At 44.6% G+C, this 121,896-nt stretch overlaps 2 protein-coding genes across 5 annotated transcripts; both read left to right on the top strand.

Annotated features, from left to right (window-relative positions):
* The first annotated feature begins 3,618 nt into the window (after window positions 1-3,618).
* srsf7a (serine and arginine rich splicing factor 7a) lies at window positions 3,619-25,030 on the top strand. Of its 3 annotated transcripts, XR_013573919.1 has the most exons (9): window positions 3,619-3,732; window positions 13,500-13,724; window positions 15,722-15,901; window positions 18,250-18,336; window positions 18,441-18,485; window positions 20,100-20,147; window positions 20,908-20,936; window positions 22,796-22,846; window positions 24,548-25,030. XR_013573919.1 is itself a non-coding variant. In XM_078533237.1 (8 exons), the coding sequence occupies exons 2-8, from the start codon at window positions 13,510-13,512 to the stop codon at window positions 24,600-24,602; spliced, it is 681 nt and encodes a 226-aa protein (XP_078389363.1). In that variant the 5' UTR covers window positions 3,619-3,732; window positions 13,500-13,509; the 3' UTR covers window positions 24,603-25,030. The 3 variants fall into 3 exon arrangements, 2 of the variants coding, with proteins under 2 accessions (XP_078389363.1, XP_078389364.1); XM_078533237.1 differs by lacking the exon at window positions 20,908-20,936; XM_078533238.1 differs by lacking the exons at window positions 3,619-3,732; window positions 20,908-20,936 and adding an exon at window positions 3,742-3,762.
* A 23,013-nt stretch (window positions 25,031-48,043) lies between these two features.
* LOC144671411 (ADP-ribosylation factor 6-like) lies at window positions 48,044-70,275 on the top strand. Of its 2 annotated transcripts, none has more exons than XM_078533310.1 (2): window positions 48,044-48,511; window positions 69,562-70,275. In XM_078533310.1, the coding sequence occupies exons 1-2, from the start codon at window positions 48,066-48,068 to the stop codon at window positions 69,650-69,652; spliced, it is 537 nt and encodes a 178-aa protein (XP_078389436.1). In that variant the 5' UTR covers window positions 48,044-48,065; the 3' UTR covers window positions 69,653-70,275. The 2 variants fall into 2 exon arrangements, with proteins under 2 accessions (XP_078389436.1, XP_078389439.1); XM_078533313.1 differs by lacking the exon at window positions 69,562-70,275 and adding an exon at window positions 58,889-59,162.
* Window positions 70,276-121,896: the final 51,621 nt, after the last annotated feature.

Below are 121,896 nucleotides of genomic sequence, written 5' to 3'. Positions count from 1 at the left end.
GTCTCCAGCAGCCCTCCAACTGCCGGAGACCTGAGCTGTCCCTGCCTCCGGCTGCTGCGGGGATGCGTCAGTGAGATGTTCTCCAGAAAGTGAGGCCAAGCCTAATTTACAGCTGTGTTCCACTGACGTGTATGTCTTTGAGCTGGTGGAGGGTGCGTATTAGCACCGTGACGGTTCTTCCAGAGCTTTCTGTTCGGACGTGGTCTGGGGGCGCTGGTGCTCGACTGGCTTGGGGGCCTCGATCTGCTGGTGCCTAGAAAATAGAGTTTCAGTTAATGAGCATGAGCTATATAAGACTGCATGTGACTCACTGTGATTGTCAGGATTTGATGAGGTGATGGATCTGTAATCTGTGCAAGATTGCTGGGAGAGGCCGATCTCCCATTCCCCACAGGAGCGATCCCTGTCCTCCCCAGCCAGCTCGACTGCACAGTGAGGGTGATGATGTCGGCCGTCCCTCCCCCAGTCTGCGATCTCTCGCGCCTGTTGTGTGCCAGCTTGGCTTGTATGAAGAAGAAAGAAAGGCAGGTGACGAGAAGGGAGGGAGCAGAGGTTGGGTGAGATGCATGTCCCCCATGTGTGGTGAGCCCTCCCCAGACAGGCCAGAGTATGGAGTGTAAACAACATGATGGATGGGATGGTGATGATGTGAAAGTCTCGGTGAGAGAATGAGTGTCGATATGTGTCCCCCACTAATGGTGTGTGAGATCCCTGAAGAGAGTAGCCGTTTGAGTGCATGATGAGAGTTTGATATTGGAGGGAGTTGAAGGATGACTTACCCGGGCAGAGTGGATGAGATCATTCATTCTCTTCCTGCACTGGATGGTATTTCGGGCGCAGTCACCAGCTGTGCTGACCCGCTCTGCGACGGCCTCCCAGGCTGAAGAGGTGAGACTGCTGTGCTTCCTGCAGCCGTCCCTGGGATAGAGCACTTGCCTGCGTGCCTGCACTCCTCTGATCAAGGCCTGGAGGGCCTGGTGCATGAAGCGGGGTGCTGCCTTCTTCTTGAGGCTCTCAGCCTTCTTCTTCTGGCTGCAAGACACCTCTACAACTGTCCACAAGATAGGTGGGCTGCAGAGAGTGAGATTATGTGTTGGACTGGCCGTTAAATATGGCACCTGGACCTTCGACCCCACCAGATGACGCTGGACGGACGAATCAGCTCCCGACCCGCCAGGTGATTCAGCCCAATACTCACCTGTGCATAATTAATGACCCTCCAAGCGCGGAATCGGGTGCGTGTTCCTGCCATTCCGGCCAGCGGGGTAGGCACCACCGAAACCGTCTGCCACCGCACTTAGTCTCATAAATGGAAAATTCTGCCCTTTAAGTGGCCATATTGCTATCCCACTTATCCCTGCAACTTTTCATACCCTGCCTAAGAAAATCGTGTACCAAGTGCAATTAATACGTCAGGAGCACAAAAGTAGAATATTTAGCAAAAATTCTTCCTTGACACCCCTTCTTGTGCTATTTCTACTGCTTCAACGTGACATGATAAACTCTGTACTTTTCCTCATGCAACATGCACAAACCTGATGCATCTCCCAACAGGTACAATTTAAGATCGCAAGGAAAGTGTGTGCTATTTATTATGCATTTCATGGTAATCATTTCCTTTTTCAAAATAGATTGACACTTTCAAACTAAGTGAAGAAGCCCACATCATTCTCCTCTCCATGTCTCCAAAACTCACTCAAGAAGATCCTATGAAGATCACAGCACTAATTATGACACCAAGTCTGTGCTTAGTTAGTCCAAATCAATCAGGAAGATCACAGTCAATCTCCCTATCACAAGACAGGGAAAAAACAAACAGCCTTGGTTGCCACTCTCAATAACCTAAAGATAGGAATCCAATTCATAAGCAAATTAGAACATATACACACAAAACCCACTTCTTTCATGAAATTAAAAAACAACAATTTCAAATAATCATGGAAATTACATTTCTCTGTGTACTAGATTACTATACATTCACCATTTTCTGTCATTTTAATAAGATATTGAAAAGGGAAAAAAGGGTATATTTTAGGAATTTAGAATCAACAGGATTTTTCATCCATTGAAATAAAAAGTCCCAAAGATTGTGCTAACTCCACATCTAATGGGCTCACCAAGCCCCATGCCAGGAGCGTGCATTTATCAAATCCAAACCTCTTTTGAAAACAACAGAACTTCCTTCACTGTTTCGCAAAACAAACAGAATACCATTTGGATAACGCAAATTCCTACCTGATAATGGTATGCTGCCTATCGATAAATTGGCTGAGCTTGATGGGCTACCATTGCCGCTGAATTTGAAATAGAGAGAGGCTGATGGGAAAGAGTAACAGCAAATAGTACTGTAAATGCAGTCCTGGCTCCGGGTCACAAGTATTTTTTCCCCCAACGGTTACTCAGTAGGACAGCTTTTCCAACGTTTGAGAAAAAAGTTCACCCCCCACCCCCCAATTTCTCCTGCCCTTGCTACTCTTCCAATCACAGATTCTGTCCCCGGAGGAACAGCAAGAGCAGGAGACAGAGAATCTATCTATGGCTCTCTATCCAGCTCTTCTTGTCCCACCCACCGCCCCCTTAAACCAACTTATATTTCACCTCTTTTCTATTTTTACTTAGTTCTGTTGAAGGGTCATTCGGACTCGAAACGTTAACTGTGCTCCTCTCCACAGATGCTGCCAGACCTGCTGAGTTTTTCCAGGTATTTTTGTTTTGGGACAGAATCTATGACTGGAGGAGCAGCTCCTCACAGGTTTCTGTCTCTCCCATGTTATGGGGGGGGGGCGACTTTTCTTTCAGCGGTTGCTCTCGTGATTGAATTTTACAGGGTTTTTGGGGGGGCTTTCCAAGGGCGAATTCGCCCTCTGCCCCACATGTATTTTCAACCCTTTATTTGCAGTGAACCTGAAATCCAAAATTTAGCCTCAGGGTGGATGTGGAGAATCCTCTACCCCCCTGCAGGCTGCCACCAAAAAAAAAAGAGATAAATGTTTTAAAAGTATGTACTTAAATGTGGAGGCAGCCTCTTCTTTATGGCCCCAAGATATCGACTGTCGGTTTGAACCTGGGTAAAGTGAGCAGTTTCAGGTACCAGGGGTCAGTTGTGGCACAATATGAAAGTGGAAATTAAGCAACAGGTTAGCTCTGGTTGCAGTAACTGGAAGAAGTGCAATGGAGTGTTATGTGACAGAAAAATATTGCTGCAACTGAACAGAAGAATCCTACAGGACAGTTGTGAGACTGGCCTTGCTGTACAGTGCAGAAACTTAGGCAACATCAAGGCCACCGACCCCAACCCTCCACCAACCCCAAGTAAAATGGGAGAAGCCGAAAGAAGACGTTGTTTAGGCCGCCCCTGTTCCCAGTTTAACCGCTTACCAGACTGGGCGGTCACTTTCCAGCCAATTGCCTTGGGACATTCATTAAAGCTCGACAACTCCACAGCAACGAGCCAACTGTGGGCCTCGAGCCCAAAATTCGGGCGCAGTGAACGCTCGCTTCCCGCCCGATTCTTTGCGCGCCAATCAGCGGCTTCGCCGACTCCAGGGCGGAGCCACCCGCACTGCGCATGCATCCAGACCGCCTCCTCCTCCTCCTCCTCCTCCTCCCCCCGCCCCACCCCCCACTTTCGGGATGACCAACCGCGCATGCACCGAGCCGCCCGGCCTTTGGGAGCTGCGCAGGCGCGGAGTTCCGCGGGTGCTTGAGAGCGGGACGGAGGGAAAGAAAACGGTAAAACAAAAATGAACGGGGTGAAGTCCGGTGAGGGGGGAGCGGGGGTTTTAAATGGTAAGGCGCGGCCTCCTGCCTTTGCCCTGAGCGAGCCCCCTGGTCCCTTTGTATGTGTCCTGGCCGAGGCTTTCTTCCCCCCAACACCCCCCCCTACCCCCCGCGTGGAGTAGGCCGCAGGCCTTTGTTGCTGCGGGGTCGAGTAATGGGCCGGCCGAGCAAGGGAGAAGGGTGAAGATTGACTTCCAGGCCCAGGCTCGTAATCGGCTGCCGGGCGGTCCCCGCTGACCTAGTTGGGGGAAGGGAGGGTCTTCATGGACCTGTGGCCGGTCCAATTAACCACGTGCCCCGGGGAAAACAGATTTGGGGAGTCAGGGCCTTCTCCGGGGCTGCTGCTGCTGAGCTGAGGCATTCCATCAATCGAGGGGCAGAGAAAGGGGCGCTGCGGCTCTAGCTCCCTGACTTGTACTGGGGCAGCCCCTGATCTTGTGGGCGATAGTCTACATTAATTTATGTTTTCAACTAGTCAGACGATGCTTTTCATTTTTTGAAATGCACAAGAAAGCAACTACTCTCAAATAGTATCAGCATTTTTCTTTCTCCACCCCCCCATCGCTTTTATTGTGCAGGGGTATTCCAGTCGCCCTCTTGCACTTGTGCCTTTTTGGCCGCTGTTGAGTGTAACCTGATCCTCCAGTTCCCTGCTGTCCGTGCAGAATGAGTGACCGGAGTGTGCTCTCTCTATATATTTACTGACTCTTCATTTTTCTGGGAATATTGAGAGGCCTTTTGTAAGAACCCTACCACTACTTTGGCTAAAGGATGTTGGCATCAATAAGGATTGAATCTAGTACCTATCTACTTGGTCTGTTCACTGTCTTAATCAGCTTGGGGGCGGGGGGGTGTGAGAGTTGTTGTGACTTTTATAGAAGGATGATTTTATCCAACTCATTGTTTGACTATGCCGATTTCACTGTCCTTTTTTTCTCAAACAAGGTTTTGTTAGCTATTATTTTTGGAATTGGCCGCACCGTGATGCTGCTTTGCATCCTCGTACTAAAACTGTGTTCAAGATGAAATGAAACCCCGTGATGCCTCTGTAAGTTGATTAGTTGAGCCACACAAAGCAGGAAAGTCTCCAGTTTAATACCTAGTCAATGCTCAACAGCCAGACCTCAACCCAGGATACCAGTTAAAGCATGACAGAGGCCTGTCCCTGGGGAAGGAGAGGAATCAACCTGTGTTCCTGACCACTAAGCCAGTGACTGCTGCTGGAACATGGATATGTAGATGTTAGAGCTGCATTTGGTCTAAGTGCCCCCACGGTCAAATAACATCCTGATACAGTGCAGAAGCTTATGCATGAGTAAGAGGCTTTTATGTGATACTGAAAAGAAAAACTTCCGTTTAGATTGTGAATGACATTATCTCAGGATATCCAGAAGGCTTTTACAGCCAATGAATACTTATGAAGTATAATCACTGTTGTAATTAGAAAATGTGGCAGTCAGTTTGTACATAGCAAGTTCCCGCAAACAGCAATTTGATGATGACCACATAATATGTCTTAGCGATGTTGATTGAAGGAGAAATATTGGCCACGAGAACTCCCTGCTATATTGAATAGTGCCATGGGATCTTTGGCATTCAGAAGAGATAGTACATGGGGTTTTGGTTTAATATTTCGTACAATAAATCGTAATTCCAACACTGCAGCACTCCCTGAGTATGGAACTGGAGTGTCGGCCATGATTTTGTGCTTAAGTTTCTGAAGTGGGACTTGAACCCACAACCTGCTGACTCCAATGCAAGAATATTACCACTAAAGAATACTGGAGGGATTCCAGACCTTTCGTACCCTGGTTAACATCTGTTTTTCCAGGAATGGAGAAGAAGTGAGATGGGTAAAATAAATCCCTTTAAGCTGTCAAGCTTGGCAGCTTGTTACAACAAACTACTCATCTATTGTGACCTGCTTCTGGCTGGTATTGGGTCAGTGTTATTGGCATAAACCTGCTTGTTCCTGCTCTGTATAAATTGGATCCATTAATCTTATTGTATTGCTCTTATTGAGCACTTTTTGAGATTCTCAAGTACTGCAGTAGCCAGCTGCAGTGCCACAATACATTGTGATTTATCTGTGGCTATATTGATTATAGTGGATTGACTGTGATCCTGCTAGCTACATAACTTGACTGAATTGTATGTATGGGTTTTGGCACAAGCTGCTTTGTGTTTCATGTTCTGTTGTTTCTGGCCACACTTCCAGTTTAGAATATGGAGTGCTGAATATGTGAGCTTAGGTTCTAATCACTTTGACATGGCTATGTGGTGTCTGTTTCACTCTGTTGCTATGTGACACCATACATCACTAAAGTTCCAGTAATTCTTGTAGGAAGAGACAGCTAACATATTGCACTCCCTATTTACTGTATAAAACACTGGATTCAGTCTGAACAAATAAATGGATGACGTGTGTCTGCATTCTGCACTTGTTTTCTATGACTGGTGAGAGAATATTTTGTCAAAATTTTGGAGTAAAAGTATAAATTCTCGAGAATCCAAGTTTAGAATGCACCTTCTTACTGATGGTGAAGGACCTGTCCTCCGTTTGGCTCCTGTCCCAGTTAAGATTCTAGATCTAAGATCCATGGCACAGTCCTCAAATCATTTCTCTCTCTCTCGTAGCTATCTGCTTGCCTTCCTTTACTGTTTTTCTGTTTTGTTGAGTGGCATTTCTTCCTGACTCGACGTAACACAGGATAGTTTATAAGGGAACCTCTCAGTCTGACATCACATCATCAGACGTTCTTGCATATGGGGTAGCATGTGGGTGAGAAATAGATGGGGGTTGAGGATAAACCCTAAAGAGGACTTCGGAGCTATTGGAAGATTAAGCAGTGCAGGAGATTCTCTGGCTCCTCATTGGACAACAGGGAAGAGTTGGAGAAGGGCAGTGTGTTCAGTCATGTCAAAGCTGCAGAGAGGTTCAGGAGGGGTGATACGAACATACATACGAAAAAGGAGTAGGCCAGTCGGCCCCTTGACCCTGCACCGCCACTCAATAAGATCATGACTGATCTGAATCTAACCTGAACCCCACAATCTTGCCTACCCCTGATAACCTTTCACCCCCTTGTTAATCAAGAAACTATCTAACTCTGCCTTAAAAGTATTCAAAGATTCTGCTTCCACCACCTTTTGAAGAAGAGTTCCAAAGACACTCAACCCTCTGTGAGAGAAAAAAATTTCTCCTTATGTCTGTCTTAAATGAGCAACCCCTTATTTTTAAAAGGTGACCCCCCCCCCCCCCAGTTATACCATTATAGATTCTCCCACAAGAGGAAACATCCTCTCCACATCCACCCTGTCAAGACCCCTCAGGATCTCAAAGGTTTCAATTAAGTCGCCTCTTAGTCTTCTAAATTCCAGTGGGTGTAAGCCTAACCTGTCCAGCCTGGTATTAGTCTAGTAAACCTTCTCTGGACTGCTAACGCATTTACAATGTACCAGTCATATACGATGTAATTTATGACTTGGATTAGGACTGTTTCAGTGCTGTAGTAGGGTAAAAATATTGATTGGACAGGCCCAAACATGAAGTTGCAGGAAAGGGGGCACAGATTTGGGAGGTGATAAATTGTTCAGGGACTTTGGAAAGGAAATGAAGATGGGGAGTGTAGTTTGCAAGGACAATGTTAAAATAGTGAGTTTTTAAAGGAGTGATCACTGGACATTTGAAAGATAGTGGGATAGTATCTGAGGAAAATGGACCGTTTACAAAATGAACTAGCCTGGGGGCCAGGAAGGGATGTTGGGTGGTCAGCAGAGACTGAGGTAGGTTTCAGGAACAAGATAAGTTTAGAGTGGGAATGAGAAATTGGAGAGAAAATGGAGAAAGAAGCCAAAGAATTTTTGTGCATTCTGGAGTAATGGAGAACGGTGGAGGCTGGGTCATTGAATTTATGTAAGGCTGAGTTCAATGGATTTTTGATTGTTATGGGTGGCAGGCAGGAAAGTGGATTTGAGGCCACAATCAGATCAGCCGTTGATCTTATTGAATGGCAGAGCAAGCTTATTGGGGATGCTGAATGGCCTAGTCCTGCTCCTAATTCTTGTGTTATTGTGGAGTAGTGAGTAGTTTTGCACACTGGGTGCTGAGAGACTGATATGATCCAGCCAGATCCGGTGCTGAATAATTAAATTCATTATGTGCTCTGTAGGTTTTTAGGAACCTGATTTAAGTGATTCTGAAGAGCAAGCCAGGAACCACAAATCCCAGCGTTCTCCTGCAGTTTCTGCACATGCTCAGATTTGGAGCGGGCTGCGCATGCACAGTCCACTGTATTAAGAGTTCTTTGGGCTGGGGGCATGTGCCCAGTATACCAGCGTGAAGAAAAAAAAGGTGCAAAAACCCTATCAGGCAACCCAGGAGTTGGCGCCATACCAGAGAGGAGTCCCAGGCCAGGGGACACAGAGGTCCCAAAGAGGGAGCCCAGGGAGAGGTCCCAGCAGGGGAGAGAGAACGGGGAAGGAGCCATTGGGAGGAGGAGACCACTGGTAGAAACCCCTGGGAAGAGGAGCAAAGAGGCTCGAAGCAGTAAAAATGCTGCTTTCGGCAGGGTTAAAGTAGTGAGGGCTTGGGAGAAGCCCTGGAGAGTGAAAAGGCTGCAGAAAGTTGGTGCTTACTTGTTGCAGGCCTTTGGGGCAAAGGTAACCCTTTGGAGCAGTGGTGTTCTGCTCAGCATGGCTGAAGAGCTGAAGTTGTGTCCGTGAGTTGGTGCTGGAGTGCAGACTCGGGAATCCAAAAGAACAGAATCTCTGGAAACGAGATTGAAACCCTGCGAGGTAAGCTGTCATTGAGGCAGTCTGAGTCTTTTGGAGAGAATTCCAAGGCTAGATCTTCGAAAGGGAAGACCAAGGGTTTGCAATTTCTCATAAGGGAGACAAGTTCTAATGAGACTGTGTAACTCAGCGAATGCTAATTCCTGAGTGGGTTACTGAGAAATCCATGGCTCCTGTCTTGGTTGGCTTTGCCATTTATTGTGCAGTATAGTGTGTTTGGCCACAGTTTGCCTGATAATTCACAGGTACCTCATTAATTCTGAATGTTGGAGTATAAGATAGAAATTGTAAATTGTTTTACTTTTCTGATTTTGTATAGTAAAGTTTATGTTCAGAAACTGTGTGCAATCTCATGGATTTATTCTCTTCGTAAGTGCCTTGGATCTCAAACTTTGTCTACTTTAAACGAAAGTTACTGGTCCCTAACAAAATCGTACCAACAATTTGGGGGTCTGGTCCAGGATCATAATGTTGAGATCTGTTTCTCTTGGACTTAAGGGCGTGAAGATGGGCTTTACTAGGGGTGGTGACTGGAATGAGATTAAGGGTTTTGTTGAGAACAAGAGTATCCAAGGTGGAGGTGAGGAAGTAATTGAGCAGATTGACAGCTGCAGAAGTATCATTGCAAACAAAGAGCCAGAGTGTAATTGAGAGGTTGAAATTAAAGAATGTCAACGTAACCCAGCAGATTTACCTGTTATTTGCATATGTATTTTCATATGGCTACTTGTGCACACAACACTGTTAGAAGGGAAGTTCTATGGGTTTATATATATTTATATGTAGATATACAAATTGTGTGTGGTTTTGAAGGCTAAGTTTTCACCTTTGTATTTCTGTCTCTCAATCTGGCTGAAACAAGTTTGAGACCTTCCCTGTCTGTGGGTGCTCTTTACAAACGCCTGGGATGGAATAGGATTGAAAAGTAAAAATGCAAATGTTAAGTGCAGAGCTGCAGCATCTGTGTCCAGTGTTGGCCCCCTGATGTGATGGGGCATTGAGGCTTTGCAGAGGAGGACCGCAAGATTAATTGCTACTTTAAAGCTACCAATGCGGGCTTAGAAGAGCTGAGGTATAAACAGAAAATGCTGAAAATACTCAACAGATCACCCAGCATCTGTGGAGAGGGTAGCAGAGTTAAATTCAAATGGAAGGTCAACGACCTCAAACGTTAACTTTGCTTCTCTCTTCACAGATGTTGCCTGACCTGTCTGAAAATACATATCAGATTTCAGGCATTCACTGTATTTTGTCATTGTTTGAGAAGAACTGGGTGTGTGTACTTAAAGCATGGGGCAATGGGGTGATTTGACTGAGGCCCCTTTTCTGTTCATGTGGACAAATTGAATAGGTTAGGGAGGACCAACGGTCATGTTTACAAGTTTTGCAAGGGCTGAATTACAGATTCATAAATCATTAATTAAGTAGCAAGGCAGGTCAGCAAAGCCACTTAGAAAGAAACTCACAGTAGCACCGGGGCCCGGTTTTAGAGGAATAGAATTGAAAAGCAGGGAGATTATGTTGAACTTAATTGAAAAGCAGAGAGATTATGTTGAACTTATATAGACCTCAGTTAGGTCACACTACGCACACTTCTGATCTCTATATTAATAAAGGAAGTGGAGAAGGCACAAATAACATAAAAGCAATAATCAGAATTGAGAGGTTGTAACTTTCACGAAAGACTGAAGGCTAGCACCCTTTTCCTTAGAAAAGAAAAGGCTTAGGGGTGACATAATAGAAGCCTTTAAAATTATGTATGTTGGGGTAAAATGGAGAGATGATGTTTCCACTTGTGAAAGGGGAGTTGGGGAAGTCCAAAACTAGGGACCATAAATATAAGATGGTCAATAATAATTCCAGTCAGGAATTCGGGAGGAACTTCTTTACTAAGAGAATGATTAGAATGTGGAACTTGCTATCATGGAGCGGTTGAGGCAAATAGCTTCAATGCATTTCGTGGGAAGCTAGGTAAATGTATGAAGGAGAAAGTAGTAGAAGGATATGCTGATATGGTGAGATAGGATAGGTGGGGAGGAAGCTTATGTGGAGCATAAGCACTGCTGTCAAGCAGCTGGGCTGAATGATCTGTTTTTGTGCTTTAAGAACTGGATGTTGGGCTATTCTTTTTGTCAGAGAATAACAAACCCGTGGAACAGGCTGCTGGTTTGTGCGGTGCTATAAAGCTATAAAGGCTATATTGCCTTTAGCAAAAGATGGACCTGCTTCTGCATAGGGAAGATATCACCTTGTACAAGAGGTAGATGCTTTGTAATATAATTCAGGGTCAGTGAGATTCCCTGGACTAGATTCCATTGCCTAGAGGGGTTGGAATGAAATTTTCCAAATTCCCTCGCTCCCCAACCAACCCAACTTGATTAAGGAGTGTCTGTATTATGATGTATAAGGCATCATGGCTCTGTTTGATGAGAGAGCAGGACTTTTCGTAAGTTCATGTGTAACATTCTCATACCATCCTGTGCCATTTTCTGTCTTACTGTAATTTTGACATGCAGGCTTTTCATGCAATTCCCATAAGTCTTGAGGGCTTCCAACACTCCCACCTGTTTTATTCTCTGAAGCCCTGAGGAATGGAAATGGTATACTTCAGGTGCAGCTTTTGTTGCCGGTTATTAAGCTGGTTGTGTGATTACTCAGTGTATTGGGGTTGTTAGTTGGCGTAGGTCTTTTTATGGTCAGGTGGTGGTATTTTGCCCTCGTAAGGCATGGAGCTCCTTTTATGGCTGTCCTCTTCACTCACTTAACTGTGTTCCCCTGTGGTGGACTCTATCTTTGCCCCCTTGCAATTCCCGTGGGACTATCGTCTCTAATGTATCTTTGATATTTAAGCTGATTAAATGAGCTTCTGAGGAAAATAGAAATATAATTTTTCCCCCAGTTTGGTTGGGGAGGCGGGGGTGTAGAACAAGGGAGCAGGAATCTGAAAATTCGAGCTGGGCCATTCCAGGACGATGTCTAGAAGCACTTAACACACGAGTAGTGGAAATCTGGAACTCTCAGCCATAAAGCTGTAGAGGTTAGAGGTTGATTGAAAATTTCAGAATTGAGATCGATTAATTGTTTGGGCATTGAGTGACAGCTGGTAAATGAAGTTAAGATACAGTTCAGTCATGATCTAATTGATTGATGGAACAGACTTAAATGGCTGCCTCTTGGCCCTACGGAGATTTTTCAGAGGGCTTGTATTTAGTCCAAATAGCTGGTTGGTTTTGGTGCATGTATTTTAACTTTCAAAGCAACTAATACAATTTATGAAGTGCGTGTGTGGATAGGGGTGGGGGAGATGTATGTGGTTGGGGGGCAGGTGTGGATGGGGGTGGTGGGGGAAGCTCGAATTTGAGAACCTGCAGTTGACCTAGAAATTAAATGTAGGTGTGTTCGCAGGTGAAAGCGCACAATCTTGAAGCAAGGTCTTGTTTGTTTGCTGAATTAATTCCATTTGCATGGAGCTGGTATTGCCAAAATACCTGGTGACTGAAGGAAGCGTGCTTTTCCAGAACGCCAGGTGAGAAGTTCAATGCTGCAGGTTCCTGCCTCACTCCATATCTGTGGAGAGTCACTGAATTGTTTTTGTTTCAATCCACAAAAGGCGTTAAAATATGGACTGGCTGTTCGCGAGTTAGTCAACCACAACAAAATTATACTCAAAAGCTACCTTTGCTTTAAAATTTCTTATTCTCATTGCCCCAACTGCACTTATACAGGTTAGGTGTGCCAGCCCTGTGACCAGCTGTGTACTGTGGCCTTGAACTGCCCTTGGCGGTGATTGGCCCTTGGGACATGGGGAGCATTAGAAATTGTGCCAAAATTTAAGAGAACATAATTGCCACAGCAACATTGAAATGATTTTTTTTTTAAATACCAACCTGCTTTCTAAAAGAGATTGCAGAGAACCAAATCAGTTACACAGCTAAAAGACATCATTTGTATTTAATGGAGTTTGTCATGTTTCAAAAAATATTTTCTTGTATTAATTTTGAGTTGCTGCTCTTTTTTTTGCAAGTTCAACTATGTCAAGATACCATACTGCAGCAACATGTTGTATTACTGTGCATTCATTGCCTTATCGGTGCTTTGCATTACTTCAGAGAGAATCTGAAATTCCGCTGTGATTATGTAACTATAAAATGGGAGGCTTCTGTAATGACGAAGAGAGAAAGGAGACATTGTTGCTGGATTTTTCTTACTCCCTAATTACATAGATGTTTAAACAAAAGAATTTCATGTCCTTTTTTAAAATAAAAGATTTTAAACCTATGTTGGGAGAGGAGAAGCAGCTGTGTGTCTCATTATAAAGTCCTGACCAGGCAGATACATTTTAGTGTTGCACTGCCTGTGATTCTGCTGTACAATCTGCTCCAGTGCCAGCAGGTGTTGGACCCCTGTGTCTGAACACTAGACGCAAACATATGGACTGCAGCGGTTCAAGAAGGTGGTTCACCACACTTTCCCAAGGGCAGTTAGGGATGGGCAACAAATGCTGGCCTAGTCAACGGCGCCCACTTCTTCTGAAAGAATTTTTTTAAATTATGCATGCTCCAGTGTAACTGTGCGAGGACATGAAGTTCTCAAAGTTGTGTGAATATTTGTTGTCACTTGAGATATTTTATGCTGCATTGTTGTGCAAGGTCTCTCAATTAAGCGTTTTCTCGAGGGGAGCCAGGAACTACCTGAAATCTGCTCAAGCTCAACAGCTAAGTATTTGAAAATGGTGACTTTCAAGTGCACATAAAAGCTATGGCCATAATAGGAACCTGGTACTAAAATATTTCAATTGTATAGAATTGTAAGTGGTTAGACTGTGGGCCAGTTTTATTTCAAAACATAGAAATTGGTCAATGGATATGTAAGGGAAGAAAACGATAGCTTCAGTTGAGATTGATTTTATTTTTTGCCTTTTGCAGGAGCTGAAGAATGTCGTATTACTCCAGAAGCTCCAGAGCTTCAGACTGCAAAGTCTACGTTGGTGATTTGGGAACAGGAGCTGCCAAAGGAGAGCTGGAACGAGCTTTCAGCTATTATGGTCCTTTGAGGAACGTGTGGGTAGCACGGAACCCTCCAGGTTTCGCTTTTGTGGAGTTTGAAGACCCCAGAGATGCAGAGGATGCTGTGCGTGGGATGGATGGCAAGTGAGTATCTTGGAAAAGCCCTCAAAATGTGCATACACAATATTAGCACACCCAATTTCATTGGAAACCCTGAGTCAGGGCTCCCTTGATATCTGAGTTGGTTTGGATGGTAAATGACCTTTGTCATAAACGATCACAAAGATCCCAGCTTCCATCCCTAGTCTTGCTTAGAATGTACAACATACAAACAGGCTGTTTGGTCTAACTGGTCCATACAAGCTTCTTCCCAAGCCCTCTGTGTTTTCCATTTGCCCTTGTGTTTATCTAGCTTCCCTTTAAATACATCTATGCTGTACGCCTCAACTACTTATGTGCGTTCCACACTAACCACTCTGGGTAAAGAAGTTTTGCCTAAATTCACTATTGGATTTATTGGTGAGTGTTATTTATGGTCCCTAGTTTTGGTCTTGTCCAGAAATGGAAACATCATCTCTATCATCTCTTCAATGATCTCGACCTTTATTAGGTTAACCCTCAGTCTTTTCCTTTCTAGTGAATAGGAAGGTATCAGTGAACTGGCCAGGTGGGCAGAAAAGTAGCAAATGGAATTCAGAGTGGAGAAGTGTAATGCATTTGGCGAGGGCAAACAAGGCAAGGCAAACATTGCAATATTTAAACCAGATGGATTTTGATAAATGTGTCCACACAGCTTAAATGGCAGCTTATTGAGAAGTGTAGAACAATAGAAGGACCTTGGAGTGCATGTCCACAAATCCCTGAAGGGAGCAGGCCAGGTAGATAAGGCACATGGATGCTTTCTTTTATTGCCTGAGACATGGAATATAAGAGCAAAGAGGCTATGCTAGAACTGCATAAAGCATGAATTAAGCCACAGCTAGAGTATTGTGTACAGTTTTGCATTTCAGAGCAGGATGTGATTGCACTAGAGAGGGTACACGGGGAATTTACGAAGATATTGCCAGGACTGGAGAATTTTAGCTATGAGGAATGATTGGATAGGCTTGGTTGTTTTATTTGGAACAGGAGGCTGAGGGGGAGATTTAATTGAAGTGTATAAAATTGTAAGACCCCTAGAGAGACTGGATAGGGACAGAAGCCAGTAACCAGGGGCATCAGTTTAAAGTAATTGACAGAAGGACTAGAAAGTAGTTGAGAAATTATTTCACCCGGAAAGTCTTGGAGATCCAGAACTCACTGCATGATAGGATATGCAGTTGAAGTGCTATAACCTGCAGGTGTATGGACCAAGAGCTGGAAAATAGGATTTGGCTGGATTGCTCCTTTTTGGCTGGCACATCCATGATGGGCCAAATGGCAACTTTCTGTGCCATAAATTTTCTGTTTCTATGAATGGACTGGAGCTCTTCCTATGAGCCTGTGCTGTTTTAGCTGAATTCAGTTAGGGTGGGTGTCTTCACTATCCTGTGTTATGGAGGGTAAAATCAGCCATTCTTGCCACCATCGTTCACATCACCTGGAAATATCTGTGGAGATTTTGTGTTGGGCTTGGCTGTGAGGCTCATTGATTGAATAACTTGGTTTGCGTGGGCAAGGATGATTGGTGGCCTTGTGCTGAACTAAAACTTGATTCCAGTAGACTTTCAACTCCTGCTGAAGTCATATTAGTTTGTTAAATATTTTTTTATTAAATGCACTTGTTTTGAAAAAACTATTCAGATTAAAATAAAACATATGCTGGAAATGGGCAGAGGGTGTCATCTTCAACAGTGGATGGTGTTAGAGTTGGAGGCACTTGTCAGAAATTTGAACCCACCTTTCCTTTTTCAAAGATCATTGGAGCTATTGTGCATTTCCAGCATTTTGTGTTTCTTGCTTAAAATGTATTTTGTTGGAGATCAGGGTATATGGGGTTTTAGTGCTCCACGGAGCTAGCTGGTTACAAATGTTTTCTCTAATTTATGTAGAGAATTCAACATGGGGTTAAGACCCTGAAATGGATGTGAAGCTTCCTATGTTGTAAGGCACTGTTGCCTCCTAGCTCTTTAGAAACTGTTTTCTCTCTCTTTTTCTTTCAGAGTCCTTTGTGGATCGAGGGTGAGAGTTGAGCTGTCAAATGGGATGTCACGCAAATCGCGCTATGGCCGCCCTCCTGCTCGCCGCCAATTTGACCCCAATGACCGTTGCTATCAGTGCGGCGAGCGAGGCCACTACGCCTACGACTGCTACCGTTACAGCAAGAGAAGGCGCGGCATCAGGTAAGCTGCCACGGGCACGCTGATTGAAAAGTGGGAATATCAGTGTCGTCCGATCAGCGGGATAAGCATGAGTCTTAGGAACAAACTGCTATTTATGTAACTGGCCCTTGAAAAATCTGAGCAAAATGGGGAAAACACTGTATAAAAGTCAAGGGGGAGCAGTAAGAGAGATTATATAAACTTTACCAGCTCAGTGTTGCTCTAGCACAAGTGTTTCATTCGGAGGTGGCAATGCAAGCTTTTTCTTGACTGTTCCTCTCTCTAGTTCAATTTCCACAATACATTTGGTCAAACGTGGCACTTTCTTGTTCTCAAATCTAATGCACTGAAACTCCTGGTCTAACAGCCTCACTGTGACTGGTAAAGCTCAGCTTGGTTATGTTCTAGCACAGAGCAGCATTGAGGCAGTTCCATTACCTACAGCTTTAGAAGATAACATTGTTTTCCCCTGCACCCTGCTTCCTTCTCCCCTCTCCCACCAAAAAAAAAACCAGTGCAACATTTGGGTTGCGTTGAATTTTTCTAGGCTGTAGGTAACTGAATTTGGTAATGGAGGGTATTCAGAATGTTATATCTTGAGGTGACTGATAAAACTTTTAGAAGACTTAGAAGTTTTTTCTGATCTCCATATTTAATGTTTTGATATGTAAGTGTACATTAAATGTCTGACTTGTCTTTTGTTTAAACACTATAATATGTACATGTTTAAATGTTTTAATCTTTTTTAAAATTTGCTTGTATATATGTAAAGTAAGCGTTTGCTATGCATTGTACCTGTAGTATGCAGCTGAACCCTGTTAATTGGGACTCCCAGGTGGGACCAGAGAAAGTCATGCCTTGCCTGTCCAAATTAACAGATTTCACCTGTTTGTGAAATGAATTGAAAGTTATGAATTAGTGAGGTGCAGGTTAGGGCCAATATGGTAGTACAGACAGGTCCAGGCAGTTTCCTGAGATTTTTAGTTTTGAGGAATATGTTGATTGTTTTGGTGGCAGGGATGAAACAATAATTTTTAATAATTGCCCTATGACCACATTGACTATAGCCTTTAACCCTCTGCGTCCCGTGTGGCAAATCTCCAGAAGAAGAAGCCATACTTGGTTTCTTTGCTCCTTCATGCGCCCGCCCACACCCAAAGAGTATGGTTCCCCTGGCGCTGAGCTCTCGTTGCTTGCACAATTGGCTATTCTTAATGCGAGAGTTTAGCTGGTCATTACATCATGGAGGGCATCACAGTCAAGGATAGACTTGGCTTTGCCTCCTGCACTTTTCAGTGGAAGTCCTGCATAGCTGTCCTCTTCTCTCCCCTCCCTCCAATCCATTGTTCAAGTGGCATTGGGACTACTTGAATGGCTGCCTCAGCTGAGTTTGGATAACTCATTGCGACTGGAAATTTAATATGGGACCTTCTGGCCTCTGACCTTTAGTACTTTACTGTGTGGTGCACTTGTCTAGTTGGCCTTCAGGAGTGGGCGGGCTGGAGGGTGGGGGCGGGTGCAGATTTGTAGAACTAAAAAGTTGATGTGATTTGTTTTCAGTCACACAATTCTAGCCCTGTTATTGTTCATCCCTAACCACCAGGTTTACTGTATTTTTCAAGGGCTATTAATAATGTTTCTGGTGTAATAATTCTTTGGCTAACGATTCACCTGATCCAACCTTTCAGGTTGCTGCATTTGAGTCTGTCGCCATGATTAATGATCTTCTGACCCTCATGGCACCGGGCCTTCTAGCAAACTTTGGCCACTGCGGGTTCAGATCTTCTGTTGTGCGCATATACCTCTACCTGAGGTTCTGCTTCGTCCTGCCTTAAAAAAAAATCAGTCTACGGTCTTTGTGATACAGAAAATTGGCCTGTTTAAAAGATGTAACGCTAAAGTACGCCCATCAAGCCAACTAATCAGGCTCTCCGGTTTGCTAGAGGAGCGTCCAACTTAGTCCGTCCTAGTCCAAACTCCCCTCAAATATTCCACAATCAAGCACCACATGTATCCTGATTTGGGCTTTCTGTGTTTGGAAGATCTGCTAGACACAACGAGAAATGAACATAATTAGACCAACCTGCGTCTTCTAGATCTTCTAGATCTCTCTGGGGGCAGAGACGGCTAATCTGTTCTGTAAAGGTTAATTTCTTATCAGGAGTAGTTTTTAATTTTACAAGCCTTTTTTATAAAAGTATTTAATTTTAATGTGACTTTTTAAAGCTTCAATAAATTGGCTGTATGAATCCACGTTTAACTTTTTTAAAGTAACCGTTTTGATAATTTTTTGACACTTTGTGCAGCGTGGCTAGCTGTCACAGGTGCCCTTGCACCGCCTGAGCTCATTATACTCTCTTCTGTTTTAGTCGATCTCGGTCTAGGTCTCGTTCCCGTTCGAGATCCAGATCAAGGGGGCGTCGTTACACCAGATCCCGAAGCCGCAGCCGCGATCGGTAAGTCACTGAACTTGGCTTTGGTGCCTGGGGTTTGTTGGGACAGAAGGCTTTTCCTTTTGCCTTCAGACTGGCGTTCTGTAAATAATTTTTTTCCATTGCAGCCGATCTCGTTCCCGTTCTCCTTCGTATTCTAAGAAGAGAAGTCGGTGAGTGGCAATCAACAACCTTAAAATTAGAGTTAGACTGTTCAGGGTTGATGTCAGGAAGCACTTCTTCACACAAAGGTAGTGAAATTCTGGAACTCCTCCAAAAAGCTTTTGAGTCTGGAGGTCAATTGAAAATTTCAAAACTGAGATTGCTAGATTTTTTGTCAGTTAGGGGTATTAAGGGAAACCAAACAAAGGCAGGTAGGCGGAGTTAAGATAAAGATCATCATGATCTAATTAAATAGCAGAGCAGGCTTGAGGGGCTGAATGGCTTACTTAGCCATGAGATTTGGGGCAAAGGGAAGCTTGCCTCTCTGGTGTGTGCGCTCTCTAATTTTCTCTCTAGCACTCTAATAAACTTTGAACAAATGTGATGGTGCTCATCCAATGTGATATTCACGCCTGCCTGTAACAACACTTGTTGCTGCTTTGGGAACAGGAAACTGAATGAATTGGGCTATGACTTCAGTGAGTGTGAAAATACCAGGGGTTGCAAGTTTTGTAATTAAAAAGAAAGCTTGGGCATGAGCAGGAAAGTCAGCTGGAAAGGTAACAGAATAAATTTACTAAGGAAGAGCATTGTAGCAGTCAGTATAAATGAGGGCGAGGCAGTTCGATACACCTGTAAAAAGAAAAATTGAGGGATATGGTAGGTAGTTGGGGTTGATCCATGATAAGAGGAAGGTGGGCTTTTAAAGGCTAAATGCCCCTTTGTGATCCCTAAAATTCTTATGTTCTTAACTGTACATATAGAACCCAAACACTGTAGTTAGTGCTACCACATGGAATAGCTCAGGCAAAGAGCATAGATGCTTTTATGGCGAAACTAGGTAACTCCCTGAACAAGAAAGGAATGTAAGGATATGCAGAAAGGGTTAGATCGGGGATGAGGAACCTTTTTCTTATCACAGGCCATTCACACACAGGCAAAATCAGTCGTGGGCCCCACACACACAAATTAACTTAATTTAGTTTTTTTCAACTCACCTGCTGTTTTAATGCATCAGCTGAATTTGAATATTTATATTGTTAAATACTATTATAGTAATTTATCTGGCGCTTTTGTCCAAAGCAAATTCGTGACGAAGATGATAAATACTATTTTGAAGGTGCTATGGTCATAGGTCTATATTTTTAGGAATCTTGCTGCGCCGGATCCAGCCCATGAGCCGTAGGTTCCCAACCCCTGGGTTAGATGAAGTACAAAGGAAGGATGTTTGTTTGGAGCATAATCACCTGCAATACCGGTTGGGCCAGGTGGCTTGTTAGCCCAATTGCTTCACATTGAGTCATGTTGTTGGTTTGAATCCATGTAAATCGAGAGTTAAAAAGTTAATGATGGCCTTGCGTTATATTATGTTGCATCTTGATGGTAGCTGTTCCCATATAAGCTTTTGTTTAGATTGGTATTTTGATACTGTGGAATGGTGTGGCACATTGGGAGTTGTTAGATCGCACATACAGAAGCGGTTCAGAGTATTAAGATTACAGGAGTATAAAATGAAATGGCAGCAACCTGCCTGAATGCCCTTTTAAAATAGCACTTGTATGATGCAGCTTAAAATGGTTAGTGTGTAATGGGGTTTAAATAGCAAACCTTATCTCTCTCTGCAGGTCCCTCACTCCAATGAGGTCCAAGTCCAGATCTCCAATTAGAAGAAGGTAGGTGGAATTTTGTTCTGTTTGGAGCACACCTGTCAGAAATGTTAGAAAGTTCTGTGCGAATTACTGTAGAGGGAGAGGTGAGAATGGCCATTTTCTTTAAGGAGAGGGCTTGTTTGGAGGAGAGTAAACTTCTTTCTCAAAGACTACTGGCTCAGTGAGTAAATGAGCCATGCACGTCAGCACAGGAAAGTTCAAGCTTCATTTCCTGGCCTGTGCTGAGTTAGGCGACCTTAGCCAAGATCACTGTGATGTGGATGTTTCAATTAACCTCTGTGTTCCCGGTTTGGGAGGAAGATTTTTGTCTCCTGATCATTATCCAGTCTCTACTGATGGAAGTCCACCCATCTGCATGTTAGAGACCAGAATCAGCTCAGCTCTGAATCCCTCTGGTCTGGAAGCATTTAAGGCCCAGATCATCAGTGGTCAATTGGGCATGGTAGTGGAGTGGTGCAATCAACATCAGACAGAGGAGAAACAGTTGGCCAGAAGTTTTTTTTAAAAATTCAGACCCCATCCAGATTTTCCAGGTAGATGTAATTTTTCTGATCTGCATAGTCATTTGACAGCAACAACAAAATAGCACCTTTAACATAAAGCCACTTCAAGGCACTCCAGAGCAGTGCAATCAGACAAAAATCACCACCGATCCAAAGAAGGGTACAGGGGTGACTAAAAGTTTGGTCAAAAGTAGATTTTTAAGGGCACAAATGATTAGAATTTTTTTTCCCACACCAACCTTATCCCCATCTCTCCAAAGGCTATTACCGCTTGATGCCTGATGAACGTGTAAGTACACTTTATTTTTGAGAGTCTTGACTTTGTGTTAATAGACTATTTGACTGCAGGATGCATTACACCTGAGCCTGATCCTGTCACTTCCAGCGGGGATTATGTGAAAGTGTGCAAGAAGAAAATCGTGGGTGGGCCGAGATGAGCTGCCACTACCTACGTGCTCCATCAGCACCAAGACTTCCCATTTATATCTCTCTAACATCACCAAACTCCAGCCCCACCTTAGCTCATGCTACTGAAACCCTCCTTCATGCCTTGCTGTCTCTGAAGCTGACTATTCCAGTGCTCTCCTGGCCAGCCTCCTTCAATTATTCAAAGCTCAGCTGCCCTTATCCTAACTCACCAAGTTCTGTTTGCCAATCAGCCCTGTACTTGCTGACCTACACTGGCTCCCTGTCCAACAAGCTGTCAATTTTAAAATACTTGTTATTGTTTTCAAGGCCTCACCCTTCCATAGCTCTGTAACCTCCTCCAGCCTCACAAGTCTTCAAGGTCTTTGCTCTCCTCCAATTCTGACCTCTTGTACATTCTCTATTTTAATTGGCTCCACCATTGGCTCCTGCGCCTTCATTCGTCTAGGCGCTGAGCTCTGAAATAGCCTTCCTATGCATTCTGCCTCTCTACTTCTCTCCTTTTAACGTGTTTCTCATAGCCTACTTCTTTGGTCATCTATCCTATTATTACTTTTGTAGCTCGATGTTAAATTTTGTTTGATAATCACTCTTGTGAAGTGCCTTGGGGCATTTTACTGCATTAAAGGAGCTATACAAGCTGTTAAATCCTCCCAGTAATCCAAGGCCACTGGGGCTAGCCTAGCACTGACCTAGGATTGAATTAGGTGCCTTAGTGATGTGTATCAGTCAGTGGCTTGCTGCACAAATGTGTTCCCTCGTAACTGGACCTCTGGTGACACAAGCAGCCAGGAGCAGAAGGATGGTGCCTCAGAAAAATCTAAGAGTTTCCTTTAAAATACCAGAGGCATCCATTATAATGCAGTGTTCCTTCATATACTGTCTTGAAATTATTTTTGACAGGAAATGTCTTGATTAAGCTCTTGGTGAGCATCTTAAGCGGTAAAATGGTAAAGTGCTTTTGTGTAATACATGACATCGAAATAATTGGTGCTTGCATGCATAGTATGCTGAATTATACGTTCTCTTTGCTCCCTTTCCTAAAGATCATGACCTGTACTTGGTACTTCGCCTGAAGGGGCTGAGGGGTGACCATGTGCCTGTGAACTGTGTGGCTAGGGTAGAATAGCTGAGCCTTTCCACTTGCAGGGTTCACTGGATAGTGATCAAGAGTGTGTAATCCCTCTCTAAACTGGAGGCATTGAAGCCAGTCTGTGCCATGAGTCACTCTTCTCCTACCATTTGCCACCGTGGACTTTGGGTAAAGTGGGAGGGATTCCCCTTGTCTGCTCTCCCTGTCTAAATAAGCCACATCATACAACAATCAACTATTAATGAGTAATGGATACACTGCAGGCTGTTCACCCCACTTCTAAACTACAGTTCAACTGCAGCATTAGAAAGTGGAAAAAAACAAGGATAGATAACTTGTGGGTCAGGGCTGCAGCAAATCGCTGTGTACACAATACATGTTCCTGGTTCAGACAATGCAAGGTCTCTTGATAACTGAAGAGATGAAGAGTCCATGGCATGGAAAAAAATCTGATTAGACTTAGCTTATCAGGGGCCCAGTTGCGGTGTGACTGTAGCTGTAAGGTTCGTAGTTAGTGTGGCTGGAGCAATGAGGGGCCTGATTGCGGCGTGACCAGAAAAATGAGCACTTTAATTGGGATATGGTGGGAGCTGGATGCTGGTTGCTCTAATATTTCTCTTTGTGTCCAGCCCTTCAAGATCAAGGTCTCGATCAAGGTCTTTTTCCATTAAGCAAGAAAGGTAAGCCCCATCAGCTTGGGAAATAGCCACGGCTTGTATTTTGTATAATGCCGTTGCGGTAGAAAAGACGCAAAATGATGTGAGACGTAATCAAAAAAGAGTGCCTAACCAATTGTGCCATTCTGGACTGTGCCCCATGTGCCTCCACTCTACAACCACCCAGCAAGCAGTAGATGCAAGGGGGCAGGTACAGCACAAGCGGTCAGGGGACCAATGGATTGTAGAGATAGGGAGGGGCAGGGTCATGAAGGGAATTAAATGAGTAGCTTTGTATTTAGATTGGGAGTGTGGAGGAGGAGCTGAGAGCCAATGAAAGCCAATGAGGAGAGGGATGATGGTTGAGCAGGGTTCAATAGGATACGAGCATCAGCGTTTGATGAGCGTAACTTTATGTAGCAGACGGGGAATGGAAAACAGAACTTTCTGCTGTTTCAGTTAATTTGCAGTTGAATGCTGTTGGTTCTATCTCCTCCGTGTTATCCTCCACCTGTACACTAACCTCTAGCTCAGTTAGCACAAATGTACCTTCCCTAACTTAGCTCATTACTCTTGTAGTGAAAAGACAACTTGAAAAAGGAAGTTAACATTTTGGGTCTGAGCTGTCAAGAGTCTCGTATTGTCGATAGTTAACAGTGAGATGAGATGGAAACTAATGTATTTGCCCTTTGTCCTTGTTAAAGGCTGGTGGGCCCAATCTGGCATTACACCTATCCTTTTATATGAATGCTAAAATCAAGCTTAAGGGGCTGCAGTTGAGAGAGTGAGAACTTAGTTGCAATTGTCTGGAGAGCAGTAACAATTTGTAGTTGAATTGACAGGATTGCAGTTGGAGTTTTGCTCCCTGGACATTTTGTGAAATTACTGCAGTCATAAACTACTGGATGGGCATCTTAACTCAATTATAAGGATAGATTCCAGGAGTTAGGGTTATTTACATATGTACAAAACACAAGGTTAGTTAGGACCTGGCTTGAAGCTTTTAAAATTAAGGCACTGAGCAACCTGGTTAATGGCTATTTGAGATGGATGGAGTTGGCAGAAGTAGAGATCATGTCTATAACATCTTTGGAGTTAAGTTAGATGCCAGGAAGCATTTATTTTGCCTGCCTTTGTTCCCGGGGCTGAAAAACCTGCTGAGATGAGAGTGAAAAATCACTGCAGCCACCTTCACGAGTTCATGATTTAGCTGCAATCACTGGATCACAGGTAGCCACGCTCTTCTGGCACACTTATGGTGGTCTTGGGAAGTTAACTAGGAATTCCCCAGAGCTTATCCTGAGTTATGGTTACTGTAAGCTAGAGGTATTGTACTGGACAAGCAACACAAGTTCAAATCCCACCTTGGCAAGCTGTGAAAATGAATTCAAAAACTGATAAATGAGGGCTGACACCAGAGAATGCTGCCAGATTGTCATAAACACCCCAACTTGTTCACTAACATCATACGAACATGTGACTGCTGTTCCACGATACACCGTTCAATCTTAATATAGGGCAGCCAGGGATGTGCGATAGAGACTGGCTTATCACTGTTGCCTATATTCTGTTTTAAATTGGCTTCTGGTTTCTTTGTGGATGAGTGTTTTATTTGCTTCACTTTGTGATTTTACTTTGATGGGCCGGTGGCTTTCGAACACAAAAAGAGTGTGGGTTCTGTTGCTACCCTTTGACAGCAGTTTTCCTTTTCTTTCTCTCTTTCAGTCGCTCCCCTTCAGAAAGCTCTCGGAAGAGCCCAAGTCCTCGAGGAGATGATTGAAATGGAAAGACTTTGTGAATAGCCGGGCAATGGGGCCCTCGTCGCCTAACCACATTTTAACTAACCTAGATGTTTTAGTGCCTTTTTACATGCATGCATTCCACAGAAAAGTGTTACTACTGTTCACTTAGCACGAGTAAATGTTATTAATTGAATGTTGTGAAACAAACTGTACAGCCTGTTCTATGGAGCTTCCTCATTAACTGGCAGGGTTCAGTAAAAAATACTTGCATTTCTTTGTATTAAATTTTACACGTTTATCAAAGTACAGAGATTCTGCTTCAGTGAATTTGTTGCAGAGTGTGCCAGGTAATGTCACGAAGATTATACAATCGAGAATTTCTAAAGCTTCCAAACCGGTTAAATATTTTGTGTCTCTACAGTTTTTCCTCCCAGTTCCCAATAATAAAAAAAGGCTTAAAATGTAACTTAAGCATGTGTTCTGTATTATAATGGTATGATTGAGATAATGCAAGGCTGGCAAGTGTGAGATATGTAGTGAAGCCCCTAGGATGGCTTCATTTGTATCACCTTGGTGTCAATGCTGCATTTCTGGTCACCAGAGTTGTGTTGCATTTAAGACTAAACTAGTCTTGGTCAGAGAACAATGGAGAGGTTACCCTAAACCAACAACTGCTTCAATGTCTATTACGCTCGTATGCAATAGATGTCTCAAAACATTTTTTATTAAGGTCCGTATCAAGATGTTGAATACAAAGGGAAAAGTGGAGAGAGTTAGAATTGGGGAGGAAGCAAAAGAATAGCAGAAGAGAACAGCTTTGAGACCTTTGAAAGTTAGGAGGTAGGTACAGGGAGTGGGCCGTGGAGTTTCATACAACAGGGGGCCATCAGTGGATCAGGGCGAGAGCAGAAGGTAAATGGGCTTGAGTGGCCGGAGGCAAACCATTGAGTTATCGGGTAGGACTTAAGTTAGCTTGGGTACAGGAAACCAGCGGGCTTTAAGTGGGAAAGATGGCGTGAGTATAGGACCTGGTGCATGTGGACTGCAGTATTTTAGACAAGAGGGGCGTTTGAGAATTTGGGCTGTTACAGTTGTGGGTTGCGCGTTAACAACAAAGTAACATATAGGAGTGAAGTGTTGCAGAGGCAGGTACACTGTCTTGGTAACCCCTGTATGCGTGGCAGTGTGTTTGTGGTGGAGAACCATCCCATGTTAACCATAACCATCTCTAGAGATGATGATGAACTGCAGAATGAAGCCAGAAGCAAAGACTGATAATAATAGCCCCAAGAGGATGACTTCAGTTTTGCCATCATTAAACTGAAGGAACATTTGGCTCATCGGGTCTTAATATTGGGCAGGCCATTGGAGAATGTATCAAGGACTTTGGAGGCAAAAATCCTCCAGTATCCTCTCCATACATCTGGATCATGTCACCAAGGTGTAGGTGAGTAGGAGCATTATAAGAGTGGATCCTCGGGGTACATTGGAGACGAGTTAAGTAAGGGAAAAATCCGATCGAATATGTACTCTGAGGATTGTCATTATCAAAAGGAAAAAATATCTTGTGTTGATTAAGCCTTTTGATTGCATCTCCAGTGTCTCGGTACTTCTTTCACACACACCGAATTTCTTTGAATTACCCTAACAAATGGAGGCTCATGTGGAACTTAAACAGTCATGGGCTAGAAGGGCCTGTGCTATAGACTTGGTAATTCCATTTCACAATTATATTGGTAAGTTGCTCACTAGCATAATTGGTTCGTTTCCAAGCTTATTTCAAAGGAATCCAATTTTTTTGGTACAGTCTGAGGTAGATTTGTAGCCTGCTTGCCTAGGGAACAGTTTTCGTTATTAAAAACAACAAAAGCATTAATTTATTTAGCAAAGGCTCCCTTTGCACACTTACTGCAGTCCAGTTAATGTGTTTTTTTTAAATGAAGGATTTTCTCTTGGCTTTTAACGGATGAGCTAGTGGGCTGGAAGTGAAAGAAAATTTGTGGGTAGTTAATTCAAAAATTAAAGGGCTGGGAAAATGCAGCCAGCATCCCAACTAGGAAGGGTAGCATTTGGGATGGGATCCTGCAACAGAATCGTTGATGGAAGGTTTCGCCCATTTTCTTATTGTGTTTTTACTTGAGGCTGGATAAGCAAGAGTTTAATGCTTCAATCCTAAGTACCTATAATTGCCCCATTATTGGTAGCTGTGCCTTCATTTGCCTGGGCCTTAAGCCCAGGAATTCCCTCCCTACGCCTCTCCGCCTCTACCTCACTTTCCTGGAAGAAACTTCTGTTTGACAAAAGATTTTGGTCATCGGACCCAATATATCCATATGTGTTTAGCTCTCAGTTCGTTTTATAATGTTTCTGTGAAGTGTCTTGGGATGTTTTATTATGTTAAAAGTGTTTTATAAATAGAAGTTGTAGTAATAGTTCATACTGATAATCTTTCACATATTTCACAGCTTTACTTAACTATAGAATTGTGGACATTTGCTGGCTTTGTCCTCAGTGGCTGACTTGCATCAACAAGTGCCCAGGAAATCCTAGAATGGGAAAGTCTCTGTCCTGATGATCAGACACAGCACTATTTTATATTAGGTTGACCAAGCAGTGATTGGTCCAATTTATATATGCTGTGCCTTCTGAGATATATGTCCAAAACAGCAGTTCCTACTTTGATGAAGGGGTTGAGCAAATGCTGCAATCAGAACTGATGTTCAGGGTCAGACTGGTCACTCTAATAGTAACTAGAAAACTTTGTAAGACTCAGCTTTCCTGGATCAAGTGTCACTTGGTTGACAATGTTGAGCTGGGATCGAGCCGGACTTTCCTTCTTGAGGATAACTGATGAAGTTGAAGTTTCAGATCGATAGTAGCTGTAGCCTTTCTGAAAGATTTGACAACATTTTGCACTCCCATTACAATTACAGTTGAGTTGTTTACTCATGCTATTTTGCAATTAAATGTTTATAAAGCATTTTGTCAAAAAGTCCCAATGCTGTCCAGCTAATTTCTCGATGTTTACACCAGTCTAGTGCCCGACTCTACCTGGCTTATGAAAAGGCATCCATGGCTGTTTAAAAAGCCCTTATGTATAGCTTTGTACAATATCTTGTGATGGTTTCTAAACTGTCTCTTTTCTGCTTTCCCGTGACAAGTTTGGAGGGTTTGTGCCATGTACTCTGACGTTTAGAGTATGTGCATGATGTTGGTGAAATGGGTTTCCTAATGGAAATTCCCCTTTTGGAAACTACAGGCAAAACCATGCCAAGATGATAGACTGCATTCATCTGGCACCCTTCCGCATTTACAGATAGAGGTACTATTCACAGACTGGCTACAAAAGCAGTAGTGACCCCCCCCCCCACACTCATGTACGCTTTAGGGATTTGGACAACCTACAGCAGGAGCTTCAAAGCATTGGAGAAACACCACCAGTGGTGCCTTTGCAAGGTCCTGCAAATCCAGCGGCAAGGAAGGGGGTCCAACACCGTGCCCTTTCCCATTCCAACATGCCCAGCAATTAGGTGCTAATCATTCAAAACCAACCCTGCTGGGCAGAATATGTTGTTCATTTGCCTTACACCAGACTCCTGAAACAACTGCTCTGCTCAAAACTCAGTCGTGGCAGGAGACTCCCAGGCGGACAGCTTTAGGAATGTCCTCAATGCATCCCTGAAGAGGACAAACATCCTCACTGACTCATGGGAGTCCCTAGCTTGTGACTGGCCAAAATGGAGAAGGTTCATTCGGGAAGGCACCAAACACATGGAGAGACTTTGTCAGGAACAGGCGGGGGTGAAGTCCAGGTGTCGTAGAGAGTGCACAAGTCTCCAAACAATTCATCTACCCCACCATCCAAGCATCGTCTGCCCTGCATATGGCAGAGTCTGCAGATTGTGCATTGAACTTGTCAGCCATCTCAGAACCCAACGAACAAAGTGGAAGCAAGACATCCTCGATCCTGAGGGACTGCCTATGAGTGAGAGGATGGAACGCATTTTCAGTCCCACCATAGTTTGTGTTTTTTAAGCTCCCCCAACCCCTCCAGCACATGGAATTGAAGTTTCTGCAACCTATTTAGCAATCTCTTTCAATGGTTTGACCTTGGCAATATTAGCAGTTCCGTACTGCACTGTAATGGGTTAGTATTTACTTTCCAATTGTCCAAGGATGCAGTTCAGGTATTTGTAACTTTGGCCTGATGAAAATTTGTGGTTTGTTGGGAGGAGGGTGTGGGTGAGGGACATTGATTTTATTTGGTCTGAAATTACCACATTAGTATTGCATTAGAAGTTAATTTTTATCAATTGCATTTTTATAACACCTTTCACAATCTCAGAATATCCCAAAGTCCTTTACAACCAATGAAGTATTTTTACTGTATAGTCACTGTTGTAATGTAGGAAACACAGCAGCCAATTTGTGCACAGCAAGCTCCCTCAAATCATGCTGAGATGAATGACCTACTCATCTATTTTAGTAAAGGTCGGGGTATACATATATTGACCTCGACACCAGGATGAACTCCCCTGCACTTCTAATATTGCAGTGGGTTCTTTAATCTCTACCTGAGAGGGCAAGCTGCTTAGCTTTTTTATCTGAAAGCCAGCCACAATTCTGATCAGTGTAATGGCAGTTTTACTGAATTCAGTGTCCCTCTAAAGGTTCAGAGCTGATGCACTGAAGTGTGCTACTGGGCCATGCAAATTTATTTCCTGCTGTCTGACAACTGGCCTGCTTGACCTGTCAAATCTACTGCCTAACCTTGCTGGGCCCATCTGCACACCTGAAATTCAGTCAGTTCTGAAAGGCAATGCCTTTTAAAGGGCTGTGGCCAACTCTATGACATGAAGAATCAGATTGCAAGCCCTTCGTTGCTCATGGATAGAAAGAAGTTCTCTCAATGGCCTTAACCACCATCCCTTCCTCAACTAAAACAACAAAGAACAGATTACCTTGTCTTTTATCTTATTTGCAATTGATGGGATCTTGCCCAGTGCTGATTTTTCCAACATAACAGTGACACTTGGGTTGTCCTGAGGATATGATGAGGTGCTAAATAAATATATGTTTATGATGGACCCCCTTCCTCCATCAGAATTATTTTTATTCTGACTGAGCACAGATTACTCAATTGCTGAGCATAGCCAGTCATGCCTGCTAGAGAGATTAATCTGGTTTGCATAAGCTTATGTCAGACTCAATGTAACTTTATGCTGTGAACTTAAGTCCCATCATAATGCTCTTGTCTTAAAGTAACTAACCGTTTCTATAACAGATCAACCTTGCACCACCCTGCATTCAAACTTAGAAAATCACGCAGTGCAGCTGGAGGTCATTCAGCCCACATCCCTGTGCTAGTTCTTTGAAACACCTACCCAATTAATTCCACCTCCACCCCCGCTCTTTCCCCATAGCCCTGCATTTTTCCCCTTTTCAGGTAAATATCTAATTACCTTTTGAAAGTTACTATTGAATCTGATTCTGCTGTCCTTTTCAGGCAGTGAATTTCAGATCACAGTAACTTTCTGCATCTACCCGTTTATTAACTGTCTCCTGCCTGCTGAGACAGTTCTCCTTATTTGCTCTATCAAAACCCTTAATGATTTTAAACATCTCTATTAAAAGTTCTCTTAACCTTCTCTGGACTCTCCATATAACTGGAGTCCTACGTCCTTGGTACCATTCTAGAAAATCCTTTCTGCACGTTTTTGACATCTTAAAGTGTGGTGTCCAGAATGCGACTCCAATGGAGGCCTAATCAGAAACGTGTTATTTTATGAACCTGTTTCACTGAGTATCAAGCGACCAAAAACTCCTCTATAAGATGTGAAATGCAACCTTGGGGAAACATACAAAGAATACTTTGTATGTGTAAGAACAGTAGGCGCCATGGGTGAAGTGGATCTTATGTCTCCCAAGTGAATCTCATCCTGAAGATCTACAAAAGAGGAAATATAGTTATATCTAAAGGAAATGTTGATTTACAGCAGGCCAGTTGGTACTTCAGTAGGCAGAGTATAACCCCTTGTGGATAGATTCATATTTAGTTTTGTATAACAACATAAGAAATAAGAGCAGGAGTAGAGGCCATTCAGCCCTTCGAGCCCACTCCGCCATTCAATGAGATCGTGGCTGATGATCTACTTCAACACCATTTTCCTGCACTATCCCTGTATCCCTTGATGTTTTTAATATGTAGAAATCGATCGATCTCAATCTTGAATATACTCAACGACTGAGCCTCCACGGCTCTCTGGGGGCAAAGAATTCCAAAGATTCACCACCCTCTGAGTGAAGAAATTCCTCTTCATCTCAGCCCTAAATGACCTGCCCCTTATTCTAGGTTCCCCCCACCCCCTAGACAGGGGAAACATCCTGCATCTAGCCTGTTGAGCCCTGTGAGAATTTTGTATGTTTAAATGAGATCACCTTTCACTCTTCTAAACTCCAGAGAATAAAGGCCCAGTCTATTTAACCTTTCTTCATAAGACAATCTTTTCATCTGGGTAATTAGTTTGGTGAACCTTTGTTGCACTCCCTCTATGGCAAGTATATCTTTCCTTAGGTAAGGAGACTTGCAATACTCCAGATGTGGTCTCACCAAGACTATATAATTGCAGGAAGATAACTTTACTCCTCTATAATCCTCCTGTAATAAAGGCCAACACACCATTTGCCTTCTTAATTGCTTGCTATACCAGCATGTTAGCTTTCAGTGACTCATGAACAAGGACACACAAGTCCCTTTGAAGTTCAACACTTTCCAGCCCCTCTCCATTTAAGTATTACACAGTATTTCTGTTTTCCTACCAAAGTGGATAACCTCACATTTCTCCACATTGTATTCCATCTGCCAAGATTTTACCCACTCACTTAGCCTCTCGAAATCCCCCTTAACATCTTTACATCCATCATGTGTTGTGCAACTTAGTATCTTGCTGTTCCTTTTTGCTTCTGTATATTATTTCATCTGTAAATAGATGCAATCCCAGTAATTTACCCTGTACACATTGGTCTGAAAGGATGTGGCAGGTGTCCTACATGCACTCCAGTAAGTGAGTTACAGCAATTGGAGATAAATTGAATGTTCAATGTAAGTGCAAGATCTTTCTTTGTAAGCTTGCACATGCTAATACATATACAACAGAGTTATAAAGATCATAACTTGGCTGTGAAAACTAATGTAATGACAAATATTGAAAGCAAATGTTGGGGGAAAAGATCTGATCCATAATGGATGTCAATTTGAAATAAACTCTTCCCCCATCCTGCTGGGTTCCCAGTCTTGAGCAAGTCATCCGGTGGGCAGGCATTTACCCAAGACAGAGAGTGATTGCATTGCTGTCACACATACTGTATCTGTTGTCTTCCAGCCTCATCATTACAGAGTTCAGGACATGCCAGTCTCTCAATGTGGACAGTGCGTGAGCCTGTAAGGAATAAACTATAGAAAGGGAAGGAAATAAAACTGAGAATTACCTTCAACTGTGGGTACCAGATCGAGAAGCATAGAAATATTGCAGGTAGAGGCCATTTAGTTCTTTGAAACTGTTTGGCGGAATTCCATCTACCTGCCTTTGCCCTGTATTCCTCAATACATATGGATAACAAAAATCTATGAACCTCAGTGTCAAAATTAACAAGTGATCTGGCACCAATTGTCCCTTGCAGAAGAGAGTTCCAAACTGGATTCACCTTTTGTGGGAAGAAGTGTTTCCTAATCTCACTCCTGTAGGGTCTGGCTCTAGATTTTTAGACTAAGCTCGCTAGGCCTAGACTCCCCACCTAGCCAGAAATAGTCTCTCTCTATTCACCTTATCTATTCCTCTTAATACCTTGAAAACTTTGATTAAATCACCGCTTAACCTTCTAAGTTCAAGGGAATACAAACCTGTTTGTCCCTTCTCGGAGCTTAAGCTTTGGAGTCCAGGTAAGATTAATAAATTCATCCTGCTCGCTATCCAAGGCTAATATATCCTTTTATGAACTGCTCACAGTACTCCAGCTTCCAGGGCTTTGTACAGCTGAAATATAACTCCTACCCCTTATATTCCAGTCCTCTAGATACAAAGACTAGCAATCTGTTAGCCTTTTTGATTATTTTCTGTATGTGTTCGTGACATTTAAATAATCTATGTACCTGGACCCTCAAGTCTCTTTGGTCTTCCATTGCTTCTAGCTTTTCACCATGTAGAAAGTCCCCTGTTTTATCCTTTTTAGGTCCAAAGTGGATGACCTCACATTTGTCTACGTTGAAATCCATCTGCCACAGTCTTGCCCATTTAGTTAATCCGATATCTCCTGTAATTTTATGTTTCCAGCTACATTGCTTACAATGCTGTTTATACGATTTCTGAAACTCCAAGTCATAAAATGGATTATATTTTCACCCTGACTTGTACCATTGCTGCGATGTATCCTTATGCCAATGCCCTACAACTTCATCAGCCCTACAACTCTGCTAGATTTCTGCACTCCGCCAATAGTGGCTTCTTGAGAAATCCCGATTTTAATCAGTCCATCATTGGCAGCTTTCAGCTGCCTATGTCCTAAGTTCTGGAATTCCCTCCCTGTATCTTTCCATCTCTCTTTCCTCCTTTAAGATGCTCCTTAAAAGCTACCTGTTTGACCAGGCTTTTCATCACCTTGTCTGATATCTTCTTATGTGGCTCGGTGTCAAACTTTATTTCATAAAACCCCTGTAAAGTGCCTTGGGACATTTTATTTTGTTAAAGGTGCTATATAAATGCAAGTTGCTGTTGCAAATGCATTATAACTGTAATGGTTGTTGCTTGCTGATGTATCCACCAGGTGGCACTGTTCTAGATTTATGCTCCACCAATAGGTCACCTTGAAATCAAATCTCAGAATTGTCTTCCCTGCTCAGTCAGTTTAAAGATATTTTCACCAATAAAACCAACAATGTTTTCACCTGGCTTCACCTAACTACTTTCCCCTTCCTTTAATGCCTGAGAATAGCACTATTAATGTTTGCCTTGGCCCTTCCACCTCTGAGTCAGACGGTTGCAGTCTCAAGCCCTCAGACAGATGACTTGGGCACAGAATCTAGGCTGACATTCCAGTGCATCAGGGAGGAAGTGACGGACATTCAGGGGTGCCGGCTTTGGATGACAGTTTGTGTGGGATCTTGCTGTGCACGAATTGGCTGCCGTGATTCCCACATCACAACAGTGACCACGCTTCAAAGTACCCCATTAGCTGTACACACTTTGGGACGAACTGAAATTGTGAAAGGCACTTTATAAATGCATGTTCTTTCTTACAAAAATCCCAGGCCCAGGTTTGAACAGGGACCATTAACCCAGAGGGCAGTGCATTTACTGACATACCACTGGGGAAGATTTTCTCGACTGGTTTTAAGCTTTTTGGCAGACTTCAAATTCTCCCGTGACTGTGAGAAATCTGTCAGTGTTACAAGCACTCGCATATTTCTTGGCAATGTCCCCATTTAATTGCCTGAGCTGCAGTGAAACCTGGCTTGAATAGCTGCCAAGTGGCACTGGACAGAGAGTTACAGGGCTCCATCTAATTGGACTTTACTCCTAAAGAGAGCAGTTTGCCTCTGAGAAACTGCACACTAGGACTAACGTAAGTTAACTAGCTGATCAACCATGATGTTGTTCCTGGGATCTGAATACTTTAGGATGTGAGGGTTCTTGAGGGGGTGCACAGGAGATTTACCAGAATGGTTCTGGGAAAGGGGGACTTTAGCTATTAGGGTAGATTGGAGAAGTTAGAGTTGTTCTCCTTGCAGCAATGGAGTTTGAGGGGAGATTTGATAGAGGTGTACAAGATTATGACATGTTTAGATCAGGTGGACAAAGATAAACTGTTTCCCATTAGCTGGTAGTTCAGGGACTTGGGGACAATGATTTAAGGGTTTGGGCAAGAGCTACAGTGGGGTGTGATAAAGACCTTTTTAACGCAGTGAGTGGTAATGACCTGGAACTCGCTCCCTACAAGGTTGGTAGAAGTGGAGACAATGAATGATTTCAAAAGAAAGTTGGATGGTCACTTAAAGGAATTAAACTTGCAGGACTATAGGGATAGGAATGGGGCTGACTGGATCGCTCTACAGAGAGCTGGCATGGACTCACTGGGCACAATGGCCCCCTGTGCTGTAATTAGTCCATGTTGCCTGTGCCTTTAAGACTCTTTGCTCAGGTTTTGCTTGTAAAAAATTGATCTAACTTAAGTTCCAAGGACAAGTACAGGTTAATTATTGTTAGTGGGGGAAGTGTGCAGATGTACAGGTGCTTGTAATTCCAGTTCAAACTGCCAACTTGTTTACTGGCTGAAATCAACCTGTGAAATGACTGAATTACTTCTTGATATATACCTCTAAGACATTGAAACATGGCCCTGTAATATAACTTCTGTGGTGCGTGACCTCTGTAGTGCATAACCTATGTAGTGTGCGACCTCTGTAGCGTGTGACCTCTGCAGCTTGACCTTTATAATACATAATGTGGCATAGGCATTAAAAATTCCCTTGTCAGGCTGGGTTAAGTGTATCTGCTCCCAAGGGACTAAACTGTGGGCCTCCTTACAGCCCACGCCAATACTTGGTGAACTGCCCAGGTGTGTTTCCCCATCCACCCTCCCTCAAATCAGGGCCTCCATGTCTACTGAATACCTGGTGTCACAGAGACTGAGACGTTGCCGTATTAGGCTGGGCCGCGGTTTGGGATTTATGCGTCAGCGGGTGGTGCTCTTGCCTCTGAATCAGAACGTTGTATGTTCAAGATCCAGTCCGGAGACTTGAGCACATAATTCAGGCTGACACTGTCAGAGCAGTGCTGAAGGAATACATCCCTAAAACAAACAGATAATCTGGTCATTACCATATTGCTTTTAGCGGGATCATGCAGCCTGTAAATTGGCTGCCACATTTCCTACATTTCAGCAGTGACAATACTAAGTACTGTATTGGCTGGCAATCAGTTTGGGACAGAGTGAGAGCGTGGCAGGCACTATATAAATGCAAGTCTTTTCTTTTATTTTCTCTCATTGGTATCTTGGCCAACTGGCTGTTCTCTATGATTCAGCCTAGTGGGTGTTGTCAGGAACATCACAGCCAAGCCTCAAGCAATGACCTACCCAGCAGGGATTCTGGCACCATGACCACTGCCCTTGCTGATAGCTCAGATCAGTTAATCATAGGCTGGGGAAAGAGACTTATAACTTTCCAGCTCTGTGTGGTCCGGTGATACCCCAGGAAGAGAACCCCTGCACTGAGCCACTAGTTACTGTGTGTCTCACCCAGATTGAACCTGATTGCACCTTCAGTCATGACCAGACGGCGAAATAACCCTATGGGTGAAATATTAAAAGAATGCTCAAACCTCGTTTAATAACTAATACTAATAACCAACAAACTAAATATAATAATTACTTCTATAAAATAAAACTAAAATAGCTGTTTGTTGTTAACAGAGAGCATTTCATCACAGAGCTACAGAGTGTGTCTGTGAATGTCACATTTACAGTGTTGCAGGTGTTTCCGTGGCTCTGTGAGAGCACTCTTGTCTGTGTGTCAGAAGGCTATGCATTCCTGTTCCAGTTCCACTCCAGAAACCAGCACAAAACCTTGGCTGGTGCAGAAACTGAGAGAGAGAGAGAGTTGAACTGTTAAAGGAACCAGCTTTTGATGGTTCTTAAAGGCCTCACAGCGCTCTTTGGAGAAGGGCAGGGGAATTCTCCGAGTGTCCTGCCCAATACGTATCTCTCAACCATCACCTAAAAAAGATAATAAGATTATTATCTAAGTGTGGAATCTCTCTGTGCGCAAATTGACTGCTGCATTTTGTACATGAGAACAGTGACTACACTTCAAAAAGTACTTCATCGGCTGTAAAGCCCTTTGGAACTCAGAGATGCCATAGAAATGCAAACGCTTTCTATTTTTCTCTTTCTCTTTGATGCTCAGACCTATACCTTCAGGTATTTTCTGCTCTTTCCCTTTCTTATCTCTCCATGGTCTAAGTAACATATCGTCTAAGATCTTAAATAGGAGCAGAAATAGGCCATTCTGCCCTTTGAGCATGTGCCCCCATTCAATAAGATCATGGCTGATATAGCTGTGGCCTTAAGTCCACTTTCCTGCCAATGCCTCATAGCCCTTAACTACCATCTAGATCAAAAAACTCAGCCTTGAATAAATTCAATGACCCAGTTCCCACTGCTCACAGGGCAAGAGAATTCCAAAGGTCATCTGAGACAAGAAATACCTCCTCATCTTAGTCTTAATTGAAGGCCCCTTATTTTGAAACTGTGTCCCCCAGGTTCTATATTCCCCCACAGGGGAGAAACATCTTAGCGTCTACCCGGTCAAGCCCCCTCAGAATCTTACCTGCTTCAGTAAGATCATGGACAGCATATTACGTGGGGTGGACAGCTCATGCAACCCCCCCTCCCCACCCCCCTCACTCCTAGAAACAAAGTCAGCATAGCGCTGACCCGCTCCACGCCAGCCCACCACGCAGCCATAATGTGCCGCGAGTGGGCTAAACTGGGGTATTGTGGGACTTCCGCCCCTCACAGGGGAGGAAGTCCCGCCCTCGGGAGCTGCTGGCTAATCCAGTTGACTCACCAGTCTTGGCAGTGCCAAGAGCGCATTAGTCGGCACTGCCAGGGCTGCAAGCAGGCCCAAGAAGAAGGCCCATGGATCCTGGAGCCAGCTAAGTCCGGGACCCTGGATGGGGAGGGTTTGGACAGTTTGGGGAGGGGGTCATGTATTTTAAAGAGCAGAAGGGTAGGAAGAAAGGCGGGGGTACTATCTTCTGGTGGCTGCTCCCAGAAGTGCAAAGGGCACCCCCCACAGATAGTATCACCCTTCCTTCTTGCCCTTTGCAAAAATTTTTTAAAATGCGGCCTGTCAACTCCCACCCAACTGTCCACATTAACCGTTTTATGGCTTGGACAGTGTATCACGGGGTCATTGGCTCATTACAAGCTCAATTGACCCTGATTATTTATTTAAATATGGCAGGTGGGCTGCTGGGTTCAGTACCCGCACTCCCCTCCATATTATGGGGGTGAGCTCAGGGGTGGGTGGCAAGGTGTTGGGGTGGGCACCCACCCAATTTTACATGCCCTCCTACCGAAAGCATGCCCAACAGGGGCAGGTAAAATGTAACCCCACCTCTCATTCTTCTAAACTCCAAATTTCATGGGTCAACACGCTCAACCTTTCCTCATAAGGCAAACCCATCATCCCAGGAAACAGCAGAGTGAACCTTCTGCAGGTAGAGTCAACATGATTTTATGAAAGGGAACTCATGTTTGACAAATTTTCCAGAGTTCTTTGAGGATGTAATAAGCCGGGTGGAGAAAGGGGAATCAGCAGATGTGTATTTGGATTTCCAGAAGGCATTCGATAAGATGCTGCATAAAAGGTTACTACACAAGATAAGAGCTCAGGGTGTTTGGGGTAATATATTCGCATGGATGGAGGATTGGCTAACTAACAGGAAACGAAGAGTCAGGATAAGTGGATCATCTTTCAAGTTGGAAAGCTGTGACACAGAGCGACACAGGGCTCAGTGCTGGGGTCTCAGCTATTTGCAATCTCTGTTAATAACTTGGATGAAGGGACCAAGTTGGTGGCCAAATTTGCTGACAATGCAAAGATAGGTAGGAAAGGAAGGTGTGAGGGTGACACGAAGAGTCTGCAAAGGGATATAGATAGGTTAAATGAGTGAACAAAAATTTGGCAGATGGAGTATAATGTGAGAAAATGTGAGGTTGTCCATTTTGGCAAGAAGAATAGAAAAGCAGAATATTATTTAAATAGAGACCACAGAATGCTGCAGGACAGAGGGATCTGGGTGTCCTTGTACATGAGTCACAAAAAGCTAGCATTCAGGTACAGCAAGTATTTAGGAAGGCAAATGGAATCTTGGCCTTTATTGCAAGGGGAATGGAGTATGAAAGTAGGGAAGTCTTGCTACAACTGTACAGGGCATTGGTTAGACCACACCTGGAGTATTGTGTACAATTCTGGTAACCTTACTTAAAAATTCTACGAGTACTGCAAAAATTCAATGATTTTGGAAGAGGGTGAGAGAGGCCTGTGGGACATAGGCAGCCAACCAGGAATAGAAATTGGAATCTTAGAATTTTACAGCACTGAAGAAGGCCATTCAGCCCATTGGGCCTGTGCAGGTTCTTTGCAAGAGTTATCCAATTAGTTCCACTCCGCTACACTTTGCCCAATTCCCTGAAAAACTTTACTCTTCAAGTATTTATGTACCCTCTTCCCTCCCAGCCCCATCCCCAACTACCTCAGAGGAGGAAAAAAAAGCAAAAAAACAACTTGCATTTATATAGCACCTTTAACATAGTAAAACAAACCAAGGCTCTTCACAGGAGCATCATCAAACAAAACCTGACACCAAGCCACATAGGGGAGATATTAGGACAAGGAAATAGAAAAGCTTGGACAACGAGGTAGGTTTTAAGCAGCATCTTAAAAGGAAGAGAGAGAGGGGGAGATGGACAGGTTTAGGGAAGTGTTTCAGAGCTTAGGGCCTAAGCGACTAAAGGCACAGCCATCAAAAGTCGGGTGATGAAAATGAACGTCACTGATACTAAAAATGAATGCTCTTTATAACCTTCTGTTACTCTTTCATATCTGCGGAAGTAACTAATGCTGCAAGGGCCCAAGGCAGGGTCGATAGCACTATGAGCAACTTCTGTAAATGTACTAGGCTGTGTACTGCTAAGGAATTGAGGCCAGAAGGTCCCAGATTCCATTCCCCCAGGTCGTGCTCGAGTTACTTGATCTCTGCCGGGACAGCACCTAGTTTTAGTCAGAACCTACCTGGAACATAGCGTTTGCTAGTGATCTCTGTGACAGACCCCCTCTCAAGGCTCTGACAGCTTAGCAGCAATTATACAGGCTTCTCAGTAACTTGTGTATTTTTCCTTCCATCTCCAATGATTTCCATCACTGTTAATATCCAGTTCCCCACACTTCAGCGTTACTATCCCTTCTCTCCTTTTCCTACTCTTCAGTGGGATTATCCCTATTGCTGCTTTTCCCCACCTTCAGTGGGATTATCCCCATCAATCCATGTTTGACCCATCTCAGAGCCCAGTTCCATTTTCCTGCTCCACCTGTCACCAAACTCCCTCAGGCAACTCCCAATCTTGTTGATTAATCTAGTACAATGCAATGAGTAGTTTAAGTTGATTGACCTTAAAAGATGCCCCAGCACATTCAGCAGCGAGTGGAACATAAACCAGCGCTGGCTGAAGTCTGGATTCATAAATCCATCTGCCTTTTCCCCATCACTGAGTTCAATCACTGGAAACAGTTCTGCAGTTCCTAAATCTCATTAATTTTTTAGTGTTGTGAAACCAGAACTTGCATTGATAAAGCACCCATTGGGTCACAGGGGATTAAAAGACAATACTATAAATAACCCCGTAGAGAAACCAGAACTGCTTTAAGAAAAGTGTGCTTAAGTTTCTTTTTCTTTTAACTCTTTCTATTAGTTCTAAAATTATCAGGCATAAAAGTGACGATGAAACAGTTGGGTGTCATAAAAACCCAACTGGTTTGCTAATTGTAGTATATGGGTCTGGCACATATAAGATTAACGTGGGACTGAGTACAGTACCAGCCACACAGTACTGTAAGAGAACACGTGACCCACACCTAGGTGTCAGTCTAGTGTTGGACAGAGCCGTGTGCACAAGCAAGCATGGAGATAGCTCCTAACTTGAACCCTTTACTGTACCTATGTATATGTAGTAAATAAATACATACGGTTAACCTACTTAAGACTAAGGAGACTTCATTAAGACATACCAAATGCTATTTTGGCAGGGAAAAACCATTTTGACTTATTTTCAAATTCATTCTCGGCAAGTGGTACAGCCAGAAATTATTACCCACCTCAAATTGAGCTGAGCCACTCCTCAGGGCCATACATGGTTAACACTGAAGTGTCCTCTGAGTGCTTTGCTGGGTCACATTTGGTTTGGTAATGGAGTTATATAAAGGCCCAAACTGAATTATTTACTTCAGCCAATAAGGACGTGTTTTTTTTTCACTGTTTAAATATACAACAGGTCAACAGATTACAAATAAAAAATTGTTCAGCAGTTTTTTGGAACAAAGGAATGCAACCTTGCTGATTCCCCCCCTGAATGATTCAACTCAAGTACAAAGTGGATGATAACATGACTGTGGCCCACTCCAGTCAAAGGGGTGATCCCAACTTTTATCCATTGCACTGTAAGTGAACCATTTAAAGTAAGGATGGCAGGTTTCCTTCCCTAAAGAAGGAAGGTTGTAGGGTTGATAGAGTTTGGTAGATCTTAAGGAAGTCTTCATTGTTTTAAGTAGGTTAACTGTTTGTACTTATTTACTACATGTACATAGGTACAGTAAAGGGTTCAAGTTAGGAGCTATCTCCATGCTTGCTTGTACACATGGCTCTGTCCAACACTAGACTGACCCTTAGGTATGGGTCACGTGTTCTCTTACAGCACTGTGTGGCTGGTATTGTACTCAGTCCCACATTAATCCTATATGTGCCAGACCCTTATACTACAATTAGCAAACCAGTTGGGTTTTTATAACATCCGATTGCTTCATGGTCACTTTTACTGATACCAATCTTTTACTTCTAGTAAATTTCTTATAAACTTTTAAATTCACATTCACAAACTATCCTGATTGAAATTGATCTCACATTCTCTGTATTATTAGTGCAGTAGCTTAACTACAACCCTACTGTACCTATGTACCACAGTCAAGATTCATCCAATTAGGGATATGATACTATAATAGTTAATTTTTTTCCAAAAAATACTTTATTCATAAAATTTGTAATAGCACATTACAAAACAGTTCAAATTTGACATTACATAAAGTGCAACACCGATCAATTTCTTTCACTATATTAATATAAGGTTCCTCATTACACTTGCCATTACAAATTATATTTACAATATACATTTACATTTCATGTCAAACATTCTCTGGTGCATACAGCCTGAAGGGTTTTAAACTGCTTCCAGCCCCTCAATATACTATGGCAGGAAGTCCTTAGACGGTGGCCTTTTCCCATTGAGCCTTTGCAGCGGCTGTACCAGGGTATAGTGCATCCCTCAGCACATAGACCTGGACCTTGGAATGTGCCAGTCTGCAACACTCAAGTCACTGACAGTTCTTTGCACTGAAAGACCAATACGTTTCAGGCATACCAAAGAGCGTCTTTCACTGAGTTTATGGTCCTCCGGCAGCAGTTGTTTATCTCGTTGTCTCAATGGGCTGTTCCCAGGGACCCACACCGAGCTGCTCGGGATGAACCTTGAAAGAAACCGTTCTCTTTCCAGACCTGCTTTACAAAGACACATTTCAGAAGAGACTCTCCCCCATCTCAGCCACCTTGAGGGCAGCATGCAGAGGGAGTGAGACTCTGGGCATGCAGGAAAGATCTGATGGGATGGGACCTTCTCACCACCAGCCAAGCTGCATCTTGGTGCTTGTTTGAAAGTTCTGGCGATGAAGCATTCTGCCAAATGACTTTGACAGTCTGCTCAAGGAATGACAGGATCCACCCTCTCCTTTTCCTGTAGGGCCTCGAGGATTTTATGTGTGGACCACTGCCTGATGGACTTGTGGTCAAAGATGTTTTCTGCATAAACTTTTCCATAAGGGACAGGTAGTACAGCATGTCCAACTGAATGGAGTGTCCTGTGGCAACGTGGCTAGACCCACCCTAGACAATACCAGGGACAGGTAGAACCTCAACACATAGTGATACTTGGTGTTCGCGTACTGAAGGTCTACACACAGCTTGATGCAGCCACATGCAATGGTGGCCATCAGGCTGAGGGTGGTGTTGGGTACGTTCTCACCCCCGTTACTTAAAGGAATGCACATGTGCCCCTATGGACATGGCCTATTTTTGATCTCCAGGTAAAGTGGAAGATGGAGTCATCTTCATCACCATCCGGTGACCACCGTAGTGCAGGAGCAATGTATGAGTCCAACCTGCAATACTGAGAGCACCTCACACCTGAGGACCAGGTTCTTCCCTGCAATGGAGAGGGAGAGTCGCTCCCACATGCCTACTTTCTGTTTCACCGTGCCTATACGCTCCTTCCAGTTTTCGGTACATGCCTCTGCCCCTACAAACCACACCCCCTGCCCCTCCACACCACACCAGCTGCACCTTCAGGTTGTCTGATCTGACGGTGAAGGGGACAAAGGATCGGTCGGCCCAGTTCCCAAAGAAAATGGCTTCCTTCTTGCCATGATTCACTTTGGCTCCCGAGGCCAGTCCGAAGAGGTTGAGAATGCTCATCATTTTGTGTACCAACAGCAGATCTGAGCAGAAGACAGCGACTTCTTGATAAGCAAGGGGGTGAAAAGTTATCAGGTGTAAGGGGGAATATGGAGTTGAGGTTACAATCAGATCAGCCATCAGATCAGAAACTTTGTCTCTTTCTTTCAGGTGCAAAGGAACGCAAGCTCCAACAACTCATCGACACCAACGCCCATCCAGGACCCTCCACCCCTGCCCGTCCCTCTGTCCCCATCCCATCTTCCAATCCCAGCCCCGGCCGTGTATTCACCATACCCCCTGACCTTACCCTCTCCGACGCTGAACATCAGTGCTCAGCAAAGGACTCAGTTTCATACCCTTACACCCTCATCTCAATGAATTTCGGGCTTGGCACGATGCTGAACTCTTCTTCCTCCGCCTTCATCTCCGTGCTCACTTCTTTGGGTAGGAGTCTTCTCCCCGTTCAACAGATCCTTTTACCCGCCTCCAATATTCTCCCTCCACCGGACCCCTCCCTCTGGATTCTTACCTTCTCTTGATCTTTTCATTGAGAACTGTCGGTGTGACATCAGTCATCTCAATTTCTCTGCTCCTCTCACCCACTCTAACCTGTCTCTCTCTGAACTTGTTGCACTCCGTTCTCTCAGGTCCAACCCTAACATTGTCATCAAACCCGCTGACAAGGGTGGTGCTGTTGTTGTCTGGTGCACTGACCTCTACCTCGCAGAGGCTGAGCGTCAACTCGCAGACACTTCCTCCTACCTCCCCCTGGACCATGACCCCACCACTGAACATCAAGTCATTGTTTCCAGGACTGTTACTGACCTCATCTCCTCTGGAGATCTTCCTTCCACAGCTTCTAACCTCATAGTCTCCCAACCTCGAGCTTCTACCTCCTACCCAAAATCCACAAACAGGACTGACCCGGCAGATTGATTGTGTCAGCCTGTTCCTGCCCCATGGAACTCATTTCTCGCTATCTTGACTCCATTCTCTCTCCCCTTGTCCAGTCCCTTCCCACCTACATCCGTGATTCCTCTGACACCCTACATCATATCAACAATTTCCAGTTCCCTGGCCCCAACCGCTTCCTCTTCACCACGACGTCCAATCCCTCTACACCCCCATCTCCCACTGGGATGGTCTGAGGGCTCTCCGCTTCTTCCTCGAACAGAGGCCCGAACAATCCCCATCCACCACTACTCTCCTCCGTCTGGCTGAACTTGTTCTCTCACTGAACAATGTCTCCTTTAACTCCTCTCACTTCCTCCAAATAAAAGGTGTGGCTATGGGTACCCGCATGGGCCCCAGTTATGCCTGTCTCTTTATGGGGTATGTGGAACATTCCTTGTTCCAGTCCTACTCCGGCCCCCTCCCACAACTCTTTCTCCGGTACATCGATGATTACTTCGGTGCTGCTTCATGCTCTCGTCTGGACCTGGAAAAATTTATTAATTTTGCTTCCAATTTCCACCCCTCCATCATTTTCACATGGTCCATCACTGACACTTCCCTTCCCTTCCTTGACCTCTCTGTCTCAATTTCTGGTGATAGACTGTCCACCAATATTCATTACAAGCCTACCGACTCCCACAGCTACCTCGACTACAGCTCCTCACACCCCGCTTCCTGTAAGGACTCCATCCCATTCTCTCAGTTCCTTCGCCTCCGTCGCATCTGTTCTGATGATGCCATTTTCAAAAACAGTTCCTCTGACATGTCTTCCTTCTTCCTTAACCGAGGTTTTCCACCCATGGTGGTTGACAGGGCCCTCAACCGTGTCCGGCCCATCTCCCGCGCATCCGCCCTCACACCTTCCTCTCCCTCCCAGAACCATGATAGGGCCCCCCTTGTCCTCACTTATCACCCCACCAGCCTCCACATTCAAAGGATCATACTCCGCCACTTCCGCCAACTCCAGCATGATGCCACCACCAAACACATCTTCCAATCACCCCCCCTGGTGGCATTCCACAGGGATCATTCCCTCTGGGACACCCTGGTCCACTCCTCCATCACCCCCTACACCTCAACCCCCTCCCACGGCACCTTCCCATGCAACTGCAGAAGGTGCAACACCTGCCCCTTTACTTCCCCTCTCCTCACCATCCAAGGGCCCAAACACTTCTTTCAAGTGAAGCAACATTTCACTTGCACTTCCCTCAATTTAGTCTACTGCATTCGCAGCTCCCAATGTGGTTTCCTCTACATTGGAGAGACCAAACGCAGACTGGGTGACCGCTTTGCAGAACACCTTTGGTCTGTCCACAAGCATGACCCAGACCTCCCTGTCGCTTGCCATTTCAACACACCACCCTGCTCTCATGCCCACATGTCTGTCCTTGGCCTGCTGCAATGTTCCACTGAAGCTCAATGCAAACTGGAGGAACAGCACCTCATCTTCCGACTAGGCACTTTACAGCCTTCTGGGCTGAATATTGAGTTCAACAATTTTAAATCATGAACTCTCTCCTCCATCCCCACCCCCTTTCCGATCCCCCCTTTCTTCCAATAATTTATATAGATTGTTCTTTTCCCACCAATTTCTATTATTTTTAAATGTATTTCCATCCATTGTTTTATCTCTACCTTTTAGCCTATTTCGATCCCTTCCCCCCACCCCACCCCCACTAGGACTATCTGTACCTTGCTCGTCCTGCTTTCTACCCTTAATTAGCACATTCCTTAGATAATATCACCACCTTCAACACCACTTAGTCCTTTTGTCTATGACATCTTTTGGCAATCTCCACCCATCACTGGCCCTCTATCCAGCTCTACCTGTCCCACCCACCCCCCTTAAACCAGCTTATATTTCACCTCTCTTCTATTTTCCCTCAGTTCTGTCGAAGAGTCATACGGACTCGAAACGTTAACTGTGTTCCTCTCCGCAGATGCTGTCAGACCTGCTGAGTTTTTCCAGGTATTTTTTTATTTTTGTTTTGGATTTCCAGCATCCGCAGTTTTTTGCTTTTATCAGCCATGATCTTATTGGCGGAGCAGGCTCGAAGGGCCGAGTAGCCATCTCCTGCTCCTAATTCGTATGTTCGTCGTAAGGCACAGCACCAAAATGTAGAGCACAATAGGTTCATGTCCCACTCCCGGAAAAACCAAGAACTGTGATTGTACTCGAAAGAGTTGCAATCTGTGACTGTTGATAACTCGAAAAGAGTATCCACACAGTAAATTGTGCATTTACTTACTCTGTCCTTAGGTTTCCAAATTCCTTATTCCCTCATGACCATGAAATATTCCCTAGTGCCCCTAGAGGGTGCTGGTTTACAGAGGTCGTTACTAAACTGACTGTTTACCTCCCCCCTCCCTCCCTCCCCTCATCAGCAAGTTGACCCACACCAAGTGTGCCCATCTCTGTCACTGGCCCCAAAGTGCCGTGGCTGGCCCGTCCCACGGGGTGCGATGGGCAGCTGGGCGGATAATGTGCTGTTGCAGTCTGGTCGAACCACGCCCAGTTCAGACAACGGTCCTTATCGGGGAGCAGGTTTCACAAGTCACCTTGAAACAAAATATACAAACCATTGATCACAGATTCACGGTAGAGCTGCAATATTAATCAATACTAACCCCCAACGTCGGTTATAGTAAATCAGCTTCTAATCACATCTGAAAAACTGTCAGTATTCAAAAATTTACATTGGGAGTGATTTCAAACCTGCAATTCAACTGAGTTTTAAAGTGCTGCAACATATCTCAAGCTGGGTCTCCGAAGGTCTAAGTTCCTTTATTAAATTTGTGGTAATGGCAATGTAAAAAAAAATATAGTGGAGGAAGTGCACAGAGGGTAGGGTGGGGTGGGGTGGAGTCACACTTTCAAGATATTGCCGAGGAAAAGGTCAAATTTAAATCCGATTAGACATTTCCAGAGTGCAAACTCCAATAGTCCACTTGATTGGCAGGGGGAAAAATTGACCCGGATTCCCACCAGTGAATTTCAGCGACTCCTGCTGAAAAGTGTCCCTGTTTGGGCATCAGGTGAGTTTGGGCTCCAGCTGTGAAGCTCCTGTGGTTGAACAGCCAGGGCTTGCAGTTGAAGGCGGGGGCGGAGGGTGGGTGGGGTGTCCAATTTGTGATCCCTGAGCCCCAGCATTACGGCTCTTGACGCCCAGGTATCCCAGTCCTTGCGTGGGCTTTGGGACGGCCCGTTCTCAATGCTATTGTGTCATGGGTGGATAAATCCTAAATCAAAACAGAATCCGCTGGCACCAGCGAACCTGAGATGCCCGCAAATTAATAGAAGCACAGGTTTAAACTTTATATGTGCTCCCTGAGAAAAAGGGAATGGCAAGTTGATTGAGGCATCAGAGGGCGAAACCACGCCCCAACAAAGCTCTCCCAGGAGAGGGAGTGCAGAATATTTTTTAAATGGTTTGCCTGTGTACCCATATTCCAACATTTACACCAGGCCGAATTTCTCTTTTCTAATTGCATTCATTGTAATGCATTCATGAAACCGAATATTTTCTGACGTCCGGGCTGCAAATGCACCCGAGGAAATACACAAAAGAGGTGGAGGCGATGGCAATGCAAGGCCACCTTAAGAGAGGGCGGGTAGAGCCATTTTAAAAGTTGCAGGGAGGGGAGGGGAGGGGAGGTAAGTGGAGGAGAAGTGAGTGCGTGTGCGCATGCTCGGTTGCTTGCTGTAATCTACATCCGCGCCCTTTCCTCTCCGGGGCTCGGAGTTCAGTCTCACAGATATATACATATATATTTATATATAAAATATATTTTCAATTTAAAAGGGAGGAAGAGAAAAAATACCCCAAGAGGACGCAATGCTTTAAATATGAAGCGAGGGGAGAGCAGCAGTGCGGAAGCGGACGGGTGAAATTGTGAATCGAGACGTTGGTTACAATTTGGATACTTTGTATCAAAGGGCCTGAAACACAACGTTCCATTGAAACTACACGTTCCATTGAAACTGCGCTCGCCTCTTTTTCCCTTCATTTTCACCTCAGCAGCCGGAAATTTTGTGTTTTCCCACCCCTCCCTACCCCATCCCATCCCCATCCCCATCCCATCCCCCCCCACCACCTTTTTTTCTTTCCTCCCTTCCCCAACCCCCTTTTCTCTCTCTCTCTCTCCCCCCCCACCCCCAAACCATCCCCCATCCCCCCCCCCCCCATTCCCCACCCCACCGCACCGAAGATGGGCGGCGCGTTTGCCAAGATATTCGGCAGCAAGGAGATGAGGATACTGATGCTGGGCTTGGACGCCGCCGGCAAGACCACCATCCTGTACAAGCTGAAGCTGGGTCAGTCGGTCACCACCATCCCCACGGTGGGTTTCAACGTGGAGACGGTCACCTACAAGAACGTGAAGTTCAACGTGTGGGACGTCGGCGGCCAGGACAAGATCAGGCCGCTGTGGCGGCACTACTACACGGGGACGCAGGGGTTAATCTTCGTGGTGGACTGCGCCGACCGCGATCGCATCGACGAGGCCAAGCAAGAGCTGCACCGGATCATCAACGACCGCGAGATGAGGGATGCCATCATCCTGATCTTCGCCAACAAGCAGGACCTGCCCGATGCCATGAAGCCACACGAGATCCAGGAGAAGTTGGGGCTGACCAGGATCAGGGACAGGAATTGGTACGTGCAGCCGTCCTGCGCCACCTCGGGAGACGGACTCCATGAGGGACTCACCTGGCTAAATTCTAACTACAAATCCTAACTTCGGCACAAGGCGACCTCCCAGGACTCTGTTCTGAACTGATTTTTTTGGGGGGTTGGATTAAACCCTTTTAATAGCGAAGCCCTAACTTGTACGAGACACAAAAGTTTAATGACAAATGATTTTCTTTTTGTTCTGCTTTGGGAGGGGAGAGTCAGAGGAGTTTCACAGCCTGGTTCATTCTGACTTCCAGGCTTTCGGTGTGAAGGCTCCATTCAGCCAAGGCCTGCACTAGGAGTGGGAGCATAAGAAATGATACCAGAAGGAGGGAGGGGTCACGTATCTACACAGGCTATGCAATGGTGGGAAAAAAAAAACTCTACCCACACACTGTTCAAAACGCTGCTGTTCGGTGTCAGATCTCTCGATACAATTACAATCAGTAATTCTCTTTTATGGTTTGAGTCATTACATGCGACACACATCGCGCTATGCAAGAGAGATGTGTTTTTTTTTTAAACAGTTTTAATAGGAGTTGCTGTCTAGTCTTCCCCTCCCCCCCTCCCTATTCTAATTTGCCATAATTTCCATAAATAAAATCAATAATCTCTCGGATTTCAAATTCAGAGTGATTCTCGGCTGTAGTTGACAACGGGAACGTCTGGGTGGGTGGCTTGAAGTTATTTTTGTAACAGATTTATATAAAGGAGTATGTCTTGCCAAGGGGGGCTTATGAAGATTTCCCTCCCCCTCCCCCAAATTGGGTTGTGTTGCTCATCGCAGTTTGGGTCTTTTTTTTTTCCCCCTCTGGCCTCCAATGTAGCAAAACCGGTCAAGGTTCCCCTGTGTCCCTCTGGCTGGAAAGTGCACTTGTCCTCGCGAGGCACATTTTTCAACTCTGATTCTCTTCATTCTTTACATGGGAAGGATGTCCATTCTGGTGAGGTAACAGCAGGAGGGGGGGGAGTCTTCAGGAAGGCAGCGGAGTGACATTGAATCAAGAGGAGGCTGCTTCTGATGAATTAGAGTCATTATGGCACAGGAGGAGGCCATTTGGGCCCATACCCACTCGCAAATGCCTATAGTTTAAGAACATTAGGTTTCTGCCCTAACACAGTACTACTCCCCCCCTCCCCCCCCATTATAAATAATTGACCCCTGCATCACAACCTTCAAGTGTGTTAATCTTGATAGAAAGAATGAAGGACATAGGAACAGGAGGAGGCCATTCAGCCTTGAGCCTGCCCCACTATTAGAGCATGCCTAATTGCTACCTCCATTTCTTTTACATTTGCTTCATATCCCTAGATAGCCTAGCCGAATTAAAAATCGATTGATTTTTTTTTTTGCCCCGAAAGTGCAAATTGACCTAAAATCATCAGCCATTTGGGGGGAGTGAGTTCCGGATTTCCACAACACTTTGAGAAGTACTTCCTGATTTTAATTTTGTCCTCTCTCCTGCATAGCCTAGTTCTAATTTTAAGGTCACAATCCCTTCTGGAGGCTCCCACTTCATCACTCTCTTGAATCCCTTTTAACGTTTTAAAGACATTAATTAAATCACCCCTCGACCTTTGGAATTCAAACCAAGATTATGCAATTTATCTTCCTAATTGAAGACTTAGAAGCCCTGGTATCATTCTGTAATGTGATCAGTATGGCACAAACTCATTGCTCCCTGTTACTTCCTCACAGCACCCCCCCTCCCCCCAAGTGGAATCTGTGCACACAAATCCTGGGAGAGGATAGAATTGGATGCGGCTGTAATGCTCCCATGACAAATAGGCTGCTGACACTCAGCTCTCCAGGTACCCCCCCCCTTGCTCCTCCACCACTTGAAGGAAGGGTGGGGAGTGGGGTGGGGGGGGTGGGGGGGGGTAGGTGCTCAGTGCACATCCGTCAGTAAAGGAGGAGCAAAGCTTCAAGGGGATGAGGAAAGTCGTGTTTACTGACAGGGTGGGGACACTCCATTTGGTGTTAGGGTTAATGCTGCGGGTGCCAATGATGGGAGACTGGGTTTTGGGATGTGGTTGCAAGCTGCTTTCGGAATGATTTAGATATTACTTGCATTTCCATGAGGAAGTTTTAAATTAGTTCTGCATTCTAGGGGATGGTTTCAGGTAACTTGTGATATTACAGTAGAATTTAGAGTGCGGTGTCAAACCAACCATTGCTTAAAACAAAGCTGGAATTATTCAGTCTACTTAAAGGTACTCACTCAGGGCTCTCCCTAAGAAAGCTGGTCTGGGTCTTCCATTTTCTGAACCTTGTTTCACAGATGCCCAGCATAACCATGCAGACCAGAAACTCCCAGTATCGATTCCAAGCCTCCGTTACACTTGATCCCAGCCGAGAGGTTTGGTGGGACTGTTGCTATTGACCTGCTGGGAGATGGAGTGGAATTATAAGCCCAATTCCACTCCCAGTCACTGTCGGGTGCTCTCGGGTGAAGAGTAGCAGGAAAGCCCTCCAGAAGACAACAGGTGTCGGTGGATCCCAGCAGGTTGTCAGTACCTTGGGAGAAAATTACAAGAAAGTGAAGAAAAGAATGCTGCAGGCTTTCGAGCCTATTCCAGGATCTCCACAGACATCTTGCGTGGTCCATGTGTGCTTGTTCGACATGCCTCCTGTGCTAAGTGACTTGGAGCACACGGTGGAGCAGAGCTGCCATCCTACCTGCCTCCCTTCTGGTTCTTGTTTTTTTTTTATTGACGGGATCCTGCACTTACAGTTTCTCCCGGTCTGCTGTGAAAGATTCCCAGTATCTGGTGCAGAGTCCCTTTTAGATTAGCCTGTAAAATATGTGGAAGGGGAAGAATGGTATCCATGCAGTACCATTTAAGCACCAGTAGGTGGCATTACCGAGCACTTTCAGCCCATTGCTATCGACACCTAGTGGAAGATATAAGGTTGGCACTATCAACATTTCTGCTCATGCACTCTAAAGGGACTTTCCACTCAAATAGTTACATTGCCAACTTTTGTTTCTGTTGGAAGCCTTCCTGTGTTGTACAATGCTGCACTGGTGGTGGCGGGGTGGGTGGTGACAGCACAAAAACCTGAGAGGTAGGTTCCCCACTGACTTTGGCATGATGTCTCAGTTGCAGGGGGAAGGGAAAATACTAGGTACAGTCAAAAGAGAAGGTGGAGGTTGATTCATCCTGTGCCACCCCTGAATGGAGAGATATGCCCTATAGGTCAGTTGCCTGACCTTGTGATAAAAAAGATGGAAGGCCTGTGATGTGAATAACTGGGTGAGGTCAGGGAGTTGATACTTTTTTTTTGTTTAAAAAAAAACGTAATGTAAGGGGAGAGTCTTTTCATTAGCCTTTAATGTCACAAAATGGACCCTCATTAATATAGTTTCAAGAGTAAGACTGTATTGTGCCAAAATAGGTGACATGATGTTTGAGGTACCCAGCCTCAATTAGCAATTTATTGAAGGTTACGGATTGATGCTCTGCATAGGCAACAAAGTGTAATGTATGTCCCCCCTCTAGACTCTGTCTGCTTCATAAAGCACTGAGTGACCGGTTACCTTTAAAGGATACTGGGTGTGACCTGCTAGGTACTTTGCACAGCAGCCTGGTAGAGTTAGTGCCCAGTTCCACAACCTGCACTGAACTGTCACAAATGGCAAGTTTTAAATATCTTTTCAAAAGTCCAGTCCCACATGGCTACATATTCAGCAATTTCAAAATTGAAATCAGGGACTGGATCAATCATCAGGGACCTGGATTCAAAACCAGTGAAATAAAGCTTGGGAGGGTCACCTCAGGTTAATGGCAAGCACAGGCCTGCAATACAATGCTGCCTAATTGAGCACTAAGTTGTCAGTCTTGCTCCATAGAATGTTTTTTTGTGTGTGAAATGACCATGTCAATGGTGCAGTAATGCCTACTGTTCTGTGATTGGAACACAGTTTTAGGGTAGAAGGAACATAACCTTAACCCATGTTATTGCTGACTTGGGAGTTTTTGATGGGATAATGTAGAGGAAGCTTTATTCTGTATCTAACCTGTGCTGTTCCTGACCTGGGAATGCTTGATGGGACAATGTAAAAGGAGCTATACCCTGTATTGTACCTGCCCTGGGAGTGTAGAGGGAACTTTACTTTGCACATAACTTTTACTGTACCTGCCTCATAAGTTCTGGATGCTGATACTGGTATATAAATTCTACAGCACCATGATGGAACGTAAATGCTAAAGAAAATTTAGAGGTTTTGGGATGAAATGCTGTAAATTTAGCCTCAATAAAGACTTGCACCAGTTATTTCTGCAGAAGTTCTGTTGATCACTTGGTGCAGCTTGGGTGTAAAGTTTGGGGAAAACCTGGGTACAGTAGTGCAAAAGGCCACCTGACTTGGGTTTCTGCCAAATTTACAGTGCCAATTGTCTGTGGAATTGCACCTCTCTGATACTCAGCTAAGGTGGCCTGGTGACACAATAGTCAACTGCTCTCCAGTTGACCCCGAAAGAAAGCAGTGCGCTCATGGGTAAGATGGCCAACTCCAGCTGATGTATTCTGGGAGCTTTAACCACATCCATTTACCTGTTCCGCCCTCATGTTCCTCCCCATTGGTTGCCCACCATGTCTATTTTCATGATGCCACGCCTTCCCAAGGTCAATGGGAAAGCCAACAGGCTCAATATCTGATTGGATGATGCTTGGCGGTGGGTCAAATGGCCTTTTCATTTTCTTTCACAACTCAACATGTTTATAACTAACGTGCAAAAGTGTTGAAATAATTTTTAATGCTGCAATAATTTTTCTCGTTGCCTCTAGCAGTGTCCTGGAGATTAATTTTCAATTTCTGGTGACAATCCTGGAGGGTTGGCAAACCCTATCTTTGGGTATTCTGCAGCCATGGGGAAGATGATTGAAACTTATTGCTGTGGGCGGGCAAGCTGTTTTGCTTATACCTCAGAGCTGAAAGAGTCTGGTGCAGTGTAGTTACTGGGGATTCCCCCTCCCTTGGTGCTGCTATCGCTCTTGATCTATTGAAAAAATTCTATATATAAATATATATTAAAAATGTTCATGGTGAATCTACAGATTGGGAATGTGATTTTTGGGAAAAGGAATTTGTGCTGTTTGCAATGAAAAGATGGTTGCATGATGATGGTTCTCTCAAGTCCAAAGGGAAGTCTGGTACCATGGTGCTGTTGCTTCGCTCCAGACTCCTCGGGGAAAGTTGACCTTGCTTTTATTTAAAAATAAATAAATAGCACAAATGGAGCTGCCGCTACCTACTAGAACAAGTCCAGTGCAAGAGAGCTGATCAACAGGGGATTGATTGTTAGAGCAGAAACAAGCAAAATGAGCAAGAAGATGTTTTTTTAAAAAAAAAGGTTTGGATGCTTTGGAGGAACTATTTGCAGACTCTTTTTTGAAACTTGGACTTTTCCTAAAGGATCGTGTTCTCTGAATAAACTAAAATCCCTGAATCCCAGGTGGTTTTATTTGATTTTGTTGTGCAGAGATGCTGTCTGTATGGATTGTGATCCATTTCAAGTATTTGTCAGATTGCCTTTTGAAAATTACTGTTGAATCTGCTTCACCACCCCTTCGGACAGTGCATTCCAACTTGCTACATTTAAAACAAAAAATTCCTCATCTCCCTTCTGGTTCTTGTGTCAATCACTTTAAATCTGTATCCTCTGGTTACTGACCCTCTGGATAGTGGAAACAACTATCTATTCTTATCAAAGTACCTTTCATAATTTTGAATTCCTCTGTTTAATCTCCTCACCTCCTTCTCTGTTCTGAGGAGAACAATCCCTTCTTTAGTCTCCTTAGAACTGAAGTCCCTCATCCCTGGTGCCATTCTAGTAAATCTACCTCTGCACCCTCTCAAAGGCCTTGACATCCTTCCACAGGCATCAACTACTCCCTGTGATCCTGCCCCAAGGGCCAATTTTCCACGTCTGAGCCTAGATGGTGAGTGCTGACAGGCTGTTCAACTGGGTGGCGCATCACACTAGCCTCACTCCCCACCCCCAAGTTCTGCCTGTGTGAGCGCACACTTTATTGGGAATAACTGAATGACAAGTAAGAGTGCTGACTGACTATTTTTCTCTTTTTCTCTCTGCCTTCCCTCTGGGTACTGAGGTCAATTGTGTTCCTAATAGTGCCCTAGTTATGAGCTTATCTTGACTGACACTAGACTTGGGACCTTGGACATTCCTCAGCTTTTGGCTCAGCCCCACATTCTGTTCTCTTTGACTCCGTGTGACTGGATTGCCTGCTGTTCCCGGTCCCGACTTTAAACTCAACTCAAATCTCCAGCATTACTTTAGAAACCATTTAATACCATTATATATTGGTTGGTTAAATTTAAGAACTAACTTGCATTTCTGTAATATCTCTCCCAACCTCAGGATGGTCCCAAGGCATTCGCAGCCAATTAAGTACTTTTGTACGGCTGTAATTTAGGAAACGTGACAGCTAATTTGCACACAGCAAGATCCCATAAGTAGCAGTGCGATAAATGGCCACACCATCTGTTTTAGTGATGTTGGTTGAGGATTGAATATTGGTTGGGGCGTTGGGGAGACCACCTCGGCTCTTCGAGTTAATGCCATTGGGTCTTTTCTGTCCACCTGAGAGGTCAGAAGGGGCCTCGATTTAACATCTGAACCGAAAAACAGCACTCCCAACAGTGCAGCACTCCCTCAGTACTGCAGTGGAGTGTCGACTCTTCTGCCCTGGAGGGAGAGAGCGCTACCCTCTAAGACAAACACACGTTCATTTTTTAGCAAATCAGAGAGAAATGTGAAGCAATTGGCCTAGGTGCTTAAAACAAGGGAGGTGAACAACAACAACTTGGATTTATATAGCACCTTCGTTGTAATAAAATGTCCCAAAGCACTTTCACAGGAGCATTATAAGACAAAATATGACACTGAGCCACATGAGATATAAGGTCGACTGACCAAAAGCTTGATCAAAGAGGTAGGTTTTAAAAGAGTGTCTTAAGGAGGAAAATAAGGCGGAGAGGTGCAGGAAGAGTATTCCAGAGCTTAGGGCCAGAATTAGAGGAGCACAGATATCCGGGAGGCTTGTGGGGCTGGAGGAAGTTACATCCAGAGTTCCTGCTCCTGATCACTGAGCTCTGCTGGAGAGTGTGTGTGTGTGTGTGCACATGCTTGTGTGGACAGGATATGCTCAGGCACAGTTTGCTGGGTTAAGATATGCTGATGTGTTCATTTTACTATGGAGGACTGCACCAGGCAGTCTGGCTCAGGAAATTCACTGCAGTGCTCTTTTTTTATTCATTCACGGGATGTGGGCTTCGCTGGCTGGGCCAGCATTTATTGCCCACCCCTAGTTGCCCTTGCTGTGGAATCCAGAAGTGGAACTGTGTGGGTGACCTTCAGTTTGGAGCTTTTTATCCACCCTCCCCATTCTGATCCCACCCCACTCTGTCTGATTTTGTTTCTTCCCCCTCACCCAGCCATTTAACAGAACATGGCAAATGCCAGATTCTCTGCATAAAACTCCTTTGTGATCCATCTGTCCTGGAGTAATTGCTATTAGAGCTTATGTTTGTGAAAAAATGTTGAGGCTCTTCCACAAACTGAGAGGCTTAAGGGAGGGTTTCACAGAGGTTTACAAAATTATAAAACAAATTTTAAGAGGGCAAAGGATAAATGATTGATTTCACTGGTTGGTGAATGAGTAACCAGGAGGCACAGACAGGATTACGAACCAGATGAACAAAGGGGCAAGTCAGAAGATTTTTTTTTTACACACACGCACACAGTCATCAGAACATGGAATGTTTTAACACATCTTAAAATGGAATTGGATAAATATTTGAAAAGGGGGAACAGAAAAAAGGGCACATTGAAAGGGAACTGAAACGGGATTGAAGCAGGCAGATCAAGTTGTGGAGTCAACATTAGCACGATGAGCCAAAGTGGCCTCCTTCTGTGCCATAATCTCTGATTTCTACATCATTGTGAATCTTTTACTTTGCAAAGTGGTAATGATTTCCCTTTAAGGTGGAAAGAAAACCAGCCAGTGGGTAAAGCAGCCAGGACCCCTGCTCCTGGTTGGTAATCAATACTCTTCCCACCACCAGCCCCTCCCCATGACCCACTGCCAAAGGAGCAGTGCTGGAGGCTGTTTAGTTCAGGACATCTGCAAACAGTAATTTAAATAAACAAACACAGCAAATTTAATATTTTAAAAGATTTCCTCAATGGCTGATTGCATTGCCCAGCGTGGGAGCAGGTTGTACGAACCAAGGGCTCTCCAATGAACAGTCTCTGGCCTATGCTGAGGGGATGGGACATCAGCCTGGTTTCCTGCCTCTGATGGCAGCCCAGTGATCTTTGCTGGAAAGTCTTGTGCATGTGTGTGTGGGTGCAAATTGGGCACAGTATTGGGCATGCTGTGATGCCTCTATGACCAACTGGCCTGCTAACACACACAGGAGGAATTGCTACAGAGAGTGTCTGGCAGCCATGCAATCAAACTCTAGTATGAGGCAGGGAAAAGACTGGGGAGTGGGTGGAAGGCACAAAATCACTATAATACCCTCTTTATTTATATATCTGGTACTGCCCTAATGCATGGAATAGGCCAGTGTGAAATACTGGGCTCAGGCTGATTGCTCTTAATGAGTCAAATAATTAACCTTGATTTGTCACCATCCTAATGTGATTCATGAGTGATACATAGGCTGGAATTTGTCACTCCAGTGTGGCATGACACTCTCACAGCGTGAAACACTTAAAAAAAAAAATCCTCAGTGCATCGGATAATGCTTCTGATCCGTGTAGCAACTATCCAGCACTCTGAGCACAGCAGGGAGATGTGGTGGGAAATGTTCAAATGTAGGATAAAAAGAGTTATCAGGCCGGTGCCCTTTTCACTAGAAAAGAGCAGTATAGGTCTTTAAAAGTGTGAGAGATAGGGTAGGCGTAGAGAAGATATTTCCGCTGTGGGGGGTGAAGGAGGCTTCAAATATAAGATAGTTCTTCATAAATCCAATAAGGGTATTGTTGTGAAGTGGATATGTTACTGGCATAGAAGTCCAGAGAACACAAGTATCAATCCCACCAATGCAGTTTGAGAATTTGAATTCAGCCTTATTTTGGACGTTAATTGAATCGGGGGTAAAAACAGAAAATGCTGGAAACACTCAGCAGGTCCAGCAGCATCTCTGGAGAGAGAAGCAAAGTTAACGTTTCGAGTCCAATTTGACCCTTCTTCAGAACCATCAGAGGATAGGGCAGAAAAGTAAAGCTGTGGTAGGGAATCAGCCATGACCTTATTGAATGGTAGAGCAGGTTCGAAGGTCCTCTCCTACTTCTTTTTCTTATGGTTCTTCTAAGAAACAAAGGAGAAAACGTTTTGCCTGGAGGGTGGTGAAAATGTGAAACTTTACATAAGGCTACATAGGATATACAGCACACAAACAGGCCATGTGGTCCAACCAGTCCTTGCCAGTGTCTATATGATAGCAAGCTCCATATTCTTACCACTCTTTGGGTGAAAAAAATTCCTTCTGAATTCCCGATTGGATTTCTTGGGGACTATCTTATATTGATGGGCTCTAGTTATGCTCTACCCCCCAAGAGGAAACATTCTCTATATCCACTTTATCAAAACCTTTCAGAATTTTAAAGACCTCTATTAGGTCGCTCCCTCTGTCTTTTTTTCAAAAGAGAGGAGATCCAGCCTGTCAATCTTTTTCTGCTATGTTTACCCACTCATTTCTAGTATCATTCTTATAAATCTTCTCCACACCCTCTCCAGCACCTCTATATGTTAATATGGTGACCAGAACTGCATGCAGTGCTCTAAGGGTGGTCTAACTGAGATTCTTACTGGTTTAGCACAATTTCCCTACTTTTTAATGCTTTCCCTCTAGAAATAAAGCCCAGTGTTTGGTTTGCTATTTTCTGGCCTTGCTCACCTGTGGCACAACTTTCAGCGATTGATGTATTTGTACTCTGAGATCCCTTTGTTTCTCTACCCCACCTAGGCTCGCATCATCGCTAATCTTCTTACCAAAATGTTTCTTCCTACCAAAATCCTCTCATTTATCTGTGTTCGACATTATTTGCCCATTCTGCAAGCTTATTAATGTCTTCCTGTAATTTGCTACAGCCCTTCTCAGTATTTCTATCACAGGCAGTGGTTGAGTCAATTAGCATAGATGCATAGAAGGGGAAGCTAGGTAAACTCAAAGGGGGGGAGAAAGAAAAATGTTGATATAGTGAGATGAAGTAAGGTGGGAGACCCAAGTGGAGCATTAGCACTGACATAGACCTGTTGGACTAAATGACTTGTTGTAAATTTCTATGTAACTTAAAAAAAATGTTTTTATTCATTCATAGGATGTGAACGTCGCTTACGACACCAGCATTTATTGCCCATCCCTTATTGCCCTTGAGGAGGTGGTGGTGAGCCACCTTCTTGAACCAGCCCATGCGATGTAGGTTTGTCCACAGTGCTGTTAGGGAGGGAGTTCCAGGATTTTGACCCAGCGACAGTGAAGAAATTAGGATATATTTCCAAGTCAGGATGTGGCGCATTTATACAGCACTATTCATGACCAGGGAATATCTCAACGCGCTTTACAGCTAATGAAGTACTTTTAAACTGTTGTAATGTTTACATTGTTGTAATGTAGGAAGCATGGCAGCCAATTTGCACATAGCAAGCTCCTTCAAATAGCAACGAATCTGATAATGACCTGTTTTTTGTGATGTTGATGTTGATTAAGGGATAAATATTGGGCAGGATGCTGGGGAGAACTTGCCTGCTCTTCCTTAAAATTGTGCATCCGCTCAAGGTGGGGGCTAAGTTTAACATTTCATCCAAAACACAGCACCTCTGACAGTGCAGCACTCCCTCAGTACTGCATGGGAGTGTCAACATAGATTTTGTGCTCAAACCCTGAAGTAGGACTTGAACCTGGAACCTTGTGATATAGAGATAAGAAAACTACCAACTGAGCCACAGGAGGGGATGACATTAAGGTTGACCCTCTCCAATGGCTGATTTGGATGGATGAATGGCCTAGGATAGAATTAAGACTTGGAGTTCCGGAAGGTGCTGGTTTCAACTCCCACTTGCCCTATGAGGCTGACCTATATTCACTGATCTCAGTCAGACATCAGCAATTTTCCTCTCTGCACCAGGACAGGAAAAGTCAGTCAGAGTTTCCCCTCCTGATATCTGGGTCCACAGACACTTGCACTGGTCAACACCTTACCCAAAGACCATTCTCCATAGGTGAACTCACATGTGAACATATGAATTAGGAGCAGGAGGAGGCCATTCAGCCCCTTGAGCCTGCTCCGCGATTCACTAAGATCATGGCTGATCTGATTGTGGCCTCAACTCCCCATTCTGCCTACCCCCGATACCCTTTGATTCCCTTGTTAGTCAATAATCTATCTACCTCTGCCTTAAAATATTCATTGACCCTACCTCTATTGCTGTCCAGGGAAGAGAGTTCCAAAGATTCACAACCTTCTGAGAGAAAAAATTTCACCTAATCTCTGTTTTAAATGGGCGATTCCTTATTTTTAAATAGTGACCCATAGTTCAAGTTTCTTCCACAAGAAGAAACATCCTCTCTACATCCACCCTGTCAAGGTCCCTCAGGATCTTATATGTTTCAATCAAGTTGCCTCTTACTCTTCTAAACTCCAGTGGATACAAGCCCAGCCTGTCCAACCTTTCCTCATAAGACAACACATCCATTCCAGATATTAGTCTAGTAAACCTTCTCTGAACTGCTTCCAATGTATTTATATTCTTTCTTAAATAAGGTGACCAATACTGTACACAGTACTCCAGATGTGGTCTCACTAGTGCTCTATACAACTGAAGCATAACCTCCCTACTTTTGTATTCAATTCCCCTTGCAATAAATTATGACACTCTATTAGCTTTCTTAATTACTTGCTGTACCTGCATACTAACTTTTTGTGATTGATGTACCAGAACACCCAGATCCCTCTGTACCTCAGAGCTCCGCAATCTCTCTCCATTTAAATACTACACGACTCTATTCTTCCTGCCAAAGTGAACAAGTTTCTCACATCATACTCCACCCGCCAAATTTTTGCCCACTCACTTAACCTACCTATATCCCTTTACAGACTCCTCATGTCCTCTTGACAACTTACAGTCTTACCTATCTTTGTGTCATCATGAAATTTAGCTACCATACATTAGGTCCCTTCATCCAAGTCATTGATATAAATTGTAAATAGTTGAGGCCCCAGCACTGATCCCTGTGACACAACACTCATCTTGCCGACCTGAAAATGACCCATTTCTGTCTACTCTGTTTCCTGTTAGCTAATGAGTGTCGACCAAATATTCAACCAGACAATTGGTGTCGGCCAAACACTCAACCATGGAAGCCATCAACAACAACAACTGGCATCTTTTTTGCACCTTTAATATATTACAATGCTCCAAGATTCTTCCCAGGGGCCTTATCAAGCTAAATTTGACACCGAGTCACATCAGGAGGTATTAGGAGAACTGATCAAAAGTTTGGGAAAAGAGGTAATTTCAAGGAGTAACGGCGGAGAGAATTCCAGAGCTTAGAAGCCAGACACCTGAAGGCGTGGCCACCAATAGTGAGGAGAAGGAAATCAGGGAAACACAAGAGAGCAGAGTGGAACACGGAGACCTCGGATGGTTTTAGGGCTTTTGAGGGAGGTTACAGATAGGGTGGGGCAAGGACATGGAAGCATTTGAACACAAGGATGAGAATTATAAATTTGAGGCATTTCCAGAGCAGGAGCCAATGTGGGCCAGTGAGTGGCACAGGGGCGATGGGTGAACGGGACTTGCTACAAGTCAGGATGTTTTGGATCAACTCAGGTTTAGGGAAGGTGGAACATGGGAGGCTGGACTGGAAAGCAATAGAATAGACCAGCCAAAACCAGCCATGTGGGAGTGGGTTAGTGTTCGGGGCTCCAGAACCCTTGGTTGATTTTCTATTCCATGACTGGGTGAGGGTCTAATTAGCAGCCCCAGTCCACCCAGGGCTTATCTGATTCCAAACTGGTGCAGTTTCACAAGGAGCCACTGGAAGAGCCTTGGTGGTGATGTTAAAGGGACAGTCCGCTATCTGGCAATCTGCCAAATTTGCAGAGGCATGCAACAAATGTTTTGAGACAGCCATCCCTTGACACAGAATGAGGCACAAGATGACAAAATGACCTCAGTGTGAGGTTGACAAATCTCTCTCCACCATATTGCAGCTCCTGGAGTGTCCTTCATGCTTTGATTCTAAGTTAAAGGGTTTGTAGGTCCACGCAGTGTTCAGATCTGACACTGATTTGAAATTGACTTGGGAGATGTTGGAAGAGGAGAGCCAGATTGTGATCGGTCTGATTCAGGCTGAGCTCCTGCACTCATCTGTTTTATCTGTGAAGTTATGCTCCATCTATTTATCCAGACACCCTCACACACATTGTCTGCACATGTACACACACACACATATCACCAATCTGCACTGCACTGTGTGGGAGGGAAACCAGTTTGCGTCTGCAGAGAGCAAAGAGAGATGGGCAGTCTGTCCTCGTCTGTGAGCAGGGAGACAGGAAGATTGTCCCTGTCTCTGAGGCATTGAACTTTAATCCCAGTTAATACATCCCAAGTGAACCCTAAAGTGGGTAGCTATGAGCTGTAAGCTCCACTTCTTCTAATTGTCTTAATTAGTGTTTTAGTCAGCTTGACTCGTTATATTATAGGCTTGGTTAGGAATGTGTAGAATCCTGCATATTCCAGTAATTACTGACAGTGATAGTGTACCTATCCAACCTGAGGCAACATATCCACATATCTCCAGACCTCCCTCCTTCCTGTAAAGTGCTTTGGGCCACCCTGAGGTTGTGAAAGGTGCTATATAAATGCAAGCCTTTCTTCTCTCAAGCTGCCAGCATTTACAATTTGCACAATAGAGGAAACAGATGTTCTTTATCTGATATGCTGAATATGTTTTTGGCAATGGGTACAAGGTAGCTGGAGCAGGGCATTAGATGACAACATATGGGCTGTGAAGGGATAAGTATGAAATTGTTTGGGCACAGTTACCTCTCCCTTTGTACTCTTTCAGTACAGTTGACTACATGGCCTTGGTATCCTACTCAAACCAGAACTGAGCTCCAATCCAGGTTTGGTCTTGGTTCAGTGGTAACTGCTTACCTCTACCTCCGAAGGTTATGGGTTCAAGTCCCACGCCAGAGACATAAACCCATAATCTAGGATGACACTTCAGCACTGGGTTGGGGCAGTCCTGTGCTTTCTTTCAGATAAGATGTTTTTTACATTTCGAGGAACAGGATTCTTCTTGTGTGCTGAGCATGACTTATCCCTCACCAAACGCTAGCAGACACAAGGGGGGATGCTGTATTGTCAGATGGGACACTAAACCAAGGCCCTGTCTGTCCTTAAGGTGGATGTAAAATACTTCATAGAAATAACCACACTTTTTAAAAAAAAGATTTCATTGGCTGTAAAGTCCTTTGGGACGTCCCAGAGGGGTAAATGGCACTACCTAAAGGCAACATTTGCTTTTCTACGATTGCCCGGTCTGTCAAACCACTCACTTCCACCACTGTAACATCACTGACTTTAAAATAGGTGCATTTCCTCTTGTACACAGAGCCTGTCCCTTTATGCATCTCACACTCTAGGGGGAAGATTTTGTTTGTTAGATGTACTGTTCTTACACTGATTGTGAACTTGATTGAACCTGTAATGACTCAAGAAGCTGCTCTTTGGTGCAAATCACTGCTGCAGCTGTCAAACAGGAAGTGTGTTCAACACCATGCAGTCATTAATGGTTAACAACATAACTTGGTTTTTTTTACATCAAAAATAGGCTGATATTTTTTTGCCTGTAACAAAGAACAGGAGAATAATTATTTCAGTGAGAAAAAGCACTGTCTGCTGCTGCTGTCCATCAGCATGTGTGCACTGACACATATTGGCGCCCAATGCAGTCATTGCCTGGATTGAGAATGAAAGGGCACTGATGTAAAGTAATTGGCAAAAGAAGCAAAAGCTTCTGTAAATTTCCCACCCTTATTTTCAAATCCCCCCATGGCCTCACCCCTCCTTATCTCTGTAACTTCTTCCAACACCACAACCCTCCGGGAACTCTGTGCTCCTCCAATTCTGGCCACTTGCCCGTCTCTTTAATCGCTCCAACATTGGCAGCCATGCCTTAAGTTGACGAGGTCACGGGATCACAAAATTATGGCACAGAAGGAAGCCATTCAACCCATCGTGTCTGTACTGGCTCTCCCAGTGAGCAATTAATCTAGTGCCACTTCCAGGCCTGGTGTCAGCTGTGGCTCAGTTCATAGCACCCTTGCCTTTGAATCAGAGGGTTGTGGGTTCATGTCCCACTCCTGGAAACCAAGAACTGTGATTGTACTCGAAAGAGTTGCAATCTGTGACTGTTGATAACTCAAAAGAATTTTGAGGTGTCAGCTGTGGCTCAGTTCATAGCACCCTCGCCTTTGAATCAGAGGGTTGTGGGTTCATGTCCCACTCCCGGAAAACCAAGAACTGTGATTGTACTCGAAAGAAGTTGCAATCTGTGACTGTTGGTAACTTGAAAGAGTTTCCAGGCCTTCTCTCCATGACCCTGCACATTCTTCCTTTTCAGGTAACAGTCTAATTCCCTTTTGAAGGCCTTGGTTGGACCAGCTGCTGCCACACTCTCAGGCAGTGCATTCCAGACCTTAGCCACTCGCTGTGTGAAAAAGAATTTCCTCATGCCGCTTTTGCTTCTTTTGCCAATTACTTTACATCAGTGCCCTCTCATTCTCAATCCTTTCTTGGAGTGGGAACAGTTTCTCCCTATTTACTCTGTCCAGACCACTCATGATATTGAATACCTCCATCAAATTTCCTCTCAACCTTCTCTTCTCCAAAGAAAACAGCTCCGACTTTTCCAATCTACCTTCAGAACTAAAGTTCCTCATTCCAAGGACCATACTTGTGAATCTTTTCTGCACCCTGTCTAATGCCTTCCCATCCTTCATAAAGTGCCGTGCCCAGAACTGTATGCGATACTCCAGCTGAGGCCAAACTAGTGTCTTATACAAGTTCAACATAACCTCCTTGCTCTTGTACTCTCTGCCCCTATTAATAAAGCCTAGGATACTGTATGGTTTATTAAACCCTCTCTCCACTTGTGCTGCCACCTTCAATTACTTATGCACGTATACACCCTTCTGCTTGTCCACCCCTTTAGAGTTGAAACCTTTATTTGGTATTGTGTCTCCATGTCCTTCCTACCAAAATGAATCAATTCACATTTCATGGCATTGAACTTCATCTGCCACTTGTCTGCCCATTCTGCTAACTTGTTTGTGCTATCCTCCTCACAGTTCACAATGCTTTCAAATTTCATATCATCTGCAGATTTGGAAACTGTGCCCTGTACACCAAGATCCAGGTCATTAATATATATCAGGAAAAACAAGGGTCCCAACACTGACCTCTGTGGTACTCCACTACAAACCTTCCTCCAGCCCCAAAAGCATTCATTACCCGCTATTCCTGTCACTCAGCCAATTTTGTAGCCATGCTGCTGTCCCTTTTATTCCTCGGGCTATAACTTTGCTCACAAGTCTGTTGTGTGGCACTGTATCAAATACCCTTTGGAAGTCCCTGTGCGTCACATCAACAGCATTGCCCTTATCAACCCTCTCTGTTACCTCTTCAGAAAACTCCAGCAAGTTAGCTTAACATGATTTTCCCTTAACAAACCTGCACTGGCTTTCCTTAATTAACCCTGCATTTGTCCACCTGACTATTAATTTTGTCCCCAATTAATGTTTCTAGAAGTTCCCCCAACTACCGAAAGTTAACTGATTGGCCTGTAGTTGCTAGGCTTATCTTTACACCCTGTTTTGAACAAGGGTGTAACATTTGCAATTCTCCAGTCCTCTGGCACCACCCCTGCGTTTAAGGAGGACGGAAAAGTTATGGTCAGTGCCACCACAATTTCCACTCTCACTTCCCTCAGTATCCTTGGATGCATCTCATCCGGTCCTGGTGTCTTATGAACTTTAAGTATAGAAGAGCCTCCTCCTCCTCATCAATTTTAAATTCTACCAGTGTTGTAATTGCCTCCTCTTTCATCGTGACCTGGGTAGCATCACCTTCTTGGTAAATACAGATACAAAGTATTCATTTAATATCTCAGCCATGCCCCCGGCCTCCATGTGTAGATTCTCTTTTTGATCCCTAATCAGCCCGACTCCCCCTTTTACCACTTTCTTACTATTTATATGCCTATAGAAGACTTTGGGATTCCCTTTTATGTTAGCTGCCAGTCTCTTTTCATACTCCCTCTTTCCCTCTCTTACTTGCTTTTTCATTTTCCCTCTGAACCTTCTTTATTCAGCCTCATCCTACATTGTATTATCCATCTGACATCTGTTATAAGCGCACTTTTTCTTCTTCATCTTAATCCCTATCTCTTTCATCATCCAGGGAGCTCTGGATTTGTTTGTGCTTCCTTTCCCCTTCATAGGAATGTACCTTGACTGTGCCTGAACTGTCTCTTCTTTATAGGCAGCCAATTGTTCAGCTACCGTTTTTCCTGCCAACCTTTGATTCCAATTTAATAAAAGCAAAATACTGCAGATGCTGGAAATCTGAAATAAAAACAGAAAACGTTGAGCTCAAGAAGAGTCATACGGACTCGAAACATTAACTCTGTTTCTCGTTCCACAGGTGCTGCCAGATCTACTGAGCTTTACCAGCATTTTCTGTTTTGGTTCCAATTTATTTGGCCCAGATCCATTCTTCCCCCATTGAAGTTGGCTTTCCCCCAGATAATTATTCTTACCCTAGATTGTCTTTGTCCTTTTCCATAGTCAACCTAAATCTTATGATACAATGATCACTGCCCCCTAAATGATCTCCTACTGATATTTGATCCACTTGGCCCACCTCATTCCCAAGAACCAGGTACAGTAGTGCCTCCTTTCTCATTGGACTGGAAACAAACTGCTGTAGAAAATTTTCCTGAACACACTCTAGGAACTCTTTCCCCTCACTGCCCTTTACACTACCACTATCCCAGTCTATATTCAGATAATTAAAGTCCCTCATTATAATTACGCTATAATTCTTGCACTTCTCTGTAATTTCCTTGCAAATTTGTTCCTCTACATTTTTCCCACTGTACTGAGTAATGTAATTGCACCTTTTTTGTTCTTTAGCTCTCGTCAAATAGATTCTATCCTTGACCCTCTGGAATATCCTCTCTCCCCAGCAATGTCCTCCTTAATCAACACCACCACCCCTCCCCCTATTCTTCCTTTCCTTTCTTTCTTGAATGCCTGTATCCAGGAATATTAAATACTCAGTCCTATCCTTCTTTGAGCCAGGTCTCTGTTACATATATGCACAGTAACCCTGATTTATTACTTTCTCCCTTACTCTGATCCCATCTAGTAACTTACTATTCCCTACTCTAGTGTTATATATTTCTCCAAACATTCTTTGCACCTTGGTATTCTTCTCTGATAATTTCTCCTGGTTCCCACATCCCAGCCCAGTTAGTTTGAACTCTGCCCAATAGTACTAGCAAGGAACTCAGTCCTGGCTTTGTTTAGGTCCAATTTCCCCCAGAGTCAGTCCCAAAGTCCAAAGAATCTAAAGCCCTCCCTCCTGCACCATCTTTCCAGCCACTACTTTATCCTCCTATTTCTTTATTCACTTGCACATGATACTGGAAGTAATCTGGAGATTACTAATTTTGAGGTCCTGCTTGCTAATTTCCTACCTACCTCCCTAAATTTTGACTGCAGGACCACATCCCCCTTTCTGCCAATGTCGTTGGTACCAATGTGGATCACGACTGTTGACTGTTCACCCTCCCCCCCATCAGGGTGCTTTGTAGACACTCAGTGACATCCTTGATCCTCGCACTAGAGAAGCAATAAACCATCCTGGATCCACATCTGCAGCTGCAGAAATGCCTGTCAATTCCTCTATTGAATCACCTGTCACTATTGTTCTTCCAGTCTTCCTTGTATCCCCCTGTACAGCTGAGCCACCCGTGGTGCCATGGACTTGGCTCAGGCTGCACTCTCCAGATGAACCATCGCTCTCATCTGTATTCAGAAGTGAATACTGGTTGGAGAGTGGAATACATTCAGGGGCTCCTGCACTACTTGCCTGTTTCTACTCGACTGTCTGGTGGTCACCAATTCCCTCTCTCCCTGCATATTCTTAATTGGCGTGGTTGGCACATCTATAAATGTGCTATCCTCAAAGCTCTCAACCTCACAGATGCATCGCAGTGACACCAGCTGCTGCTCAAGTTCCAAACTCTGGAGCACAAGCTGCTGCAACTAACGACACTTCCTACACAAATAGTTATTGAGAACACAGGAAGTGTCCTGGAGTTTCCACATAGCACAGGATGTGCACTTGAGAGGTTGGAGCAGCTCTGACATTCCTCTATCTGTTAGTTAATAACCTTGCTATTGCTAATAAACCTTATTACTGCTAATAAACCCTTACCAATACTAATGAACCTTACTACTATTAATAAACCTTACCAGTATTAATAAACATTACTAATACTGATAAACCCTACTAATACTTAATACACTTTACTGGTAGTAATGATCCTCAGTTGAAAACAATTAAGATAGGGCTCCCCAGTCTATTCTCCAGTTTAGATAAAGTAAATAGGAAATATTCACCAGCCAATCACCTCCTGCTTCCCTATGATGTCACACCTGGATTTTTCTTTCTGAATGTGGGCTCTGAGCCTACAGACTGGCTCCTGGTTAGCCTTACCCTGCTCTTGCTGCTTCCTGCCACTCTCAAAGTGAAATCCCCCTCTCTCCTGTGCTCTTTAAGGCTCTACCCCACTTCCCGCCTAAGGTCCATGTACTGAAATTCCCTCCCTAAAACTCTCCGCCTCGCTACCCTTCTCTCTCTTCCTTTGAAACCTACTTCTTTGGCCAAAATCTTGGTCATCTGTCGGAATATCCTCTTGTATGCCTCAGTGTCAGATGTTTGATAACGCTCCAGTGAAGCACCTTGGAATGTTATTTTAAAGGTGCTAAATAAATGCAGGTTAAAGTTGTTATTGGCTGACCTATCTCAGCAGAGAATGAGGCAATGATAGGGTGCTATATTTGACCTCCGTACCCCTCAGTTAGGATGGAGAAAAATCCATCTGGGTTCCCGCTCTTACCTGGTGACCCCCACTGGAAAGAGTGGTAGCTGATTAAGGTCAGAATCATGTTCACCTGTGATGCCCTACATGGTCAAACAGCCTGCTGCCACTCAATGTCTTGGGTCACATGCTGGCACTCTATATAGAATCTGTAATTCCACAGAAACAGGCCATTCTGCCCAACTGGTCCACGCACTGTTTAGAGCCTCTATCAGTGTAGCATTCTATTCCTTTCACCCACATATGTTTATCGAGCTTCCCCTTAAATGCATCTACATTGTTTGCCTCAACTATCCCATGTGGTAGCAAGTTCCACATTCTGATCACTTTCTCAGTTCCCTATGAGTGACTCTTTTATATTTATGGCCCCTAGTTTTGGTTTCAGCCACAAGTGGAAATACCTTCTCTGCATTACTCTATTGAAACATTGGAGATGGCCAGTACCCATGGAACCCAATGAGAACCAGCACCTTGAGATAAGGAAGGGAGAAACTTGGAACCAGGAGACAGGTAAAATACACTCGCAGGAATGTTATTTCTAACCGACTGCAGCACAGCAGCTTTGTGCCCAGCTCTGTGCCCTAGAGTTTAAACTGACTCTAATTTCTTTGAAATACTGGTTTTGTCATTTTTCTCAAACTCTCTATGTTGGGTAAGGCCAGAAGGGGTTAAAAATAAAAGTCAGAGTTTCCTGAGCACATTACATGGTTTAGCATCTGTCAATTTCTTTTTCTGTGGTTTCCTACAGGTGTCTGGATAGTATTTCTCAGCTTTCTGGTGCTTTTGTACACTGATTTATGCATTTTTTCACAGGATGTGGACGCTACTAGCGAGGCCATCCCTAGTTGGTCTTGAGAAGGTGGTGGTGAACCCTTCTACTCGTACCACTGCAGCCCAGTGGTGAAGGTCCTCCCACAAAGCTGTTAGGTCAGGAATTACAGGATTTTGACCCAGAGACGCTGAAGAAATGACCAATATACATCCAAGTGGGAAATGCTGCATGACTTGGAGGAGAACTTGGAAGTGGTAGTGTTCCCACACACCTACTGGCCTTGTCCTTCTAGGTGGTGGAAATCATGAGCTTGGGAGGTGTAGTATAAGAGTATCTGGCATAGCAAGGGTTAATGTGGGACTGAGAAACAGTACTGCCCACAGTGTGATGTAAAGAGACACATGATCTGAGACTAGGGTCAGTTGTGGACTGGACAGAGACCTGTGTAGAAGCAAGCATGGAGTTAGCTAATAGCTTGGGCTGTATATATTTTGTTTTATTCGTTCATAGGATGTGGGTGTTGCTGGCTAGGCCAGCATTTTTTGCCCATCCTGAATTGCCCTAAGAGTCAGCCACATTGCTGTGGGTCTGGAATCACATGTAGGCCAGCAGATTTCCTTCCCTAAAGGGGCATAGTGAACCAGATGGGTTTTTACAACAATCAACATCATCATACTTTTAATTCCAGATTTTTATTAAACCCAAATTCCACCATGGCGGGATTCGAACCCAGATCCCCAGAGCATTACCCTGGGTCTCTGGATGACTAGTCCAGCAACAATACCACTATGCCATTACATGTACATAGTTATGTGTTATCAATAAACATTTAATGTTCAACTGTACACGACTCAAAGAACATCTTTGTGAGACCTACTGAACATGCAAGATACAGCAGGAGGTGATGTTGAAGAAGCCTTGGCAAGCTGTTGTAGATGGTTCAAACTGCAGCCACTGTCCGGTGATGGCAGAGGGAGTGGATCTTTAAGGTAGTGGATGTGCTGCTGATCAAGCAGCTTGCCTTTTCTCTGATGGTGCCGAGCTTCTTGAGTATTGTTGCCACTGCAGCCATCCAGACAAGTGGAGAATATTCCACCACAACCTTACTTGTGCCTTGCAGATGGTGAAAAGACTTTCCAGAAATAACGGGGAGCCAAGGATCTAGTGAGAATGAGGAACTTAAATAAATCAGTATAAGAAATAATACTGGAGAAATTAATGGAACTTCTTAATTCCCATTAAATTCCCTGGACCTGGCGAGTTGCATTCTAGGGTTTTAAAAGAGGCAGCTGCAGAGATAGTAGATTAGCTTCTTCTAAAGGACCTCTCAAATCCATAACCTCTACCATCTGGTAGGACAATGGCAGAGGATCTCCCAATGAAAAAGCTCCTCCACCTAACGCTGCTTTTATATTGGTGCCATTGGAGATCTTTCAATTGGACCTCATAGACCTCTGACTATCACTATTGGTGGTCACTGATAACTGCTAAAATTAAAACTCCAGTGCTCAGAGCTTAAGATGGTTTAGCAGTACCACTCTCAACTGTGAGTCAGCACATTGTGAGTACAAGCCACTTCCTTGGATATAATCCAAACTGGGATTATATTGCCCTTTCCTTCATTGTTAAATCAAGATCCTTTCTGTCTTATTCAGGGAAATGCAAAATAAATAATTTGTTTTTCAATATTGCTTTTTATGTCCTTTAGAGGTTCCAAAGTGCTTCACTGCCAGTGAATCATTGTTGTTAGGCAACGAAAAGCAGCAATCAATTGCTGCACAGAAAGCTCCCAGCAACAACAATGAGATAAATGTTAAGATAATGATTTTCAAAGGTTTTAGTTGAAGGATAAATGACGGCAAAGATATTGTGAGAACCCCCATAATCTTCTTCCAACAGCGCCATGGGATCATTTATATCCACCTAAGATTGGCATCTCATTTAACATTTTGCCCGAAATATAAAAGAACGAGGGGGTTCTCCCGGTGCCCTGGTCAATACTTATCCTGCATATATTTAACCAGCACCAGCAACAGTAGTACAAAGGCAAAATACTGCAGATCTTGGGAATCTGAAATATAAACAGAAAATGTGGGAAACAGTCAGCAGGTTAGGCAGCATCTGTGGAGGGAAACAGAGTTAACATTTCAGGTTGTGGTGACCTACCATCGGAACTGAAACGTTAACTCTGTTTCTCTCTCCGCAGACGCTGCCTGACCTGCTGAGCATTTCCAGCACTTCTCGTTTTTTTTTATTACCAGCAACAGCAGGTCATTTATCCTGCTACTATTTGTGGAATCTTGCTGTACACAGATGGTCATGTGTTTGCCTAAAAAAACAACAGTGACTCATGTTTCATAAATGAGCCTTGGGCTGTTAAGGTCACAAAGGTGCAACATAAATGCAAGCTATTTCTTTCTGTCAAAGATTATGACGCCTAAATTCAGGCATGACTTCTTCCAATTTTTCTTGGGCATTTCCTCCCAACTCATCCAGAAATAGATTTCCCCAGATGTTAATTACTATCTAGTAAAGCAAGTGAGAGGTTTATTCAGCTTCAGGTGGATAGCCTGACCCGATACTCACCCTATATCTCCACTGGGGTGTACAAAGATGTTCCCTGACCAGTGATCAGGCGGGGCAACCTTGGCTGGCTTTTCCCCGCATCCCTCCCCACTCCCCCTTTCCGAATCCAGGATCACTGTCCCTCCGCCCGCCCGCCCCTTAGATACATTGACAGACGGATGATAAAACCTGAAACAAAAACAGGAAATGCTGGAAAATCTCAACAGGCCTGGCAGCATCTGTGGAGAGAAAAACAAAGTTAACGTTTCGAGTCCGTATGACTCTTCTTCAGAGCTAAAACCTGAAGCTGCCTTGGTCTGTATGACTCAGTGTGAATTGAAACAACCAGACTAGTTCATGGGGATTCTTAACTCCCAACAGTGTGGCCTTGCAGCTGAGGTGATCATCTATCAACAAAATGGTGGAAATCCCCCTCTCCATAGAACGATGGAAAGAGGTGGGAGGGGAATTCTTCAAGTCTAATTATATTCTGGGCTAAGTCAAGTATCAAGTTACTCATTAACCATTTGAGAATGCTAAAACGCATTGAAACAAAACCGTGTGTAGGTAACAGAAACAGAGAGGGGAAATCTCACGATTATTTGTCCATAAAAATCTACAGAATTAAAAGTTGAGCATCTAGCATAAAATAAAGAAAGGTGTGTGTTTCTACAGAGGCTCTTTATGATCTCAGGATGTCCTGAATGCTTTACAGCCACTTAAGTGCATTTTGATGTGTAGTCATTGTTGGAGTGTCAGCTGTGATTCAGTTGGTAGTGCTGACACCTCTGAGTCATAAGGTTTAAGTGCTGCTCCAAGGGTTGAGCACAAAAATCTACACTGACACTCCACTGCAGCACTGAGGGAGTGCCGCACTGTTGTCTTTTGGATGAGACATTAAACCAGGGGCCCCATCTGCCTCCTTGGATGGATATAAAAGATTCCATGGTACAATTTTAAAGAAGAGCAGGAGAGTTCTCCCCTGTGTCCTGGCCAATATTTATCCCTCATTCAACATCACAAAAAAACAGACTATCTGGTCATTATCACATTGCTGTTTGTGGGAACTTGCTCTGCGCAAATTGACAAATTGTGGTCTTTCCATTAGAAAAGTGACTACACTTCAAGAAATACTTCATTGGCTGTAACAAAAACAGAACATGCTGGGAAAACTCAGCAGGCCTAACAGCATCTGTGGAGAGAAAAACAGAGTTAACGTTTCGAGTTCGTATGACTCTTCTTCAGAGTTGTAAAATGTTTTCAGGCATCTGCTGGTTGTGAAAAGCACTGTATAAATGTAGGGCAGTAGTTCTCAAACTGTTTTGATTGTGAGACTTCTTTTGAAATGGTTTGGTAATCATGGACCCCAGCAAAACTATAATGCTATTTAAGACTCATGGCGCTGCATGCAAAGAGTGGTTTAACAATGCCTTTAAGAAAACAGGAATTTACTTACAGAGAATCCGTGAGATGGGTGTCCCTACTTCTCACTGCAGAGTCTGTCTATCTGTCTATCTCTATGTTTGCTGCACTCCGCTCCTGCCTCCCAGCTCACATCAAGCTCACTACCAGTCGCCACCCATTCACTTACTCTTGAGCAAGGCACCTCCAGTGGTCACCCATGTTGCCCACCTACTAGGCCATCCCTGCTCAGCAAGCACTTTCACTGTTTTTAATGGACACAATAGAAAGTATCTAATGACACCAAGACTTCCAAGGTCCCCAGTTTGAGAACCACTGATGTAGGGAACAAAGCAGCCAATTTGTGCACAGCAAGCTCTCACAAACAGCAATGTGATAACGATCAGATTTTGACTTAGTGATGTTGGTTGAGGATAAATATGTGGCAGGACACCAGAAAGGGTTCCGCTGCTCTTCTTCAAAGAGTGCTATGGGATCTTTTACATCCACTTAAGTGCGCAGCATAACGTCAACCTAACATCTCATTTGAAATACGTCACCTCCACAGTGCAGCACTCCCTCAGTACTGCACACGAGTGTCAGCCTAGATTTTGTGCTCAAGTACCTAGAGTGGGACTTGAATCCATCATCTTCTGACTCCGAGAACTACCCAGTGAGGCACGGCTGACTGTGCCCAGTGTCCCAGATGCCCAGTGCCAGATACTCAGGATTCCAGACACCCAGTGTTACAAAAGCATCAATGAAGGAATGCTGCCAATTGATATTTTCCAATCACTAATGTCTAATTTGATTATGTCCAACATGTGCCCAGGTAAATCCAGACCAGGATTTTGATGTAGTGACAATGAAGGAACAGCGATATTGTTCAACATGAATAGTTCCACAGTATGAAGCTGTCTGTGTCCATATGCAGCAAGACCGAGCCTTCACCTTCGGTAGTTTTAGTGAGATTAATGATAGATATGCCCTACCCAGTCCAACCTTTCCCAATCTATCACACTGGCTCTTTCTCTATCCAGCCCAACCTAGCTGCTCAAACACTGTGTTTACTTTCTCACTCTTTATGCAGACTTGCTTTGTCCTTATCAAAAAACCCTCCCAAAAAGTACAATCTGCTGCAGAGCAATAGAAAAGACAGACTAAATATTAAACAAAATCAGATTTGTCATATTTTGTTACATACCTAGTTTAAAAATCCTTTTCCATTGAAATTCTGATTCGTATTTTGGGATGTTCAGGATCGACAGCCTTGTCAAGACAATTAGCGATACTCAGAGCTCTCCCAGGTTTCCTTTTAACCCTTGAAGCTATTGTTCATCTCTTTCTTTACACACCCTAGTCTTATATATCATAAACTACATCCAGAACACAATGGACGATGTGTGCCTCAAGTGTTGCATGGCTGAAGCAAAGTGATTGTGGGGGAGGGAGGGGGATTGGGGGAGAGGGGTGGGGGGGTGGGGGGGGGGGCAGTTGGGGGTGTGGTCAGCAGGGTCCAGGGCAGGATATCAGGGTATGGGGGCATGATTCAAGAATGCACCAAGGGCGGGGGTGCATGAGGTCACTTAGGAAGCATGCAACATGCAGTCTCAATAATGAACATTTAGCAGCCGGCAGCATGCATTCTATCCATTGGGGTGGTTGCTCACCTAAGCATTGTAGCCATTGCCAAACTACCCATTGTACCCATCCCCAATATACCCATCATAGCCACCATCGCCATGCCCCTCACACCCCAGTTGAGCCATTGAGGTCATTCCCCCATTCATCACTATAGATCATATCCCATTCATCCCTATAGGTAATATCCACCCTTCCGTCTACTTGGTTCATTTTCCATCTATCCATTGTGGCCGCTCTCCATTAATCCATACACCATCCACATACACCCACAGGGGCCACCCATATTTTTATGACTTGTTTAACTGGTCTATATGCATCACATGAATAGTTTTTTTTTATTTGTTCAAGGGATGTGGCATAACTGGCTCGGCTAGAATTTGTTGCCCATCCCTAATTGCCCTTGAGAATGTGGTGGTGATCCGCCTTCTTGGACTGCTGCAGTCCATATTCTGTAGGTACGCCCACAGTACTGTTAGGAAGGGAGTAGTGACAATGAAGGAACGGTGCTATTGTTCAAAATGAATAGTTCCACAGACTGAAACAGTCTGTGTCCATATGCATCAAGACCTGGCCATCATTCAGGCTTGGGCTGATAAGTGGCAAGTAACATTAGTGCCACATAAGTGCCAGGCATTGAACATCTCCCTTTGATATTCAATGGCATTACCATCACCGAATCCCCCCACTATCAACATCCTGGGGGTTACTATTGACTGGAACTGGACTAGCCATATAAATACTGTGGCTACAAGAGCAGGTCAGAGGCTGGGAATTCTGTGGTGACTACCTCACCTCCTGACTCCCCAAAGCCTGGAGCCTTGGTTAGTGGCTGCAATGCATCTTGTAGATGGTACATCTTGCTGCCACTGTGTGTCAATGGTGGAGGGAGTGAATGTTGAAGGTAGTGGATGGTGCCTATCAGGCGGGGCTGCTTTGTCCTGGATGGTGTCAAGCTTCTGGAGTGTTGTGAGAGCTGCACTCATCCAGGCAAGTGGGGAGTATTCCATCACACTCCTGACTTATGTCTTGCAGATGGTGGACAGGCTTTGGCTTTGGTCAATGGTAACCCCCAGGGTGTTGATAGTGGGGGATTTAGCAATGGTAATGCCATTGAATGTCAAGGGTAGATAGTTGGATTCTCTCTTTTTGGATATGGTCATTGCCTGGCACTTGTGTGGCGCAAATGTTACTTTCCACTTATCAACGCAAGCCTGGATATTGTCCAGGTCTTGCTGCATATGGGCAGGTTAACAGGCTTGATACTGTAGCCCACTCGGGGATTTTATAAAGGGAGTTAAAATTTGCTCTGTAAATAATATCAACCCTCCCACCCCTCCAGGCGGTGAATCCTTTTTTAAATCAACCTAGAGTCTACTGAACAGTCTAACATACTCTGTAGTGTATGTACTGACACAGAACACTTGTCCTTCCCTGGTATGATTGCGTCCGCACACCGTGTAAGTGCTGGGTGGATAATGAAATCAATCCTCCCTCTTCTCCACTATCTGTTCAAGAGAAGCCATTGAGCAAAACATGGTTTGAAAGATAGGGCCGGGTTTTCATGGAATCTTCCCGACTCTGCAGGCCTTTAACAATGTAGGTGGGACCCTATCGTGGATATCCTACTGCCATTTCCAACAGATCCCATTTTTGCCGGTGGAGGATAAGGGATGGGGTGTGAATTGCATATGAGGGAAACCTAAACTCAGCAGAGCCACTTGGACTTAGTGCTGAATTCAGACCTCATTCTAGCTGTTTCAAGAGCCTTAACCCACAGCATATGGGTAACATGTGAGTAGAAATAATCACACTTGAAGGATGGAGAAGAGCAGATATATAACTGTCATGATCTGAAGTTTATTAAATCCCCTGCTCTTTAAACTATTGAAAAACTGACTACAACTGTCAGTGATAATTTAAAAAAGGCTTCTGCTTTGATTGACAGGCCAGCTGTCATAGCATCGTAGCAGTTTCAATAGAGTTCTTTGTTGACATTTCCCGAAGGGTTATTCATTATGAATGCTTGGGTGAGTTTCAAAAGCTGAAATTACCTCAACAAGGGGTTCTGATTTCACAGTTTGATTGACAACTTAAAAAAATTATTAAAGGATTAGGGGTATGAAGAGAAGTTTGTTTATTTTTATAAGAGACTCTTTCATGATTGGGAGTTCTTTTCACTATCAAATCTGTATAGTGAGAGCTGTATTAGAATTTTAGAGCATAAGGACATAAGAAATAGGAGCAGGAGTAGGCCATTTGTCCCCTCAAGCCTGCCCCACCATTCAATAAGATCATGGCTGATCTGCCCCAGGCCTCAACTCCTCTTTTGTACCAGCTCCTCATAGCCCTCAAATCCTCAATATTTCAAAAATCTATCTACCTCTTCTTTAAATACTTTCAGTGATCTAGCCTCCACAACTCTCTGGGGTAGAGAATTCCAGACATTCACTACCATCTGAGAGAAGAAATTCCTTCGCATCTCATTTTTAAATGAGTTCCCCCTTATTCCGTAACTATGTCCCCTAGTTTGAGATTCTCCCAATAGTGGAAACACCTTCTCAACATCTACCCTGTCAAGCCCCCTCAGAATCTTGTACGCTTCAATAAGATCACCCCTAATTCTTCTAAACTCCAATGAACGAAGGCCTAACCTGTTTAGCCATTCTTGAGAAGTCAACCCCTTCATCCCAGGAATCAGCCTAGTGAAACAAAAACAGAAACAGAAATACCTGGAAAAACTCAGCAGGTCTGGCAGCATCGGTGGAGCAGAGCACAGTTGACGTTTCAAGTCCTCATGACCCTTCAACAGAACTAAGTAAAAATAGGAAAGGGGTGAAATATAAGCTGGTTTAAGGCGGAGGGGGGGTGTGGAGTTGTTGGGAAAAGCAGCCAGTAATAAATGGAGATAACCAAAAGAAGTCACAGACAAAAGGACAAAGCGGTGTTGAAGGTGGTGATATTATCTAAAGGAATGTGCTACTTAAGAGTGGAAAGCAGGACAGATAAGGTACAGAGCCCTAGTGGGGGTGGAGGAATACTAAAAGTGCTAAAAGGATAGAGATAAACAATGGGTGGAAATACATTTAAAAATAATGGAAATAGGTGGGAAAAGAAAAATCTATATAAATTATTGGAAAAAACAAAAAGGAGGGGGAAGAAACAGAAAGGGGGTGGGGATGGAGGAGAGAGTTCAAGATCTAAAATTGTTGAACTCAATATTCAGTTCGGAAGGCTGTAAAGTGCCTAGTCGGAAGATGAGGTGCTGTTCCTCCAGTTTACGTTGAGCTTCACTGGAGCAATGCAGCAAGCCAAGGACAGACATGTGAGCATGACAGCAGGGTGGGGTGTTGAAATGGCAAGCGACAGGGAGGTCTGGGTAATGCTTGCGGACAAACCGAAGGTGTTCTGCAAAGCGGTCACCCAGTCTGCGTTTGGTCTCTCCAATGTAGAGGATACCACATTGGGAGCAACAAATGCAATAGACTAGGTTGAGGGAAGTGCAAGTGAAATGCTGCTTCACTTGAAAGGAGTGTTTGGGCCCTTGGATGGTGAGGAGAGAGGAAATGAAGGGGCAGGTACACCTTCGGTCTGTCTGCAAGCATTACCCAGACCTCCCTGTCGCTTGCCATTTTAACACCCCTCCCTGCTCTCTTGCCCATATGTACACAGTATTCCAGGTGTGACCTCACCAACACCCTGTACAGTTGTAACAAGGCTTCCCTATTTTTAAACTCCAATCCTCTAGCAATACAGACCAAAATTCCATTTGCCTTCTTAATTACTTGCTGCACCTGCATGCTAACTTTTTGTGTTTCATGCACAAGAACACCCATATCCCTCTGCGCTGCGCTTATTTTGGAGTCTCACTCCATTTAAATAATAGCCTGCCTTTTGATTCTTCCTACCAAAGTGCATGACCTTACACTTTCCTACATTAAACTCCATCTGCCAAGTTTCTGCCCACTCACTTTATCTTTTTCACTTCCACTTGGCTCCTGAGGTCTGTCCATGGTAAAAACTGGGTGAGTTGGCATGGAGTCATGGGGGTTGGGTGGGAGATATGAGTTGGCATTGAATTGGCAGGGGGTATGAGGGGCCATGGGGAGCGGGTGGGGGCCATGAGTTGGGATTGAGTTGTCAAGGAGGGTATGATGGGCCATGGAGTTGGATGGGGGTGGGGTTTGAGGGGGTGTGAGGGATGAGGGCTGAAGAGCCTAAAATCTTATAACACAACTGAGACCATGAATCACCTGAAGAATCAAGGCGGACTTTCTAATCAACCTGCCTTAGCACTCACCCGCCCCCGTGTCCTCCAAGCAACTGCTTCCGGGTTCAGTGGGCCCAACTTCACACCACCAGCCACCACCCCCTCCACCTGGAGCAAAGATCTCACAATTTGAGGCACCTTTTACCAAGGCGGGTTGGAAATTTCCCGACTTGACCTACCCACCTTGGTAGCCAAAATCCAGCCCATCATTTTCTGATCTGCCCTGCCCCGTCTAACATGTTTATGGAACAATATCACGGTTAATAGTTCCCCTTTTCTGAACCACTTCTTCTTTCAAAAAAAATACCCACCCACTCCTCTTCATAAACAAAGTGACCTTTGAGGCCCTGCACCAAGCAAACTGGGCAAGGTCCAGATCCGGGCCCAACTCTGTGCTCCAGTTGTCTCATTTCAGCGGTAAGCGGTGATGAATGACCCAAGTCGAGGGGGCGAGACGGAGGACTTACAGAAACAGTACATAGGATGATCCTTTCAGTTGAAACAATAAGCCAGTTCCTCATCTGCCCTCTCCGGTGGATGTAAAGGATCCCTTAGCACTATTTTGAAGAAAAGCACAGAGCCCCAGCGTCCTGGACCAATATTTATCGCTCGGTCAAAATCGCTAAAAACATAGATTATCACATTGTTGTTTATGGGATCTTGCTGTGTGTACATTGGCTGCCACATTATAGCAGTGTCTACACTTCAAAAAGTACTCCATTGGCTGTAAAGTGCTGTGGGACATCATGATGTCTCGACATCTCGACAGGAGCTTTGTAAATGCAAGTTTTTATTTCATAGGAACAGGAGTAGGTCATTCAGCCCCTCAAGTCTCTCTTGTCATTCAGTTAGACTCTGCTGATCACTATCTCATCATGATCTTGCAGTGAAGCATGTGTGGATGTTGGCTAAGGATGGGGAGTGCACTTAATTGTGATTCTTTTTTTCCCTCTTTATTCTTTCATGGCGTGTGGGCTTCACTGGCAAGGCCAACATTTTTTACCCACCCTTAATTGCCCTTGAACTGAGTGGCTTGCTAGGCCATTTCAGAGGGCAGTTAAGAGTCAACCACATTGCTGTGGATCTGGAGTCACACGTAGGGATGACTGATTTCCTTCCCTAAAGGGCACTGGTGAAGAAAATGGGTTTTTACAACAATACGTGTCATAGTCACCATTACTAGTTTTATATTCCAGATTTTTATTAATTGAACTTAAATGCCACCAGCTGCTGTGGTGGGATTTGAACCTGAGTTCCCAGAGCATTAACCTGGGCCTCTGGATTACTAGTCCAGTGACATTATCACTATACCACCATCTGCTCCCCACCTCCTTTCATGGTGAAATATCGCACTCACACTAACTGTGTTGGCATACATGTCAATAGTCACTTGAGGGAGATACAGGGAGATCGCTGGAATGCCTGGATCCGAAACCTTCATATAATACTGCACCTTCGGAGCGGAGGGATGAAAATTGGATGGAAAAGGCGTCCATGTTGAGGTAGAGGAGTAGCCTGCCCAGGGCCAAGGTTGCCAACTTGCCAGAGTTGCCCTGGAGTCTCCAGGGATTAAACTCTAATCTGCAGGATACTGCTATAAGTAACCCATGAGGAGTTTAAAAAGTTGTTAATTTTAAGTTTGGGTTGCTAAGGGGAGGTGACGATGTAGTGGTATTGTTGCTAGATGAGTAATCCAGCTACCCAGCATAACACCCTAGGGACCCAGGTTTGAATCCTGCCATGGTAGAAAATGTGGAATTAAAAGTTTAATGAAACAGTTGTCGATTGTTGTAAAAGCCCATCTGGTTCACTAATTCCCTTACCTGCTCTGTCTGGCCTACATGTGACTCCAGACCCACAGCAGTGTGGTTGAATCTTAAATGCCCTCTGGGCAAGGGCAATTAGGGATGGGCAATAAATGCAGGCCTAGCTAATGATGCCCACATCCCTGAACAAATTTAAAAAAGCTAGTCATAAAAATAGTAGAGATGGGAACACTGTTACCTGGAAAAAACAGGAATGAAGAATCTATTTGCTTTCCAATTGGTAAAAACAGCAGGGCATAGACTGGGGCGTTAGGGGTTGTAGGCAGGAGGTCATGTGATGATCCAGGAATATGTCCAACTACAGTGGCAAGCCTACCCAGAGCCCACATAAGACATGTGTATACCCTCCACAAACCTGAGACCATCCAAAACTCTGCTGCCTATGCCCTTGCTTGCACCAAGTCCTGTTCATCCATCACCCCTGTGCTCCCTGACCTATATTGGCTCCTGGTTGAGCACCATCTTGATTTTAAAATTCTCATCCCAGTTTCCAAATCCATCCATGGCCTCATCCCTCTCTATCTCTGTAATCTCCTCCAGCTATATCTGTGCTCCTCCAATTCTGGCCTCCTGAGCAACCCTGATTTGAATTGCTCCACTACTGGTGCCTGCGCACTCAGCGGCCTAGGCTGTAAATGCTGGAATTCCCTCCCTAACGCTCCTCCACCCCCACATTCCTCCTTTAAGATGCTCCTTCAAACCTCTCCCCCACCCCACCAATATCTCCTTATGTGGCTCGGTGTCAAATTTTGCTTTAAAACACTCCTGGAAAGTGCCTTTAGACGCCAAATAAATACAAGTTGTGCTCATCGACTGGGCACATTGAGTCACACAGCCAGTATGACTCATCACGTTATCACTGTGGTAACCATCATTAACGCAGTTTGCAGTTTAGGGAGTGAATTGTAACTGTGTGTTTACATTCTCCAGTGGCAGTTGAGGGCCTATATACCTGATCTTATGTCACACATAGAATGAGAGACAATGCATTCTCCTTGTTCTTGTCAGCTGGGGTGATCTGCAAGTGCAGCCTAGACAGGTTATTCTATCCTAACATTTAGGAACTTTGTGACACCCATTTACAAATTGTCAATCTTGCTACCAGTTCTTGGTCTTGCATTTATCTCCCACCTTTCGCAAACACGGAACATCACAAAGCACTTTACAGCTAGTGAGGTACTTTTAAATGTGGTCATTGTCATAACAGGAGTAAAGCAAATAAACAAAGGCAGCCATTAGCAATAAGAACCTAAGAAATAGGAGTCGGAGCAGGCCATTCGGCCCATTGAGCCTGCTCTGCCATTTGTTAATATCATGGTTGATTTGGCTGTGGCCTTAACTTCATTTTCCTGCCACCCCCCACCCCAATAATACTTGACTCCCCTATCGATTAAAAATCTGTCAAACTCAGCCTTCACTGCTCTCTGGAAGGCAAATGGAGTGTTGGTGTTCATTGCAAGGGGAATAAAGTATAAAAGTGGGGAAGTTTTGCTGCAGCTATACAAGGCCTTGGTGAGACCACATCTGAATACTGTGTACAGTCTGTCTCCTTATTTGGAAAAAAGATATAACTGCTTTAGAAGCTGTTCAAAGACGGTTTACTTGACTCAATCCTGGGATGAAGGGCTGAAACTCCAATGGGTATAGGCCCAGCCTGTTAAGGGTAAACTCCAATGGGTATTGGCCCAGCCTGTTCAACCTTTCTTCATAGGTTTATGGCTTTATGGGGGGGGGGGCAGCAGGGGGAGCAGATGGTGCGTTAGCGCTGGGTGGGCCGGCATTTCTTTTTTAAAATTTATTCTTTCATGGGATGTGGGTGTCGCTGGCAAGGCCAGCAATAGTTGCCCATCCCTAATTGCCCTTAAACTGAATGGCTTGCTAGGCCATTTCAGACGGCAGTATTAAGAGTCAACCACATTGCTGTGGGTCTGGAGTCACATGTAGGCCAGAGTGGGTAAGGACATTAGTGAGCCAGATGGGTTTTTACGACAATCGATGATAGTTTCATGGGCATGATCACTGAGACTAGCTTTATATTCTAGATTTTACTAACTGAATTCAAATTCCACCAACTGCCGTGGTAGGATTTGAACCCATGCCCGCAGATCTTTAGCCTGGGAGGGATATACTTGCATTGGAAACAGCTCAGCCAATAGTTCAGCACTCAACTTAGAAGGCACTCACCTTTACTCTTTAGCAAAAGAATAATATCTTCCCTCTTACACACTTCCATGTTCCTATGCTTGTTGTAAGAGCTCGCTGGGAGGCTGCCAGGGTTTATGACCAGATGCCTGTGGAGGTGGGAAGTAGACCTCAATTAGCCTCTTAATTGGCTTAATTGGCTGCCAGGTTTCCCATTTTTGGCAATATGGCATGGCAGTGGGAAGATATCAGGCTCCCCGACCACCACATCCCTCATCCCCATCGCCAATGGGCCAGGGAAATTCAGGCAATGGATTGTGTAATCTCTCTTTATAATTTAACCTTTAGAGTCCAGGTATTGTTCTATGTCCGCTGCACTCCCTCCAAGGTCAACATATCCTTTCCAAGATCTGGTGCCCAGAATTGCTCACAGTACACCAGGTGAGGTCTTTGTATATTTGAAGCATAATTTCTCCCCATCGTATTCCATTCCTTTGCATAAAAAAGCCAGCATTCCATTAGCATTTTTGTTTATTTTCTGCATCTATTCATGACATTCTAATGATCTATACACCTGTATCTGCAAGTAACTTTGGGTCTCCACTCTTTCTGGCTTTTCACCATTTAGAAAGTTCCCTGTACTATCCTTTTTAGTTCAAAGTGGATGACCTTCAATTTGCCTACATTGAAATTCACTGACACAGTTTTGATCATTCACTTAATCTATCAATATCTCTTTGTAATTTTCTAAAATGTATCCATCCAGATACAAACCATTCTTTAAAAAAATAGTATTAAGCTGAAAAAGAAAGCAGGTTATTTCTGTGTTGACTTTCTGACACCAAGGTCAGACCCAACCAGCAGAGCCGAAGTTACACTCAATTGATTTTGAAGAAGATCCTAATCTCAGGTTGTCCCAAAGGACTTTACAGCCTTATGTACTTTTCGAAGTCCCTCTTGTGATGTACGAAACATGGGACCCAATTTGTGCACTGCAAGGTCCCGCAAAAAAAACAATTTTTCAGGTTGGCGTGCGGGTGTGCGTCTGACCTGCTGAAGCGTAAAATAGCACCTGATGACATTGGGTGAGTGTCCCGCACTTGTGCAATATTTCGGTCGGCGGGCGCGCGCAAAAGTCGGAAGTGGCCCACCGACAATTAAGAGGGCAATTAAGCCCATTAAAGTTGCAATTTTCCCTGATTGTTCATGGTCTGCCCAACCTTACGGTTGGCAGGCAGGTGAATCGGCCAGGCGGCCTTTACATTTACATACCTCATCCAAGGGCAGGATGAAGTTTCCATTATTAAATTTTTAAAAAATCTATGGACAGAATTTGTATGATGTATAGGTTCGGGTGACTGTGATGCTTAGACGTTTTTGTTCTGATTTTAAAACCTTTACTCAATACTTTTGAAGCCTTCAGCTCCCTGAGGCAGCTCTCTGCCTTCAGGGAGCTTTCATTCCACACTCGCCCGCGCTTATGTCAGGGCCCGCCCTCCTCTCGACCCCAACCCCGGCAACGCTGAGCATTTCAGCTCACGTTTCACACTGGCTGACCCGTTAATTGGCCAGCCAGTGTGAAATCGTGGCCGGGGGCCCATCGTGGTCAGTGGTCCATTCCCCGGCTGCTCCCGGGCCTGCTGATCACGGACCTAAAAATCTTGCCCAATGAGACTGTTATGGACAAAAAGGGGATTAATTTAAACAGCCCTGTATTCTTCTCTCAGGTGTTTTTGATTTCTGATCTCCCCCCTTAATAAGTGGTGGCGTGTTTTCCCCAACCCTTCAGTTTGGAGTGATCCAATCTTCTATTAATAACTACACAGCAAACTCACGATTTAATGGTTTCACATGAGTCCAGATTCCAGAATCAAAAGGTCCAGTGGCATATTCCTTCAGAGGTGATCAAGCTGAAACTTTTTCAGGGTGAGCCGTCTTTCCAGGAGCGAAAATTTCCATGTTGGGAGAAGGTACGTAGGGATGAATTAGTCTTGAAGGCACAGATACAGAAGTTCCAATGTTCTAGTAGTTCACAGTGTAGATTAGGGGCAAGCAATTCACCTGGACAGAGCTCTTTCTGCTGCTACCTGTTAGATGATAAACTAATAGATGGTAGACTGCTTGGGTTTAGTTCCACATGGCAAATTTACAGGTTCTAGCAGCTTGGGGGTGGGGGAGTGGGTCATGTGACATACTTCCCACTTCTTCCTTTGGGTGTTGGACAAAGGATGTATTTTCCCAGTTTCATACCCTTATGCCCTCACCTCAATGAATTTCGGGCTCGGCACGATGCTGGACTCTTCTTCCTGCAAGCATGACCCAGACCTCCCTGTCGCTTGCCATTTCAACACTCCCCCCCTGCTCTCATGCCCACATGTCTGTCCTTGGCCTGCTGCAATGTTCCAGTGAAGCTCAACGCAAACTGGAGGAACAGCACCTCATCTTCCGACTAGGCACTTTACAGCCTTCCGGTCTTAATATTGAGTTCAACAATTTCAAATTATGAACTCTCTCCTCCATCCCCACCCCCTTTCCGATCCCCCTTTTTCCAATAATTTATAAGTTAAAAAAATATTTTTTTTTCTTTTCCCACCTATTTTAAAATTTATTTCATTCTATTGTTTTATCTCCACCTTTTAGCCCATTTCGATCCCTTCCCCCCACCCCACCCCCACTAGGGCCATCTGCCACTAGCTTGTCCTGCTTGCTACCCTTAATGTCCCCATTAGCACATTCCTTAGATAATATCACCACCGTCAACACCCCTTTGTCCTTTTGTCTATGACATCTTTGGCAATCTCTTCTTTGCCTCCACCTATCACTGGCCCTCTATCCAGTTCTACCTGTCCCACCCCCATCTACCAGCTTATATTTCACCTCATTTCTCTATTTCCATTGTTCTGTTGAAGAGTCATACGGACTCGAAACGTCAACTGTGCTCCTCTCCACAGATGCTGTCAGACCTGCTGAGTTTTTCCAGCTATTTTTGTTTTTGTTATGTATTTTCCCAGGTCTGGATATGTTTCCTTCCTGTCTTCTGGCCGGGACAACATAAACAACCAGACGATAATTTCCTTCAGTGATAGTGGTTAAGGGCTAAATATTGTCCAGGACACCAAGAGGAAGCCCTCCCCTTACTCTTCATTTAATGGATCGTTAATATCCACTTGAGAGGACAACAGAGCCTGGATTAAAGATCTTATCCAAAAGACAGCACCCCTCTTAGTGCAGTGCTCCCTCAGTACTGCACTGGAGTGTCAGCTGGTATTATTTGCTCTTTAGTGGCGTGTATCCACAACTTTCTGATTCCCAGCCGACAGTGCTACTGCTAGGCCAAAGATGACATATTAAGATGTAAGAGTCGGAGTTTTAATTTTACCAGCTATTCAACTGGTAAACCAACCATTACCAACAGTCAGTCACACATCCACAAGGTCTGACTGAAAGTTCTTGAATGGCAAAGAATCTTCCAATGAACAAAGGCCTCAAGACTTTCTATAAACACATGAACTGCCTTTATACTCGTGCTAATTCTGGGAGAATTGTCCAAATGATGCCCCAGTGCTTACACTACTAAACCTGGACTCCTTGTCCTGGCTACTCGAATCTGGCTCATAGATTAAGGAGTGTAAGTGCGGATAGAGGAGGTGATCTCCTGGAATCTATTTCTAGCACAGCAACTATAAAGATTTCTTACTGTAGCTGAAACCAGTCTCTGGTTATCCAGTGGAGACTGTCACAAAAGGAATGGTCCCAGCCTTCCATTAAGGACCGCTGCCATCACAATGGGAGAATCCCTGCTCTGAATTCAGCAGGGAATTTCCTTAGAAACAGAACACAGCAAGCCAGTATAAACAGATACACTATAGGAAGGATGTGAACGCATTGGAGAGAGTGCAGAAGAGGGGTTTGCGAGAATGGTTCCAGGGATGAGACACTTCAGCGATGAGGAAAGATTGGAGAAGTTGGGACTGTTTTCCTTAGAGAGGAGAAGGCTGAGAGGAGACTTGATAGAAGTTTTCAAAATCACGAGGGGTCTGGACAGAGTAGATAGGGAGGAACTGTTCCTGCTCGTAAATGGATCGAGAACCAGAGGGCACAGTTTTAAAGTGTTTTGCAAAAGAAGCAAATGCAAGGCAAGAAAAACTTTTTCACCCAGCGAGTAGTTAGGGTCTGGAATGCACTGCCTGGAACTGTGGTGGAGGCTGGTTCAATTGAGGCATTCAAGAGGACATTAGATGATTATCTAAATAGAAACAACGTGCAGGGTTATGGGGAAAAGGCAGGAGAATGGCACTAAGTTAAAATGCTCAGAAAGCTGGTGCAGACATGAAGGGCCGAATGGCCTCCTTCTATATCGTAACAATCCTGTGATTCTGTGAACAGTATAAAATTCATCACATTTCTACTTCTCTTTAGCTCTGGAGAAGAGTCAGAGCAGCAAACCAGGCCATCAGGAAGAACTTCTCTGCCCTTCTCTGTCCAGGAACATGGCATCTTTTATGTGCCCTGAGAGGGCAAATGGAGCAGCAGAACAACGTTTTATCTGAAAGGCAATGGTGGAGCCCTCCCTCAGTGCTACCTTTGATCTAAGGCTGACACTTGTCTTAACATGTACCAATGAGGAATTAGCCTGTAATTGACACCTTTACAGCAATTAGATCTTGTGGCCTTAAAGGAATGGAAGGGGGAATACAGAGCGCACCTTGAGCAGATGGGTGGGGGATGAATAGAGCCAATGGATGGATCTTGAAGGTGTTCATTGAGGGATCAATGTCGGCTAGGGCCTCAGGAGATTGCCCTGTTTTTCTTCCAGTAAAATCTTGAGATACTTCTACCAACATAATATATGAGGATTACCCTACTGTCTTACCAAAATCACTCACCCCTCCATTGTGTCAACATGAAGACTCACTTTGTGAAAGATCCTTTTCTTGATGCAATTAAATGATGGCCTAATCTGTAGGCCTCAGAAGCCCCCAGCTCTGTTCCCTCAAATGAGTTGTTTGCTTTCTTTTAAAATGTGTCCATTTTCTGGGGGAAAGAAAGATAGTTTCTCAAGTCTTTCTTTCTGTGCATCTTGTTTTGACAAGGCTTCTCAGCCTCTTCCTGCAGCAAAGGTAGAGTTCAGTCCTGTTAACATTACACCAAAGAGTAAGCAACTAAATTATTCATGGGGAAGGATGCTTTGGTTATCTCTAATGGACATTAGTGTTTTATTGGCTAGAGGTGACCTTGAAGTATCAGGTGTAGAGGTCAAAAACTTAAAGGAGACTGTTTACTAATAGTTGTTTTGCTCTCTAAAACTATTCTTTCAACAGTGTCAACTGTAGCTTAGTGAGTTGCACTCTCACTCTAAGTCAGAAAGGTTAAGGGGTCAAGCCCCATTCCAGAGACTTGAGCACAAAATCCAGGCTGATGTTCCCAGTGCAGTACTGAGGGAGTGCTGCACTGTCAGAGATGGCATCCTTTTGGATAAGATGCTAAACCGAGTTCGACAGACAAGTGCAGAGGAGTTCTCCCTGGTGCTGTGGGTAATATTCATCCCCAAACAACAGATTACCTACTCGTTATCTTGTGTTTTTTGTAGAACCTTGCTATGTGCAAATTGAGCAAGGGTTTGGCGAGGGGAATTTATGGCTTTAGCACTCATGCATGAGCAGGGGAGACTTCCTTCTAGATATATTCAAGGCTGAGATAGACAGATAATCAGGAAGGGAATCAAGAGTTATGGGGAAAGTGGAGTTGAGGATTATCAGATCAGCCATGATCTCATTGAATGGCGGAGCAGACTCAGTGGGCTGAATGACCTACTTCTGCTCCTATGTCTTATGGTCTTATGATGATCTGACCTGTTTTTCAACAGTATTGATTTGGGTCAGGTGCTTTTCAGTTTCTGCAGTGTTCTGTTTCCAAGGGATTTTCCTGATGACCTCAGAACAGGGGCTTTCCCACTTATCATTTTAAGAATCCTTACTAGCAGCTGGGGCCATTCACCTCCTGACAGTCAGTCTCCACTATCTAACCAGGGATTCAATTCAGCTACAGTGGGGGCAGACTTTACAACAACAACTTGCATTTATATAGAACAAAACAAAAACAGAATTACCTGGAAAAACTCAGCAAGTCTGGCAGCATCGGCAGAGAAGAAATCAGTCAACGTTTCGAGCCTCCATGGCCCTTCGGCAGAACGCCTTTTTGGCATAGTGAAACGTCCCAAGGTGCCTCACAGGCTGAAGCATTTGCGACCATCCTCAGCCAGAAGTGCTGAGAGGATGATTCATCTTGGCCTCCTCCTGAGGTCCCCAGCATCACAGATGCCAGTCTTCAGCCAACTGGATTCACTCCACGTGATATCAAGAAACAGCTGGAGGCACTTGATGCTGCAAAGGCTATGGGGCCTGAGAGCATGCCAGCAGTAGTACTGAAGACTTGTGCTCCAGAACTAACTGCACTCCTAGCCAAGCTGTTCCAGTACAGCCACAAAACTGGCATCTACCCAACAATGTGGAAAATTGCCCAGGTATGTGTTCTCACCATAAAAAGCAGGACAAATTCAGTCTGGCCAATTATCGCCCTACCAGTCTATTCTCAACAAAGTCATCAACAAAGTGATGGAAAGTGTTGTCAACAGTACTATCAAGCAACACTTAACGCAGTGAAAACCTGCTCACCGATGCTCAGTTTGGTTTCCGCCAGGCCATTTAGCTCCTGACTTCATTACAACCTTGTTCCAAACATAGACAAAAGAGCTGAACTAAAGGGGTGAGGTGTGGACTACCCTTGACATCAAAGCAGCACTTGAACAAGTGTGTCATCAAGGAGGCCTAGAAAAATTGAAGTCAATGGGAATTAGGGGAAAATGCTGCACTGGTTGACATCATACCTAGCACAAAGGGAAAATGGTTGTGGTTTTTGGAGGTCAATCATCTCAGTCCCAGGACATCACTGCAGGAGTTCCTCAAGGTAGTGTCCTCAGCCCAACCATCTTCAGCTGCTTCATCAATGACCTTCCCTCCATCATAAGGTCAGAAGTGGGGGTGTTCGCTGATGGTTTCAGTGTTCGGAACCATTCGCAAATCTTCAGATAGTAAAGCTGGCCATGTCTATAGGCAGCAAGACCTGGACAACATTCAGGCTTAGGCTGATAAGTGGCAAGTAACATTGCCAGGCAATGATCATCTCCAACAAGGGAGAATCTAACGATCTCATCTTGACATTCAACATCATTATCATTGCTGAATCCCCCACTGTCAACATGCTGAGGTTACCACTGACCAGAAACTTAATTGGAGCAGCCATATAAATACTGTGGTTATAAGAGCAGGTAAGAGGTTTGGAATTCTGCGGTGAGTAACTCAACTCCTGACTCCCAAAAGTCTGTCTATAGCTACAAGGCACAAGTCAGGAGTGTGATGGAATACTCTTCATGTGCCTGGATGAGTGCAGCTCCCACAACACTCAAGAAACCCAACACCTTCCAGGACAAAACAACTTACTTGATCAGCATCCCATCAGCATACAGTGGCAGCAGTGTGTACCGTCTACAAGATACATTGCAGCAATTCACCAAGGCTCTTTGGACAGCACCTTCCAAACCCACAATCTCTACCACCTAGATGGACAAGGGCAGCAAATCCCTCGGAACACAACCACCTGCAAGTTCCCCCCCACCCCCTCACCTAGTCACACACCACCCTGACTGGGACTGTTCCTTCACAATGACTGGATTAAAATCCTGGAACTCCCTTCTTAACAGCACTGTGGGTGTACCTACACCAGATGTACTGTGGCATTTCAAGAAGGCGGCTCACCACCACCTTCAGCAAGGCAATTATGGATGGGCAATAAATGCTGCCCTAGCTAATAGCATCCCATGGAAGAATAAAAAAAAGAAGCAGTATCAGACAGAATTTAACACTGAACTACATAAAGGGACAATAGGTCAGGTGACCAAAAGCTACGTCAAAGAGATTGGATGAAAGAGGCATCTTGAAAGATGAGACAGTTTAATTTTCCAGTTTGAACAATGGCTAAACACATGCAACCAGGTATAAAAAAAGCCAAGAAATAAGTAATTAAGGGAAGGGAACTAGATATCTGTTTGAGATCAACATTTGAAAGGCTTCTCCTTGGAGCCCAAAACCTCCCAGTGCATTCATAAATTAATGATGCTGATCCATTCCAGTGCAGCAGATCCTCAGTGCACCTGTCTCTACACACCATTGACTTTTGTAACAGGTTTGTACCCAGGTCAGTTTGCAGGTGACGTTTTGCATTGACCAGTTGCTAAGTTTGGAGACAAAAGGAATGCTTTTGATTTAACTACCACAATAACCTAATAACGAGAGAAATGGTAGATTAAAAGATGGATTAAAAAAAGCACTTATAGTGCGTTCCTCTGCCTGTACCTGAGCTAACAGCACTGTGGATTTCCGAAGAAGGTTCATACTGGACTCAAAATATTAATGCTGTTCCTCTCTCCATAAATGCTGCCAGACCTGCTGAGCTTTACCAGCACTTTCTGTTTTTTATAACAGCTGTGGCGAGGGCCTACCCACACCACATGGAATGAAGTGGTTCAAGAAGATGGCTCACCATCACCTTCTCAAGGACAGTTAGAGCTTTGGCAATGATGCCCACGTTCCATGAATGAATTAAAAAATACTCCCTCAGTGGGTTCCAATATTCCTGGCTTTGGTGCTGAACGGACATGCAATAGGAACTTGCATTCCTAGAGTGCCTTCAATATAATAAAACAAATAGATGTAAGGAATCCAGACAGAGTCAGAAAGAGAGGGTTTAGGTGAACGAATGAAGCCTTGGTGAAGAGGTGCCCTCTGAAAGATGTTTGAATCAGGATAACTGCAGGCTCCGCTCCTAATGGTGGGGCAAAGGAAGAGGGGCTGGAGACAGGAGAGCAGACAATTCAAGAGGGATGTATCTGAAGAGATTGCAGAGATTGGGTGGACAAGGATGAGATGCTCAATTTAAGAAGGACTTCAGGAACCAGTGAGGGTTAGCAAAGTGATACGTGATACAGGAGAATTTTAGACAAATGAAAGTTTATGTAGGGTGGACGCTGAAAGGCTGTTCAGCATAACTTTGGAATAGTTGAGACCAGAGTTGACAAAGTTAAGGGTTTCCAGTAGTACAGGAAGTGAAGTAGGGGTAGAGCTGAACAATGTGAAACTAAATGACCTTGATGATGGATAAGATACTGAGGGAAGTCAGAGTGGAAATTGAGGGGGGCACTGGCTATAATTTTTCAGCCTTCTTAGACTCAGGGGTGATCCTGGAGGACTGGAGAATTGCAAATGTTATACCCTCATTCAGAATAGTGTGTAAAGATAATCCCAGAAGCTACAGGCCAGTTAGTTTAACTTTAGTGGTGGGGAAACTCCTAGAAACAATAAATTGGGCCAAAATTAATAGTCACATGGACGAATGTGGGTTAATTAAGGAAAGTCAGCATGGATTTCTTGAGGGAGGATCATGTTTAACTAACTTGCTGGGGTTTTTTGAAGAGGTAACAGAGAGGGTTGATGAGGGCAATGCTGTTGATGTGGTGTACATGGACTTCCCAAGGGTTTGATACAGTGCCACATAACAGACCTGTGAGCAAAATTATAGTTCATGGAATAAAAGGGACAATAGCAAATTGATGAGGAATTGGCTGAGTGACAGGAAACAGAGAGTAGTGTTAATGGATGTTTTTCATGCTGGAGAAAGGTTTGTAGTGCAGCTCCCCAGGGATCCTTGCTTTTCCTGATATATATTCATGACCTAGAACTCGGTGGACAGGGCACAATTTCAAAGTTTGTGATGGTACAAAGTTTGGAAGTATTATGAACTATGAGGAGGAGAGTGTAGAACTTCAAAAGGACACAGACAAGTTGGTGGAATGTGTGGACAGGTGGTAGGTGAAGTTCAATACAGAGAAATGTGAAGTGATTCATTTTGGTAGGAAGAGGATGGAGAGATAATATAAATTAAGAGATACAACTCCTAAAGGGGGTGCAGGAGCTGAGGGACCTGGGTGTAATATGTCCGTAAATCACTGAAGGTGGCAGGATAAGTTGAGAAAGCAGTTAATAAAGCATATAGTATCCTGGGCTTTATTGATAGCAGCATAGAGTACAAAAGCAAGAAGAGTATGTTGAACTTGTATAAAACACTAGTTCAGCCTCAGCTGGACTATTGCGTCCATTTCTGGGCGCTGCACTTTAGGAGGGATATGAAGGCATTAGAGAGGGTGCAGAAAAGATTCATAAAAATGGTTCCAGGGATGAGGAACTTCATTTATGAAGATAGATTGGAGAAGTTGGGACAGTTTTCCTTAGAGAAGACATGGTTGAAAGGAGATTTGAAAGATGTATTCAAAATCACGAGGGGTCTGGACAGAGTAGATAGGGAGAAACTGTTCCCACTCCTGAAAGGGTCAAGAATGAGAGGGGACAGATTTAAAGTAATTGGCAAAAGAAGCAAAAGCGACATGAGGAGAACATTTTTTTACGCAGCAAATGGTTAGGGTTCGGAATGCGCTGCCTGAGAGTGTGGTGGAGGCAGGTTCAATCGAAGCAGTCAGAAGGGAATTCGACTGTTATCTGAAAAGGCAGAATGTGCAGGGTTACAGGCAGAATGTGCAGGGTCACAGGGAGAATGTGCAGGGTTACAGGCAGAATGTGCAGGGTCACAGGGAGAATGTGCAGGGTTACAGGCAGAATGTGCAGGGTCGCAGGGAGAAAGCGGGGGGATGGTATGAGGTGAGTTGCTCAATCAGAGAGCCGATATAGACATGATGGGCCGAATAGCCTCCTTCTGTGCTGTAAGAATTCTGTGATTCTGTGAAGATGTGAGCTTCAATGTTCATCTAAGGGTCAAACAGTAATGTAACATTGCGAATGATCTATCCAGAGAAGAAGATAGAGTCAACAGCAATAAAGCAGAGTTCATGATGGTAGCCAAAGATAATGGCTTAAGTCAATCCAGTGTTGAGCTAGAAGAAGTGATGATTCATCCAAGACAATGTTGGGCAAGAAATCAGTTAACACTGAGGCAATTGGGTGTCATCAGGAGACAAATGAAGTCTTGATCCTATGCCTGTGAATAATGTTGCTAAAAGGCTGCATGTATTTCAGAAAAGGATGGGGACCTGGATAGATCCAGAAATAGACCTTGGCTAACACTGGAGTGTTGGTATTGGGGAAGGAAGGGAAGCCAATACTGGTGATGTACTGGCTCCATACAGGTAAGCAGGAATAGAACTATGCAAGAGCAGTCTCACAGAGGTGAACAGCAAAGAGGCAGTTGTTGAAGGATGTGCAATGGCTGACTGTATCAAATGCTGCAGAGAAGTGAAGGTGGGCTAGAAGCAACAATGCACAGTCTCAAAGTATCTCTTTTGTGACTTTTTTAGAGTTACGTTGATGCTGCAGGAAGACATGCAGCCTTTTAGCAACATTATCCACAGGCATAGGATCAAGACTTCATATGTCTCCTGATGACACCCAATTGCCTCAGTGTTAACTGATTTCATGCCCAACATTGTCTTGGATGAATCATCACTTCTTCTAGCTCAACACTGGAGGGTTGAAACAGAGCATTTCTGAGTGGAATGGGGAGACAATGACACATTCACGGATCTAAGCCAAGAAGGGGAGGTTGGACAAAAGTGAAATACTGTGGATGCTGGAAATCTGAAACAAAAACCGAAAATGCTACAAAATTCCCAGCAGGTCTGGCAGCGTGCCTGTGGAGGGGTTAGCATTTCAGGTCAATGAACTTTCATCAGTTCAGGAAGGTTGACGGTTAGTTGGTAGTTGGTGTCGGTGGATGGATCGAGGATAGGTTTTTGAGAACGGAGTAATGATGAAGGATTTGCAGGGGAAAAGGGGTAATGCCTGACAAGAGGGAGCCATTGTCAGCTGGTGCAGGAGTCAGGAGGGAAAACTGAGTGGCCAAGAAGTGAATGGGGAGGAGATTTAAGGAATAATAGGTAAAAGGATGTCTGGTTGAGTGCAGATCCAACAACACTCAAGAAGTTCAACACCATCCAGGACAAAGCAGCCCACTTGATTGGCACCCCATCCACCACCTTAAGCACCCACTCCCTCCACCACCGATGAACAGTGGCAGCAGTGTGTACCATCTACCAGACACACTGCAGCAACTCACCTTCAACAGCACCTTCCAAACCTGCGACCTCTACCATCTAGAAGGACAAGGGTAACAGGTGCATGGGAACATCACCACCTGGAAGTTCCCCTCCAAGCCATTCACCATCCTGACTTGAAACTATATCGCTGTTCCTTCACTGTCACTGAGCCAAAATCCAGGAACTCCCTTCCTAACAGCACTGTGGGTGTATCTACACCCAATGGACTGCAGCAGTTCAGGAAGGCAGCTCACCACCACCTTCTCAAGGGCAGTTAAGGATGGGCAATAAATGCTGGCTTAGTCAGTGACATCTACAGCCTGTCAAAGAACAAAAAAAATGAACGTGGAGAGGACAAGAGTTGAGATGGGGATAAAATGCAAAAATACGAAGGCTCATTGCTTAAGCGGTTAAGAAGCTGTCAGGAGGTTGGGGCTCAGAATGAGAGTAACTGGTGGAGGCAGCTGCATGGCTGGTCTCAATCTTTAAAGATGAAGAAATCTATGAACTCTTTGCATTTTGCGTTTGAGGTTAGGGTGAAGGGAGCAAGTGAGAGAGAAGCTGAAAAAGGGAGATGAAGAAAAGGAGCCTAGGATTGTTCTTGCTGTCAAGGATAATCCTGAAATAATAGGCGAACAAAGCATTGTAAAACAAAAACAGAATTACCTGGAAAAACTCAGCAGGTCTGGCAGCATCGGCGGAGAAGAACAAAGTTGACGTTTCGAGTCCTCATGACCCTTCAACAGAACTGAGTTCTGTTGAAGGGTCATGAGGACTCGAAACATCAACTTTGTTCTTCTCCACCGATGCTGCCAGACCTGAGTTTTTCCAGGTAATTCTGTTTTTGTTTTGGATTTCAAGCATCCGCAGTTTTTTGTTTTTATCACAGCATTTTCTGTTGTTCTAAATGCTGGACTTGATCAAGCCAATTCCAATGATTAATGATCAGATAAACTGTGTGCCACGTACACATGAGCTTTTGCACCCTTGTCCTGAGGGAATGAAGGTGGAAGCTATACCAGGGAGTAGTAAGAAAGGGGGAGAGTGATTACTGAGAACCAGAGCATTGAAGGCAGAGATGAGGAAGCAATTAAATAGAATGGATGGTGCAATTCATGGGTAGGGGGATGTGGGTGATAACGAATATGAGGAAGTGGTCAGAGATTTGGTAAAATAGATGCCACAAGAGGTGACAAGTTGATGGGGGAGGGGCGAGGATATGGGTTGGGGAGTTTACATGAAGAATGAAACTGAGCAAGGGCAGGAAATTGGAGGGTAAGTGTAGGTTGAAACCATCGCGTATGAGTAGGTCTGTACAGGGAAAGAGAGAAGGTGAGAAGGTTAGTGTGTAGCAGATGCAACAGGGCTCCTTGGCCGATAATAAATGTACTTTCAGCTCAGTCTACTTAGGGGCTTTTGAAACAAAGCTTATTTCCTGGCCTTTTAGTTACTTTGAAAGGTTAACTTGAGAGGAAAATAATCTTATCAATGATTAAGTTGTATGAAATGACATGTAGATCTTATCAGTGTTGGCCTTCCCTCTCAGTTGCTGTCTAATTCCATGTTCTGCACCAATGCTTATTGTCTGCAAGTTTTCAGAAGTAAGACTTCCCTTATACTGACAGCTTAAGTACTCCCTTTATCTTTGCCTAAATTCCATCATATATTGACCAAAGAAGCATAATGGACTTGTCACTGGGAAAAAATTCAGGAGCCCTATCATCATCACCATTTTTGGGAAGAGATATTAAACCGAGGCCTTATTTGTCCTCTTAGGTGGATGTAAGAGATCCCATGGGACTATTCTGAAGAAGAGCAGAGGACGTCCCGCCAGTGTCCTGGCCAATATTTATCCCTCAACCAACATCACTAAAGCAAATAATCTCATCATTTGTCCAATTCGTGTTTGTGGGATCTTGCTGTGCCCAAGTTGGCCACCGCGATTGCTACAGTCCAACGGGGACTACACTTCAAAAGTACTTCATTGGGTGTAAAGCACGTTGGGATGCCCTGAGGTTTTAGAAAATTCACCAATTATGGATGAGGGCCTTCAGCCATGTTGAGGGTTTAAAGGAGCTGGAACTGTTCTCTTTAGAACAGAGAAGTTTCAGGGGAGATTAACTAGGTATATTCAAAATTCTGAGGGATTTTGCTGGAGTAAGTAGGGGGAAACTGTTTCCACTGGTAGCAACGTCAATAACAGACATTTATGATAATTGTCAAAGAGGGGAGATGAGGAGAAATTAAATTTATGCAGCGATCATCTGGAATGCACTGCCTAAAAGGGTGATGGAAGCTGATTCAATAGTAACTTTCCAAAGGGATTTGGTTAAATGCTTCATGAGAAGATTTACAGGGTGACGGGGAAAGTGCAGAGGGAGTGGGAGCTGGTTGAATAGCTATTTCAAATAGCTGGCACTGGTGTGATGGGCCAAATGGCCTCCTTCTGTGCTGTTTGTGTGATTGGATTCCTCCTTTTTATTTGAAAAGCTTAAGGAGCTCCCACTTACATGAGAAGTTTGGTATATTTTCCAAGGGCAAGAAATTCTGCATGCTTGCTATGTTTAATGGCAAATAAGAGTGAAGATTCCTCCAAAATGTGTTTCTGGCCTTGCCTGAAACACCAGAGGAAATTTTCACAGGTTCACTTGCAGCATTGCCAGACACAGGCCCTCAAATTGTGGTGACGTATATTCCCTGTATAGAAGCTCAATTTATCTTTCTAAATGTCTTCCTCTGTCATCTTAGCCAGGGTGTTTAGGACTTACATTTGAAACTGGTTATGGTTCCCTCTTACGTTGTGCAAGGAAGAATTTGTGATGGAAATGTCAAATAGTCATATAGAAACATAGAAACATAGAAACTAGGAGCAGGAGGAGGCCATTCAGCCCTTCGAGGCTGCTCCGCCATTCATTATGATCATGGCTGATCATCCAACTCAATAGACTGCTCCCGCTTTCTCCCCATATCCTTTGATCCCTTTCGCCCCAAGAGCTATGTCTAACTCCTTCTTGATTGTTTTGGCTTCAACTACTTTCTGTGGTAGCGAATTCCACAGGCTCACCACTCTCTGGGTGAAGAAATTTCTCTGCATATCGGACTTAAATGGCCTACCCCATATCCTCAGACTGTGACCCCTGGTTCTGGACTCCCCCACCATTGGGAACATCCTTCCTGCATCTACCCTGTCTAGTCCTGTTAGAATTTTATAGGTTTCTAGGAGATCACCCCTCATTCTTCTGAACTCCAGCAAATATAATCCTAACCGATTCAATCTCTCCTCATATGTCAGCCCCGCCATCCCAGGAATCAGTTGGGTAAACCTTTGCTACACTCCCTCGAAACCAAGAACACCCTTCCTCAGATAAGGAGACCAAAACTGCACACAATGTTCCAGGTGTGGCCTCACCAAGGCCCTGTACAATTGCAGCAAGACATCCCTGTTCTTGTACTTGAATCCTCTGGCTATGAAGGCCAACATGCTATTTGCCTTCTTTACCGCCTGCTGTACCTGCATGCTTACCTTCAGCGACTGGTGTACAAGGACACCCAGGTCTCGTTGCACATTCCCCTCTCTCAATTTATAGTCATTCAGATAATAATCTGCCTTCCCGTTTTTACTACCAAAATGGATAACCTCACATTTATCCACATTATACTGCATCTGCCATCAGATAAGGAGACCAAAACTGCACACAATATACCAGGTGTGGTCTCACCAAGGCCCTGTATAATTGCAGCAAGGCATCCCTGCTTCTGTTCTTGAACATGCAAGTATCCCACAATTCAACTTTGGGTGCTACCGTAACCAAAGGAATCATTACAAAACGGATATAGGAAATAGATGGGTAAGAGTAGAAATAAGACCATAATAAAATGGTCAGGGACTTTTAGTCAAGTTGTACAGTATCACTCCTCCCTTCCCATGATGGTCTGATTTCCTTGTTAAGGTTAAAGGCCAATCACAAGAAGCTGTCCCAAAATTTTGTAAGGATAAAAAAGGAAATTGAGCTCAAGATCAGATGTGTTCATTCGACAATGAAGGGAGGGTAGGATTCATATTTCCAGCACAGCTAGTATTTATTATTTAAACTAATCTAAATCTAGGAGTCTCCATTTCCAATCCTGCATGAGAGATAGTTCAGAGAGGTTATACAAAGATGTTGGTATCATTCTATGTGCTCCTCTTAGCTCTCGTCATGTAGACCAGAAGATTGCAGATTTGATTTCTAAAATGAGTTGAGTTAGCTATCAGCTTGGGAGCAGCAGTGGACCCTTCACAACTGGCTTCAGTACCATGACCTAGGATGGGCAGGAGTTAACCAATACACCCATTGGAAAGGGCGAACGTGTAAACATTGGATGGAATTTTACACTCCGGTAGGGGGCTGAGCCATTCAAAAGTTCATTGACTTTGGCGGGTTTGTAAAATCCTGCTGCCGTAAAATTCGGCCTACTGAATAAGGACAGTCTGAGACCCATTTCACTCCCACTGTATTGAGCCTAAATATGGCTGTCTGCAATAGCACCACTGCCGAGGACAACTAATTCAGCATAGGCCCGCATCGAACTTATGGCTTTCCTGCTTTATGTGGCTCAGATTCATTAAAGGTGAAAATTTCCTCAAAGTGTCATTTGGTTTATAGCATTCCTAGATAATCCATGGTTTCCTGTATCACTCCAGCCATGCCTTTGGCCACCTAGACCCAAGATTCTGAAATTCCTCCTCTAAACCTCTCCACCTCTCTACCTTTCTCCCCATCTTTAAGAAATTCCTCTTTGACCAAGCATTTTCTCACCTGTCCTAATATCTCCTTAAGTGATTTGGTGCCAATTTTGGTTTGACATCCTCCTGCAAACCTCCTCGGGATGCTTTACTGGAAGCCGCTTCTAAAAACTAGTGAAAATTAATATCTTTCTTTATGCACAGTGCTTTGAAATTAGTGCAAAGTTCCCATGCTCTTAAAAACTTTAAAGGCACTGTATAAGTGCAAGGGGATTCTACAACGTGCCCAGTCACCCAATTGTTCTGCAGCCCCCTAAAATGCACATTCATTTGCAGTCTGCGCCCAAGGTGTGAAAGGTTCTGGAGCACTTTCATGCTTTTGCGTTGCTTGAATGGGCAGAAAAGCTTCAGAGGCCCGACTCCAAGCACGTCAATGGCGCTGCATTTGAGGCAGTTCAGCTGCCCACAAGCTTTTCCAAGTGCATGGCTGCTTCCGTCACCCTTCCCCTTCCTCTCTCATCCCCCTCCCCCCACCCCCCCACGGGTATGTGCTTGTGTACTTCCTTCAGTCTGTGCTGCTTTCACCCCTCCTCTCCACCCCCTCACCACTTGCCCCACCCGCACTGGAGCCCTTGCCCTGGCACCGCACTGAAAGCCAGCCGGGAAAAAGTGACTTGCCTGTGCCCCCTTCCCTGCTGAATGCGCCGATCCTCTTCCTTGATGACCTACAGGCGATGCTCGTGAGCGCTGTGCAAGGTTGCATGCGCTCATCCCCGAGTTCCCCTCGAAGTTCAGCTCGCCAGGTGTGTGCCTTTTAAAGGCAGTTGTAAATCACGCTGTTCTGAAGTCACACTGACGCGGGAGGTAAGTTTGACGTGGGGGATGATCCCGGTGTGCGGCTGCAATGATGAAATGCAAATGCATTAAAATTAAGTTCCTGATGTTGGACAGTGGGAAACATGGCCCACCGTTGAAGGGCAGAGCAGACGGTCGCAAACTAGTTTCACGATGTTGTAAAACCAATTTTTTGGCCTTCTTGCCATATGGTCCGCTCACGCCTGCCATGACGCCCGCTGCCAATGCGAGCGGGCAGTTCTGGCTATAATCTCTGACTCAGAGGTGAGTGCTATCACTGTTGTAGCACACGAACAGGAGTAGGCCATTCAATACGATCATGGCTGCACATCTGGAAAAACTCAGCAAGTCTGGCAGCATCGGCGGAGAAGAGCACAGTTGACATTTCAAGTCCCCATGACCTTTCAACAGAACTAAGTAACTTAGTTCTGTTGAAAGGTCATGAGGACTCGAAACGTCAACTGTGCTCTTCTCTGCCGATGCTGCCAGACCTGCTGAGTTTTTCCAGTTATTTCTGTTTCTGTTTTTGTTTTGGATTTCCAGCATCCGCAGTTCTTTGCTTTTATGGCTGCACATCTGTACTTCCTACCAAAGTGGATAACCTCACGTTTTTTCCACATTATATTCCATCTGCCATGTTCTTGCCCACTCACTAAATCTGTCCAAATCCTCTTGAAGCTGCTTTGCATCTTCCTCACAACACACATTCCCGCCTAACTTTGTATCATCCACAAACTTGGAAATATTACATTTGGTGCCCACATCCCAATCATTGATATGTATTGTGAACAGCTGGGGCCCAAGCACTGATCCTTACAGTTCCCCACTAGACACGGTCTGTCAATGCGAGAATGCCCTGTTTATTCTTACTATCTGTTTTCTGCCTGTTAGCCAATCCTTAATCCATGCCAGTATATTACCCCCTATCCAATGTGCTTTAATTTTGCTAACCAACCTCCTGTGAGGGGACTTAATCAAAAATCTTTTGAAAATCCAAGTATACTGACTCCCCTAGCAGGACAATTCCGGAGAGGGTCTTATCCTGGAACTGCTATTACACTAACTGGCCAGAAAAGGGAAACTCCTCTCACACCTGCTAATGCATCATAGCAGGCCTTTGTGTGTGTGTGTGTGCGTGTGTGTGGATATCCAACCCCCCTATCTCAATGCAAATTGAATTAATTATTCGCAGGTCTGCACTCAGCATACAAAGCTGACAATGCAGTCTTTAAGAGAGAATTTAAATACAGATCATTATCTTCGATGGAGGCTGGGCCTCCCATTCAGTTTATGCTGACTCTCAGTCCATTTACATAAGTACAGCTCCTCAATTAAACAGCAAGGCGAGGCAGCTAATTAGCGTGTTCTGGCACTGGTACTGCCTGCTACTAATAATTATTCTCTTCGTTACAGTATCATTACATAACTTGTACGCAAACTGGGTCGGGATACGTCCCAGAAACCACCAGGCATATTCCACAGACTGCTACTGTTTTATCTACAACTGTCCTCAATTCTGTAACATACCTTCTTTCATCTAATTTAAAGGCACCTCACAGAAATGATCACCAGATGAGAAGGCATTTAATTAAATGATGGGATTCCATCATACACTCCCAGTGCAAGATTCCAATAGAGGAAATCTCTTCCTATTTAATTGTATAAAGAACTATTGGAGAAAATCCTTTCCTATTCATTCCCATTGTAAGGTTCTGGAGGAAACCCCTTCCTATTCACTCCCATTGCATAAGGTTCCTATGGAGGGAATCCTTTCCTAGTCACTCCGATTGTATAAGATTCCAGTGCACAAAAGCCCTTCCCATTCACTCTTATTGCACAGGTTCCTTCCAATTCCTTCCCATTATACATGGATGAAATCCCTTTCCAGTTTTACCTATGTTATAGGATCTCAATTGAAAAAATTCCTTCCAATTTAATCCCGTTGTATTGTTCTATGGGATGAGAAACCTTTCTGTTTTGTTGGGGTTTCACTTACTCTGTAAGTGACTTAGAGATAATCAGCTTTTAGTTTTTCTTAAGATATTTATTTAGAGCTATTTACATCTAAGACCTCATGGCAAGTAGATTGTTCTCTGGACACAGACTCTGTGTCTTGCTCTCTTGGTCACCTGACTCTGATGTCACGCTTACATCATCATTAACATCTTTGTCTCATTACCGTAACCATGAACCCTTTACTCTACACTTTCCATTCACACACACTATTCAGAATGAGGTATGAAATGCTTTTCATTTTTACCCCAATACAGCCTGTTGTCTTCCCATAATTCGAATTGATTTCCTACCTCCTCAATGGCATCTTAACTTTTCTGAATCATTCCCCCAACTGAGAGCTATCGGTTAACCAGTCTCCACATCTCTGCCTGAGGCAGGGATGAGTCAGCTCCCGGAGAGAAACGAGGAGTAGCCAGAGTGAGCCTGATTTTCCGTTCCATTTTATAGATCATCTCTTGGCACCTTACAGCTTCAAGGGCATGACAGAGTTTCACCATTACATGACACAGCTCACTAGAGCACCAATACACTAAGCTAGCTCATGGCCAGTGATGTCAGCATTAAGCTATGCAAGTCCACTTAAGTATTTAGCAACTGACTGAGTTGTTCTGAAAGGATTAACAAATTTCCAGAGTAATCTTTGCAAATCTCTCCAAAAAATGCGGCTAAACTGGGTGTTAGACCACATACCATCTAATCAGGCCCCTTTGTTTTTTCAGAGAGGATGAGGGTGTCTGTGAACTGTAGGCGGGGGGGAGGGGATGAGGGCCAATGAATGCTGGGGGAAGAGGAGGTGGACCAATGGGAACAGGGGGAGGGCAGGAGGGTCAATGGGGACATGTGGAGGAGGGTCGATGGGAACAGCAGGGGCAGGGGAGGAGAATTTATGGGGTCTGCAGGGGGGTGGTGCAATGGGGATGGAAGGAGGGTTGTAAGGCCAATGGAAATGGGGGAGAGGAAGAGGGCTATTGGGAACTGGGGGAGGCAAGGAGGGCCGATGTGAACTGCGGGTGGGGAGGGACAATGGGAACTGAGGAAGGAGTGAAGCAAGGGCATGGGAGGGGAATGGAGAAGTGAGGAGTTAGGCAGGATTGGGGAGGGGAGGGAAGGGAAGACACAGTGAACTGAACGGTGATGTGAGAGTAAAGTGATGGGTTGACATACTGGGAACCAAGTGATGTGGCTCAGCTGCTAGCACCTTTGCCTCTAAGTCCCAAGGTTTTTTGGTTCAAGTCTCACTCCAAGGCTTCAGTACAAAAATCTACACTGATACTCCAGTGAAGTACTGAGGGAGTACTGCACTGTCAGAGGTGCTGTATTTCAGATGAGACGTTAAGCCAAGGCCCTGTCTGTCCCCTTGGATGAATGTTAAAGTTCCATAGCACTAGTTTGAAGAAGAGCAAGGGAGTTATCCCCAGTGATCTAGCCAATATTTAACCCTCAATCAATATCACAAAAAAGATTACCTGCTCATTATCTATCACATTGCTGTTTGTGGTAGTTCCCTGCATTACAGTACTGACTACACTTCAAAAAGTACTTCGTTATTTATAAAGCACTTTGAGACATCCAGTGATTGTGGAAAACACTATATCAATGCAAGTCTTTCTTTTTTACAGGCTATTATCCTGGGCTGAGTACAGAGGGGAGTTAACATACTGGGGCCTTGGTAATGCAATGGGTTAACACACTCAGGCTGGGCGGTGTGATGGATTCTGGAGACCGGGTAATCTGATGGGTTAGCATACTAGGGACCGGGTAATGTGATGGGTTAATAAACTGGGGACCAGATAATAAGATGGGTTAACAGACTGCAGTTGCAGACTGTGATGGAAAGTGTCTCAGCTGAAAGCATTCAACCCATTCCCCATGGACCTTTGGCTGCAGCACAGAACATCCCACAATTTGGCACAAATTTAGCAACCTCACTTTGAGAAGCTGTAAAGATGTTGGGAATGGAAAAATCCATACTGATACAGTAGGACGCTGTGATTAAAGTACATTATTATAACAGAGTAAAGGATGCTTCATTCTGCAGTTACGTGTGGTTGACCAATGGAGAGGGTTTAATGGGAAGATGGCTCCTGAAATTGCACTAATTTTACAACATGGTGAGGTATTTACACTAGAATTTATGTTTATTGGAAGAGTGATTGTGGTAAAACCCATGTACAATGTGTGTACTCTGTTGGAGCGCAGCCATTAAAAAGACAAGCCATTTGCAGTGGGAAGGCTCGGGGGCAGACGGACAAGTATGAAACAGGGCTTGGCTCACTACTACACTGCCAGCTCGCTCAACTAGCATGCCTCATGGCTGTTTGTATGTCACTTTACAAGAATGGCATGAGTATATGGCACAGACAGGCAAAGAGGACAAGGGCATGACCCAGGGGCAGAGAAAGTGCCACAATTACGTTGAGTCAAATGTACAAAACCCCTCCTCGATGAAACAGAATGGTGGAGAGATTGAGTGCTGGACATCCATAGCAGGAAGCAACAAGTTCCATTTATATAACACCTCAAATGCAGCAAACCCCAACACCCCCCCTCAAGGCACTTCACAGGAGCGTAATCAGACAATAACTGGCATTTACCCCAAGAAGGAGATATGAGGATGACTAAAAGCTTACATAAAATTGCATAAAATATACACCACAGAAATAAGCCATTCGGACCAGCTATGCTGGTGTTTATACTCTTAACACAAATGAAACCAGATAGAATGCCCGGCATCAAACTAGGCACTAGAAACAACAACGGCAAACCTAGCCCTGTCGACCCTGCAAAATTCTCCTTACTAACATCCGGGGGCTTGTGCCAAAATTGGGAGAGCTGTCTCACAGGCTAGTTAAGCAACAGCCTGACATAGTCATACTCACGGAATCATACTTTACAGACAATGTCCCAGACACCACCATCACCATCCCTGGGTGTGTCCTGTCCCACCAGCAGGACAGACTCACCAGAGGTGGTGGCACAGTGGTACACAGTCAGGAGGGAGTTGCCCTCAACATCGACTCCAGACCCCATGAAGTCTCATGGCATCAGGTCAACCATGGGCAAGGAAACCTCCTGCTGATTACCACCTACCATTCCCACCAGCTGGTGAATTAGTACTCCTCCATGTTGAATACCATTTGGAGGAAGCACTGAGGGTGGCAAGGGGCCAGAATGTACTCTGGTTGGGAGACTTCAACATCCATCGCCAAAAGTGGCTCATTAGCATCACTACTGTCCGAGCTGGCTGATTCCTAAAGGACATAGCTGCTAGACTCAGATAAGGCTAGACGCTACAAAAATTATAAAAGGACAAAACTAAAGGCTCTGTATCTAAACGCACATGGCATTCAAAACAAAACAGATGAACTGATAGCGCAAATAGAAATAAATAAATACGATCTGATATCCATTACAGAGACATGATTACAGGATGACATGGATTGGGACCTGAATATTGAAGGATACGTGACATTTAGGAAGGATGGGAAGCTAAGAAAAGGTGGACAGGTGGCTCTGTTAATTAATGATGGTATTAATACATTAGAGAGGGATGACCTAAGTTCAGGAAATCAGAATGTAGAAGCGGTTTGGGAGATGAGAAATGACAAAGGCAAGAAGCCACTTGTGGGAGTGGTGTACAAGCCCTCTGATTGTAACTACACAGTAGGACAGAGTGTAAAAGAAGGGATAATGGGGGTTTGTCAGAAAGGTACAGCAATAATCATGGGAGACTTAAATCTACATATAGACTGGAAAAATCAGATGGGGAAAGGTAGTGTAGATGAAGAGTTCATAGAAAGTTTTCGGGATAGTTTCCTAGAATAGCACATTCTGGAGCTAACCAGATAGCAGGTTATACTAGACCTGGTATTCACCAACAAGATAGGATTAATTGATAACCTGATAGTGAAGGCACCCCTAGGTAGCAGTGATCATAATATGATTTAATTTTACATTCATTTTGAGGGATAAACAAGTGCATCCAACAGTGCAATCCAATTTTAAACTTAAATAAGGGCAATTATGAGGGCGTGAAAGCAGAGTTAGCTAAAGCAAACTGGCAAATGAGGTTGAGGGCTAGGTCAATAGAAGTTCAGTGACAGACATTTAAAGGGATTTATCAGAATACAAAGAATATGAAAGGTTAACGGGGTTAGGCAGGAATGTGGGGTTGAGGTTACATTCAGCCATGATCTTATTGAATAGCGGAGCAGGCTTGAAGGGCTGAGTGGCCGACTCCTGCTCCTAATTTGAATGTTCGTAGACTGGGTCTGTGGCAGGTGGTGAGGGAACCAACAAGAGGGGAAAACATACTTGACCTTGTCCTCACCAATCTACTTTTCGCAGATGCACCTATCCATAACAGTCTTGGTAGGGGTGACCACTGCACAGTCCTTGTGGAGGTGAAGTCCGCCTTCATATTGAGGATACCGTCCATCATGTTGTGTGGCACTACCACCATGCTAAATGGGATAGGTTTCAAACAGATCTAGCAATTCAAGACTGGGCATCCATGAGGCACTGTTCAGCAGCAGCAGAATTTTACTCAACTACAATCTGTAACCTCATGGCAAGGCATATCCTCCACTCTACCATTACCACCAAGCCAGGGGATCAACCCTGGTTCAATGAAGAGTGCAGGAGGGCATGCCAGGAGCAGTACCAGGCATACCTAAAAATGAGGTGTCAGCCTGGTGAAGTTACAATGCAGGACTGCTTGTATGCCAAATAGCATAAGCAGCAAGTGATAGACAAAGCTAAATGATCCCACAACGGATAGTGCCAGGCTATCTCTAATAAGAGAGAATCCAACCATTTCCCCTTAACATTCAATGGCATTACCACTGCTGAATCCCCCACTATCACTATCCTTGGGGTTACCATTGACCAGAAACTGAACTGGACTAGCCATATAAATACTGTGGCTACAAGAGCAGGGGAGGAGCTGGGAATTCTCTGCAGAGTAACTCACCTCCTGACTCCCCAAAGCCTGACAACCATCTTCAAGGCATAGGTCAGGAGACTGATAGAATACTCCCCACTTGCCTGGATGAGTGCAGCTCCAACAACACTAAAGAAGCTTGACACCATCCAGGACAAAGCAACCCATGATCCTATAACGGATCATATCTAAGCTCTGCAGCCCTGCCACATCCAGTCGTGAATGGTGGTGGACAATTAAACAACTCACTGGAGGAGGAGGCTCCACAAATACTCCATCCTCAATGATCAGAGAGCCCAGCACATCAGTGCAAAAGACAGGCCTGAAGCATTTGCAACAATCTTCAGCCAGAAGTGCTGAGTAGATAATCCATCCCAGCCTCCTCCTGAGGTCCCCAGCATCACAGATGCCAGTCTTCAGCCAATTCGATTCTCTCCATGTGATATCAAGAAACAGCTAATGTCATTGCATATTGCAAAGGCTATGGGCCCTGAAAATATTCCAGCAATAGTACTGAAGACTTATGCTCCAGAACTAGCTGCACCCTTAGCCAAACTGTTCCAACACAGCTACAACACTGGCATCTGTCTGACAATGTGGAAAATTGCCCAGGTGGGATCTATCCACAAAAAACAGGACAAGTCCAACCTGGCCTTTTACCAACCCATCAATCTACTCTCGATCATCAGCAAAGTGATGGAAGGGGTTGGAGACAGTGCTATCAATCGGCACTTACTCAGAAATAACCTGCTCGCTGAAGCTTAGTTTGGGTTCTGCCAGGGCCACTCAGCTCCTGACCTCGTTACAGCCTTAGTCCAAACATGGACAAAAGAGCTGAACTAAAGAGGTGAGGTGAGAGCGACTGCCCTTGACATCATAGCCACATTTGACCGAGTGTGGCATCAAGGAGCCCAAGCGAAACTGGAGTCAGTGCAATCAGGGGGAAAGCTCTCCACTGGTTGGAGTCATATCTAGCACAAAGTAAGATGGTTGTGGTTGTTGGAGGTCAATCATCTTAATCGCAAGACATCACTACAGGAGTTCGTCAGGGTAGTGTTCTAGGCCCAACCATCTTCAGCTGTTCCATTAGTCACCTTCCCTCCATCATAAGGTCAGAAGTGGGGATATTTGCTGATGATTGCACAATGTTCAGCACCATTCATGACTCCCCAGGTACTGAAGCAGTCTGTGCCCATTCGCAGCAAGACCTGGACAACATCTAGGCTTGGGCTGATAAATGGTAAGTAAAATTCATGCCACACAAGTGCCAGGCTATCTCTAATAAGAGAGCATCCAACCATTTCCCCTTAACATTCAATGGCATTACCATTGCTGAATCCCCTTGGGGTTACCATTGACCAGAAACTGAACTGGACTAGCCATATAAATACTGTGGCTACAAGAGCAGGGGAGGAGCTGGGAATTCTCTGCAGAATAACTCACCTCCTGACTCCCCAAAGCCTGACAACCATCTTCAAGGCATAGGGTCAGGAGACTGATGGAATACTCCCCACTTGCCTGGATGAGTGCAGCTCCAACAACACTCAAGAAGCTTGACACCGTCCAGGACAAAGCAACCCACTTGATTGGCACCCCATCCACTCCCTCCGATGCACAGTGGCAGCAGTATGTACCATCTACAAGATGCGCTGCAGCAACTCAGCACCTTCCAAACCCAGGAACCTGAAAGCAGGAGCTGCCAATGGTTGGGCAAAGAGAGTGGGAGATTCACAAGACCTCATTTAGTGAGTACGTTTTATTTTGAACAATTGGAACCCTGGCCTTTGCCATGATGCTTCACAATGTGCTCTTTCTGTGACTCTATCCTTCCACAATCTTTGCCAACTGAGGCACACTCACATGTGTGGTATTCATTTTAGAAGCCTGCCTGAAATGGGACAAGCCTCATTCAACATAAGCAGCCAAATCTGTAACGTAAAGCTGCAATTTGAACTGGCGACATGATGGCTGGGAGCCGGAGTATGTAACTGGTGAAGCTCTGACCTGTCCAAGTACCTGTCACATGTCAAGATGGAAAAAAAACTGACTGAAGTGCGAAAGAACTGAGTATATATTAGTCCAAAGCCACTGGCATCTAGGAAAATTTCCATTAAACGCATTCATCAGCTAGCTACAAGTACATTTGTTGGCATTACCAATGAACAATAATAATTTGCATTTATATAGTGCCTTTAACATAGTAAAACAGCCGAAACACAATTCACACTAAGCCACATGAGGAGATATTAGGATAGGTGAATGAAAGCTTTGTCAAAGGGGTAGGTTTTCAGGACCGTCTTAAAAGAGGAGAAAGAGCTGGAGAGGTTTAGGGAGGAATTACAGAGGCTGAGGCTTAGGCAAATGAAGGTGAGGCTACCAATCATTGAATCGTAGGAAATTATAGCACAGAGGAAGGCCTTTCTGTTCATCATGTTTGCACTGCCTGAAAAAGAGTTAATCCCACTTTCCAACTCTTGGTCTGTAGCCCTATAGGTGCCAGCACTTCAAATGCATGTCCAGGTACATTTTAAATGCAATGAGGGTTTCTGTCTCTACCACCTTTTCAGGCAGTGAGTTCCAGACCCCTACCACCCTCTGGCCAATATTATTACGACCTCTTTTTGCTTTCCTAATTTCCATTTTAATTTCACCTCTGCGTTTTCTATATTCTCTAGGATTTCTGCAGTTTTGAGCTCAGTATCTCACATAAGCTTCCCTTTTTTGCCTTATTCCTACTCTGTATGCTCACAGACATCCAGAATCATCTAAATTTTGGAGTTCCATCTTTATCCTTTATGGGGCCATATTCGGACCCTCACTATTTCCTTCTTGAATGTCCTTCACCATTCTGATGCTGACTAACTTTCAAGTAGCTAACTCCAGTCCACTTTTGCTAAATTGCATCTCAGCTTAGTAAAACTGGCTTTTCCCCAATTGAGAACTTTTAATCTTCGTCAATCTTTGCCCTTTTCCATAGCTGTACTAAATCTAACTGAATTATGATCACTACTGCCAAAATGCTCTCCCACTGGTAACCCCTTCAGCTTCAGCTTGGTAGATCAATGAAAATCAGGAATGTGCAAGAGAACAAGAATTGGAGGAACAGAAATATCTCAGAGGGTTGTAGGACTGGAGGAGATTACAAAGATTGGGAGGAGCATTTTATGACATGGTGATCAATTTCCCAGCAATTTCATTCACTGTTAGAATGATAATGCTCAGCTGTATTTTAGGTGTTGAGCCACTTAAGAAATTTGCCACCAATGTTTGCTGATGTGCCTCTGAAAGGGTGCAGAGCAAAGCAGAGAGTCATACACTCTCAGCCTCCCAAGGGTCACTCTATACCAAGGTTATTGTGTTGTGGGGGACAGATGAGTTGACATATGGGCAAGGCCCCAAATGGAGAGGAAAGTGGGTTTTAAAGTAAACATACCTGATTAATATGTTCTGATTGGCTTTGTCACTTTTGAATGTGACAGGGTAATTCTTGCTATGATCATGAGGCTGAACATTGATGGGACAAAGCATCATGATTTATTTCTGTTTCCAAGGGGTGGTGTAGAATCATATAGGGATGACGAAGTTCCAAGAATGGTCAACACTGGACGAATGCTGGTTTTGGAATTGACATTTGTAAGCTGTATACCAGAGGTACTCGTTCATGAGTTGTATACAAGAGGTGTTCCTTCATAAGCTATATGCCAGAGGTGTCCATTCATAAACTGTACACCTGAAGAGTGTTGATGATCTGAGGTGAGCTGAGATGTCCATTTGTGATCTGTGTACCCTTGCCAGAAATAGATGGCTAAAAGTACCAAGTGATTTTTATTGAGCGAGGTAAATGTATACAAAAAGCAAAACCTGTAAATGCTGGAAATTCGAAACCAAGACACAGAATATTGCATAGGCTGGGTTGATCAGCCTGTGGAGATAACAGATCAGTTAATGTTTCAGATGTGGGTCCTGCCATAGAATAGAGGAACAGCTTCTAAAAGGGAAGAGAACAAAGGGGAGGAGTGGAAAAACAGAAACTGCCTCACACTCACAAACACATTTACACACTTGCTCATACACACACAGCCTTGTCACACACACCTTAAAATCTTAACTACTTTAAACATTCATTCTTTCTACCACTAGCACACTGTGGCTGCAGCACTCAGCAGCACTGCAGCAACTCACCAAGGCTTCTTCAACAGCACTTTTCAAACCCTTAACCTCCACTGCCAAGAAGAACAAGGGCAGCAGATGCATGGGAACACTGCCAGCTTCAAGTTCCTGTCCATGTCACACTCCATCCTGACTTGGAACCATATCGCCCTTCCTTCACTGTTGCTGGGACAAAATCATGAAACTCCCTTCTTGACAGCACTGAAAGTGTGCCTACATCTGGTGGACAATAGCAGTTCAAGAAGGGCACTCAATTAGGGATGATTAATGAATGCTGGTCCATATCCCATGAGCAAATAGAAAAATACACAGACAATTTTACACACTCATATACACAATCTCTCACTCACATGCACACACATCTGCATTCACACACACCACACTCTCTCACTCACACGCCTGACGTCACCGCGCGTCATTTTACATTCCAGCGTGTCGGGCCCACTCTGGCACATCGAATGTAAAATCCTAGCCATGGATTTTGTGTAAAATATCAGCTATGGCTCATCTGGTGGCCCTCCGTGGGCTCTAGTCTCACACCATAGGTTTGAGTACAAAATCCAGGCAGAGACCCCAGTGTGATACTGAGGAAGTATTGAACATGCTATTTCTCAGGTATTAAACTGAGGCCCATCAAACCTCTCAGGCGAATGTAAATGACACCATTTGAAGAAGAGCAGACAAGTTCTGCCTAGTGTCCTGGCCAATATTTATCCCTCAAGCAACACCCATAAATAGATTACCTTGTCATTATTTAATTGTTGTTTGTGGCAAATGGACTGATACATTTCCTACATCACAACAATGACTGCACTTCATGAGTACTTCACGTTGGGATGGAGCTGGTTACAGAATGTGTCTGTTAAAGAGGTCTTCATAGCCTTCTGTATGTTAACAGCAAATCTTTATGAACTGCTTGTGACTATGTACAAATGTACAGTAAAGGGTATAGGCATGGAGCTATCTCCATCCTCAACGCGTCTCTGGCCAACACCCATGCTGACCCTAGGTTTAGGTCATGTGCCTTCTCACATCATTGCGTAGGCCGTACTGAACTCGGTCCCACATTAATTCTTTATGTGCCAGACTCTACTACCACACTTCACTGGCTGCAAATAGCTTTGGAACATCTTGGGGTCTTGAAAGGTGCTAGATAGTGCAAGCTCTTTTATCATCTTTTTTCCCTTTTAAAGCTTTTCATTCTCCCTACATTAACTCTTTTGTATGAGCTGAGAGCTGGAATCTGATGAGCAGAGGCTGGCAGGTTGTGTAAGGAGCATGTTGAGGATCAGCTGGGAGGTTGGAGGGACCAATACAGAGCAAATGAGAAGAATTGGCCTGCACGCAGTAATGGAGCCTGTTACAATGACAGAGAGGATGTAGGACTGAAGACCAAAGGAAAAATGGAATGGGCTCCAGTTGGAAATAAATCACAGAAAGCCAAGCATGGGATGTTGGGACTGTGCCGAGGAAAATCTGAGTGGAGGAGTAACAATGCAAAAGCAAGTGAGAGGAGTGTACTGTTGAAGTCTTGTACTGTTCCCAATTATGATGACCATTGGTTACCCCATGACCAACGTGGATTATCATCAAGAAGAGGTCATATTGCAGAGTGTTCAGAAGCGGGGTTCCCTATTCACAGTAGAGTGAATACTACTTCCAAACACTCTGCAAAGCAGCCTCTTCTAGACGATGATCTACATCGCAGCATTAGCAAAGTTGGCTGTCCAAAATATACTGTCTAGTAATGAAAAACACATGAAAAAATCTCCTTCAACATTACAGTCACCCAAAAATCTAGGCCTATCTAGACCTTTATTTCTGAGGAGAGGGTATTCCCTTGAATTTTGTCCTCTTGCACTTCCCTGTTTCCAATTGTTCCATCATTGGTGACCATGCATTCAACTAACTCAGCCCCAAGGAATTCCCTCCTCTCCACACCTCGTTCCTCCTTTAAGATGCTCCTTAAAAATCTATCTCTTTGACCAAGCTTTTGGTCATCTTGCCTAATATCTCCTCTGAGTTTTGGTGTCAAATTTTGTTTGATATCGCTCCTGTAAAGCACCATGGGATGTTTCATTCCTCCTTCTTCAGGTACCATACCCTAAGAGGGCATTGGCAACCATGGACTTCCATTGGATTGGTCCATGACTATGTTTGGCAAAGTACTGCAGTGGTTTGCTGTTGATTTCTGAATATGGCTGACCAGGAAACTCTCCCATTCTTGAATGCCAGCCATCAGGCATATTGGAAGGATTTACAGGCTGATAATCAACCTGTTTGACCACGTTATGAACACACCTTCCATGGCATCAAGTCCTGAAGTGGGACTTGAACCCAGCGCTTCTGGCCCAGAGTAGGGACGCTACCCACTGCGCCACAAGACCTCCTTGGTTGATGTTTTACCATGCTGTATAAATGCAAGTTGTTGATGTTGATATTGGATTATTAAGAGGTGACCTACTTGATTAATGTTGGCACAGCGGTATTGTCACTGGACTGGTATTCCAGAGACCTGGGTTTGAATCTCACCACGACAGATGGTGAAATTTGAATTCAATAAAAATCTGGAATTAAAAGTCTGATGATGACTATGAAACCATTGTTGGTTGTTGTAAAAACCCATCTGGTTCACTAATGTCCTTTATGGAAGGAAATGTGCCGTCCTTACCTGGTCTGGCCTACATGAGACTCCAGACCCACAACAATGTGGTTGACTCTTAAAATGCCCCTGAACAAGGGCAATTAGGAATGGACAATAAATGCTGGCCTCGCCAGCGACGCCCACAGCCCATGAATGAATAAATTTTTTAAAAATGTTCAAGATTATTATAGCATTTGTTAGGGGAGAGAGAGTTTCCTTTGGTGGGTGAGTCTGGAACAATAGGAAAAACTTTAAAATTAGAGCCAGGCTGTTCAGGGGTGATGTCAGGAAGCTCTTCATCACACAAAGGCCACTGGAAATCTGGGATTCTTTTTCCCAGAAAGCTGTTGAGGCAGGGGGAGTCCACTGACAATTTCTACTCTGAGATTGATAGCTTTTTAATAATAATAAATAGCGGTTTCCTCTACATTGGAGAGACCAAACGCAGACTGGGTGACCGCTTTGCAGAACACCTTTGGTCTGTCCGCAAGCATTACCCAGACCTCCCTGTTGCTTGCCATTTCAACACTCCCCCCTGCTCTCTTGCCCACATGTCTGTCCTTGGCTTGCTGCAATGTTCCAGTGAAGCTCAACGCAAACTGGAGGAACAGCACCTCATCTTCCGACTAGGCACTTTACAGCCTTCTGGACTGAATATTGAGTTCAACAATTTTAGATCTTGAACCCTCTCCTCCATCCCCACCCCTTTCCGTTTCTTCCCCCTCCTTTTTGTTTTTCCAATAATTTATATAGATTTTTCTTTTCCCACCTATTTCCATTATTTTTAAATGTATTTCCACCCATTGTTTATCTATACCTTTTATGCCCTTTTAGTATTATTTCACTCCACCCCCACTAGAGCTACCTGTACCTTGCTTGTCCTGCTCTCTACTCTTAATTAGCGCATTCCTTTAGATAATATCACCACCTACAACACCTCTTTGTTCTTTTGTCAGTGACATCTTTTGGTTATCTCCACCTATCACTGGCCCTCTATCCAGCTCTACTTGTCCCACCCCTCCTTAAACCAGCTTATAGTTCACCCCTTTCCTACTTTTATTTAGTTCTGTTGAAGGGTCATGAGGACTCGAAACATCAACTGTGCTCTTCTCCACCGATGCTGCCCAGACCTGCTGAGTTTTTCCAGGTATTTCTGTTTTTGTTTTTGTTATTGATAGCTTTTTGTTGGGGACGGGTATTAAGGCATTGGGAACAAGCGCAGGTAGATGGAGTTAAGATATAAGGCAGCCATGTTCTAACTGAATGGCTCAAAGGGCTGAATGGCCCCCTCCTGTTCCTGTTTTCCTGCGCTTATAGAACCAAAGTCTACCTTAAATCTGCTCCCAGCACAGAACCTGTGAAACTGTCACTCCAGAACTCAAATTGATCCAATCTCACGAGTCGCTTGACCAGTTTTGCTAGTTTCTGAGGACTATAATTTTGTGCTAAGTTGCAGAATTCTTTTTTTAATTATTTATTCATTTATGGGATGTGGGCGTCGCTGGCTATGCCAGCATTTATTGCCCTTGAGAAGGTGGTGGTGAGCTGCCTTCTTGAACTGTTGCAGTCCATGTGTTGTAGGTGCACCTGCAGTGCTGTTAGGAAGACAGTTCCAGGATTTTGACCCAGCGACAGTGAAGGAATGGTGATATATTTCCAAGTCAGGATGGTGAGTGGCACGGAGCGGAACTTCTGGTGGTGGTGCCCCCACGTGTCTGCTGCCCTTGTCCTTCAAGATGGTAGCAGTCATGGGTTTGGAAGGAGCTAAGGAGCCTTGGTGAGCTCCTGCAGTGCATCTTGTAGATGGTATACACTGTTGCACTGTGCGTTGGTGGTAGAGGGAGTGAATGTTTGTAGGTGGGGAGCCAATCAAGCGGGCTGCTTTGTCCTGGACGGTGTCAAGCTTCTTGAATATTGTTGGAGCTGCACTCACCCAGGCAAGTGGGGAGTATTCCATCACACTCCTGACTTATGCCTTGTAGATGGTGGACAGGCTTTGGGGAGTCAGAAGGTGAGTTACTCGCTGCAGGATTCCTAGCCCCTGACCTGCTCTTGTAGCCACAGTATTTATATGGCTAGTCCAGTTCAGTTTCTAGTCAATGGTAATTCCCAGGATATTGATAGCGGGGGCTTCAGTGATGGTAATGCCATTGAATGTCAAGGGGCAATGGTTAGATTCTCTCTTGTTGGAAATTATTCCCTGGCACTTGTATGGTACAAATGTTACTTGCCACTCATCGGCTCAAGCCTGGATATTGTCCAGGTCTTGCTGCATTTGGACATGGACTGCTTCAGTATCTGAGGAGTTGCGAATGGTGCTGAACATTGTGCAATCATCAGCGAACATCCCCACTTTTGACCTTAATGGAAGGAAGGTCATTGATGAAGCAGCTGAAGATGGTTGGGCCGAGGGCATTACCCTGAGGAACTCCTGCAGTGATGTCCTGGAACTGAGATGATTGACCTCCAACAACCACAACCATCTTCCTTTATGCTAGAGAGTTTCCCCCCTGATTCCCATTGACTCCAGTTTTGCTAGGGCTCCTTGATGCCACACTTGGTCAAATGCGGCCTTGATGTCAAGGCCAGTCACTCTCACCTCACCTCGGGAGTTCAGCTCTTTTGTCCATGTTTGAACCAAGGCTGTAATGAGGTCAGGAGCTGAGTGGCCCTGGCGGAACCCAAACTGATGTAAAGGATTAGTATCATTGCCCCTGCTTAAAGCAGATGATAAATCATGATGCCCCTCCTGGCACACGAGAAAAAAAATAAAATCTAAAGCAGATTACAAGTTTAAGATGTATTCAAACTTCAATGTTCCCCTCTGTGGGCAAATATGTCATGTGCTGAGGTGCTGGACCATTCAGGGGTATCCCCATGTTTAAGTGCTGGGGCTGTGTTGATTAAGCACATTTCAGTTTGACCAGCGGAACCAGCACAAAAGGCTTCAGTGCCCTCAGAGTTCAGGAAGGGAAGTGGAAGTGCCGGAATGTCTGCTGTTAATTGTAGTGACTGATCATTGTAAGGAAGTGGGTAATGTCTGTTTGCCATGCCTGGAAGATCATTGCTTGGCTGGGTTTGTCAACCCTCCCGTATTGTCCTGAAGCCTGCCGCGCTTAAAGACCAATCTCCCTCTCTCCCTGTTCCACTCTGACCAGGGAAGAAGCGGACAGCGAAGGTGCAATGCAGCCCTGGTTGCATACCATGCGGTGGATAGAGCAGTTTCTGGAGCGCGGAGGAGTGTGGGTATTGCAACCACCATTATTGACCGATTGCCGCGAGGTCGGAGGTGTTCGGCGACCAACGCCGGGTGCATGGACCGGGGTGGGTTAACATGGTGTTTGGAGGAGGTAATGGGGTGAAACCCCCTGGAACTGGGCACCGCTTGGGACTGGACACCAGAGTCAACCTCTTGAAACATCCTCTCAATCAGTATCATTGTTAAAGAGGAAGAAGAAGCTGGGATGGAAGCGAAAATGATTTTAAACAGGGTGCAGGAACAGAGAGAACTGGGTTGTATGGACACTAATCTTTGATGGTGGCCAAGTTGAGAAGGCTGTTAAAAAGCAATGGGTACCCTTATACATAGAGACAAATGCAATGAAGTTATGTTGAACCTTTATAAGTGATCGGCTGGGCCTCAGCTGCAGTGCTGGCAGAACCAGAAATTCCCATCCAAAGTCAATCGACTTTTGGCCGCTCTCCAAATTTCCTGGTCCCGCCCACGAAGGTGCTTGCCACAGGCGGGAATGGAAAATCCCAGCCAGTGTGTGTAATTCTGGGCACTACACTTTTTTATGAAGGGATATCAAGACCTTAGAGAGGGTGCAGAGGTTCTATTAGAATGATATCGGGGTACAGGACTTCATTTACATCACGACAAGAGCGCTGGGTTTTTATTCCTTAGGGCAGCAACCTGTATTACGCGGATTACTGAGTCACCACCCCAGGGGAAGGTTCACGGTTCACTGGAGCTCGAATCGGCTGTCGTCTCTCAGGAAGACGGCGTTTGTGCTGGCAGCATTGTCACTCCATCAGTGCCCTTGCTGCTGCCTGGCAGCCAATCGACCCAGACTGCGGCTGCCTGTGTCGAGGTGGTGCAGTTTCACCAGGCCTACCAGGCCCAGAGCTGCTCCCGCGCGTCCTGCAGGGCCATTTTCAGCCTTTCACCAGCCTGGCTGCAGCCACTGGGATCGCACTGCATAGGAGCACGAGGACAGGCAAAAACACCCACGAGAAGGAACCATGGGAACGTACAGGGGTGTATAGTTAATGGATGTTTTATTGAATTAATTTGGTATGGTATGGTTGTTTTGTGGGTTTTTCAGGAATTTTGCCAAGAAAACACTGTGATGGGCCTTAACTGAGGGTTGGTAAAATGTGGAACTATTGTCCAATGGGGATCTGGGATTCTATTTGGGGAAGCAGAGTCGAACGGATAGCCCACTTGGAATGTGGGTGTGCCTACTGCCTCCTCCCTTCCTCCTCCTCCTCCTTCTCCTCTTCCTCTTCCTCCCATTTCTCCACTTCCTCCTTCTAGGTAACTATTGAATCCATGGTGGCAAGGGATGTGCCCTCATGGGTGCCAGCTGGTGGAGAATGCAGCACACTGCCATGAATTGGGACACCCATTCTGGCAAGTCCTGGAAGGCTGGCAGTCCAGGCAGCAGAACTGTTGCTTCAGGACGCCAGTGGTCTACTCAACGATGTTTCTTGTGCCAGGGTAGTTCTCATTAAATGACTGCTGGCCATGTGTGGTTGGATTGTGGAGGGGAGCCATCAGCCAGGTGTAGAATGATAGTCCTTATCACCCAGTAGCCACCCTCTGGTTTGACATGGGTGGCTGGAGGATTGATGCAATAGCAGACTGGTGCAGAATGCCTCATCGCTGCTGCCAGCATGATATGCTTGGCATGGTCAATACCAACTACACATTGAGCAGATGGTAACCTTAGTGATCCTGGTACATATCAACATTTGAGATGTGGCACCCGCAGAGGCACATGTGTGAAGTCGATGGCACCCTGCACTGTGGGAAGCCTGTTATCCTGACAGAGCCACTGCGTGCTCCATCTGCTTCTGCCTCTTCAGGAAGACAGAATGCAGTTCCCTCTCCAGCCATAAAGAACTTCTGTCACCTCTGTGATTCCTCAATGGACGATGATCTGTGGCATGTTGGCTTGGTCACCTATTCCAGCCTGGGAAGATCTCGACATGTAAAAGTTCAGGGTTAGGGTCATTTTCACAGCCACTAGCAGTGTCGCCCTTCCCCTGCTCTAAGGTGGTAGGTTTGGTTTCAAGAGGTGGCAGAGTTTGGTTAGCGCCACCTTCATGAATGCCACCATTGAACACACTGCTCCTGGCTTAGGTGAAGGTAGGGACAGTACTCCCAGCAGAGCCAAGGTGAAAATGTCCTTCTAATTATCACCCTTTCTCCTTCCTCCTCCCTCTGTGAACAGCTTCTCCTCTTTTGCTCCTTTGCATCATCTCCCTCTCATGCTGCAGTTTAGGGAGGATTGTAACTGCAGAGCCCATGATTATCAGCAAGTTTTGTATCCAGAGCCCTTGAAAATGGAATCAACACCTTCCCCGCATTCAGCACCACTCCCTGAAGTCTACACCAATTTTAAGCAACTACTCCAAACACAAACTCAAACAAAGCCAGTAGAAAGTAAGGAGCAACCAACTTCCAGGTTTAAATAGCGCTGGTGGGGAGGTGGAGGGGAGGGGGTGTGGTGCTGAGTGCCTGATGCTGTTGAATGCATGTTCAATTTTGAATGTATAAGGGAGGGTGTTAACTAGAGCATTGAAGTTGAAAATAGCAACATCGGTGTCAAATTGGCATCAGACCTCACAATCTGCCTACTCTGCATACTCCATAGACTCATAGACATCGACAATACAGAAGGAGGCCATTTGGCCCATCGTGTCTGTGCCGGTCAACAAAGATCTGACTATACTAATCCCATTTTCTAGCGCTTGGCCCATAGCCCTGGAGGCTATGGCAACACAAGTGAATATCTAAGTACTTCTTAAATCTTACTAGATTTCCGTCTCAACCACCCTTTCAGGCAGTGAGTTCCAGACTCCCACCACCCTCTGGGTGAAAATATTTCTCCTCAACTCCCCGTTTAGCCTTCTACCTCTTACCTTAAATCTATGCCCCCTGGTTATTGACCCCTCTACTAATGGAAAAAGTGCCTTCCTATCCACCCTATCTATGCCCCTCATAATCTTATACACCTCTATCAGGTCCCCTCTCAACCTTCGCTGCTCCAAGTAAAACAACCCCAGCCTATCCAATCTTTCCTCCTAGCTCAGACCCTCCAGCCCAGGCAGCATCCTGGTAAATCTCCTCTGCGCCCTCTCCAGTGCAATCACATCCTTCCTATAATGTGGTGACCAGAACTGCACACAGTACTCCAGCTGTGTCCTAAATAGCGTTTTATATAGTTCCAGCATAACTTCCCGGTTTTTGTATTCTATGCTTCGGCTAATAAAGGCAAGTATCCCATATGCCTTCTTAACCACCTTATTTACCTGCCCTGCTACACTTCAGGGATCTATGAATACGCACAACAAGGTCTCTCTGATCTTCAGTGCTTTCCAGGGTCCTACCATTCATAGTGTAATCCCTTGCCTTGTTAGCCCTCCCCAAGTGCATTACCTCACACTTTTCCTGGTTGAATTCCATTTGCCACTGCCCTGCCCACCTGACCAGTCCAATGATATCCTCCTGCAGTTTACGGCTATCCTCCTTACTATTTACCACCCGACCAATTTTCGTGTCATCCGGGATCCTCTTGATGATACCCCCTACATTTAAATCCAAATCATTGATGTACACCACAAACAGCAAGGGCCCCAGCACTGAGCCCTGCAGAACTCCACTGGAAACAGACTTACAGTCATAGAAACATCCCTCTACCATCACCCTCAGCTTCCTGACTCTCAGCCAATTTTGGATCCATCGTACCACTTTGCCTTGGATCCCATGAGCTCTTACTTTCTTGACCAGTCT

This window comes from Cetorhinus maximus, chromosome 32 (assembly GCF_964194155.1).
Source record: "Cetorhinus maximus chromosome 32, sCetMax3.hap1.1, whole genome shotgun sequence".
Taxonomy (NCBI): Eukaryota; Metazoa; Chordata; class Chondrichthyes; order Lamniformes; family Cetorhinidae; genus Cetorhinus; species Cetorhinus maximus.
This window is presented reverse-complemented; position numbering and strand designations above follow the sequence as displayed.

What these genes read in the sequence shown, in the direction of transcription:
- LOC144671411 (XM_078533310.1), top strand. Translation starts at nt 48,066, where the DNA reads ATGGGCGGCGCGTTTGCCAAGATATTCGGCAGCAAGGAGATGAGGATA. An exon ending in AGGATCAGGGACAGGAATTG is followed by an intron (nt 48,512 to 69,561) that starts GTACGTGCAGCC and finishes ATTTTTTCACAG; the next exon opens with GATGTGGACGCTACTAGCGA.
- srsf7a (XM_078533237.1), top strand. Translation starts at nt 13,510, where the DNA reads ATGTCGTATTACTCCAGAAGCTCCAGAGCTTCAGACTGCAAAGTCTAC. An exon ending in AAGAGAAGGCGCGGCATCAG is followed by an intron (nt 15,902 to 18,249) that starts GTAAGCTGCCAC and finishes CTTCTGTTTTAG; the next exon opens with TCGATCTCGGTCTAGGTCTC. An exon ending in TATTCTAAGAAGAGAAGTCG is followed by an intron (nt 18,486 to 20,099) that starts GTGAGTGGCAAT and finishes CTCTCTCTGCAG; the next exon opens with GTCCCTCACTCCAATGAGGT.